The following is a 144,179-nucleotide window of genomic DNA, read 5'->3' on the forward strand; positions in this document are numbered from 1 at the left end:
ATTTGAGATTTCTAAATTTCAGTTTGCTTTTTCCTATGAACTTATGTGCACTAGTGACACACAAAAGTGGTTAAGAACCTCTGATCTAGAAGGATCAAGTTTTGGGAAAGTCCCAAACTCAATGGGGATGATTACATATTCCATTCTGTCGTTGGCAGGTACTAGTGAGGCAGAAAACTCCTTTCTTTCTCAGAGAGTTTATGGTCTTCTATACCTCAGCTCTGTCTTTCTTTTCATGGTTACATAGTTTGATTAGTCTAAGGAGTAGGTATAGTGTGGATTGACCCAATCAGAATTAGGTCAGAACCTCCGATATAGGCAAGTTATGTGATCATGGGGTCAACTCCCTAAAGAAATAGACAGGAAAACTTGATACTAAATATAGTGTTTTATTTTATTTTATTTTGCATAGAATTCCAAGGAATAACAATCTACAGTAGGATATCTAACTCATGGCTCTGTGCCTGCAGTTTCTCCTAGATACAGACTTCTTCCAAGTATTACAAAGGCCACTGAATCCAGCAGTTCTAAGAAAGACATATTTCAATTGTTTTAACCCGCTACCCTGGCCACTCTTTTGAGTTGGAAAAAGAATATCCCATAAAATAAGCTGATGTTTGAGTTGAACATTTTGATATTTAAGTGTGTCATCACTGAGTAGTATGTCATATACCCTTGACTCCCCTAACTCCAACTCTTTGATATTATGATCCTAACTGATAAGATGAGGTGGTCAACAAAGAATAGATTCCTACCTTCCCTGTTACATTTATCTTGAAGTTGGGCAATTTTTGGACCAATTTTAGTTGAAGGGTTAATTTCACAGGAAACTTTCAGGAATTATGTGATAAAAGTTTATCTTATCAACACCAATATCTTTCAATGATACTATATGTCAGTGAACCATGGAACACCTTCACCTCTGAAGAATATGAATTGTGAATAGGTCTAAGAGACCCATGTGGGGAATAAATCAAGTTATGACATTGTATTTCGTCAGCATTGATTTGAGTGCAAATGGCATGAACATTCATGAGAACATGTATAACTATAATGGATGGGAAAAACCATTCCTGTGGCCAAGTAGAGGAGAAAAAGTGAATGGTTAGATATTCAAGTAATATTAACAGACTTAGAGGAAGACCTTTAGTATATTGAGTAGATTCCTGTTGAAGGATTTCTTTCATTCTTTCCTTTGTGGAGAATATTTTGAACAGATGTACTTGGCAAAAGAAGACTGTCTCATGACTTACCTTTTTAATATGAATAATTTTATTCTAGGAGTGGGTGAAGGGTATGAAATAGGCATATTGGAAAGGCTTACAGAGATTCATTGCAGGAGGGCCAAAGAGCATTATTTCTTGGAACCTAATTCCAAATCACCTAAAAGATTAATCACATGGGGGAGATTGGAGCTAGTTTTTTTTTTTTAATTGAGGGAACTAAAGGCCTGCTCCCTTTGCAGGTTAGCAAACATTGGCCTTTCTTCTGCCAGAAGTTAAGTTATAAAAAGGAAAGATGTTTTGAAAATTAAAAGTTTAAAAAATTAATTATATCTAATTCAAAATCTAATAAAAGTATATGGGGAAAATAAAAAGGAAATATCTTGAAGCAAAGGGCTTGAAAAGGCAAGAAGGAATTCAAAAGTTTCACAGGCAGTTTTGACAAGATTCATGCTGTTCTTCAAACAGATGTCTCCATAGCTCATTTTGGACAGAGCTCACAGGATACGGTCTGAGCAGACTCTTCTTCCTCTCTCCCCACTGGCCCGCCTCCCACAGTTCCCCCTACCCAACAATCCAAACAGAGATGCCCAATGGCGGACAGGTAAACAAGAGAGAGCTACTTCTCCCTCCGCCTGGCGCGTTTGATTAACCCTTGATTGAGTGGAAGCTGAAGCTAAAGTCGTTCCTCACTGCCTTGGGGAAACATTACGCTGGAAGGGAGAGAGAAGAGAGTAGGCTTCTTTTTCCTGTTTCTCAGCATAAAGTTATTTAATTGCACAGAAAGTGTGTGGGCTGCGGGTGCGAGCTGCTGGTGACCCTAGCCCACCTGTAGGAAAGGTGAAAGAAAGAGAAAGGAAAGAGGAGAACGAGAAGGGGGGAGGAGGAGGGCTTTTTGGTGAGGGGGTAGTTTGGGTTCCAATCCTGAAGACCGCTACCCTCACCTGCCGCCAGGAGTCCCCAAGCAGGGAGGGAGCCTCGGGAGGAAGAGAGAGACGGCTGGGGCTGAGAATGGGACTGGGGTTGGGGGCGGGGCAGGATAGAGCACCTGGTGGGAGGATAAGGAGCTCGGCTCAGTTTCTAGGCTGCTCGCGGAGGGTGTTGGTAGGAATAGTCCAAGGCTGGACTGCCTGATCCTAGGTTACAGGTAAAAGGGGATAGTTCGGGAGCCCAGGTAATGGGGGTGGGGGTGGGGATGGGGGCCCGGCGAGCCAATCCTTGCCTGGAGCCCTGGAGTTGTTCCTGCTGGGTTGGGCTCGGCTGGGCTGCTGCGTTTCCGCGGCCAGGGCACCCAAGAGGGGGAAGTTTCTTGGCTGGAAAGGATGCAATTGTGTTGAGCTATTCCTGGTATGTCAGGCACTGGCCCTGCAGCGGTGAGCTCTGAAAGCTCCGTTTCCAGGGGATCCGGGAAGGGAATGAAGATCCGCTTGGGGACGGATAGGAAAAGAGCCCGGGAGGGAGGGGATGCGACTGGACGAGGCAGGACAGGGCAGGGCAGGGAGGGCTGAGTGGAGCTCCAAGTGCTCTTTCAGCGGCTCCCGCGAGCATCTCCTTTCCTTGCGCTGCCAAAGCTCAAGTTCCCCGGAGTGGCGCGCTGCGCTTCCATTTGGGGCTTGCCCTGCGACGGGGATTTGGCATCCCATGGTTCAGACAGTCTAAACCACAAGGGCTGGCATGGCCAAATGCCCAGGGAACAACCTCAAGAGGAGGAGGCGGCGGGCGGGCGGAAGCGGTTGCTCCACATGGCCCAGAGCTTGAAAGCAGCAGGGACGGGACTCTAGACGCCGCCGCCAACAAACCCGCCACGACCCGGGAAACTGCGGTGATTCCGGGGGAGGGAACGGGAGCGTAGAGGAGGGGAGCTGCTTTTGAAGTTCAAACAGTTCTTGGGGCTGTTTACAACCCCTCTGTCTCTCTCCTCCTCCTTCTCCCCTTCTCCTCCCCTATAGGGCCCCCTCCCCCGCCGCCTCCCATCTTTCTCCTCCTCTTTGACTGCCCTGGTCCCTGCGGACCCCGGTTCGTTTTCAGGGTTTTATAGAAAGCAGCTTCTTCAAATTCTTGTGGTTTCGGGGCATTAACAAACTCCAGAGAGCAACAAAGGGAACGGGAGACCCGGGGCATTAAAAGGCAGAGCAGAGTGACAGGCGGCACTGCCTCTTGGTCCCCAATCCCAACCCCGGAGCAGCTTCGTTAAACTGTGCTGACACTCCTCCCTCTCCCCATCCCGCCCCTCCTCGCCCACCCACCCATTTCTCTCTTTTTCTTTTTTTTTCCCCCCCTCCCCTCTTCCTCTAGTCATGGAAGGGAGAGAGGATGCGGAGTCCAACTGTGATGTAGCATTCGCTGAAGCTCAGAGATGGGTGGAGGTGAGTGTATATTCCCCCCCTCTTTTTACTTTTTTCCTCACGATTTGGTGGCTTTACAGAGGGCTTAAGGGTGACTTTAAAACCATAATTGCCAAATCAAGATTACATTATTCTTAATGAAGCTTCTCCCTTCCTTTTTGCTAGATGGTGGGAAATAATAAGTTCAGGGTGGGGAGTTAGCGGGTAGAAATATTAAAGGTTCAAGTTTCTCTCTGTTTTAGTCCCCTCTTCCCCTACAAGTTTCTCCTTCTGTTCTTTAAATTATTCTTAAGGTGCAGAGTGAAATAGGTGGTAGTTTGTCCATCACTGTATTAGGTTTCCAGATCCATGCGGACTGTACCAGGATCAGTTGTCTCCCTTGATCCTATCTGAGGCACAATCTAGAGAATGTAATGGTCTCTTGGAATCTCTGCACTAAACCAAAAGGGAGGAAATGGGAAAAGTTATATTTCTTTTGTTCAAATGTGTCTAAGATGCCGTTAACACCAGTCAAACCAGGTTTGTGTATAAGTATCTGTGTGGAAGGGGTGGGGCATTGGATAGAAGCAGGGAAGGTAGTTGAAGAAGTGACAGAATGGATGGATAAAATACTAAGGCAGCAAGCTTGCTGATGAGCTTTTAGGAGAGGATTCATAGGGAAGTTTGAATTTCCATTGATGAAGACCACCACCCTAGTCCTGGGCTTCTAATACAGTTTAAGGGTTCTCTGTTTTCACTATTATTCTTACTAGCTGTGCTTTAGAGACACTCTCTTCTTATAGTTTTCCATTTTGTTATTTCCTTTTTAAAAGAAATGTGAGCTCCTTGAGATTTTCCTCTCTGTCTTTACTTATACTTTGGGTTAAGTTCATCCCTAAATAGGTTTTCATGATGATTCTTGGAGGCTTGTGGATAAAGAACTTATGGGGAAAAAATTTTCTTGGCAAGTGTGCTACATTTTATCATGAAATAGTATACACACACATACACAACCACAAAAATAGTTTATTGGAACATTGTCTTATACAACTAATTTTTGTGCCTTGCTAATTTATTGAAAGGTGGTTTTCTTTGGAACGAAATTTTGAAGACTGTATTACACAAAAACTTTAAAAAATGTTGTAAGTTTTAGCAAGCAAATAAACAAGTGTTAGATTAATTTCTTCTTCCTTATAGGTCTACTTTATTAGACTTTATTAAGCATACTTTTAGACAGACAATTTGATCCCTTTGCTGGAAAGTGAATCTTTTACCATTAAGAAAACAAACAAACAAACATGTGGAAGGTTTGAGTAGGGTAAGATGATAATATAGAGGCTCTTGAAAGGAAAGGAATATAAAAGATCTCTCACCACCTCATTTGCTTAAAAGAAAATTATTTTTCTGTGTTCGTCTATGCTTTTAATTATCTGTACAAAGTAATTTTACATGTATCATATTTTGCTAAGACATTCTTAGATATCTTAGAAAAGTAATTTTGTGTGTGTGGATATGTATGTGTGTGTGTATGTATGTGTGTAGGGAGGGTGTTGGATATCAGAAAAGAAGTGGGTTTTTTCTTTTTTCTCAACATTTTTAGCTGTTTCTAAGGAGTATGGATTTTGCATGTGGAACTTTGTGTTTCTTTTTTCTTATAAATATGTTTAACTTTCCTCATAAATATGCTTGACTTTCCTTTTGTGTGTATGTGTACTAACTTTTTTGAACTAAAACTTCAATGAGTATTGCAACTCTTCCTATGAACTTAATAAAAATCACATTTTAGTATCTTCCATGAAATAATCTCAATGAAGTATTATATATTTTTGTTGTATAATTATGTTAAATGTATATCCTTTTCCTCTCCTCCAAGTTAAAGATCTTCAATGATAACATATTTTTTAAAATTTAAAATTATATTTTTTGGGGAAATTACTATATTAGTCTATACAGAAAACTCCAATTTTTGTTCAAATGATATATAAATTTAATATAACAAGACAATATAATTAAAAAAAAATGATCCTTTTAAAATACCAGCAGTTGCACAAAGGGAGAAATGATTCTATGAATTATATGTGTTGAACAGTTCAGATTTTGTGACCTTAAAAATTTATAATATCATCTTTGTGGTTGTCACGTTAAAAAAAATTTAAGACAAATTTTAATAACTTTTATATTCTAAAAAAAAAAAGGACAATGGATATGGAACAATAGCTTGGATTCTTTGCATACTGTAACTCCCAACTAAACTGAAGCTTTATAATAAATAAATTATAAAGATAAAATCTTTTTTTGGCTCTCACATTTTCTTGACTTTTTGACTTAAGTGGAAAAAGGAAAGATTGTTTTTAAATTTTGTGTTGTACTAGTAGAATCATTTGCTCCTTTTCCCTCCCTACCCCCAGGCAAGTTGGCAATACAAAACAGGAGATTTAATTTTGCCACCTTTCCTTCTACTTAAAAAAATTGGCTCTGAATATTCAAATATAATTGGTTTTAGTGACCTCAAAAGTGCTAAAAGTACTGTGGATTCCTAGAACTAGCAATTTATTATTATTTTTTCTTTCTCATTCTGATCTTATATACTTATATACTTGTGAATATCTTGATAGAAGCTTTTTTGGGGGTGGTGGAGGAGACAGAAGTGAGAGGAGAGACATATAAAATAAAGTGTGAGGTTATATACTATTACTATTAAGATCTCAGAATGCATAAGTTTGTGGTTGATTTAATTTTGGTAGCTCCAATTCTAGTAAGAGTTATCTTAAATATTTTTCTTAATATCCTTTGTTTTTATATCACATTGCATACCTTCCCATACCCTTATTCAATGAACCATTTGTAACAAAAAATTTTTTTAAAAAGATGGAAGGAGTGGTGGAGGAAAAATAGACAGCAGTTTGTCAAAACTCCCCAACATATGAACTACTTCTAATAGTATAGACAATATTCTACACACATAGTAATAGTAATATGTAATAGTAATGAAGGCAGGGAGATTGTCACATTTTAAAAATCAGAAAATAGTATGGTTTGAAACATAGCTTAGAATATTTCAAAAAAAAAAAACTAGTAGAGCTAGTTTGTGACTAAACAACTTTAATTTAAAACCAAGTGTATTCTAAATGGGTAGAAAAAACAGAAATGTCCTTGAGAAGTTGTATTTGAACAAAGTCATGGAGCAAAAGGTGAGGTAGTTGAAAATAATTTGTTCTTGAATTTCTGTTCTTTCCTTACTTTTCTTACTTTTATTCTATATCTGCGTGTGTGTGTTTTGTGAGCATTACAAACTCTGACTCGTCAAAAAACAAATAAAAACCTACTGGACTTGAAAAACTTAGTTTGTTATGCCAAATACATGCTACAATTTAAGGGGGGGAGGTATGGGGAGAATAATGATTAATTAGTAAGCTATTTGTATCCAGAGAAAGAAAAAATTTACATGATAACTTTATATTTAAAAGGAATAGCAAGTTGTACATAATAGATTTGCAATTTCACATTTAATTATCTTTTTAAATACCATGTAATGCAACGCTTGATTTATTTCATAAAAAAGTATAAAGAATTTTTTGAAAAGTATATTAAAAAAATAAGATATGTCCAGTTGGGGAAGAATATTGAGATGGAGAGGGAATGGGAATAGTTCCACTATTTTATTGCATTGAACAATTTCTCTATTACCTTTCTTTTCTTTCCTTTGGGTTTACTTTTTTTCCATAACCATTTTTGTCCCCTAATTTTGTTGACTCTGATATGACCTCCTTTTCTAAATACCACCAGTGAGAAAGTGAGTTCACATACTGAAGCTTATTGGCTCTTTTTATAACATTGTATTTGTTAGGTTTTGGCTTGTGAATTAACTTTGTCTTTTAAGCATTGAAATACATGAGCAGTGAAACATATGGCAATTTTGGAGGATGTACACTTGCAGTGGGGATCAATGAACTATAAAGGTGACTTCTTATATCTCAGGTGGTGTTTATTTGTGTGAGATCTGTCCATAATGTCTATCTCTTTATGTATATCTGTTAACAGATCTAGCATAGCACATGAACATTAAGATCAAGGATTGTTAATCTGGGATCACTGAAGTTATTTTTTAAAACTTAATTGTTATTTTAAGAAATGATTAAATTTTTTTTTGCATGCATAATTTCCCCCAGTTTCCTACTTCTACCCTCTCCCAAAGAACCATCCCATATAACGAATAGCATGTTTTGTAAACAAGAAAAAGAAGAGGAAAAAAAATCTGCATAGCTGATTAACATATCCAAAAATATCTAAAAATATGTACAAAGTGCACTACTTGTGAACCTCATACTTTTTAAAAAATACTAGCTGTTAAATTTTCAAAATACATACAAAGATAGTTTTCAACACTTACCCTTGCAAAATCTTGTGTTCCAAATTTTTCTTCCTCCCTAGGCAACAAGTAATTCAATATAGGTTAAACATGTGAAATTCTTCTACACATATTTCCGCATTTATCATACTGCACAAGAAAAAAAAGATCAAAAAGGAAAAAAAATGAGAAAGGAAAAAAAAACAAGCAAGCATACAACAACGATAACAAAAAGGATGAAAATACTATCTTGGGATCCACATTCAGTCTTCATAGTTTTCTCTCTGGATGCAGATGGTTCTCTCCATCACAAGTCTATTGGAATTGATGTTATTCACCTCATTTTTGAAAAGAATCAGGTCCATTATAATTGATCATCACATAATCTCATTGTTGTACAATGTACAATCTGTATACAATGTTCTTTTGGTACTACTCACTTCACTTAGCATCAATTCATGTAAGTCTCTCTCGGTCTTCCTAAAATCATATTGCTTATTGTTTCTTATAGAACAATAATATTCCATTACATTAATATACCATAATTTATTCAACCATTCTTTCAATTGTTTAGCTCTAACTTGATTTGTGTGGAAAGTGTTTTGTAATTGTGTTCATATAGTTCCTGGCTTTGTTTTAGCAGGTAGACTCCCAAACATTTTATATTATATATAGTTATTTTAAATGGAATTTCATTTTCTATCTCTTGCTGCTGGACTTTATTGATAACATACTGAAATGCTATGATTTATGTGGATTTACTTTCTATCTTGCAACTTTGCTAAAGTTTTTAAGTTTTTTAGTTGATTCTCTGGGATTCTCTAAGTATACCACCATATCATCTGCAGAGAGTGATAATTTTGTTTTCTCATTACCTACTTCTTTCAATTTCTTTTTCTTCTCATTGCTAAAGCTAACATTTCTAGTATGATATTGAATAGTAATGGTGATAGTGGGCAATCTTGTTTCACCCCCAATATAATTAAGAATGCTATTAGTTTATCCCCATTACATATGATGCTTGCTGATGGTTTTAGATAGATGTTACTTACCATTTTAAGGAAAACTCTGTTTATTCCTATGCTCTCTAGTATTTTAATATGGATGGGTGTTGTATTTTGTCAAATGCTTTTTCTATTATCTATTGATATAATCATATGATTTCTGTTAGTTTGGTTATTGATAAAGTCACTTATGCTAATAGTTTTCCTAATATTGAACCAGCCCTGCATTCCTGATATAAATCTTACTTGGTCATATTGTATAATCCTGGTAATAAGTTGTTGTAATAGCTTTGCTAACATTTCATTTAAGATTTTTGCATCAATGTTTATTAGAAAAATTGGTGTATAATTTCCTTTCTCAGTTTTGACCTTATACTTATAAAAAATTTTTGTAGCTATTTCAGTATCTTTGTTTTCCTTTGTAATACTATTTATTTATGCATTTAAATGCAAGTGCTATGTATTTGTGAATTTAAAGACATTTTAAAAATGGATCTCTAGGCTTTACTGGACTGCCAAAGGGATCCATAACAAAAAAAAAAGTTAAAGACCTATTATTATTTATCTATTTGAATTGCTCCCTCCCCACCCCCCACCGGCCGCTTTTTCTTCATATTCTCCAAAGCTAAACTCTTTCTTTGTGGAATAGATAGAAATGAGGACAATCTAGGAATCTGTTTTTTCTTCTATGTATTGGTTATTAATATACTTTTTTCTGATCTAATGTTCATCTTTATTTTTTTCAAATTTTCTATAGCTCTTGTCATGAGGTTTCAGCCCCTTTATTTCTCAATCTTGATTTCTATAGTGTTTTTCTTGGGAAGATGCATCTAAGCTCTAGACAATAATTTTGATTTCAAAAATGCCAACTAAAACTTTTGAAAAATCACTCTGTTTTTATTGTGCTTTCCTCACTAAAGCTCTGGGAAGTAGGCCCATTCCTGTTGGACTTTAGGTTAATATTTAATTCTACTAAAGATGAATTCTAAGTTCCTTGCCAGTTCAAAATCTGGGATTTGCATTTTATCCATGAGGAAACCCCAACTTAGAGGGGTTAATTGAACATGCTTTGGCAATTTGGGCCTATACAGTACTTGGATTTAAGTATTAGTAAGGGTTTAATTAAATGACTTCCAAGGATCTTTTCAATTCTATGATTATGATTTATCATTTGATAGTGATTAAATGGCACATAGTGATACAGTGATATTACATTATGAAAAAACAAAAAAAAGTAATCACTAAATGAAATGTTCAATATTTAGGGAAACATTCATTACTCATGAGACCATTTCAAAATGATGAATGTTATAGGTGACTTTTAAAAATTCATGTTCTGGAGGAAGAGAAAGTAATATCTGATGTTATGAAACAATATTTTTCCCTTCACAAGGTGAAAGTCTCCTCTTTCATGCCTTCCCTTCCCAATCCTAACCTCCTCAAATGAACTCTTGAATCTAGGATGTTAGATTCAGCAATTTCTCATTGCATTAACTCCTTGGTAATGATATGAAATTTGTATAGACTGAAAATTAGAGTCAATGTAGTAGAAAGAGCAATGGATTTGAAGCCAGCAGATGTGGTTTAGAGTTATATAGCCATTTGCTATATCTTTGATTAAGTTGTTTTATTTTTTTAACCTTTAATTTATCTGTGAAATAAGGATAATAATTGCCTATTACTTAGCTTACAGGATTGTTAGTTTCCAACAAGATTGTTGATTTAGGCATTTTAAAGAGATTTGCAAGTTGTGGATCCCAATTCTTTTTGTTTTATTCATTTTTATTTATGTGCTTGATAGAGGAATTTCTAACCTCTTAAGCCTATGAAAGAAATAAATTGAAAACCTCTATCAAAGTGTCCTTGTAGTATAGGTAAAAATTTATACTTGATATTCTTAGGCAAGATTTGAACCATCATTCTCTACTCCTGACGATAGCACTCAAAGTGAAAAAGTATGATTCATTTTGTATAAGTTTTTTAATCTTTCATTCAGCCATAAAAAACCAAGCAAGTTACAAAATAAAAATTTTCATTTATTAAAAGTTTATTTGAAGTGAACATTTTGTTTTATTTTTTTAAAGTGGTGGTTAGTCTTTTGTAAATTATCTTAAAAGTTGGTATTTGAATATGGATTGTAAATTCTGTATACTGTAGCTTATGAAGACCTTTTGAATATTTAGAATTGAAAGTACTATTGACAAATGCTTTCCCATAACCTGCCTAGGTTTTGGCCACCAATTAATTGATTGGTTTTAATTTCATTAATAGAGAACAGCAATTGAAATGGAATAAATTTGTTAAAGTCTTCTTCAGATTTCTCATCATTGGCATGAAAGCCTCCTTGAGTTCTGGTAGCCAGTGACTAGGTGAGAGAAGTCTTGGCAAGTCCAGTTTTGAGTGAATCTATATGTGATTCTATTCATTGGAAGAAATTGCTCCTATCAGTGTGCTGATGGATTTTTGAAGGTATAATATTAATTGTTTCAGTCTAATCTGTAAATGAAGTCATTTCAAAATGTGGGTTTCAGAGTCAACGCTGGAAATAGATTTTAGTTCCATGGAGCATAAAGTCCTGAATCTAGGTAAATATCTCTTAAATAAAACCAAGACAATTTGGAGATGAATACTTCATTGAAAGTATGTGTAGATGTGCAAATATGCCCTTTTTGCAAGGGCAAAAAGCTGGAAACAGAGTGGATGCCCATCAGTTGGAGAATGGCTGAATAAGTTATGGTATATGAATGCTATGGAATATTATTGTTCTATAAGAAATGATCAGCAGGATTTCAGAGAGGTCTGGAGAGACCTACATGAACTGATGCTGAGTGAAGTGAGTAGAACAAGGAGATCATTATACACAGCAAGAGCAAGATTATATGATGATCAATTCTGATGGATGTGGCTCTTTCCAACAATGAGATGATTCAGGCCAGTTCCAATGATCTTGTAATGAAGAGAGCCATCTACACCTAGGGAGAGGACTGCGGGAACTGAGTGTGGACCACAACATAGTATTTTCACTTTTTTATTATTGATTGCTTGCATTTTGTTTTCTCTCATTTTTATACACACACACACACACACACACACACACACACACATATTGGATTACATGATATATAGGGGAGGGGGGAGGGGAAGGAGGGACAATTGGAACACAAGGTTTTTCAAGGATTAATATTGAAACATTTTCCTTGTATATGTTTTGAAAATTAAAAAAAAAAAACTTCAATAAAAAAGTTAGTTACAAAAAAGTATGTGTAGAGTAATAGTAATATTTTATTTTAAAAAATTGTGTTAGAACATCTTGAGATTGTTAAATTTATCGCCCAATTTCCTAAATGTAATCTTACTTTCTTTCTCCTTAGTCAGATATACGTACTACTTATTATTTCTCTGTAATGTTTAATAGACAGAGATACTGACAGAATAGATAACAAACTGTCTATACAATTTCATATTATCCCAGGTAGATGTTATTTTGGGGGACATTATTTTATTTTTTTAGGGAATATTAATCTTTGCATCAGTTTAGTTGCTTTCCTGAACTGCCAAATGTTTAATAAAGCAAAATTCTCTAAATCTTGGTTGTTATTGTTTGGATTTCTAGTCTTTTTTGAATATAGTACCTTCTCAATGAGATCCAGAATTAATGTTCTGAGGCTTGATGCAGTCAGCACAATGTCATCCTGATAAAGAAGTATTGAATCTTGCCATTCAGAGAGAATTCTTTTTCCACTTAGACCTTGCATAGTCTGTGATAGTTGAATACTATTAATCAGGCATACATATCACTATTTTATGTCTTATTTGCTGCTAATAATCAGGGTTGTTAATTAGTGTTGAACCAAAATATGTTTGTCTATATTCTAGAAAAGATTTTTGATTAAAATTATCTCACATTATAAACTTATAAATCAAATCCAAATATTTGTTGAACCAACAAATGTGAGAAAAGATGATATCATTCTGTTCTGATTCTTTGGTCTATCTAAAGAAGTTTTAAAAAATTCTAAAGATTTTCTAAATCTAAATCTAAATTCTAAAGTTTTAAAAATTCTAAAGAAGCTTTTAAAAATTATTTTATTTTGAATTTATAGAATAAAACAAATATTTTCATAACATATAATAAAAAAGAATGATCACACTTGAAACTGCAAGTCTATAATGGGTGAATTGCTATTCTTTTAAAATATGTAATAAAATTATTATATAAATTTATTTTTTTCTTTCCTCTAGAGATGAATATTATTATACACAAATAAGTGTGTATAAGTATGTACATATAAATATGTATAAGTATGTATATGTACCTATATATGTACATATGTGTATATAAACACCCACATATGCATACACATATATATGTAATATATGTACATATGTAAAACTATTCTGTTCATACTTTATTATTTCTTTCTCTGGATGCAGATAGTGTCTTTAATGGCTTAAATTTTTCACTTGACCACAGAGATAACAGCGAAATGTGGGGTGGTAGAAAGAGCATTGCACTTGTAATGAAAGTTCTAGGTTCAAAATTATTTATTAGATATATGATCCTGGGCAAGTCATAAACTCTCTACATCTCAATGCTTCATCTGTAAAAAATGAAATGATACTATCAACACTGGCCATTGAGATGCTCATTGAGATATATCAATGAGATATCATTGAGCTAACATATGTAAAACCTTGTGCTTTGTAAATGTGAGCTATTTCATTCATCTAATTAATCAGTGAAAATTAAAAAAAAAATACTTCATATTGGGAATGGGCTTTCCTGAACTGCCAAATGTTTAATAAAGCAAAATTTTCTAAATTTTGGATGATCAACTTTATAGGTTAATTTGAGTAAATCATCTTATATGCTAAAGACTACCTATTCAAGTCTTTCCTTTTTTGATAAAGGTTTGACTTTTTTTTTTTTTTTTTAAGCTTATATTAAAAACTTAACTAAAACCTGTTCAGGTCAAACTCTAGGTGTTTTTTGTTTGTTTGTTTGTTAATGTGTAAATCTGAGTTACCATTAGAAAGCTAATTTTGTGCCATTATTAATGAAGGAAGAATTTATTAAGAGGGAGTTCTCTGCAGTAGAAAAAGTGCTGACTTGGAGTTAGGAGATCTTGGTTGAAATTCTGCTAATTGCTAACTGTGTCCTTTTGGGCAAGTTATTCATACTTTTAAGCTCCGATTTCCTCATCTGTAAAATGAGAGCAAGATTAAGTACCCTGTCACCTTGCAGGTTGGTTTGTCCAGTAAGATAAGACAAGAAAGTATTTGACAAACTTTATGTGGAAAACAGATGTAAGATCAAACTTTATTGAATACCTAATTTGTGCATAATAATTTGCTAAGCTTGCGTACTGCTTACTTAGAAGGATGAAGGAATGAAAGACATGATTATTCCTCTCTAAAAGTTTACAAATATTAATGATAATACAAGATAAACACATGAGAATGTTTAGTTGGAGTAGGCAGCTGCGTATGTTGTATGATTTCTACTACAAGGGGCTTGTCTTGAAAATTCTTACCTTGCCTATTCACTTAATATAAGAATTCCTTTCACAGAGGGTAAAGTTTTTTATTACACAAGTGAAACCTAAAAAAGTCATCATAGTTGCTTGAATTCAAAGTCAGTTATTACTATTAGTGTCTTGAAAATGAGGTTTGATAAGTGAGGGGAAGAATCCATCAGGGCATTGATCTGTTTTTGGAAGAGTAAGAGTACAAAGGTGGAGGATAAGTGATAGGTGGAGGACAAGTGATAGATTATGGAAGATAAGATGGATAAGATAAAATGGATGATAAGAGGGATTAATTTTTATCAAGAGGTTGCTGGAAATGTAGGTATTTCCTTCAGAGTTTTTAATAGGACTAATCTTGAATATGAATGAGTTATGTAATGGTAAGGCAGAATAGGACTAAATACCAAAGCAAGTGAATAGATAGATGCTTAGTGCTGTGGAGTTCAGGTGAGGAGGTCATCAGTGAGGACAATTTGGATAGCAGAAAAGGAGTAAGTTGGGGAGAACATAGGCAAAGAAGGAAACCAGTGGTCTTTGGTGGAAATGGGACTATTCTTGATGGATTAATAATATGATCACAATAACTTAAATTTCAATAATGCATCAGAGTTCACAAAGTATTTGTGGACATTATTGCATTTGCCTGGACTGGTAGGTGGTATAGTGGATAGATCCCAGGCCTGAATCAGGAAGACTCATCTCCTTGAGATCAAATCTGGCTTCAATTACTGACCTGCTGTGTGATCCTGGGCAAATCACTTAATCCTGTTTGCCTCAGTTTGCTCAACTATAAAATGAAGAGAAGAAAATGACAAACTACTCCAGTTTCTTTGTCAACAAAACCTCAAATGGGGTAACAAAGAGACGTGACTGAAATTAAATGACCAACAAAAATAACATGGCATTTATTACAACAAAAACTTTGTTCATTTTGATAAACATTGCTAATAAGTAAGAGATTATGTAACTCTAGATCTTTGATTGGTAAATAGGAGCATAAAGACACTTTCTTGGGCACACTCTCCCCTCTACATCTTGATCCTTGAAGAGACTGAATTTAAACTTAAGAAGTTGCTATTAAATTATTCTATAAGAAATGATCAGCAGGATAATTTCAGAAAGGCCTGGAGAGACTTACATGAACCGATGCTAAATGAATAGAACCAAGAGAATAGTATATACAGCAATAAGATTATATGATGATCAATTCTGATGGACGTGACTCTTCTCAACAGTGAGGTGATTCAGTCCAATTCCAATGGTCTTATGATGAAGAGAGCCATCTGCACCCAGAGAGAAACTGTGGGGACTGAGTGTGGATCATAATTGAATTACTTGCTGTCTAGGGGAGGAGATAGGAGGAAGGAAAGGAGAAAAAAATTGGAACACAAGGTTTTGTTAAGGTGAATGTTGAAAACTATCAGTGCATGTGTTTTGAAAATAAAAAGCTTTTAAAAAATAAATAAAACTAAAAAAAAGAAATTGCTATGAAACATCTCTGAATCATAATATACTTTCTTCTATCTTCTTGATTCCTATGAAAAGGTAGATTTATATCAAGGAGTAACTACAAATCATTTTCCCCATCAAATTCACTTTTGGGTGTGTGTTGACTAATGAATGAGTCTCTGGATTACCTGCAAGATATAGTATCTCAGATACTGGCTTGGTCCACTGCTTGACTAGGTCAAGTACGTTACTCTCCAGGGCTTAATTGATTTGGCTGTTGTAGCTATGGCTGTTTTCAGTCTTTGGTATTCATTCACCTAGAATCAGGGAAGAATAAACACATTATAGTCAGAAAGGGAAAAAAGTGCCATATGTCCAAAGTCATATGGTAAACCTTTTATAACATTCCTTCTTTCCTCCTCACTTGAAAACTAACCAGGAAAAAAAAAAAGTAATTGAGTTTCTTCATTGCAGCCATTTGAAGCTACTCTCAATTCTAAGTCAGTAGCCAATTAAAAGACTTTCTGTGACCACACAATAAGCTAACAGAAAACAGACACAGAATAACTGCATGTGCTTTGAAGTAAGGGGCAGGATCTTTACATTGCACATTTCTAGAAGCAGGACCACACATGGATTGGTATAAGGCAGAGCATAACACATATACTTTAAGGTCTAAGTCTCCAATAACCAATTCCCTCATTATAGATCAAATAAGCAGCTCATTGAATTAGCCCAGTCATATGTATCTTAGAAATGGGTAATAAGTTTGGCTCTAGAATTGAGGAGGCCATAGAGAAGGATCTATGCAATTGAGCAGCTGTTTCACTGGAGCAAGAGCTCCTCTTTAACAGTAGTAACCTTTAGGTGCTACTCTATGGTCATTAATTATAGAACACTAATCTTAGAAGGACTAACATGAAGAGTTGAGCTGCCTCATACATTGAGAATGAAAAAGGACATCTATTCCTATATTACTAAAAGAATAAGAGGAAGGCCTTTGTTTTTCAAATATAAGTACATGGTCATGATCCATTTAATATTTAAAAGCATTTTAAGCATTTAGTATTTGAAAGTAGTTTGGCTAATGGAAAATGGTGAATTTTGACCCAGTCCTTTTATCATTTTTGTCAGGCAGCTGCGATTTCTGTTTCAGATTTTGGGAATGAACAAGTGTCTTAACATGATGAATTCAGTTCCTAAACTGTACTCCTATCATTTCTCTCCCATCAGGGATAATTTTATTCATTTTTAGCATGGTTTTACTAGCAATTCCTTGCTATAAATGTGTTTAAAAGTGAGCTTTACTATATTGTATTGGAGAGAGATAAAGGATGTTTGTGATAAAGGAAAGGAACTATTTTATTATGTTTTTGAAAGTTACTGCTATTGAAGATATATGTTCCTTGGTTCTTGTACTCACCTTTCCTTTTCTTTCAGATACTTTTCTGATATTTGATGTTTGCCAGATAAGAAGAACTAAAAAAACAACAATACTAATTTGTTAAATTAGTGGTAAGTGTTCACAGATTGCAAATACTCAATACTATCAAAACATACTTAAATTTTGCACACTGTGAAAAGCCAACACTGTGTACATGTTGTGGGTTTCTCTTGTTAGCCAGAGGATTTTCTGCATACAAGCTCTCCCATTAGTATTTTTTTCCCAGCCATCACAGAATTTCATAGTTGGAAGGCATCTCAGAACAACCCTTAACCAAAAAATCATCCTTGAGAATTGCCATCTTTGTTGGTTTGACTTATCCTGCAAGATTTTAGGGCATTGAATTCAATCTCTTCTTCCTCTGAACCATATGAAATCCAAATCTAGTATGCACTGTGGCCTTATTCTGGTATGTATTATATGACAGAGTGAGTCATTTGCCCTTCAGCTTCCTTTTGTTTTTATTTCAGAGTCCTTTCAAATACTACAAGCTGTAGACATACATATTAATTTAGGTATCTTATATTTGTGAATAGCTTTTTTATAAAGCAGTGGGGTCCTAATTTCTGAATTTTGATACACTTTGCTACAACTATAACAGATCAGTTATACTTAAGGTTATTAACACACAAGTAAAATTTGTGCTTATTTTTCTCATTTCCCTTTAAATTAATATTTTAATGCTTTCTATGTTATTGTGTTGATGTAGGGAACAATTATTGTCAGCTAGTGTTCTTCCTATCTGTACCCCTTAAATTATTTGTCATCTTGCTTGAAGTACTCTGACGAAATTTCCCCTTTTATTCATTCCACATGAAAGAGAAACTCATAAAACCTTAAAAATTTTTTTTTCCAGGAAATACATTTATAATGTTTTACTAAAAATAATGAATGTTTTTGAAGAGAAAATCTTTTGTCTAGGTGAAGACAGTGAGTGGTTTGGGCAGTTGTTAAATTTGAATAATACCCCAGTGCTCAAGGATAAAGTCTACATAACTGAATATTTAAGCCAATTTGCAAGCAATGTTAGGCTTGGAAAATGCTTGGAAGTGCTGGGGGTATTACTAAGAAATAACTTGCCAAATAGACAATATTTTTGAAATTTGGCTCTAGCCATGGTAAAAGAATGTCTTTGACTGCCACCATGCTTTACTATAATCCTTCTGTGGAAGGAACTGAATCTAGTTTTCTTAACAGATTCCATATGAGAGTCTGGCTTCTTTTTAAAGGAGCCAATCAGAATCGTTCAAATTCGGTGGTTGTGCTGAATTTTAAAGCAATTGTCTAACTGTTTAGGAAATTGAAATAATAATTAGTGATGATAAAATGCTTTGCAAACCTAAACTGTTTTGGAGAAAAGTTACCCTTGAAGTTAGTTATTTCAGAATCAAAGCATTTATTCTAGCACTCATCCCAACAATTGAGACCTTGGTAAAAGAATGAAGGTGTATACGCCAAGTGAGTTATTCTCCAATCAACAAATTAGAAGTGGCCCAGAGATGAAAGACTCAGACTTGGCAGGAAGTTGTTCTTGGTTTCATTTCTGGAGACACAGGGAATTTCATGATATTTTCTATATGACTTAAGGTAGTGTTACAACTCTTTCAAACAGTCATGGCAGATTATTTTTATATGTAATATTTTTTGAGCACACTTGGATTGTAGGTGAATGCTTCTTTATGTTACTAGGTAGCTGAGTCTTGTTCATGTCCATAAGAGATGGGCCTGCTGATTGTTACAAGATTTTGACTAGTTTGGCTGTTATTGTATCACAGAAGTGATACACAGAAGTGAGTTGGGAAACTTTTACTGCAGCATTGAGAAAACTTTTTTGTTTGTTTATTTTTTTTGGTTTGCTTTAGTTTTGATTGTGGCAACTCTATCTGAGGATGTGAGTTTTGGGAAAATAACTATCATCAAACCAAAGTTCAGAATAATCTCAAACATCATTTCATTTAGTCAGAAGCAAAATATTTGTTTTCAAATATCTGTGATTTCTAGATTGCATTTCAAGATGCCAAATTTACATTAATGTTTACATAATCTTCATCTCCCCTAATTCCACCTGATTTCTAATTGCAGATGCAGAAAACATGGTTCTGAAAGTAGTACAGGTGCATTCTGTCTATTTTCCTCTTGATTTTCATTTTTCTACTGTTTTGAAGTACCAAATGTTAGTACATAAAATAGCAGTCAGAAAGTAAAAAGGAAAATCTGTTTTTTATTTCTTGAACTACTTAAGGAGTGTTCCAAGATCAGATAACAAATATAGTATAAGCAAAGCTTTTCAAAGGGGAGGGAGACAAGTCAGTGTGGCATGTACAATTCTCCGTGGCCATTTTACCTTCTGAAATTAGTTGATTTAGGGGTAATTTTTGCACACATTTCCTAAAGGTCCACTTTTTATTGCATTTTGTAATTTTGAGCATTAAGAATTAGATTCAAGATTGTGCTTTTAACTTAACATTCTCCAAAGAGAGATTTCCTATTGCTTGGCAGCTGGTGGCAGAGAGAGAAATTTAAGCTGTATAATTAAAGCTACTCAGATGTGATTAAATGTACAATTCCTGTATATTAAATGAATAGCAGAATCTTATATTGTTTCCACTTGGGTTACCTATAAAACATTTCTTCCAAAACATTCCTATACCAGAAATATAAAACACCCATTGGTTTTTACAATTCCAGAAATATGGTGCCTTGGAATCACAATGTTGATGCTCAGTTGGCCCAATTTTGTGAGCCCATTTGGGGTTTTCTTGGCAGAGATGCTGGAGTGGTTTGCCATTTTCTTTTCTAGCTCATTTTACAGATGAGGAAACTGAGGCAAAAGAATTAAGGGATGTGCTCAGGGGTCTTACAGCTAATGTGTCTGAGGCAAAAACATGAGTCTTCTAGATGCCAAGCACCTGGAGAGAGACAGAGACAAAGAAAGAGAAAAACCTCAAATCCACTGTGCCACCTAGCTGCCCAACATTTTTAAACACCTATATATCAAATATTATGATAAGCACTTTACAGATATCTCATCTGATCCTCACAATATCCCTATAAACAAGTGAAAGTGAGACCTAGAGTCAGAAGTTGTGAAGTAAAGGAAGTAAATTTTGGATTTGAATTTAGGACTTCCTGATTCCTAGCCCAGTGCCCTACACATTGTGTCACATACTGGCCTCTTCAGGGAGACAAGAAGTCAAGAAAAGGGGAAAATAGTTTGAGGAAGGTAGAAACACAGTGTGAATGTTTGCTAAAGATCTAAGAAAGGATGATTTGATTCATTTCTAATATGATTTTAGTATTAGGATTCTTTTTATTCTTTAGATAAAAAATGGGAAACTTTTGCTACTATTTATTGTAAAAATGTCTTTTACGGTTAGATATCCTTGGAATCCTTTTGTTTTAGGAAGATATTTAAACAATCTTTAATTTCTTGTGTATAATGCAGAGTGAATATTTATAAAGGTTCATTTCTTTGAATCTCAGTTTCTTAATCTATAAAATTATAAAATTAAACTAAATGATCTGTCCCAGCTTTAGAATTTTGTGATTCTGTGATGACAAGTAAAAAACTTCCTTGCTTGAAGATGACATCTCTATCTTATACTCCTTTTTTAAAGGAAACCTATTAGAATTTTAAAGCCCTGTATTTTCATATCCATAATATTAAATGGTCAAGAGACTAGGTAAAAATTAAGCAAAGAATGATATGACTCATTGGTTGGAGTTCTTGCCTTAATTTTTTTATCTGTAATTACTAAATCTTGGAATATCTTTTTATGTCTATCTGTAGAAACATTTCAAAATTTCCTTTTACCAGAAGCCTCTGACACTAAGCATAATTGACTTTGTCATTTTATCTTGCGTTATTGCAATGACTGATATTAAAGTATAATTGATAGAAAATGCTACAGGTTGTCTCTTGAATAATAATTATATTATTATAAAGCACTTTAAAGATTGTGAATGACTTTTTATAAACCACAAATACACTATTTCATTTTACTTTTTTGGCAGTCCCAAGAGGTAGGTACTATAAGTAATATCATCCCCATTTTACCATGTTAGAATTCTTACAAGGTGCTAAGTCAGTTATCTAATTTAGCATGGTACTTAACAGTTCTCTAGCTCACTAATGTATTTAGTACTCATTGAAGTTCTACAAGATTCACAAATCAGAGAGGAGTAGAGAAGATTCACAAGTCAGAAGCCCACAATCCTACTCTTGGATGAGTCAACCTTTGAGTTCCCACTTCTAAAAGATCATATAAAAGGACAAGCTTACTAGGTGCACTCTGGGAGATGGAGAAGCTAGGATTCAGTTGGGCAGAGTGAAGGAAGAAGAGAGACTGAAACGGGCAGAGTGAAGGAAGAAGAGAGACTGAAACTGGCAGAGCTAAAGGACTAGCAACAAGAGCTCTCGGAACCAAGGAAAGCTAACTGGGTTATTTTGAAAGAGACAATAAAGGACTGGACTTTAACAGCTGGCTGCATTTGAGGTGATTATTACACTGAACTGAAACTAAGGCTTCTCCCAGAAGCCCCCAAGAAACCTGCTCCCAGAGAATGATTATATTTTAGAGAAGAGAACATTGCATTTCTATCTTTAGATAATCACCAGGTGATGAGGAGAGATCTAGAAAGTGGTAAATAGAAGGGAATTAGATAGGTTAACTGCCTGGGAGAGAGGGTTTGCTTGAATTCCTATAGATGGAGAAGGAAACAGATGGATGGCAACAAGCACCTGGAGAGAGACAGAGAGAGAAAAACCTCAAAACAAAGGAGAAAATCTAAGAACAAAATCTGCAGGAATCATTGGATTCCCTAACACAAATTGAGACTGTTGCAGGACTTGAAAACCATCAGGAATCATTGGATTCCTTGAGATGAAAAATTGCTGATGAGAATATTATAGGACTTCAAAGTTGCAGGAATTATTGGATTCCTGGCACATGAACTAATGGACAATAGATTTCTTTTGGACTATTTCTAGGACTTATGGACATGTATAAATTCTCATGTTGATTCATGTTATTTGTTACATCACTTCTAGCCTGTGTTATATTGCTATATGCTTATGTAATTTATGTAATTATATGTAATACCTCCCATATTGATGGATTTATGTATACCCGTTTCAAGTGAGCCCTTCAGAAACTCGCTAATCTGATTTAATTTCCCATTTCCTTTGGTGTTTTCATTTCCCTTCCTGAGAAGTCAGGGAGGATGTGACTACCTTCTTTTTATGGTGTTTTCATTCCTTTTTTGAGCAGTCAGGGAAGATGTCATCATCTTCTTTTTTGGGGTTCTCACTTCCTTGAGAAGTCAGGAAGGTCATGACCACCTATGTTCTAAAATCAAATGAAAGCAGGAGATGTTATAATTCTTACAAGGTACTAAGACAGTGGAATTGATCTGATCCTACAAGGAGATGTTATGCACCAGAACTTGAAATAAGGTACTAAATGGAATTGAGGAGACAATGATTAAATCTAATTTAGCATTGATTCAATCCTACAACAAATAATGGTTTCCTAGTGATGTAATGATTGGAGTATACTCAGTGTACAGCATATAAGCAAGGAGCTCCCACAAGCCCACAGACACCCAGAAACCCACTCTCGGAGGCAAGATAGATTCATTCCATATTCGACCTGTGTGCTGGCTGGAGACACTCGGAGGGAGCTCTTGGAATTAAGGAGAGAGATAGACCTCTACTAAAGCTAACTGGGCCCCAGGAAAAGATCCAAGACTTTGAAGTAGAAAATAAAGGATTTGGACTTTAACTTCTGGCTGCATTTGAGGTGATTATTGTTTTGAACTGAAATGAAGGCTGCCTCCAGAGAGAGAAACCTACTCACTGCTTCTGGAGAAACCTACTCACAGAGAATATTATATTTTAGAGAAGAGAACATTACATTACCAAATGATTTGCTTGGGGTTGCACAGTTGTTAAGTGCCAGTGGCAGGGTTTGAATTCAGATCTTTACAGATTCAAAGTACGGAGCCCTCTCTCCACATACGATCGTGCCTCTAGTGAATAATTTGGATGTTAAATGTGACAATGTCTGCCTGCATATTCTTCTGGCTGTGTTTGTGTGTGTGTGTGTGTGTGTGTGTGTGTGTGTTGGTGCAAATTAAAGTTCAGCTGGTGACTTTTGCTTATAGATATCCCTTTCACATTATGACTTTACCAAAAGTTGTTTCAATATATTTCAGGTCAGCAAAAAAAACTAAACAGTAATTTTATAGTAGTTTTGTGAAACCATACATGACACATGAAGGCCAGCAGATGATACAAAGAAAGTTTAGAAACTCAGAAATGCATAAAAGATATGCATAATATTATATAATCACAACATAGTTCATCTTTTCACACTCTAATAATTCAGACATCTCTGCTGTGAAAGGAGGGCCAAAAAATTTTATGTGGATTTTCCAGGTTACAGGGGTGATAAACCCCTAATCTTCTTGATGTGGAAGGAATAATTGTATTTGGATGAATTTGTAATCACATTGTAACAGATATTCTCTCCCCCAAAACAGATTTCTCTCTTTTGTGCTTCTTATTCATACTTTTCAGTAAATTGTCAATTGAAGAGCTTCCCAATGCAAAACAGTAATACTGAGCATATGAATGTACTAACTAACCCTCTTTGAATTCAGAGGAATTTAGCAGATTTAGCATTTTTGTGTAGGATGTGAAACACATAAAGCCAGGAAAAGGGGGCAAATTTGAATCAAATAGCTCTATCTACCACATTTACTTTTTCTTGCCTCCTAATCTCCTTATTTGAATCTCTCTTCTTATAATTGGTTTCCTACTTCTGTTGTAATCGCTTGGATTTTTGTATTCCTAAAAAACAGTAGGGTATTTACCTATTTATATATAGGTTTATTCCATTTGGAACCTGACCTCCCTCTCCTTCCTGAGGAGGGGATATCACCAGTTTATTATCAGATGGTCCTCTAAGAAAGAGTTCTCCTCAGAGGAAAACTCATTCTGGATAGATGGCCATTTGACCCTCTTATTCTAGCTATACTTTTTTCCCCTTCAAAATCCAAATAGCTTTCTTTCTCATTAAATGTTACCAAATAATCTTCAGAAGTGGAAATGGCATTTATATAAAGCTATATTTTCTTGGAAGTTCAGAAGTAATTACAAATATGCCATACCCCAAGAAAGTAGTCTGCTATTCCTAGTCTTATAGAAGCATGGAATTTTAGCATTGGAAGAAATATCAGTGGTGATCTATTTCAACCCTTACCTGAAATTCCTACTATGACACAGTTATCTAGATTCTGTGAATCTTGAAGAACTCTTAAAAAGGAGGAGCCCATTATCTCTACAAGTAGTACATTTTACTTTTATCCTAACATCAAACCTACATATGACTTTTGACAATTTTCTTGTTCCTGTTTGATCTGTTAGATTACATCTAATTCCCTTTTCACATGCTAGTACTTGAAATACTTGTATGTTAGCTATATATTCTTAATGGGTTCTTTCATTTTACTTCTCCCCTTTACCTTATTTTAGGCAACATGCCATAAATTTATTTACAGGCATTTCCTCCTTCCCCCATGTTCTTTCAGAAAGGGAATAAGTATTTTTATATGTTGCCTTCAGCACAGTAGGCACTATGCTAAGCATTTTACAATTTACAGTTGTTATCTCATTGGATCTTCACAACAACACTGGGAGATGGATGGTACTATTAGGATTTTACTGAGGAAGCTGAGGCAAACAGAAATAAGTGATTTATCCAGGATCACATAGCTATTACTGAGGCTGGTTTGAACTCAAGTCTTTTTGACTCTATGTCTGATACTCTATTCACTGTGCTACCTAGCTGCTTACAATTTCTCTTATTTTGGGATGGTCGTCCATGATTTTTGGTCATAGCACATCATCAGAAGAATGAAGATATTAAGAGATAGAGTTTTATTGTTTTGAATTGCTTTGGATTATTAGAAACTTTCCATGTTCTCCAATTCAGTACAGCTCTAATTCTTCTTCCTTTTTAATTCTCAGCCCAGTTCATTGTTCATTTTCAGTGTTTGTAAAAGATATAGCTCTTTCCAAATGACTATCATGTACGATAATTCACTGGGCTACCCATCCAGTTGAATGTCATGGTGTGCTGGAAGTTTTCTTTTCTTTTCTTTTAAAATTCATGTTGCTTTTTAAACTTAATTTTTTTTCATTTAACAAACATTTTGTTCTCCCTCTCTCCCCTCCATCCCTTCCTCATTCTGGAGCAAGAGGAAAAGCAAAACTTTGTAATAAATATGGATAGTCAAGCAAAAAAAAATTAGCACATTGGCCATATCCAAAATGTGTGTGTTATTCTGCATCTCAAGTCCATTGCTTCCATTCATGCTGATTTTGCATTATGGGGAATTAGATGAATTCCTTTCACTGTGCTGTTGGTTTTTGCAGAGGCTTTGCAGCATTCTGGGTCTTGATGCAATTAGTAAGGTGACATTTGTGAACATAAGCGTTTGAAGAACCTTTATGCAGTTAATGTTCATAGCAAAAGAATTATTGAACAAATCTTTAAAGTGACAAATGTGACATCTGTCATATGGTAAGTAAATTTAGCCAGTTAGGTAATTCAGTCAAGTCCAGAAGCTAGATTGGAACCTAGAAGATGTTCTAATCTTACTTCAAACATAGTTAGATCTATGAGTCTGGACAAGTCAATTAATCTCCCCTCTGTTTCAGTTTTCTTATCTACAAAATGGTGATAATAATGACACTTACTTCCCAGAGTTATTGTGACCATCAAATGTAAAGTACTCAACATACCCTAAAATGCTTTATACATGCTATTGTCATTATTAATATGATTAATATATATGTGGGAGACAATTTAAGATTATTCAATGCTGTCTTTTTTTTCTACTGAACTAACAAGAAGGCACAATAAGAACTTGCATTTTTTTAAAAAATGATAACATTTTGTTTGTTTTCAATGCTGAGAGCTTTCTAATGTAGAGCTCATATTTTCTATACTTTTGACATCATATGACCAAAAGGACTGGATCTGCTATATGTAATCACACATGAAAATTGGCCACCTTTTGTCATGTTTTCTTTAAAAATGTGCCAAATATGTTCAGAGACTGGTTTCATCAGAGTGTTATAATGAAGAAGCCAGGAATTGCTTCAATCAGTAATTGCTAATGTCTTCTTGGTCACATTTATTTGGTACAATTTACTTGTTAGTTTTTCCCCATTCTTTTATAATCTTTTCCCTAAATGCCTTTAAAAATTCTTTTCTCCTATAAGTTCAGGTCTAGCCATTCTCCTGACTTCTTTTTCTTTTTTATTGCATGTGGGAAACTAAGATGGTAGTGTCCAGATAATGTGGTTGTATTATTGTCAGCAATAAAAACAGATTGTTAAAGATATACTGATAGGTACTATTTCACATTTGTTTATTTTCTTGTGATTTGTTAAACCCAAAATGTTTTGACCTCTAGCTTATCTGGGAAATTCTCTCTCCAGTATGCTATTTAGTAACAATGAGCATGTTTTCTATATACCTTTCCTGTGTACTGTACATTTACTACCAGGACATTTTAATCTTGGAAGGCCATGTCTTGATAACTATTCTCCTGATCTGGGACAACTCAATATAATTTACTAATAATGCTGATATTTAAAAATAATTTTTTTTGGTTTATTTTATTTTTACTCCTTCTTTGATCATATCACAAGGGATGAAGTAAAGTACACATTTGAATTTTCCTTTTGGTTGGAAGAGGGGCATAGACATCTAGCTAGGCTTATATATTTTTTTTCCTTTTCAACCTGTTAAGATAATAGAGAGATAGAATAATGGTTCTCAAAAGTCAGCAGATTAGTGGTTTCTATCTCTGTTGGTGCTTTGGTTTTTAGCCTATTGTGCGTCTTCCATTGAGTATAAGTAAGCAATCAGAAAGATATATGACTTCTTAATAGTTAGTTTTGAGGCAAAGGATTAAATGGAAATGTAGTTTATATTTTTCCAGACTGAATAAATACCACAAATATCTGCAAATAGTCTCTCTTAAATTAGAAAGCAATTAGAATGATTGGCATTAGCTGGAGTGTTCATATTTAAAGGCTATGTGGTATGATGAAAAGGTACAGGACTTATAACAAGTAGAATTGGAGTTGAATATTAGTTCTGACATTTACTGACTAATGTGACTGGGCCAGTCACAGCCTCTTTAAGCATCAATTTCCTCATCTATAAAATCCCCTATAAAATGGGGATAATAATGATAGTACTACCTACCCCACAGATTATTGTCCAAAAATTATCTAGCAAAATGTGAAATGTTATAGAAATATGAGCCACTAGAAGTTACAAATTTTGCTTTTGTGGATCTTTGAAGTTTTATGTCCTCGATCTTGAAAACTTTTATGTTCTTTAAGTAGTAATTACTGATATTATATGCCAGTGAGACTTGTAACATCTTTACCACCAATGAGCTAAGGATAAACATCACACAGAGTCCATACATGGTGGACCACTAAACAGTGAGTTCTTTGAGAGCAGATTTTGTATCTTGACTTCCTTTGTATTTTCATTCCTTAATACAATGTTTAGCATTTTATAAGCACTTGATACATGGTTATTGACTGGCTTACTGAGCAGACTGCAACATATTATCATTTAAAACCTCAAAGGAAGAATAAGAATAAAAAGGATGTTCTCATGAAATCGTATGACAGACTCTACAGGATCTGTATCCCAAAGAGATCACAAAAAAGGGAAAAGAACCCACATGTGCAAAAATGTTGGTGGCAGCCCTTTTTGTAGTTTGGAGAAGAGCTGAATAAGTTATGGTATATGGATGGATATTATGGAATATTATTGTTCTGTAAGGAAGTATCAGGAGGATGATTTCAGAGAGGTCTGGAAAGACTTGCATGAACTGATGCTAAGTGAAATGAACAAAATCAGGAGAATACTATACACAGGAACAGCCCACATTGTATGATAATTAACTGTGTATGATGGACATGGCTGTTTTCAACAATGAGGTGATTTAGAGCAATTCCAATAGACTTGTGAAGGACATCATCTACATCCAGAGAGAGGACAGTGGGGACTGAGTGTGGATCACAATATAATATTTTTGCCTTTTTTTGTTGTTAATTGCTTGCTTGTTTTTTCTTTCTCATTTTTTTCTTTTTGATTTGATTTTTTTGTATAGTAAGATAAATGCGAAAATATGTTCAGAAGACTTACACATGTTTAACTTGTATTAGATTACTTGCTGTCTAGGGAATGGGAGAAGTGGGGAGGGAGGGAGAAAAATTTGGAACACAGGGTTTTGCAAAGGCGAATGTTGAAAACTGTCTATGTATGTATTTTGAAAAATAAAAAAAAAAACTATTAGCATATAAAAATTTGTATGACAGAAAGAGAAGATGGGTTGTTTCCATGTTGAGAATGATGATAGGTAGATGCCTAGAATATTCTACCAGTATCCTCTGGATGTTGGACAAAATAAAGAAGGTCTCTAGCATGTTGAGTGGATCCCGTGTAGAAACTTCTAGAAGACATGGATAGGAGTTGTACAGGATGGGAAGACATGGATGGATTGAAATTTACCTAATTGGAACTCTCCTAAATTGGAAGTAAATTGATGAATTTAGAAATCTTTTGAGAGTCAAGTGATGTGGAGTGTGAATTTTCTATAACAAAATTGTGATGGATAAAGCAAAAAAGGAATTTTATACCCCTTTATTAAATATTCACATTTTAAAACCAATGATCATCTATATAAGATACAAAATAGCCATAAATACTTTCAATGTCTGCCATTCATTCAATAATTTTAACTAGTTGTTCATCTTGTAGATGACAGTTTTCTTTGACTTTTTATTTTAAAATCGCTTAATGCATATGTTTATTTCCCAACTCAAAAATTAGACTCCAACATTTCCCTAGACAATTATGCATTTATCCCAGAGTAATACATATCTATTATGCCCTGAGGTTTTCATGGCTATGCTTTACTCTAGATGCCATGTTTAGCTTGTGGTTAGTTGGATAAGGATCTCATGAACCAGGACTTGTAAAGCCAACAGAGGAATTTTAGCCAAGAAGTTCGTTTGGATATAAAACCAATGATTCTTGGCAAAGGCCTCTTCAATCTTGCTGGCTGCAGAATGTCATATTTCAGTTTTGTAGCACACTGGAAATTTGAGGACCTTAAAATATGAAAATATTAGACTTAGCATCTTTTATATCACCATTTTCCTATTTTCTATAATGATAGTCTAATGATAACCCATAGCATCGCTTTTTCGTATTCCTCTGGGCTTTCTAAGTTTTGGACAGGAATGTTAGCTTCATTCTTTAAAAATGTATTTTCTCAATTACATATGGATGCATTTTAAAATATTTTAAACACATTTTATTTAATGTCCTTAATGAATTTATATTTGTATACAGCTGTGCATGCTATCTTTTGGCATGTACTTTAGAATTTTTCTAGTTTACAATTACAATTTTGTAATTGTAACACTTTGCAAAAGTATTCCCCATGGAAAGGCAGAACTATGTATTCTGGAATGAGATGGTCATGTAGGTGACCTCTAAAGTCCTTTGTGAACTCAAACATCAGTGGTTCTATGATACTCGACTTAAGAGCAAATGATTTGGGGAATCAAGAAGAATTTTTTAGAAAACTAGTTCAGTCGTCTCTTACAACAGAAGAAATTTACTGCTGTGATTTTTACACACACACACACACACACACACACACACACACACACACACACAAAACACTTAAATGCCAAATAACTAGCTGTCCAGAAGCTTTTGAGAAGTCTCAGGAACTGAGTCTGATTCTACAAATCTCATGTGAAATTCCACTTGCAACTTTAACAGTGAGATATTCCTAGGAAGATTCTGATTTGAATAACATTATTGAATTAATAGCTATTAATTTCAGAAGGTTTTGTGGAAATTTTTGAGCAGATTTATTTAGGATGTTTGGTACTTTGTTAAAATCTGAGATACATATACAGAACAATTTGATATCTTACAAATGACTGTTACTTTTGTGAGAAAAGACAAATATTTCACTTTTGCTATTGTATACTATTCTCTGATTTTTCAAAGAATTTGTAGAACCTGTTTTCATGTAAATGAAGTAAAATGCATCTTACAATTGCCTTTTTTATAAGTGGAAAGATTAAATAAATTTGTGTAAGACCACAAGGTGAGTATCCAAAAGGTATAGGACATATTTAAATTTTCTTAGTGATAAAGTAATTAGCATGTTATATGCTATATACATATATATATATTACACACAAATGTATATATAAAATGCATATATATGTTTAATATAACATAGTTGTAAACATTAAAGAGTGTTTTCTTCCATTTGTAGTAATTTATAAGAAGAAATTTAAAAATAAATAGCACAAGGAGACTTGAGTTAAAAGCTTTTTAGGATCTTTATTATTTTTAAATTGCTTTTCTTGGTTAGTGTATTTTTCTACCTTTAACTGAATTCTATTGGACAATAAATTTTACTTTGCAATTCATTCTTAGAAGAAAAGTAAGGTACTATGAACTATTTATAGACCAATTTCTTTGGATGGAAATATCATGGCCAGAAGACTTTACCGTCATATGACAAGGAAAGCTGGCTGAATCTAGCTTTTCTGTTGGCTAATAAAAAATGACTAATGGTTTCAAATAAATGGAAAAAAAAAAACCTTTCAAAGTTGGTGAACCATGGAAAAACATATACTACTCTTTTAAATCATAAATCATTGATTTGGAACTATGTGGAAAAAAAGCACAAATGAGGCAGTTGTTACTTTATTTTAACCCTCAAATCTAATTTTGTTTTCACCTAGTCTCACTTCCTGTTTGTCACTGAAATACTGAGGCAATTTATTTATGAATAATCTGTTTGTTTCAATGCCACTTTCTTTTTAAACACCCAAAGGAGTATGTTTCCTTTCATTTAGAAAAATTCAAGGCCTTGAAATTCTTTAAGTTTATGTGTAATCTTGAATTCTGAGAGTGTGGGATTAACAGTGGCAGAAGTGGTGGTTTTCATTCTGTTCAATGTGTCTACTATACTTATTTCTCAATCTGTCAATCAACCAGTATTTCCTGAGTTTCTATCATGTGCACTAGTGATACAAGCACAGAGATTGAAATAATTCCTATTTGCCTTCTCTTCTCTTTTTTCCAATCCTCGTTGGTTAATGCACAGGACAAGGTTGACTATCTGAGAGTAAACCCCCAGGCACGATTTAGGAGCATTCTTTTCCCAAATTATCTCTTTTGCGATTTGGAATGATTCCTGTAATTCTACATTAGTAGAATCACAAAATTCCTTTGTATAAGGTCTTTTCTATCTCAGAGGATATGACTCTTGTAAGATTGCTTATCAGTGATTTTCCAGTGTTAGAGGTACCTGACAGCAGTGTACTCTGAGGAAATCAGATACAGGCTTTGGGAGAAGAATTATTCCTTATAAATGGGAAGAAGTACTTAAATAGGAGGGGAGAAAGTGCCAAAAACAGTTGGCTACTTCAAGTCTTTTCCAAGATTTTTTAGTTTTATGTAGAGAAATAAGGTAGCAGAAGTGGAAAAACTGTTTCTTACACATTAACATTTGAAATTAATAACCAAGAAAGTAATATTAATCTAACACGAGTTCTTCCCTTTTCTTGCTCTTTTATTGTCTTTCTGCAGCTACTCTGAATCTCTTTCCTCTTCCAAATGTGATCAGTTCCTTCCACTTAAAAAAAATTACGTTAGTCCACAGATAATCTTTGATTCTGATATAAGCCTCTAATTTATATACTCAGCATTCAGCACTCTGTGAATGTCCTTTCTCATCACTCACACATTTCTCAACCTCTTGTAATTTTGCTTCCATCTTTAGTACTCCACTGGAATTTCTCTCTTAAAGGACACCAGTGACTTAATTTTTAAAGTATTTTTTCAATTATCAAGAATGGTTTTTGTCTCTTTCACTCCTCCCAAGTGAAGGGGAAAACCACAAAATTTTAAAGCAAATAAACATAATAAAACAAAACAAATTCCCACATTGGCCATGTTTGAAAATGTACCTCATTCTATATGGGAACCTTCTTGGGAGGTGTAACCAATACCTCATTTTAAAAATTTTAATTTAATTTTATATTCAGTTAAATTTTCTCTTACCCTTCCTCTGTTTCTCCTGCCCATTGAGAAAGCTAGGAAAACAAATCCCATTATGAATATCTATAGTGAACTAAACAAATATTCATATTAATCATGTTCCCTCCCCCTCTACCCTTTTAAACTCTGTTCTGCACTCTGATTCATTACTGGGAGTAGTTAGTCCATTTTATTATGAGCGCCCTGGAACTCTGATGGATTCCATTGTATTGAACGAATTTTTCAAAGTTGTCTTTATAGGATTACTGTTACTGTATAATTTATTCTCCTGGTTCTTCTCACTCACGAATGGCTTCTTAATAACCCTAGTTCACCTGTATTTTCTCTGTCCTCATTCTTCTTGATCTCGCTATAGCATTTTACATGATTGTCCACTCCATCCTTTTTAGTATTCCTCTTTCTCCTCTTGCTTCTGTGGAAGTGGACTCATGATTCTCCTATTTTCTCTTTGGCTATTCTTTCCCTGCTTCCAATCCTCTAAATGTAACTGTTCTTCAAGGCTCTTTCTTCTTTTCTTGGTGATTTTATCTATCTACATGATTTTGGACTGCTATCTCTGTAATGATGATAAACACATCTTTATCTCTAATGCTTTATATATTTCCTGAGTTCTAGTACTGAATTTCCATCTATTTGGAACCTTGTACTGGATATCCCATTAATACAAAAAATTAATACTGAATGTGAATTAATTATCTTTCCTCTCCTCATTTCCCTTTCACTTTTCCTAGTTCCCTAAATAGAAGCATCATTCCTCTAGTCACCTCTGTTCAGAGTAAGTCATCTTTGACTTCATTCTATTTCTCTAATATGACCAGTTTGTAGAGAAGTTTGATTCTGTGGAATAGCTTTTGTATTCATGCCTTCCTTTGCCTACTCACAGCCAGTACTTTAAGTTAGGCTTTCATTACTGTTTCCATGGAATAGTGCAGTAGTTTCCTTGCCTCTTTTGGCAACTTTACCTAGATAACCAGATTAATGCTCTTTGACTATAATTCTAGTTATGCTATTTTGTTGTTATATAATAAGACTTGTGATTATTTTCTTTGTTAAGAATGAAAGGGGTAAATAAGGGACAATTTAGAGGGAAATTTGGAAAGGGTGTTTGATGGAAGTCATGGAAGTGAGCTAGAAATAAGAGGTAGTATGGGGGGAGTGACTCAGGAAAAGGGTTGACTATTGCTATAAGATAAAAAAAGTAGTGAAAAAAATAATGAACCATGTTAATTTAGTGGAATGTATATATGCATATATTTAAATATACATACACTCCCATACACATGGTCACAGTCGGGAAGATTAGATACCAACCAAACATGCTCTAGATTACTGCCACTTGGTCTGTGTTCCATCTGTACTCTGAATTGAAGATGCTGAGCAGATAGCGCATTTCTATTGCCGATGCTCTAAAGATTGCCTCAAGGCCGAGTTTTTGTAAAGTATAAGATCCTGGAAACAGGAGAATGTCTCCTGACACTGTGCCAGATCTTAGTTCTTTTAATCATGATCATTTCCTATGAATAGTTGCTTTTTGCCATATATCTGGAAAGGGAAGGGAATTAACATTTTGATGTTGCCTATTATTTGCCAGACACTGGATTAAGTGCATATAACAAATATTACTCATTTGTTCCTTAAAACAATCATGCAAGGTAGGTATTATTATCTTTACTTTGCAATTGGGACAGTTTGGGGCACAGTTTGGGGATAGAGTTCCAGGATGGCATCAGGAAGATTCATTTTCTGAGTTCAAATCTGGCCTCAGACATTTACTAGCTGTGTAACCCTGGCAAGTTACTTAACTTCTATAAGTTCCCTCATCTGTTAAATGATCTGGAGAAGGAAATAGCAATTCCAGTGCATTTGCCAAAACCTCCCCAAAACTCAAGGTAGTCATGAGGAGTTAGACAGGACTGAAATAATTGAACAACAACAATACAGTTGAGGCAACTGAGGCAAACCGAAATAAGCAACTTGCCCAAGGTCATACTGTTGGTAAATAGGATAGATATGAACTCATGTTTTTCCAATTCCAAGTCAAGCATTCTATATATTGTTCTACCGACTTGGAAATTAATTTTCACTGACAAATCCTCATTAGCAGTAGTTTTTGGCTATACAGATTTTTAGTGCTTTTAAAAATGATAACATTTAAAGACTTTCAATACTTATTAATATACCATTTAATTCTAAAGTAGAAAAAAATGATTGTTTATCTTAAAGTCTACCCACATTTTCCTCTTCTCTTCACTAACTGTGAAAATATTTTTCAGTGTATGGCAAAGTTAGCAGAGCATTTACTTCATGCAGTTTTCACATGTGAATCATTCAACAGACTTTGGAATTTGCAGCAGCTTTTAGCTGTCTCCATTACCTTACATCCTTGAGACAGTGTTATTTTGTTTAGCTTTGCAACATCCCATAAATGGAGTTTAGGAAGAGGCTTTTCTCTGCCTGCCTTCTTCCCTCTCCCTTGAGGTTATTCAGGTCAAGAGTTCTGACACATAATATACAAGACTCAGTTGATGGGGGCACTCAGATCAGAAGAGAATGAATGGTATTGGTGATCAGGAAGGTTGTGCAGTTGAGGAGGCCACTAACCCCAGGCAGTTATGTGATTGAGAGCCTTCAATCTCTCTCTCTCTCTCTCTCTCTCTCTCTCTCTCTCTCTCTCTCTCTCTCTCTCTGTTTCCATCTCTCTTTTCTTCCTCCTCCTCTGTCTCTCTTTTTCTCTCTGTGTGTCTCTTTTCTCTCTGTGTTTCTATCTTGCTTTGTCTCTATTTTCTCTTTCTTTCTCTCCCTCTCTTCCTCCCTTCCCACTTCTCTTTCATTTCTCTCTCATCTTCTCTCCCTCCCTCTCTCTGCCTTTATCTCTCCCTCTCTTTCTGTCTCTCTCTTTTCTCTCTGTCTCTCCTTCTCTTCTTCCCTCCCTCATCCCTCTCAATTTTCTCTCTCTCTTCCTCCCTCCTCTCTGTCTCTCCCTCTTTCTTTCTGTCTTTATCTCTCTCTTTCAACTCTGTCTCTGTTTCTCTCTTTGCCTCTTTATCTCCGTCTCTCTCTCCCTCCCTCCCCTTCTCTCCTCCATTTTCTCTCTCTGTTCTTCTTTCCTCCTCATCTGTTTGTCTCTTTTCCTCCCTCCCTCCCCTTCTCTTCTTTCTATCTTTCTCTCTCCTCTCCTTTCTGTCTCTCCCTCTCCTTCTCCTTATCTCTCTCCATCTCTCTCCCTCCCTCTATCTCTCTGATCCTGTCCTTTTCTTTCTCTCCTTCCCTCCTTCTCTCTTGCTCTTTCCCTCCCTCCCACCTCTCTCTTTTTTTCTCTCCCTCCCCTTCACTTCCTGGGATGTTCAGGGTCTTTAGCCTAATACAGGACTGAAGTATTGATTTTCAAGTCAGAGGGTTGACTGGGAAGTGTGGTCACATATGAGCAAATGGATCTTTTCTGCACTGCAGAAGATAGTAGATCCTTATATCCTTATCCATCCACTGGAAGATTCAATAAGGCAAGGGAACTGAGGTATTGTTAGGGACTCCTTTGCTATATTGCTATTTAAAAAAGATTAATAAAGAAATCTTTTATAATTTGTAATCCTTATAGTTATGAAAGACAAATATAAGACAGAGAAGGGAAGAATCAATGTGCCTTTGATTTATAGTCTATGTAAAAATTGCTTTATTTAATTCTTTATATCACCTGTGGAATGTTTTTTTTTTAATTTAAATTTTGAGATTTGACACTATCACTATATGTTATGGGTTTTGTTTTTTTTTTAATTTAGCCCTTTATTTTTATGGCTATCTTCAAGTGTAGTTTTCTAAAAAATTGTTGTATTTTATTATCCTTCGGATTATCTTTGGGAAAGCAGCATGGTAGAAAAACAATAGTCTTGGAAGGTGTAGATCTTTAGCTTCATATCCTCAACCTGACACTTAGGATTTATGAGACAATGGACAACCCACTTGACCTCTCAGTCAGTTTTTTCATTTGTAAAATGGGATGCCTGTAATATTACTTTGTAAAGCTTAAAACTGTAAAAGTACTCTTTTTATAGTGATTGTTACTGTTATTGCTTTTCATGTAAAGATAGTATTTAAAAATTTCCTTATTTTAATTTTTTAGTGCAGTTGCATTAAAAATATTTCAAGAATTATAATTAAGGTAGTTATTACTAATGAGTTTTTAAAAAATTTCAACAAGTTTGAGTTAAATAAATGTTAAAATCATTTCTTCCCTGAAACTGTATGCTAATGCATTAATGTTTTCTCCCCATTTGGACTTGCTGAGTTTTGGCTAATATTATTAGAGGTGCTGAAATTAGATGTACATAATCAGATGAAATGTGCATAGGATTCCTGTGATTTAATTACCTTTCAGCCAATCATTTACAAATTACTGAGCTGAGGGGCACAAATTAATGGCATTCCTATCTTATAAAAGGAAAAAAAATCCCTCTGGTCATAATGAAATTATGACTAAAGTGTTATAAACTTATTAATCAGGTATATTTTGGCTTTGAGGAACAACATGTGACTTTATATGAGCTTAAAATACCCATTTATATTTAAAGGTCATATCTACAATTGTGATTCTTTTTTGGTATTAGTGATTGGATTAGTCTGGAGCATGTTTATAAATTATTGTGTATTAAATTCCTCAGGTTAGACTATTCTTTTAGTTAAATATTTTAACTATACATTACTTCTGCATTGTTCTTCATTTACCTTTGTAAAAGCTTTATTTGTAACTGGGGCTATTTTTCCATTTCCCACTCAACACTGGTTAGTTCCCAGAAGTCATCTCATTACTACTCTCAGGATTAAGGGATATCCCTGACGAGATGAGTTTGGGGTCCCATCAATGTAGTTTCTACTAAGTATCAGCTAGATTTCATTAGCTTTTAGCAAAGATATTTACCAAGATATTGTAGCAAAAATGATAGTTATGGAAATATTCTCCTCAAAGTCTGGGTATGACCTTCTACAAATAAACATGTGGTCCATGGGGAGAGTAGAGATAATCTTAAAATAAAAAAGAACAAAGGATACCTATTGGGAATCCATATGTTGAATCCATAGACAACATCTTACTCTTCCTGAAAGGTAATGGATCTGGAAGCTGCTCTTTCCCAGGAGACTCTCACCCTTGACTGGATACTTTTTTCTTCTCCTTGTCCAGGCCTTCCAATGATATGGTCAATGAATAAAGGAAGGAAGGGAAGAAAATTGGCTCTACTCCTCTCTCCACAAAGAGTGATTTTTCTCTTGAGGGCTTAACTCCAGCTGGAATTTTTGAATTGGAATTCTTCCACCACTAGGCTGATTTATCCCTTGACTTGGCCAGCATTGGATTAACTGCTATTTTTATACATAGATCCAGAGAGATGTCTGATTCTTTCAGTCTTTTATGCTGGTTCCTAGATGGTATCACCTGCTTTTATCTAAGGGTCAGAGTACTATAAGACTTATAAATTGATTAAATTCTTTTCCACACCTACTTGAAACTATTAATTGATTCAGTCAAGGTGCCTGGGTCTTCTGTTATCTTATTAAATGAGATGGAACTCTACCCTTACATACAGATAAGGATTTTATTAGTAAAATAAGACAAATAATTTTGACTTGTCTAAAGACAATTATTGACTACTTTTGAGTAATGTTTATGATCAACAAATGATAATTGTAAAAAGGGAACTAGAAAGTTTTTCTAAGAATTTTCTGGATAGGAAACTTGAATTTAGGAAAACAGGTTTTGTTTTCATTACAGCTACTGATTGAAAGAGAGAATATTCAAAGAGAGAATTATAGATTTGTTTGGCTTGTACTAATTTTGAGGAGGGCAGGTAAGAGTATTTCAGGCCTGGAGTCAGGAAAGACCTGAATTCAAATGTGATCCCAAATACTTAGTAACTGTATGACCTTGGACAAAATCCTAATTGCTTCAGCTTTTTCACCTATAAAATGATCAGGAGAGGGAAATAGCAAACTACTCTAGTATCTTTGCCAAGAAAATCATAAATGGGCACAAAGAATCAAATACAACTGAAATGACTGAACAAGTTTTCAAGATTCAATTTCTTAGGTAAGATTTATTACTTTCTCTTCTAAGTCACTTATTTTCTTTCCATTCTTTACTCCAAAACTTTGATTTTTTCCTTCTTGTTTTATGTCTTTTAGATGTCGATAGATCTTGTGGACTATCTAGCTTGCAGGCTCAGCTTGTAATGGTTATAGAATTAGGATTGCAATAATTTTGAATATTGGTCAATGTTTTCTTTGATTATTCATTTCTCCATCTTTAGTTAATGAATCCAGGCAAGGTTCTACTATCTGATTTGACTTTGGGTTAGGTGTTCTGCCAGGCTAGGTTTGGTTTTGCCTTGAATTCCTAAGTTTTTGCACCTTATTTCCATTTCTGAGAGTTTAGCGCCTTTTAATGTTTAAAGTTCAAATAGTCAGATCTTCATTACCCTTTCTGATGTCACAGGATAGAATATTAGGGACCTTAAAGCTCTTGGATACAGGCTATTTAGGTCTAAATGTTATGGTACCATGTTGGTCTGATTAGCATTATGATCATGATGGTTGCTGCCTCTTTTTTTGGCTTTCAAAGTGTCTACTCTGAGGCTCTCTTTGCCCTCTTCTTTTATAACCTTCAGAAACAGAGTAGGGTTAAGGCTATGGTTTCCCTGGCTGGATCTGGGATGGGTGGTTAGGTGTCTTCTGGGAGGCTACCCTGCATTACTGTTGGTTTTGCTAGTAGGATATCTCTCAGCTAAATTTTTGTGCAGATCTGGGTTGTAAGAAGTCCCTACAGTTTCTAATTGGAGTTCTTGACCATCTGGTATGACCTCTAGTATTTTGCTGGCATAGATATGTGGGAAGTTTCTGGCCTATTTGCCTTTTAGAATTTGAAAAATTCTCAAATTCTTCAGTTTTGGCAGAGGAAACTCCTTTTTGGTGTTGAAGCAAGGCTTTTATTTTTTGAGTTGTCCTTAATTTTCTTTCCCTTCAACCACTGTACTCAATTTCTGAGTTTTATTGAACCCACCTCTTTAAGTGTCTTACATTTCTCTCTTTCTCTTTATTCCCTCAGTCTTTATCGTCATTACTTTTTGACTGTGCTTTTCTAATTGCCTCCTATTCTACCTTCTCAAATTCTTGCTCTCTGTACAATTTTTCTTGCTCTCTTTACAGTTTCCAAATTGTTATTCCTAAAATGTAGATCTGACCATATTATCTCTTTACCAACAAGACTTTCAGTGGTTTCTTATTACCTGTAGGATAAAATACAAACTCCTCAGCCTAGGATTTAAAGATCTTCACAACTTAACTTTGACTTAATTTTTCAGATTTTTTTTGAATTGTTCCTCTTTCTATATTCTCTGTTTCAGTTAAACTGGACTATTAGCTGTTACCAACTCGCATGCTCTCTTGAAATTTTTTTGTATTAGTTGGTCCATGCTTTCTATTTGCTTAGCATATCATAATTCTCTAGTGAAATGAAAGCTTCTTGAGGGCAATAGGGAATGTTTTGTTTTTGCCTATATATCTCCAAAGCCCAGAATAATTGTACCACATAATTGGTGCTTTATAAAATTTTTGTATTCATTCATTTCAAATGAAAGAAAAAAACATTTATACTGTCAGATTATATTGTGTTTAGTTTTTAGAATGCTATCTGCACTTAATTTAAATTCAGGTCCACAATGTCCTTATATCATCATCACACAGTAAATCCAAGAGAATGGTAAAAGATGATTGTTACCTAGCACTTTATCAGTTAATACTTCCATGCATCTTTGTTATATAATAATGATATTTTTGGAGTGCTGCATCATAAAAGAGTTAGATGAAATTTCTTATTACTGTTTATTTTTTTAACCCTTAAGTAGATTTTCAACTGCTGAATGAAATTTAGCCAAGTAGAATCATATGGAATACGGTATTTGATTAAATAGAAGGTCCCTTTCTCCAGCAGTGCCAGATTATAGGACATTTACCAAATACCTTTCCAGAAGAGATGTCAGGTGCTATGCGTGATGGAAAGAAGTACAAAACAGAATTGATAGAAATGCTGCTAGACTTTCCTAAATCTATTTCTTTTAAGCATGCAGAAAATTTATTTTTCAAGAGACTAAAGAACATTTGACTCTTTTCTATTCTTCTGTAACATTAAGGTAAGAATGTGGTTTTGTATTGGTGCCTCAGAGAGAATATAATCAAGTGAGCTGAATTTTGGAGGTTCAATATTTACAAATATTATGGTGCTATTTGAAGTCAAATTCTATCATTCCTTTTTCAGAAAAATTTTCTATATTAAAGAAACTATGTCAGATAATTCAAGTACAAAATATTTTCATAAATCTTCTGTATAAAATATATTTTAGAACACCAAAGAAAAGATTTCAGATCTTCCAGTGTTAGATTTACTTAAGGCTTTTAAAAATGTGTTTAAATATATGTATAGATAAATATATTTATATTTATATAGATATATTTATCTCTATGTATGCATATATTTATCTCTATCTATCTATCTATCTATATCCCTTTAACCCATTGACAGCTTTGGAGCATGTTGGTTATCCTCAAGTTGGTTTAATCCATCTGCTGAGATAGTTTAGCAGGATATGACACTGTACATGCTATAACTTCTTGGAGCCATAAATGAGAGTTAGGTGAATCAGGTATGTGGATGAGCAGCCCTGAAAAAGGGCTCGTCAAGCCCTCATGCAGAGGTGCTTTTTCTCTTTAACATTCCTTATACTCCTGCAATCTATTTTATTAATAGCGCAAATTTGAAAATTAGGTTAATATAAGGACTATTGAAATTTGCTCTAGTTAGTTCCCAGATAACACTTATATATTCATTTAAGTTCAGAGTAAATTTAGTACTGTAAAATACATTTTGTAAGTTTAGCTTCAGTTGACAAAGTTATCCGAGCATCTTGTGTGCTGCATTGAATCAAAGCTTTTAGTGTTTTTTTTTTATGGTTGTAAGGAAATGAAATAAACACTAATCACTTTACTATATGTTGCTTGTGTAGTTTTTACTAGTGCCCATGCTTTTATCTTCAATTTGAATACTCTTTTAAATTATGAAATGATTTATGTCCTCCCTTCGTAATTTAACTAACCTGGTAGGGATTGGCTGTTGATTTCTTGATTGAATTGGCTTAGAAAGTTTACTTTCTGGAGACAGCTGGTAGATACATTTAAAGCTGTCTCATCTGCTTTGAGTGTGTTCTATTTTTAAGACTGCCAACCAGCAATATTCTTTCTTCCATACTGTAATCTGTTTCTTACATATTTTAGTAGTGTGTAAGAGATTTATAGACTTTTATAGGTCTACTTTGGATTCTTCCTATTTTGAAATTTAAGGGTTAGAAATGAATTGTGTATTCAAACCTCAGTTCATTTCTCATTGTGACACAAATAATAAATGTTGAATATAAAATAGATTTTATTCCAGCTCAAAGACAATTTTTGTTTTGCACCCTTTATTTATATGATAGTGGTTCAGTAGTCAAAATAAGAAAATAAATGGTTTCTAAGTGCCCTATTTAGTTTCAGCCAAATGTTTATATTTTTTCAATTAGTCATTTTTAAAAATGGTTACAAAATATTTAGTGATGAACAAACAAATGAAAAAGCATTCATTAAGGGTTATGTACCAAGCATTGTGTTAAGCACTAAAGATATAAACAGAAGAGGGAGAAAGTCCCTGTCCTCAAAGGGCTAATATTCTAATTAGAAGACAGCACATATAAGAGGGATCACTTGTAGGTTGTATAGTAAAGTCCAGGAATCTTCCGAGTGCTTTGGCAGGTTAGATGGCGATATCTTGGGATCTGGAGTTCAAGCCTCTGCCTGCTTCAATTTATTCTTCGTTAAAATGGGGTTAATAATAGCACCTGTTTCCTAGAGTGGTTGTGAGAATTAAATCATATAATCTTTGTAAAGCACTTAACACAGTGCCTGGTAAAAAGTAAGTGTTAATAATGCTTGTTCCTCCTCTCCACTTCCTCCTTTCCTTTCCCCAACTTTGTGATGCTCCCTTTGGAAGTTAATGGCAAGAGAACATGGTAAGACCTAGAGGTCCTCCACCTTACAAGAAAGGTTGTAATTGGACAAAAGAGTAGGGATTAAAGGGGCTTGATTTAACCCCCTTGGGAAGTAGAGAATATATTTGTAGCTTGAAGTAGAATGGAATTTTTGAGTTCCTTTTGCAGAGGTAGGGATGGATAGTCAGATAATCAGATGACTAGTCATTCATTAGGAGGAAAGGTAGAAAGACTATTAGTATATGGTTTAGAGGGAAAGACTTTGTTCAGAGTTTTACCCTTGCTAGGTTCTCTGGGAAAAGATTTGGGCTAGGGGTGGATGAGTAAGGGAATAGGAAGGAAAGGACACCTGACATCTGTTCTAGGAGGGCAATTTGGAATAACCACATCAAAAAATATTTACTCTGAAGATACTTAAAGGTTTACAGCTTTTAGCTGGAGTGAAAGCAACTTATAAATTTCATGTACCAAGTCATGTTTCTGGTATTGTATATTGATGTTGACATTTCTACCTAATTTAGTTTTTACTGAAATGGAAAAATAATCGTAAGCAGATTTTTCTTTGGAAGTTAGTACATCACGAGAGAACATTATTTAGTATTTAAAGCATATTATTCTGGCTAATGTTTTTTTTTTAATCTTCTTTTTAAAAAAGAAATCAATTCCTGACTTTCACTGATGTTAGTGTAGTATAGTGGAAAGTGTCCTGAGTTGCAATCAGAAGAGCTAGATTTAAACTCTAGGTATGTCAGTTTTACCATTTCCCATGCCTGCAATGTATTCATTGTTCTCTTATTTCTGCTGCAGAAAACCTGTAGCCTTACCCTCTCTGAAACCTTCTTTGATTCTCTATCCTATGAAGAAGTTTGCTTCCTTTTCATGTTTTCCTAGAACCCTATGTTTAGCACATTCCTTTGCTCCTATCACACTCACACTATCATATTTATTTGTGTACATCTTGGTTGCTTTATTCTATTGTAGCGGGACCAGGGTATTGTGGGAAAAGTATTAGGTTTGGAGTTAAAAGAATCTGGGAAAGAGAACTAGAGAAATAGAATAATCCAGGAAAGAGAAATAAAAAAGGAGATGCAGCTCAATCTCTATGTAGTCCTCAAATCACTCATTTGGAGGCTAGCATTTTTCATGATTGAAGGATCATCCCAAATGACTGACTGATTGACAGAAAAACCTAACTCCAAAAACAATTTACTAAGCACTGAAAATATAAATTTTTAAAAATGATAGTCTTTGATAAGAAGGAACTCATTTTATTTTTAATAATATTTCATTTTTCCAAATATATGCAAAGATAGTTTTCAGCATTCACTTTTACAAAACCTTGTGTTTCATATTTTTTCCCCTTCTTTCCACCTTCTTCAAGACAGCAGGTAATCTAATATAGGTTAAACATGTGCAATTCTTCTAAGCATATTTCTATATTTGTCATGCTGTGCAAGAAAAATCAGATCAAAAGTGAAAAAACCATGAGAAAGGAAAAAACCTCAGCAGACAAACAATAATAACAACATAAGGTGAAAAATACTATGCTTTGAAAGTTTTCTCTTCTTTAGGATGAATACCTCTGTTTCTTGGAGTGATTACCAAAGGTATGACTTTAAGATTGCTTTCTTTCTGTTTGTCACTACCATTCCTAAGACTAGCACCTGGAAATGAATGCTGTATTTCAGGTATGACTTGACGATGGAGTCTAGAAGGACTGAGTCCCTAAAAGTCTTAGACACTGTGTTTCTTTTGATGCCGTCAAGGATTAATTTGCTATTTTTTCTGTCATATTATATTGTTGGCTGTTATTGAACTTGTAATCTACTAACACCCCCCAATCTCAACATGTCTCCTTAAGTATATGTGTCCATTAAATACAATTTTAATAGTTAAAACCTTTTATTCTCACCTATCAATATCTTTTTGGTTCCTATCTCTGTCATTCAGTGTTTTGGCTAACCTTCTTAACTTTGTGATGTTTGTAAATTTGAAAAGTATATAGTTAATACTTTTATTTGGGTTATTGATAAAAACGTCATGTATGAGACCAAGACCTTGGACAATCCACTGGAATGTTCCTAAAGTGACATTGACATTTTTGTGACAATTCTTTGTGTCTGGCCATTCAACCAGTTCTAATTCCACCTATTTGTATTATTGCCATACATACACATCTCGTTCTTTTCCAAAAGAATATTAAGCAATTTTCATTATAACTTATTATAAAATTACATTTAGTATCTAATTTCCCCCCAGTTACTTGTAAAAACAATTTTAAACACTCATTTAAAAAAACTTTGAGTTCCAGATTTGTTTCCTTTCTTTCTCCCCACCTCCAACTTGGAAAGGCAGGCAATTTGATATAGGTTATACATGTGTAGTCATGAAAAATATTTCCATTTTAGTCATGTTGTAAAAGAAAACACAGACCCTCCTCCCCAAAAAACCCTAAGAAAAATAAAGTGAAAAGTACATGCTTCAATCTACATTCAGACACCATTAATTCTTTTTCTAGGGATGGAGAGCATTATTCATCATAATTCTTTAGAGTTATCTTGGATCATTGTGTTGCTGAGAATACTTAATTTGATCACAGTATTACTGCATTATAACTTATTTTTACTGAATTTCTTTTTAGTGGGGAGGTATTCTAGATTCACATTTTAAAACCATGCTAATTTAAAAACTAGTTTAAAATGTTTGAAAAACTGAACAATAATAGTTTGTGTGTGTATATATGTAAAAGGGCATAGTTGCAATAATATTCATGTATAGATTATAGGAAATTGTGGCTTCAAAAATAAGGAGATTTTAATAGTTGGAGCAATATAAAAAGCCTCATTTTTTTATTTTATTTATGCCAAATAAATATTAGAACATATTCAGGAATAATTGAAAGAAGAAGCTACATTTCATTTTTGCCTTGATCTGGAAAACTATTTTTTAAAATGGTAACTCAAAACACTAAAAACCAGGAGATTTGGAAGAATAATGTCAAAACTTTAATACTGTATATACTGTATTTCTCGTGTATTTATCATTTTCTTTAACTAAGATAAATTTGAAACGAGGAGTATTTCTGGAAGCCAGGACTTGGAGATAAATAAGGATAAAGCTCTTGTGTAAAAAATTCCCAACTCGGGCAGTAGAGGTCAGACTACTTCTGGAAATACACTGGTTCACTTAGCGCTAAGAGCATAACAGGAACAATGAAATGATAGAAATGTTGTTTTTGTTTATTTATTTTTCAATAGTTCTGTTTGTTGTACTGCAACCTGGACCTTTTTGTATAAAGTGCGTAGGTGTAAGTGGATTTGAAGAAAAAAATTGATTGAAATACTGTCATATAAATATAATGTATTTCTCCCCTGTTTTAGATTAGACATTTTTAAAATTCAGAGACTGTCTTGTGACTTCTTTAATGAAATAGATTTTTTTTTTTACTTATCCCAAATAAATGACTTTCCAGACAGAAACAAATATAAATGGCTTACTCCTTAGAAGATGAACAACAAAGAAATTATCCATATGCTAATTTTAAGAAAATATTCCCACACTAATGGAGGAATGAATTGTGAATTATATTCTTTTCAAAGTGGAATTTCATTTGTAGAGTTAGTAAAAAAGATAGAAAATGGCTCTTTAAAATTGTTGGGATGAAACTTTTGGATCTTACGTATCACTAAACATGCTAGTCCAACTCCCTGACCCTGTTTTCCTACTTATTGGAAATGATGGCATTTTGAAATTCAGTTCATAATTGTTAGGCAACAGCTATAAGGATTTAAAATTGTTCCTGCCCCTCCCTCTGCCCCCATGATTCCTCTCTTTTAAAATTCTTTTTCTCTACTTGTTTTTTGAAAGTAACATATCTCTAAGACAGGCTACATGTTTTCAAAATGCACAAAATAAAATATTTTTACACAATCAAATACAAACAAATCTGTTTATTTTGGGACCTGATTTCCTTTGCTCTTCATCTTTCTTACTATAGTCTTATTTTCTTGCAGCTCAATGAGTAAATTGGAAAGCACACCAAAAGTTATTCCCTCTCTGATTTGTTTACTCTTCTAATATAATTTAAAATAAACCAATTCCCAAAAGGCAGGGGAATTTGTTTTTAGAATCCTATGTAATAAGCAGTGTGTGAAATGACCAACTTTGTATGAATATTATCCAACTGTCATTGAAAAACAATTATAGCTAACCAAGTACCAGAGCATTTGCTTTGTTTCACAACTGTTAATCTATGATTCACAAACTGTTTATTGATTTTCAAAATTTTTAATACCAAAAATTCTTCTTAAAAACTATAAGCCTAAAAAGATGGACCCTTGAGAGAAGTGATGAAAAAGTAATTCTCTAACAATGAATAGGTTCTACACCTCTGCTTTTTAAGTGAAAGATTGTAGCAAGCACACATCCAAGGAGGGGAGCAATCCCCTGTTTTGTTGGTCCAAATAATGTGGTCCTATTAAGAGAAGAATGGCAGAAAAGAATGGCACACTGATTCTATAGTAGTTGTGAGTGGCAAAAATTTACCTTCATATTTGAAATGAACTCCTTGTATAATAAATACATTTACATTTAACAATGATGCATTGAATTTATGAAAGTTCATGATTCTTAAGCTTTCAATTCTACAGACTTCCTTTTTTGTGAATTGGAGATGATAATAGCTTTCTGGGATTGATTTTTTTTTAAATGTGGAATAAAACAAGCATTTTCATAACAGTACAATTACAAAAAGATGATTGTGCATGAAACTGCAAATCTGTTTTGTACAATCTATTATTCCTTTCAAATATATAACAAAATGATCATATAATGTTCTTTTTGCCCCCCTTTTTTTCTTCCATCTCTCACCAAGATGGTTACCATTAGACACAAATAGATATAAGTGTAAAATTATTCTCTACATGCTTCTGTTTATCAGCTCTTCTTCTAAAAAATAACCCTCAAAAAAGGAAAATAACCCTTTTGAGTTATTTTGAGGAAAATATGAGATAATATATAATGTACCTTGCAGACTTGAAAGGTGTATGTATATGTTAATTATGAACCTTTAATACTTGATGCTAAATTAGGTTGGGTGAGAAGATAAAAGTTTTGAAAAATTTGATTGCAACAAAGGAGTTAAAATTTATAAATCAAAAGAATTTCATTTGAACTATGCATTTTCAATAAAGGAGTCTTAAGTTCACTTAATTTTCATTTATAGGCTAAATACATATGAGTCTACTAAGAAATAGTTAATTTGCTCAAAGCAAAAAGTTATGAAGTGAACCCTTTATGTACTCATTTCTCAAATTCACACTGAATTCTCACACTTGAATAAAATAAACATCGATTCTTATTGAAGTCCTCTGTCACTCCAATTCTCATTTATTTTCATTTTTTTTTCCCTATTGTATTAAATGCTTGCAACATGCAAAGTATAGAGCTATGTGCTGAGGATATGAATAGAAAGATAAGAAAGTCCCTTCTCTCGAGAACACATTCAGAAAATTTCAGTTGTAAATCAGTTGAAAAGTCCCTTAATTTTTAAGGTTCTGTGGTGAAGAAGATGGTAATCTTTCTTTACTATCATTTCCACTGGTAAAATTCTAATAGTTACTTACGTAGAACTATGTGACAGGAAGTAAATTTGATGGTTTGGGAGGCATTGCTTTCCCCAAAGCTCTTGGGCTCAGGATGGTATTCATTAGGGTCTGAGGGAAAATGGTGGTAACTGCAGTGGTTTACTTACTTGGCACATACCTTCTGTTTTTCCCTCAGGGTGCCTTTGTACATACTGTACTCCATGTTTGGAATTCACTATATCCTTTCCTTGCTTCCTAGAATGCTTAATTTCCTTCATAACTTAGCTCAAGTGTCTCATCTTATATAAGGATATTTCTAGATCTCTTTTCCTCCAAATAACTAATATCCTTTTAAAAAAAACCCACAAATTACTTAATGCATATTTTGTATGTTTTTATATGTCTTATATGTTCATTTTTTTTTTTTTTTACCCCAATGGCTTATAAGTTCCTAAAGGTCTTTTTTAAAAAAAACAAAAAACAAAAAACTTTATTCTGACCTTAAGAAATAGGCATTTCCATAACAGTACAATAGAAAAAAAAAGATGATTATATATGAAGCTACAAATCTCTTATGTACAACTTGCTATCCTTTTAAAAATATATAATTTATATATTTTTTCTTTCCTTCCCTCCCTTAGAGAAGGCTAGACACAAATATGTGTAACTTTGTTCTTTCTCTGATTACAGATAGGACTTAGTATAATATCTAGCATGGAGATGCTTAGGTAATGCCTATTAAGTAAATGAATGAATGAAGCAATATTTTTGGCTTTGATAATAAAAATCAAAGCAAAGAAATCTGTTGATTTCTTCTTTACATTTTGTAGTCATAAACTCAAGAATTAAAAAAAAAAACAATCCTGAGAAAAAGTAATAACTGCACAATTAACTTTCATTTTCTATGCTTTTAATTTTGTTTTTGCATAATTATGGATTTTCATATATAATTCTTTAAATGTAAGTTTGTTTTATTTTAATGATAATTTTTTTCTCTACTTTAGAGAAATTTAATAAGTTACCTATAAGGTGTGTATGTATGAATATGGTTATGTATATACCTGTACATTTACATGTGTTTTGTTGGTAAAGAATTTAATTATTGGGGCAGCAAGATGGTGTAGTGAATTGAGCACTTCCTCTGGAATCAGGAGGACTTGAATTTAAATCCAGATTTAGGCACTTAACATGTCCTATTTAAGTGACTTTTTAAGTCACTTAACTCCAATTGCCTTACAAAAATCTGCCTCCCAAAAGAGGGAGAGAGAAGAAAGAAGAATTATTTTACCCATCTGGAGTATACTTTATTTTGGCTTAAGTTTGGGGGAGAGATCCAAAAAGAGAGATGCTCCTTTCAGTTCACAAAGTTGGGAGAACGTCTATAAATTGACCAATGGGCATAATTTAAACAATGTTGCTTTACAAGTCTTGCACACATTTCCATTAAGACAGTGAACATTTTAATAGATAATGAGATTCTTGAAAATATTGCTTAAAATGCTTTTATATTAAATATGTCCTGGGAGCTCATTTGCAATTTATTGTATATTCAGAATGAAATTACTCTTAAAAATACATACATTAACTGAGTTAAACACTTAGAAAATTATATAAAATCAATTCATGCCTAAAAGAGGATCTTCCAAATTGAGTAGATGTACCTTAGTAGGGGAATGACTAAATAAGTTATAATATGTAAATTTGATGGAATATTACTATTCTATAAGAAATGAAGAGTAGGCTGATTTCAGAAAAGTCTAGAAAAGCTTACATGATGCTAAGTGAATTGAGCAGAACCAAGAGAGCATTGTATACAATAACAACAAGATGTGATGATCAAGTGTGATGGAATTAGCTCTCTTTAATAATGAGGTGATTCAAGGCAGTTCCAATAGACTTGTGATGGAAAAGTGCCATCCATATCCAGAAGAAAAACTATGGAGACTGAATGTGGATCAAAGCATAGTATTTTCACCTTTTTTTTCTTTCTTTCTTTCTTTCTCATGCTTTTTTCCTTTTTGATCTAATTTTTCTTCTTTTTGCCCAACATGAAGAATGTGGAAATGTGTTTAAAAGAATTACACATGTTTAACCTCTATCATAGTGCTTGCTTTCTTGAGGAGGGGTGAGTAGGAGGAAAATTTGGAACACAAGATTTTGTAAAGGTGAATATTGAAAACTATCTTTGCATATATTTGGAAAAATAAGATACTAGTAAAATAAAAAAAAAAAAAGATCTCCAATATGCTATATTAACCTGCAAATATTGATACAGGATGTCTCAAAAGTCTGAATGCAGTTTTAAGCTATTTGGAGTAAAAAAAGCTGCATGAAGACTTCTGGGGCATCATGGTTTTTCAACATTAAGAATAAAGCTTGTCTCTCCTGCAAATATTAGACCTAAGCTTTTGTTAAATTTTCCTCTTTGAGAAAAATTTACACCCAGCATTTACAACTCCCTAGAGTTGCTAGGTTTTTATCCAATAAAAATTACTCTCTGTAAGTCAAGTGTGACTGAGAGAAAGGGAACCTTCTAATGACTATACTGAAATATAATACCAGGGAGGGGAACTGTGCTCTGGGAGATGTTGATCCTCCCTTGTATGTATTGTTGTTTGTGTATGCTCCTTCTCTTTCTATTAATCCAATCCAGAATTTGGTCACACCTAAAGATTAAGTTTGTTCTCCTCTGGAAACTTCCCCTATTTGATGCATTCCACAAGCTCAACCAGTAGAATGTGAAATTCAAGCCTTGTTTTATTTGATAACAGATGAGAGGCCTTTGCATTATTAACATGGCTGAGAGGGCATAGTGGATTGCATAGAGAGCTGTCCTTGAAGGTAGAAACTGGGCTTGCATCTTCCCTCTGACAAGCACTGTCCAGGTTATCCTGGCCAAGTGACTTATATCCTCTCAGTGATCTAGGTCAGTGGTGTCAAACTCAAATAGAAATAGGACCCATTAAATCATATATAAGGATTCCTGTGGGTGCTTATTGAAACTACCTATTGATATTTTATATGATTTATTGTTTTTAATTATTTAAAAAAAATATTTCTCTGGTTCTGGCCACACTAGCAAGTGTTGTGGGCACAAGAGTGTTTGACATCTCTGATGTAAATAACTTTATAAGACTAGAAATTGCAAAGAAGATGCTGTTTTGCATTGGCAGAGAAAGTTTCCTCTCTTGGAATTTCCCCATATCCATGACATCATAGATTCCTTTAGTATTCTCCCTTGCTACCCCATTAAGAATGACACTTAGGAATAGAATAATGGAAGAAAATCTTTTCCTCCCACTTCAAAATTCTGGGTTAGTATTTAGTACTAGCAAATTGTCAGAAAAGTAGGGTAACAAATATGTGTTAAACTTTTTATTTTTATTTTTTTGAGAGACATCTGCCTGCCAGGTATCTCTAATTACAACTTGAGCCTATATTTTTTAAATCCATAATTAAAGCTTTGAATTTGGATATCTATGAAGTTTTGGTTGTCGTTGGATCCCACTTTGTGCCATCTAAGATACTGATTTTTGTGTGGTTGTTTGATACTACTTCCTTTGGCTAGATTAATAGAAAGGCTGAAAAAGTACAAGTTTGCTTGTCCCCAAGGTGTCATTAAAAATTAAAATTTCTTTCTTATTATGACCTTACTCAAACATCAACATTTTAATATTCATGGATGAGCAAACAAGAGGAATGCATATGAAACCATGACTTTCTGCCATATACTTTGCTTCTTAAAACTTAATTTTTTTTTAAATTTAATTTTATTTAATAATAACTTTGTATTGACAGAATCCATGCCAGGATAATTTTTACACATCATTATCCCTTGCAATCACTTATGTTTCGTTTTTTCCCCTCCCTCCCTCCCCCCCCCCCAAGATGGCAAGCAGTCCTATATATGTTAAATATGTTGCAGCATATCCTAGATACAATACATATTTGCAGAACCGAACAGTTCTCCCGCTGCACAGGGAGAATTGGATTCAGAAGGTAAAAATAACTCGGGAAGAAAATCAAAAATCAAATAGTTCACATTCATTTCCCAGTGTTCCTTCTTTGGGTGTAGCTGTTTCTGTCCATCATTTATCCAATGAAACTCAGTTAAGTCTCTTTGTCAGAGAAATCCACTTCCATCAGAATACATCCTCATACAATATCGTTGTCGAAGTGTATAATGATCTCCTGGTTCTGCTCATCTCACTTAGCATCAGTCCATGTAGGTCTCTCCAAGCCTCTCTGTATTCATCCTGCTGGTCATTCCTTACAGAGCAATAATATTCCATAACATTCATATACCACAATTTACCCAGCCATTCTCCAATTGATGGGCATCCATTCATTTTCCAGTTTCTAGCCACTACAAACAGGGCTGCTACTAACATTTTGGAACATACAGGTCCCTTTCCCTTTTTTAGTATCTCTTTGGGGTATAAGCCCAATAGAAACACTGCTGGATCAAAGGGTATGCACAGTTTGATAACTTTTTGGGCATAATTCCAGATTGCTCTCCAGAATGGTTGGATTCGTTCACAACTCCACCAACAATGCATTAGTGTCCCCGTTTTCCCGCATCCCCTCCAACATTCATCATTATTTTTTCCTGTCATCTTAGCCAATCTGACAGGTGTGTAGTGATATCTCAGAGTTGTCTTAATTTGCATTTCTCTGATCAATAGTGATTTGGAACACTCTTTGATGTGAGTGGTAATAGTTTCAATTTCTTCATCTGAAAATTGTCTGTTCATATCCTTTGACCATTTATCAATTGGAGAATGGCTTGATTTTTTATAAATTTGAGTCAGTTCTCTATATATTTTGGAAATGAGGCCTTTATCAGAACCTTTAATTGTAAAGATGTTTTCCCAGTTTGTTGCTTCCCTACTAATCTTGTTTGCATTCGTTCTGTTTGTACAAAGGCTTTTTAATTTGATATAATCAAAATTTTCTATTTTGTGATTGGTAATGGTCTCTAGTTGATCTTTGGTCACAAATTTCTTTCTCCTCCACAAGTCTGAGAGATAAACTATCCTATATTCCTCTAATTTATTTATAATCTCGTTCTTTATGCCTAAGTCATGGACCCATTTTGATCTTATCTTGGTATGTGGTGTTTAAAACTTAATTTAATATATAATTTAGGCAACTATGTAGTTTAGTGACTTAAAAGAAGGAAGGCTTGAGTTCAAATGCTACCTTAGTTAGCTGTGTGACTCTGGACAAGTCAGTTTTTTTTGTTTATCTCTATCACAGGGGGAATTATAGATACCTGGTGACACCCTACCTGTAGGTGAATTAATATTTCTTTTATGGGATTACACTACAACAAGGGAGGGTATGTGTTAGGAAGGAGGGAAGCAAGCAGATAGAAAAAGTGATTGATGAAGCTGGGTTAAATCAAGAACAGCAATGAGGGGACCTCTGTGATCTCACAAAGAAAAAAATCCCAGGGAAGCCGGTGAAGAAAAGGGGAGAAAACTTGAAAAAGTGGTGGTGGGGGGGATTGGAAGCCTTCTTTATTTGGCAGGTAAGAAAGGATTCCATTATGCTCCTATTGGGAAGAGAGATGATTGATGGAGGGAGAGAGTCTTAAACCTGATGGAGCCTGGGGAATTGGATATTTGAAGAATTTGTGCTGGGAAGGGAGGAGTTGATACCTTGGGATAGTTTGTAATTGGAGGAGTGAGAGAGTATGGACTCAGGGATGACATCGGCAAATGTAGAAGGGAAAAAAGGTCAACAAGACAGTGTATAGATCAATGATGGGCTGCATGATCAGGAATCTGATGAGAGAGAAGCCCTATCATGAAGCAAGACAATATTTTCTCTTGTACCTCAGTAATTGTCGTTGTAGAAGTGAGGCACAATGCTATAGGGGAATGCCCTATAAGGCAGGGGCAGAAAATCCCTAGAGGGGAGAGTCCAGAATAAAAATCCCTTGGAAGCTTTGACAGAATGAAGAGTACAGAGAAAAGAGAGAGAAACATAATTATAGTGGTCATACATTAGAGAATAGAGTCTACAGTGAACAGAAAAGGAAGATGGATAATAACGACAGTTGTGTAAAGAAATCATTTTTGAAAAAGGGGTACAAAAATGAAATTTAAAAGGAACAGGACTAGTTAAAGGGGAGGAGAGGAAGCAGGAATACCAGATGAGAAGAAGGGACCTAGGGTGAGAGGAGGAGAGCTAGTGGGAACAAGGCCATCTTAAAAAAAAAGATTAAGGTGACCGAAGTAACATAATACTGTGTCTACAGCAGATGAGAGAACTTGAAACTAAAAAGGTTCCATGCAGACAATCTTAATGCATCTGGGATAAGAGGGGGAATGATTGAATGGGAAAGAAATCTTTTAATTAAATTTCTCTGATAAGGGTTTTGTTTCCAAAATACGTGAACTCTCTCTCTATATATACACACACACACACACACACACACACACACACACACACACACATTTACATATACAAATATATATATATATATATATATACACACACACATATATACATACACACACTTACATGAAATAATTCCCCAGATCACTAATAATTGTAGATCAAAACAAACCTGAAGTTTTATCTTATACAGGACAAATGGACAAAAATGATTTAAAAAAATAACAATAGTATTGAAGGAGTTGTGGAAAAATATATACACTAATATATTATTGGTGGAGCTGGGAAATGGTATAACCATTTTGGAGAACAATTTGGAATTATGCAAATCAAATGACTGATGTGTCCATACTCTTTGAACCAGAGATTCCATTACTGAATTCATTCTTTCAGGAGACCATTGATAAAAGTCCATATTTTTATTTATATTTATACCTTTTCTTTTATGATAGTTAAAGAACTGAAACAAGATAGAAGCCTAAGCCCATCAATTAGAAACATGTCGGATGTGAATGTAATATTTCTGTGTTGTAAGAAATGATGTGTGTGATGAAAGCATTGAAGTATGCAAAGATCAATATGAATTTATGAAGAGCCAAATAAGCAGAGTCAAGAAACCAATATAAACAGTAAGTACAACAATGAATGGAAGGAACAAAAACACACCAAAATAACCAATAGTAAATGTAGCAAAATTACAGTAAAAAGTGGGACTCGAAGAGGTGAGAAGACACCTCCATCCTACTTTGTGGAAGTTAGAGGCCTACAGGTGCTATATCAAATGTTTTCTATTTATCAATTATTTCTATTGGCTTTATTTTTTTTCCTCTCCAAAAAATACCAATTATCACATGATATGGTTTTTATGGGGAAGGGAAGAATACATGAGATACTATGATGTTATGAGAAACAAAGAATATAACAAATTTATAAAAAATAAAAATGGTGGAAACCTTATAGGAGACATTGACCAGTATCTTTGAGTCCACAATAGGGGACTATTCAGCACAGTATGTCCCAAATTTAACATTTTGGAAGAATGGACTGGGAAGATTTAAAGAATTGTTATGTAGGATCTCATTCCCTGAGGCATTTTACAGTGAAAATAAACTCCTCAGGAAAGAAAAATTCTCTTGAGTAAAGTTATATGGACACAAATAATTATAGTGTGAAAGAAATGGGAGGCAGATGTGACTAAAACACGAACTAATAAACCAGTTCAGGAAAAAAAAAAAGTTATACAGAAAGTAGAATCAAGAACAGTTAACTAAGAAAGTATATAAAATGACAAATGATTATCACTAATATTAAAATGCAGGATGAGCAGACATTTTCTGAGAATGTATATGAAAACAAAAATGATTTAGGGATAAATGGAATATTAATAAGAATAAGACAAGGAAGGCAGACGCTATTCATTTCTCCTTTTTGCTTATGTTTTCTCCATCAAAGTAAATACATTTCAGACTACCATTAAGCAAAATGGTTAAGGGCAAATTGAAATCCCAGAATAAGTAAAAAATTCCAGATTTTGTCTTCTGAATAATACCTTATCACTTACTGCCTTCATGAACCAATGGGTTCTTGAACACAAATGGAAATCAGTATCTTCTTTTCTTTCTAAACCTACTTCTTCCTACAAATTTATATGTTTATATTGAGAATACGACAGCTCTCCCACCCAGTTTGGTTTACAGATTTGGATTAGTCAACAAGCATTTATTTATCAATGCTTTTTTGTATAAGATACTGTTTGAAGTTCTAGAGATAAGATAAAGAAAAAACATGATCTCTTTCCTCAAAGACCTTTCATTCTAATTGGAGAGACAACAGGCTAACAGCTATTTACATGAAAATTACATATAAAGAATATATGGGAGATAATTGCTGAGGAAAGGTACTGGACAGGGGTTGGAATGGGGGAAGGTGCCTGCAGAAGGCTGGATATGAATGGTATTTTGAAGGAAACTGGGAAAGTTGGTAGGCAGAAATTATTTTAAAAAGCAAGAAGTCAGAAGATAGAGGGTCCTGTGTGACAAACAGACAAAAGGCATCATAGCTATATTATAGAGTGTAGGGGTAGAAAGTATAAAAAATAAAACTAAGAAGTTGACAGATAATAAAGGGCTTTAAAAGCCAATCTATGAGATAGCTTAGGTTCATCAAGAAGAAATCATGCTAGATTAACCTCATTTCTTTTTTGATGGGATTATCAAAGTGGAAAACTAAAAGATATAGTAGGTTTGAGTTTCAAGTGGACATTTGACAAAGCTTTATTAATATCCTTATGGAAAATGTGGATAGATGATAGTAAAGTCCATTTGGAATGGGTTAAATGGTCACTGACTCTTTGATCCAGTAGATTCATGTTAGTCTGAATGGGTATTTTTCATGGAGGGCTGCAAGGCTGGTTTCTTTATCCTTGTTCTGGTCATAATTTGACATTAGTGATTTAAAAAATTAGGAAATCTTCACATGGTATGAAACTAGGAAAGATAGCTAACATGTTGACAGAAAGAATTAGGATTTCCCCCTGCCCCCCACCAAGAACTTGCCAGACTAGGATGATGGGCTAAAACTAATAAAAGTACATTGATGCATACATATACACGATATATTAGAGACAAATGCAAAATTCTACACTTAAATTAAAATAAATCCAAATACAGGATGGGAAAAAAATGAACATTTAACTAGAATATAATGATAGGTTGAAAGAACTGCAGCCTGGACAAGAAAAGACATGTGAGGGTCATACTACCTTTATTTAAGCATTTGAACGTTAGTCATATGGAAGAAGAATGGATTTTATTTTGCTTGGCCCTAGGGGACAGTATGTGTTAGGAACACTAGACATGAATTAAAGGACAAAAAGTTTCAGCTCAATATAATGAAAAATTTCCCCAAATTTTAGCTTTCCCTGAATTGCCTTGGGAAAAAAAGTGAGTTTATTATATTATAAACCTTCTCACAAAGCTTGCATGATCAATTGTTAGGAATGTTGTAGTGGGAATTCTTTTCCAGGTATTGCTTAAAATTGATAAATTCTGAAGTCTTTTCAAGCTTTGAGATTGTAGGATATTCTAATTTGGATGATTAAGAATTAACATAAATGTTTTTTTGTGTCTGTGACACTTAGCTCTTTTGTTTTTCCAAATGACAAAACAATCTTTGTCACTCCCAAACAGAATGTTCCCTCTAATTCCCTTCTCCCCAAGGAAAGAGTGTGGATGTTGGGATGGAGAGAAGGATGGGAGGGGGAAAAGAGGGAGAAAGTTGTGCACTTATCCTGTGTCCCTGTTCCTTCATGAAGATAGTAGAGTATTTCTCTGAAGATTTTACCTAGACTTTTACTTCATTTTTCTGCCTTTCAGTAATGGTTCATCTATACAACAAGTGCTCAGCCATTTTGAATTCCTACTATTTTATTACAATCTGAATAACTTCTGAGTTAAAACTATATTCATGTAGTCTGTTTACTGGCAGACAGGTTCATTGACTCCACTTTTATGGCTTAAGCACAATGATCCTTTTATTCTCCAGATGGCTCCATTTTTTGTTGTAGGCTTTAAATAAGAGCCTTCCAGTTGAACTCTCTACTATGCAAAAAAATGTACTCTATACAGCGGAATCCTCTGATATACCCTTTGCTGGAATTTTTTTTTTTTCCTCTTCATGCTTATATAAATTTCCCAAGTTGCTTCTTACTGCTTTAAAAGCCTTTAAAAATAAAAATCAGACTAGTGTTTGGCCAACCAATGTACTATTTTGGGTTTGTTCAGTGTAACTTTGATAGAATAATTTTTATGGTCCTCATTTTCCCTCCAGACAACTCTTATTCTTCACTTTTGCCACCATACTTCCATAATCTCTATTCCTTGAGGTCTTCTATAGTTCCCATTGTGTTCTTGCTCTGACATTTTCATATTTATATGAGAGAGTGGAAAGAATGTTAACTTGAAAGTCCAGAGACCTGGGTTCTAGGCTTGGCTCTGCCAGTGACCAAGTGAGTGAACTTGGGTAAGTCAGAGCCTTTCTGGGATTAGTTCTCTATAAAATGCAGCAGTTGCTTTAAATGATCTTAAAAAATCCCTTTGAGTTGGTTCTAGAATTCTGTGAGTTTGTTCTTTTTACTCCTGCAGTGAAGAAGAATTTATAATTAGACATACAGTATAAATTTAATGGAGGTAGTTATCTTCATATCCTTTTCTTTCTCTTTTCCCTACCTCAAAATTTCAGATTCTCTCTCTCTCTCTCTCTTTGTCTCTCTCTCTCTCTTTTTTGCTCTGTTATATTTTCTTGTTGCCATTTTCTAATTTTTTAGAAAACTCTGGAGACAAATAATATCTATTAAATCTTTTTGGTTGACATATCTTGAATAGGTTACTTAAAATAATCATGAAGTAAAATAATTTTACTCAGAAATTTTTTTTCTCCAAGTGTGTAAGCTGGTCAGTAATAGAAGGTCTCATTTATGTAGTGTTTTAAGTTTTACCAAACTAGAAGGTTGTCATTCCTAAGTGAAAGGGACTTCTTGAATTTGAAGGCTTTTCTTTGGTTACTTTAGGTGTGGGATAATACCTAGTTAGTTGCATTTGAATTGTTCATGGAATTTCCTCCAAAACATAAATCTTCTACTTTCTGTTTTCTCTTCTTGATTTCCTGAAGGTTTGTGATATCTCAGCTTTGTGGATGGATATTTATTCTAATATTATTATGTAATTGTAGAATTATATATTTGGAAATATGTTATAGAAAATTATCTAATATTCTCTCTTTGCATGTATCCAGCCCCTATACTATATATCTATCACAGACTTGGTCTGTCTTTTTGTTTGTTGTTTGTTTATTGAACACTTATTCCTCTACTTTCTGTAGATGGGTGGAGATAGGAATAATCATTTATACATATAGCATAAAAAGGTAGATTAATATAAAAAGTTATAAGCTGTTCAGGTAGATTTCCTAGAGATTATTAGGTAAGGAAGAAGAGATTTTGCCTTTTTGAGACCCAATCGCTTTACTGTCAATTTTGAATTTTGAAAAGAATCTGCCTTTATTTCTCCCTCCCCCCCCCCCCAAAATAATAGAGACTCAATAAACATCTAGTGAAGGCAGACATGAACTTGAAGTAACCTTAGTTTAGTTCTTTATCCCTCTGACAGAGTTGGCTCATATTTGTATACAATGGAAGGAAACTGAAATTTTTGTCCATATCCCTTGTCTTCATGCTAAAGAAAGATACTAATGAAAAGATGAAAATTTGGCAATACATTTAAATCTCTGTCTTGTAGGCTTTGTTAAAAAGATGAAGTTGCTGACTATGCAGAAGTTTTATTTGGATTTATATTATGGAAAATGTCACAGGACTCTGTTCATTGTTTATATCAGAATGGTTTCACAAAGAACCTGTATTTTTAGATATAATGAATAGTTCTATAATGCTTGAGCCGACGACTCCCCTGCCGATCTGTGGAGAAGGTAATATTGTAAAAAAGCCAGTCATAGTCTAGGTATTTGGGAAGGAAGGTAGAAGTAGAAGATGATAAAATTACATATATGGAAAATGGTAAGATAATAAAGAAGGGGAATTATGGCAACATATAATTCAGCTAGCCATCTGAAAAATGAAAAGAATTGAATAGAGTACAGAGGGAGGGATAATAAAGGAGATTGAGAGGTTCATACAATGCTTACAGAATCATATATTTATAGTTGAAAGAGACCTCTGTATAGTACAAAAGAATATGCTCAAAATAATGGGCCAGATTGCAAAACTGTTAGAGGTAATTTATTAAAGTAGTCAAAAGATTAAGAAGGGGATCTCAGAAATGATATTCTCATTTTTTGTTTGGTTTATTTTCATAGTATATTTTAAATACTTTTCAAGAAGTAGCAGTGAGAATGATGATTTCTCTTTTGTGCCCTACAGTTTCTTGGATGGTACTATAGACACTGTTGCAGCAAATGAATATTTGCTTCTCTTCTCAGAATGTAAAAATCTGGAATAATCAAGAGTCAGTGTAGTATTGTGCAAAGAATACTAGACTAGCTAGGGTGTCATAGGATGAGTATTATGTTCCTGATTTTGACTCTTACTGTTCATTACCTTGGAGATCCAGTATGATTCAACTTCCATGGGCTTCAACTTATTTGTAAAATGAGGGGATTGGCCTATATAATCTCCCTAGATCCCACCTTACTTTAACTTTGTTAACCTAAGATACATCTGATATCATTTCAAAAAGATTGTGAAAAACAAAAATAAATATAAAATGTTTTTATATTAAAAAATTTTTGTTATTGTTAAGAATAGCAATGACAAACAGCAATGAACACTTTGCTGTGTAGACAACAGAAGAGGCTTATTTTGTAATTATCAATTTCTATTACATGAAGTTTATTTTAATAAGTATTTATTATATTTAATATGGTAATGACAATACTTCTCTGATAGTGGTTCTATGAGCGTCGATGTCTTTTTATGTGTTTCAATATACTCCTTTTCTTTTCTTTTTTCAAATTATGTTACTATCCTATTCTTACCCCAATTTTCTCCAATTTTCCCTTGCTCTCCTCCCCTCCTCCACAAATATAACTAAGCAAAATAGGGGCAGATAGGTGCTACAGTAGATAGAATGCTAGCCCCGGACCCAAGGAGGACCTGAGTCCAAATTTGATCTAACATAATTACAAACTGTATGACTTTGGGCAAGTCACTTAATCCTGTTTTTTTCAGTTTCCTCATCTGTAAAATGGAAGAAAATAGCAAACACCTTCATTATCTTTGCCAAGAAAACCCCAGATGGAGTCACAAAGAGTTGGACATAACTACTCGATTAAAAAAACAAAGAAAAAAAAATCCATGTATTGGTTTATATATAGTTCCTTCTGCAAACACCAGCTTTTTGCAAAAGTTTGGAAGTATTCTTCATTTTCATTCCTTTTCAACTTTAAACCCATGCATATGGATAACCAAATTCAATCCTAGTGGGGAGGGAGAAGATTAGGTTTCTTTGACACATTATTTGTATCTCTTTTCGCTTCTCTTTCTGGTCTAAGGTCTCTCCCCGTAACCCACCCGCCCTCCCCCCCAAAAAAGAAGTAGAAAGGTATTTAGTGGAATAATATAAATCAAGTCTAAGTCAGTTATTTATTTCTTTTACGCAATCACAAGCATGTTCTGATAAAAGACAAGCCGTCTCTTTTAGGTGAAATTTTAACTAACAGCAGGGACTGTCTTGCATGCTTGTTTTTGTCTTCAATGTTTAACACAGTATCTAGCACATAAGAACTTAAATCATTCAGTCCCGGGAGGCTGAGATTTAAATATCAGAACATGAAGCAATTTTTTGGGACTGTTCAATTGATCTTTCATCCCATCTCTAGATTGTCTAAATGGTTCCTCCCAGGTCTTCTGGTAACCCTGATAAGAGGTAGTTTCTCCTCTCCTGCCTTCCTCCCCAAGAAATATTAGTGTTATAATATAGTCATATCTGAGGATCTAGTATCCTAGACCTCTTGAACTTACCAGGTTTCCCCTAACATTGGAAATTTCTATCTCAGAATCACTGCTTTGTCACCTATACTTTGGAAAGAAACCAAAGCCAAGGTAGACAGGACATGAGATTTAAACGTCTTGTGTTCTCAGTCTGGGATTGAGTACATGCAGTTAGAATAAAGAGTCAGAGGGGATTGATCACCTTCTCTCAACCCTCAAAAGAAAGACTGGGTTGGTCGTAGAGAGTCTTGATTCTCTTATGTAACACTTAAAATTCAGGTGGATTGTAAGGCACAAAGTTCTGAGCATAATCACTTTATTATTGTTATATTTGCCAACAAATAATATCTTAGCTTCCTCAGCAAACCTAAGACCCTGAATAAAGAGAATATTTCTCTTTTATAATAAAGTTTTGGGTAGTACAGAACAAAAAATAGAGCGTCATTAAGTGGTAAACAAATTATGACTGATTAAAAGAGCTCTGCATTATGAATGAGGAAATCAGGAATGGTGGGGGGGTTATAGAGTTGCGGCACGGGGAACAATATAATTGGTTGGAAATTCGGAATGAGGGGCTAACTGCAACTCTCTTCTTTCCCTCCTTTGACTAAGTGGTCATTCATTGTTTGAATCTGGCTGCAATCTTCTAAGGCAGAGATAGCAAACCAGACTTATTGTGGATAACAAACAGACATCCTTGAAGGATGTCTTAATGGTGAAAAGATACTGGACCAGGCTCCTTGGTGTCTACCTGCTTTCTTCAAGTGTAACAAATCTCCTTGACACAAGAATAAAACTGATTAGCAGAAGAACTGGGTTTCTAAACTTAAGTCCTTAGGGTCACCTGGATTATGATTTCAGATCAGAGACAAAGAACAATCATGATTTAGGCAATTACAGGAGAAAATCAATTAACTGTATTTTATTTGACCGACAATGGAGCGAGTAGGAGAAGGGTGGGGAGAAATAGAGATTATGCATTTGTTCATAAATAAGAATTTATTTAAAATCATACTTAAGATCAATAAGATTTTAGCATATATAAAATCATGGGTTCGCTAGATAAAGCCAGCTGAGTAATTTTCTATAAAGAAAATATAAGGAGAAAAAGAGGTTTTTCTTTTTTCTTTTTTTCTGTTTTTCTCCAAGAATTATCAATATAATAGAAACATTGCAGCATATATAAGGAATGACCTAATGTTTGTAATATTAAACTTTTTCATAACCATATAGATGCATATATACATATATATTTATATACATATGTTGATTAAGCACAGAACATTTCTTCTATTTAGTTTTTTTGAGAGAAAAATGCAAGAGTTGTATTAGCCCCATTAAGTGTCCACTCTATGTATATGTTAGTGTTATCAGGGATTGTAATAATCCAAGGAAGATTAAGACATAATAAATGCTCTCATTGAGTTGTAGAGGAGATAAATTACTACTTCATTATTGTACTTTGCTTGTCTATCTTATCTTACAAAGACTTTTGATAGTACAGTGAAAGAATAGATTGTTTCAGGCTTGGAAGATTGCACAAGATTTTATATATATTCTGTTAGACTTAGAAAAATTGACAGATACCATAAAAATCATTAAAAACTACTAATTATATGAAATGACTCTTGGGGACAGAAAGTGAAGTGATATATGGGATACTATGCTGATCTAAAAAACAGAAAACATCAATAAATATTATTTTAAAAAATAAGCATTTAAAAAATGCTTTTAATAACAACAGTACAATTTGCAATTAATGGTATGAGGAAAGATATTTTAAAGATGCTCCAAAAAAGTTGGAAGCTCAAAGTTTTTAGCATTTTAAACATCTGGAAAAATGACAGAATCTGTTGAAGGGCTGTTTTGGTCCTATTTTGTATGTAGCAAAATCCTGCCATAGCAATTGTGAAAGAAATGTGAATGTCACATTGCTTAAGTCTGCATCTTGACTATTGGACAGTGGTGAATCTGGCCTATGCAGGCAATGCATTTAGTTTTAAAAAAGTGTAACTTTAATATGGGAGTCATTGAACAAGGCATTCATTGTTGGCTATATAACACTCTGGAATATCCACTTTGTGCTCAAAACACCATTATTATTAGTCTTACATGGCACAAGTTTATCATTGTGGTAATCAAAAGCACTTATTAACACCACCTACACACATGAGTTGTTGCTGGGGCAATGCAAATACAGATGAGTAAATAAAGGCAACAGTTTTTGAGTCTTTTATGTCCTGCTCACCTTTGTTCTATTATTAGTTTGTTTCCAAAATTACAGGCTTTCATTGTGTGCCCATTAAAAAAGTCATCAACATTTCATATCATCTCTGTGGCTTTGCCATTGTCCATGGTGGCCATCTGGCACACCTACGGGCTGTGTTGATAACTATTTCATGTAGCTTTCTGCTCTCCTCATTGCTACTTGCACAGAATCAATTGTCTTCAAACTTGAACTCTTCCTTCAATCCTGCCTCTGCTTTGGGATGGCTGATAAAAATGATATTTGTTGTCCTCAATGGGAGAAAAGAAGTAATAGTCAATCTTGGCTAGAGGCTTCTCAGTCTTTCTTCAGGCTCTAATTAGGTCCGTATTATATTTGACAGAGATTCATACACTAGGCTTTTTCCAGAGTGTTTACTGTGCATGTGGTCTGTGGGTGTTTTCCAAGTTGTACCCTGGGGAGCATTGCTGGCAAGGGAGACCTTTACATCTTCTTTACACTTCTCATGAATGTGTCTCCTCTGGATCTTTAGATATTCTATCACCTTGCCCACCTTTACCCATTTTGTAGTCAAGCAAATCCTTGTTTTCATTCTTTTTCTTGTTTATTTCCCCCTTTTACTTCTGAATGGCTATTCAAGCTAAACTTTATGCCCATTATTAGTTGCTTTTTAGCTCTACTGTAAGTCATTTTTATACTCTCTCAAAACTCAGCTTAAAAATAACTGATTTCAATCAAAACCAAATATTTATTGAGCATCTGTGATGCTTGTCCTTTGCCAAGAGTTTGATTAACAGTGGATGCAGGATTGAAAAAAAAAAAAGAACATATCCATACTCTTTAGGAGCAAAATCAGTTTGAGAAGGAATGATACATGTCAATAACTATAATACAAGGCAGTCTTATGATTGAGCTAGTACTAAATAGTTCTGACAGAAAATGTTATGGAGATGAAAAGTTCAGATCTCACTTCAAAGACATGTTTTGAGAATGGGGCTTTGAAGAACAATAGATTTTTGGGTGGGTAGAGAGGAAGGCAGTTCAAGTAGAATTGGGAAAGCAATGTGAATGAAGTAGAATTAGGAAAATGCTTGCATTTATGCAACTTTAAAGATGTAAATTAAGTCAAATAAATCTTCTCTTTGTTCCTCACATAAGTCTTTCTACTTCCATTCTCACGCTTTTGTGTGAGAATTCTTCCTATTCTCTCCACATCCTATCACTTTCCACTTTAATCTCACAAGTCCCTCTCAGCTCTAGAAGCAGAGCAGGCACTATATTTATATATTTTAAATTTTTATTTATTTAAATTTTAATTTATGGAATAAAATAAACATTTGTGGTGGCAAAGAACTGGAAATTATGGGGATGTCCTATCAATTGAAGAATGGTTGAACAAGTTGTGGTATGTGATTGTTTTAGAATACTACTGTGTTATAAAAATTGATGAGCTTGATGATCTTAGAAAAACACAGATAGACTTAATTTTATTTATTTAACATTTTCCCCTGTTATATTCAAAACAATTTTTTTACATTTGTTTTTAAGATTTTTGAGTTCTAGTTTCTCTTATCACTTACTTATCCCCACTCACAATTAAAAAACCACATGTGAAATTAAAACATGCATGAAATAATGAAGAGGGAATGAGCAGATCCAAGAGAGCATTTGTATACAATAACGACAATATTGTTTTAAGAACAATTTTAAGTTATTTTGATTATAAATACCCAAATTAGCTACAGAGGACATAGGAAGAAAGATGCTACCTGCATACAGAGAAAGAATTAAAACTATGATTTTACATATATATTCACACCTATACATATGTACACAATACATATACATAAAATTAGCACATAATTTTTTTTCTTCCTTCCTCCCCAATCCTGCCCTTGTATTATTTTTTAGAGGCTAATTTTATTACATATTTAATAGGCACTATATTTTTACATGTTTTTTCTGATACTCCCCTGGCTAGAGATCCTTTTCTCTTTATGTATATTTACTTTCTGTATTTCTTCTGCATGTCTATATGAATTTGTTATTTCAGTTGATTACAATGTAAATTTAAGAGAAAGATTGTTTTATTCTTTATTTTTGTGTAGATAGTGCCTAGCATGATACCTGATGTAGCCTGCTTACTAATGCTGAGTTATAGATTGATTTGCTTAGATTATGAATTCTGTTGAAGTAATGTATTACCCTCTGATGTTGGTCCTCTTTGAAAATGAGGAATAAACAACAACTTAAAACAATACTCAGAACATAGAAAGTGCTTAATAAGTGCTTGTTCCTTGCTTGTCTGCCATGGGTGATGCTGGTAATAACATGCTTATTAAATTTTATGATGACCTGAAGCTGGGAAGGCGAGTCAGAATGTTTTATAAAGAGTATCCAAAAAAGCTAGAAAGTTTGAAACAAAAGGAAGAATCTAATCAGATAAAATATAATAGTGGACTTAAGATTTAAAGAAGGATAGATTTTACATAGCTGAAAAATAACTCAGATGAAAAAGATTTTAGAATTTTAGTATACTGCAAGTAATGTGATATGACTGCCTCAAAATGTCAGGAGATTTTTAGATTGCCCTAACGGTGTGGTGTTCAGACAAACCAATATGATAATCTGTTTGTTTACTGTACTGATCAGACCGCATCTTGAGAATTGTATTAAATTCTGAATGATACAGTTTAAGAAGGTCTTGAACAAATTGGAACATATCCAGTTGAGGGCAGCTTGCAGGCATATGGGTGGTTGAAGGAGTTGAGGATGTTTCCTCTTGAGAAAAGAGAACTTCATTGACAGATATTATATCTTTTTTTCAAATCTATGAAGATCTGTCTCTGGAAAAGGGATTAAAGTTGTTTGGTTTGGCTCAACAAAGCAGAACTAAGAACAACGTGGGGGAAGTTACAAGGAGGCAAATTTTGGCTATATACAAGGCAATATTTCTCAATGATTGGAATTACCTGAAGATATAATGGCTTTGTAAGTTTAATGAGTTCCTTGTCTCACTGGACTTGTTTGTATTGGGAATGTTGTGGGGGAGAGAGATTTATTCTTGAATAAGGCAAGGACTAAATGACTTTTGAGATCTTTTTTAATTGAATGAGTCTATGATTCCAAGTTCTAATTGATAGACATAAAATCATAGTTCATAGGGGCTTTAGATATTTCAAATCCAATCCTTTCATTTTGCTGATGTACAAATTGAGATTATATATATATGTTTAAATGGTTTCTGCAACCTTATGGTGTATTTTCTAGGTTGTTGGCAATTTCTTTATTATATTGAACCAAATTCTGTAATAAAAATTGCAGCTAAGAAATAGGAGACTTAAATGGGACAATAATATAGTTTTGACTTAAATTTTAAATCTTCAAAGGTATACCAAAGACAGCATGTCTGTTTCTTTACTACATTATAAGCACAGTAAAATGATAAAAGTGGTAAAAAGCTGGAGCTGGAATTAGGAAAGGCCTGGGTTCAAATTATAGCACACTTCGAATGCTCATGACCTGTGTGATTATTGTTGAGTCACTTATGCTCTTTCAATCTCATTTTCTCATCTGTAAAATGGGAATAGTAATACCTATAATCTTTACCTCACAAACCTTTTTGTGAAGATCAAGTAAGATAATATATGTCAAGTACTTTGTCAATGTTAAAGGGCTACAAAAGAGAGCTATTATTATGGTTACTATTAATAAAATTATTATTATTATGCTAGTGATCTGGAATTATATTAATAACTAGGTGATAAAGTATATAATGACAAACATTTTTTCTTGTTATTTTTTTTAAATGAACGTGATTTGAGATGACATTCTGAAGTTGTGTCACTAGGTATTAGTGTTGAACACAATTCTACTGTGTTTCAAGCACACCTGGATCTAGCCTTAGAGAAATCATATGGGAGCCCAGAATCTGCTTGCAAGCTCTATTGTTACATCATAACAAGCTTTGTTGTTATACCAGAGTTTTTCAGCAGGTGGTGTCAGACAACAGGGACTGGGATTTGCACTTTGCTCTGCCCTGGTGGACTATATGATTATAAAATTTTAAATCTAGAAGAGATCTGAGAGATCATTAGGACCTGTTTCTTCATGAAGCCCGGAGAGTTATTTGCTGGATTTTCTACAGTTTTGGGTACAAAATCAGATGGATATTTGAATCTCTTGTGCCTCTTATATTGTACTAGTTCCAATGTGTCAAATGAGTTGGCAATGGAAACTCTATAGGGATTTTTTCCTCATCCACTCTCTTCACTCATTGCTTAGTAAACTGTTGCTAAAGCCTTGGTGCCTGTGGTGAACTAATAAACTATCTAGATCTTTGCCTTTGACCTGCTAGTGTTTCTATGGGAACTTAAATCTTGATTGATTGATGGAAGTTTCATTTCAACAATCTTTTATAGGCATCTAGGTGTTTGCTAACCTCCTTCAGATAACTGCTAGTAATATAAGCAAAGTTTCTTATCCTTTCTTTTCATTATCATCCTGAAAACAGAATATTAATAAAGTACTATGAATCTGGAGTTGGAGACTTGGATTCAAATTTTGACTCTTTTGCTTATTCTACCCATAGGACTAGGAACATGTCATTTGATTCTCACTTGCTTCATTTATAAAAATCAAGGATTTGGACTAAATTATCTTTGTAGTGCCTCCCAGCTTACAGATATTTCATTTAATCCTTATCATAACCCTGGGATATAGGTACCATTATTATCTTTATTTTTATTTATTAACATCTTTATTTTATAGTTGAGGGAAATAAGATAGAGATTAAATGATTTGTAAATATTAGAAACTGAATTTGAACTAATATCTTTCTGATTCCAGGCCCAGAATTCTTTCCACTATGTCAGCTAGCTGCCTCCATGTGTGTATTCTTAAGAGAAAAAACTATGCAAAGGAATGGATGAGATTTGCAGAAAGTAATGCATGCCACCTTCTAGATAATTTAACTGAATATATGTTAGGGCAGACAGAAAATATTGCAGCAGATATTTCACATCTATATGTAATACAAGGACAGATATGTTTAGAACTCTGTTTTTGAAGGAGTCCTTCAAATAGGTTTCTAGCACAGAACTCATGGTTCCAGATGGTATCTTTTCTCTACCTTTAGAGATCTTATAGAATAGTTTCACAAAAGCTTTAAATGTAAGACATTCTTTGAGAATGATCATAAAAGGAAGAAATGAAGGTAACCAATATGACAGTGCATCTAAATGTCTTGTCATGAGGACAGGAAAAAATAACTCATCCTAGAAAAATCTGGTATTGGGAAATTGTCCAGAAATAATAAATCTATCTGATTGACATTAGAAAGATGAAGACAAAAACAAAAATGACAAGGAAGAGATTTTATTTTTGTTTTTTTAAAGTTTTTTATTTTCAAGACATATGCACAAATGATTTTTCAACATTGACTCTTGTATAGCTTTGTGTTTCAGATTTTCCCCTCCTTCCCCTAGATGGCAAGCAATCCAATATATGTTATATATGTTAAAATATGTGTTCAATCCAATATGTGTAAACATATTTATACAATTCTCTTGTTGCACAAGAAAAATCAGATCAAAAAGAAAAGAAAATGAGTAAGAAAACAATGTAATCAAACAACAACAAACAGAGTGAGAATGTTATGTTGTGATCCACATTCCCACAGTCCTCTCTCTGGGTGTAGATAGTTCTCTTCATCACAAGATCATTGGAACTGACCTCAGTCATCTCATTGTTGGAAAGAGTCATGTTCATCAGAATTGATCGTTCAATAATATTGATGTTGCTGTATCCAATGATCTTCTGGTTCTGCTTATTTCACTTAGCATCAATTCATGTAGATCTCTCCAAACCTTTCTGAAATCATCCTGCTGGTCGTTTCTTATAGAACAATAATATTCCATAACATTCATATACCATAATTTATTCAGCCATTCTCCAACTGATGGGCATCCACTCAGTTTCCAGTTTCTTGCCACTATGAAAAGGGCTTCCACAAACATTTTTGCACATGTGGGGCCCTTTCCTTTAAGGGAGAGATTTAAAAAAAAACATATTAGATACTGAAATATCTCAGCATATTTAAATTTTTTAAAAAATTAAAAAAAATTTTTAATGGAAGATAGAAATTGTTCATTCTATAAAACTATGTAAAATTTTTATCACTATAACAGGGATTTGAGAACATAAGAATAATCTTAAATGTGATCATTTTAGACAGTGTAAGAAAACAGAGACATTTAGCTTACTTCCTACTTAGAAGTGATGTATTTACTACAGTACCTTAATAAATGCATATTGACTGATGCAATAAATTATATTGTAACTTTTTTTATTTTTAAAGGGACCATTCTATAAACATTCATTGAATACTTATCTTGTGCAAATATGCTTTGAATTGGGCAAAAGTTGAGTAGTGGGTATTAGAGCAACCATCATGTTATCTTGAAAAGGAAATATTAAGATAACTTTTAGAGCTACTTTAGTAACATTATATACTGATGCTACATAAGCATGGATAGTGTAGTGTGTCATTTCTATAGCGTTTTAACCACCAATTTGAAGGTCTTAAATACAGATCAGTAACTTTGCTCTATAATAGACACATACTATCTTCCTAAATGAATGGCATTTCCCACACTGATGACTATCATAGTAACTTACTGAGAGAGATAAGCAAAGAAATGCTGAGACTTGTTTCTGAAAAAAAATCACCTAGTTAGTTTTCTCAACCTATGATTATAGTTAAGAAAGTATTTTAATTACTTGTTTCCTGAATTTTATTTAAATCAATTTACTTATTCATGATACTAATGATCTTATTTTATGTTGGTAGAATATCTTCCTGGTTTCTTTTACAATATAAGCTGAAACTTTTAATTTAAAAACTCTATTTATATTTCTAGCCAATAGGCTGGAACATTTGATTCTTTGCGAGTATGAAAAAATCATTTCATCTGTAGATAAGTGGTCTAAAGAGATTTCAAAAAAAGTGATAGAAACCCTGAAAGATCTTTTGAAGTATTCAGAATCATTGGTAATCAGAAAAAAATTAAAATTTGAACAGCTTCAAAGTATTATTTTTTTCCCATCAAATTTACAAAGAGGGGAAATGATGGAAAAAACCAATGTTGGAAGAGAAGGCAGCTGATTCACTGCTGGTGGAGTTTTGAATGGGCCCAACCATATTAGAAAGCAATTTAGAATGCATGTGAAAGAAACTACTTATGCATAATCCAGAGATCCCACTCCTGGGTATACATATATTTTAAGGAAGTTGGTGACAGAAAGAACCAATATATATCATAGTATTCACAGCACTGTTTATAATAGCAAAAAAGCTAGAGAAATATTTTCTTAATGCCTATGCGATGACTGAGAAAATTATGATATATGAAAGCATTGGAATATACTTTTGTTCTAAATAATGACAAAAATGAAAAAAAATAGAGAAAAAAGGGCAGGTTTAGATAAAGTGATGTGATATCAAAAAAAAAAAAGAAGCAAAACAACAATATACACAGTATCTGTAATCAACATAGATGTAAAACTTAAGACAAATAGAATGGAAAATGTTAGTTCCATATCATTAAAATTAAAGCACGTATACTTTCTGTTAACAGATGATAGCAACTCTGAGATACCACTACACACCTGTCAGATTGGCTAAAGTGACAGGGAAAGATAATGTGGAATGTTGGAGGGGATGTGGGAAAACAGGGACACTGATACATTGTTGGTGGAATTGTGAACACATCCAGCCATTCTGGAGAGCAATTTGGAACTATGCTCAAAAAGTTATCAAACTGTGCATATCCTTTGATCCAGCAGTGTTTCTACTGGGCTTATACCCCAAAGAGATACTAAAGAAAGGAAAGGGACCTGTATGTGCCAAAATGTTTGTGGCATCCCTGTTTGTAGTGGCTAGAAGCTGGAAAATGAGTAGATGCCCATCAATTGGAGAATGGTTGAGTAAATTGTGGTATATGAACGTTATGGAATATTATTGTTCTGTAAGGAATGACCAGCAGGATGAAGACAGAGAGGACTGGCGAAACTTACATGAACTGATGCTAAGTGAAATGAGCAGAACCAGGAGATCATTATATACCTCAACAATGATATTGTTTGAGGATGTATTCTGATGGAAGTGGATCTCTTCGATAAAGAGAGCTAATTCAGTTTCAATTGATCAAGGATGGACAGAAGCAGCTACACCCAAAGAAAGAACACTGGGAAATGAATATAAACTGCTTGCATTTCTGTTTTTCTTCCCGTGTTATTTATACCTTCTGAATCCAATTCTCCCTGTGCAACAAGAAAACTGTTCGGTTCTGCACACATATATTGTATCTAGGATATACTGTAACCTATTCAACATGTAAAGGACTGCTTGCCATCTGGGAGAGGGGGTGGAGGGAGGGAGGGGAAAAATCGGAACAGAAGTGAGTGCAAGGGATAATGCTATAAAAAATTACCCTGGCATGGGTTCTATCAATAAAAAGTTATTAAAAAAAAAAAAACAAAAACAAAAAACAGATGATAGCTACAAAGTTAGAAAGTGATCTGTTCTGTCATAAATGTAGGAAAGAATCATTTCTTCATTCCTTACCTTTCCTTTCTCTGAGTAGCATTAGAAACCTTTAAGAAACTCAGTGACTAGACTTGCTACATTATCAGCCTACTGTTCATCCTCTAATTAAAAAGCTTCTCTTCACACATTCTTTCTTCCTTTAGTTTTGCCACACTTTCTTTTCTTCTTCTATCTCCTTCTAATCTAGAATAAATTCCTTTACAACTTTATCTATTGAAATTTACTTCTTTCTTTAAGGTCCAGTTCAAGTTCTGTCCTTTCCATGAGCGCTTGACTGATAGGCTTTCTTTCTGTTATTATTTATTCTCCCAGGCCACTTTGCTTGACTTCTTCTATGTACTTAATAATTTTTAAAGTAATAGCTATTTGCATTTGTGTATCATCATGCTACTAAATTGTAAATTTTTTGAGCAGAAACAACTTTTTCTACTATATCTTTTTTTTAATCCCAGTGCCTACATGGGGTGCCTAGGACCTAGTAGTCAAAAACAAATGTTTATTGAATTGAATTGATGAGAAATTATGCAACTGTAATTCTTTACTACCAAGGACCAAAAAAAAAAAAAATAAAATAAAATAAAAAGAAAAGAAAAGAAAAGAAAAAGAATAAAGAAAAAGAAAAAAAGAAGAAACAGAAGAACAAGAAGAATAATAGAAGAAAGAAGAAGGAAGAAGAAAAAGAATTATTATTATTATTCTGGCAGGAAGGAAGTGTGTCAAAAAGGAAATCGGAGATGGCAAATAGAAGACTTTCCTCTGCCCCTCCCTTCCCCAAGAAATTCCTTATTTTAAAATTTTGTGGAGCCATATTTCTTCTTTTCTACCCTTCTGTAACTTGAAGACATAGGAACATGATACTCATAGTTTGTAGTTAAGGGATTTTCTCTTTCTTAAGCGGTTGGTGAAGGTGAAGAGAAGAGTAGTTTGGGCCAGTGGTGTGAAAGTCATGATAGTTATACCCTAAATGTTAATATTCTCAAAGACTGTTTCCATTGAAACACTGTTATTATGGCTATATTTTTGATTTAGTGTATAGTTTCAGTTAAATAGGTTTTGTGGGTTGGCTCAGGCAACCCATCTACTGTATTTAATAGTCAATCAAAGCAGAAATAAACCTTTGGCATGTCATCCATTCATGAACTGAGAACTAGATAGACATATAACTTTAAATAGATAAATGTTTAGGTTGATGTCATCATAGATGAGCTTAGCTGGCTTCTAATAAGTTTCAGGAATTAGTTTGGTTTTGCTTCTTGCTGAAACTTGGCAAGCAATCCATTGCCAGCCCTGGAGCGACTTATTCCTTTGTTGCATTCTGTATTTCACCTGTCAGTAGTTGTGGTTTGACAAAAATAGGAATTGGAGATGGAGTCAAATATTGGCGAAGTTATGGAGAAATGGGCCATTCCCTCCCTCCCTTAGATTTCAACTTAGAGATTTTTACTTCATTTTTCCATTTGCTAAGCTTTGCTATGTAGCATAGTTTACTGTTGCTGGAGTTCCCAATCAGTATATTTTAAGATAAGTATTCAGTCCTCGAAAAAAAAATTGAAAATTAATTATTTTATGGCTATTTTAGCCCTCTGCTATTATTAACTTTTTGTCTATCTATTTCACAGTTTGTTTGATTCTCCTTGGAAAAGGTAGGCCTTCTAAGAGAAAGAAAGGAAAGTAATTTAAATCCGTGCTTTTTGTATACTTATAAGCAATTCTGTTTTATTTTATTTTTTAGTTTTTTAGCTTTCAGGGGGGAAATGTCAACTAATGACTACTGTGTGGTTTTCATTTAAAACAATTATCTTTTATTTCAGTGCTCAGGCTGACCTCCATTCCTGGAATGTACTTTTTCTATGTCCCAATTCTTACAGTCCCTAGGCTCCTTTCAAGTTGAACAAGTTCTCTTCCCCCCAATGCTAGTATACTCCTTTCAATTATTTTATATTGATTTTGACGATTACATATATGTATATGTGTATAATGTATGTATGTGTGTGTGCTTATTGCGACTGTGTTCTTTTCCCCATCTGATATAAGCTACTTGAGGGCATGTTGGTTCTGTTCCTGTCTTTGTGTCCAAATTATTCAGCTCATTGCCTGGCACATAGTAGCATCTTAATAAACTCTTGTTGATTGAGATTAGGGTCAGTAAGGCTAGTACTGGTAAAAGTAACTTAGGTATGGTCTTAAATAGTAAGAAACATGATATGGCTTGATGTTTATCCAGAACTATTGTCATATTGTTAGAGCAATGTTTTGTTAACATTTGTTACTGAATATACAGCATTAGTTAACCAAGCAGTCCGCTATAATTCAGTGGTTGAACCACATTTTGAAAAGATGCTTAGCTTAACATGCCATTCTGACCACTTATTTCAAAACAAGGCTAGGGTTTTTAGTGGAAATTTCCATGCTTTTATAGAGTCATATTTGAAATTTATAAAATTTAAGTATTGGTTTAGATTATAAATACTTTATAAGAAAATCAAAGTTTTTGGCTAATTATCATCAACTCACAACCTTTTTTTCCCTTAAAAAACAAAACAAAACAAAATAAAACCAAAGTAATCTAAACCTGTTTCTGAAAGTATTTGAAGTAAAAATCAAAAACCCATAATGATTCCATTATATACATAAAAGATGTGTCAGGGGCCTCCTTAACTCACAAATATAAGTCATATTAGTTGAAAGGCACAGGTCCTCTTCTTTTTTCAAAACATATGATATCTGATAGCTGAAATTGTACCATTTGGAATGATTTCCTTTTTGTTAATTTTTAGCTTTTCTTTTATGGTCCGTTTTAAAAATGTAAACATCTGGTAAAACATCTTAAAGTCCATAACCTTATAGTAAGAAAAGTAAAAAAAGTGTCAGATACATTCCCACAAGCATTAAGGAATATTAGGTTCCCAAATGGGAAAGGAAGCCCCATAAAAAGCAGATAAAGGAAGTAGAGGTATAAGAGTAGAGATACTAAGAGAAGGGTGGGTGCTTAGCTCCACATTTGGTCTCTAAAGCATTTGAAGGGCTGTTTTGTGAAGGTTTTTTTTTTTTTTTTTTTTTTTTTAATATTTGAACCCAGAGGACAAAACAAGGAATACTGGGTGGGAATTACAAAGAACTTAATTTAGGCTTGATGGCAGAAAAACTCCAGCAATTAGAGCTGCTTAAAAGTAAAAAAAAAATGCCTTGGGATATGGTGAATTCCCTCTCCTTGGAGGTCTTTAAGCAGAGACTGGCTATGTTATTGTGTGGGTATTCTTTTTGTATATGGCTGGATTAGACAAGCTTGGTGTCAAACTCAAATAGAAATAGAGGCTACTAATTGGTACACAAAGGTTTCTGGGGGCTGAATATTGAATTAGTTTTTAAAAAATGAAATATTATGTTTTTATTGTGTTTTTATTTCTTTTGTTTACTATTTCCTAATTACATTTTAATCTGGTTCAGGCTGCACTTTGGAGTACTGGGACCACATAATGTGTGGCCCTGTGTCACCTTGGACTACAGGCCACTTAACTGCATTCCAATTCTCAAATTTTGTGATCCTTGTAGGATGAATGCTGTTTTCTGGTGCATATAAAGGCTGCCTAAAATGTCTTCCTTGTTGGTTTATCATGTAAAAACCTCTTGTTGATGACACCTATTAATAAGGAGCTAAGAGTAACATGTATGCATTTTGACATATTGAAATAATTTGGTTTGTATTAGAAAACTAACTACTCGTTCTACTTACCATAAGGCAAGCACAGCAGGCCACCCAGTTTGGAATCATGTAGAATTCCCAGTTTGTAATCATATATGATTCCCAGTTAAAGTAGGTTGGAAGATAAGTGTATTTCCCTTTTGATAAGCTAAATTTTGATGACTTATATTGTAAAGTGAAACAATGTATGATAAAGAATGCTTTCCAGAGAAAGAACTGGTAAGTAGCAATATGTCTAGAATAATTTTACATATATGCGTAAATGCATGCAGATGTATGTACACCTGTTCTTGTCTAATGATAACCATCTCTTTGGTAGGAGGGAGTAAGAGTGGGAAAAAAGAAAAAAAAAGAAATTTACATGATAATTTTATTTTATATTTGAAAAGAATAGTAAGCTGTGCAAAGTAGAGTTACAGGTCATGTGCAATCTTTTTTCTTTTTTTTTTGTACTATGTTATGGAAATGCTTGTTTTATTCCATCAATTAAAAATAAAATTTAAAAAAGTTTAAAAAAAATGCTTTTGGAGTTTAAACCCATTGTTGTCACAAACATTAGGAAAAGAGTTGAAAACAAACTCTGAAAATGAAAGGAATTGGTTGTTGTTTTAGTCTCCTGAGTAGCTTTGTTGATTTTCCCACCCATTTAGTGTGAAGTGGTCTCTGAGGAGCTCTTAGCATGCTTGGGATTTAAGTCTGGTAGATTATGTGGTAAATTCTTAAGTCAGGGTTGGGGCTAGGGAGTTTAGGGAAAGCTCCTTATGGTTTGGGCTTGCTCTTCATGCTGTTGAGCAATATGTCCTAACAGGTTCTTAAATGGAGCTTGGACCAGACTGAAAGGAACACCAAGACTTCCATCAGAAAAGCAAACAAAAACTTGGAGGCCTTTATCTTCTTTTTCTCCTGATTTGGATTGTAATTTTTCTTTCACCATTTGTTAGAGTTCTAGTAGTAACTGAAAATAGATTTTCCCCCAAAGAAAGACCTGCTATTTGCTTGCTTTTCAGCCAGCCAGTGATTCTCTGGAAAGTGGAGGTGGTAAGACAGGTTTGGTGGTAGTGTTTGCTTAGAACAGAATAGCTGAACTCATAGCTCCACCCTTGATTTGCTTTAGTAGACTGGTTGTAGCTTAGTTTGTGAAACTTGAATTTCCCAGCTTCTATCACTACTCCTACTATTACCACCAGAGAGAGATCCTTTTGAACAAACTGCCTTCTAAGAAATTTAATGAAATATAATACATTGGTACTAATTTGGGCTTATTCTAAGTATTTTCACACAATATTTTTCTTCAGGGAGGTAGGGAGAAAGAAGTTTTGATTATTTCTTTTTTATGTATGGGGGGGGCTGAGTAATAAAATGACTTGTGAGAGAATTGTTTAGTTAGAAGTGGAGCCTAAATTAGGGTCTCTCACTTTCTCTTAAACTGTTTAATGTATTAATGGAGGAGCTAGAAGGAGGAGGGACAAAGAAAATTTTGTTGAACTGGCACAATAAAAATGTGAAAAGATGAGAGAAAAATCTTGATATTTGAGAAGGCAAGGTGCCAATGTTTTGTCACTGTGATACACACACACACACACACACACACACACACACACACACACACATACATATATAAGTATATATGTATTTAAACCTTTACCTTTAAGGGGAAGTTTTTAATGTTTAATTACTATGAATCACTTCGCCTCATTACATAAATACATCACACCTTGAATAACTTGCTAATGAGTAAGGTTCCCAACAATTGAAAGACTATTTGAGTCATATTTAAGTTGAAATGACTGTATATATGTTTGTGCTTCTAATACTTTAACAACTCTCTCACAGTGTTTAAAACCACTGAAAAGATGGGTGATTCTTTTTATATGTAAGTTATAGCTTTGGTGTATTTTTATGAATTACTCATAAACTACTTCTCCAGCTATAATTTGGAACTGACAAGAATATATCCAGTTTAAGTGCTTGGATATAGAAGATACTCCTTCCATGATGTCATAGCCTAATTTTTTCCTTGATTAAAGGTTGTCCTTTTTGGCAGACGTATAAGTCTGTTTGGATACAAGTTTCCCTCTGGTCATTCTACATAATAATAGTAGAACACTTACTACAATCTTAAAATAGCATATCACATGTCTCCACCATTTGGAGCAAAGAGATAAGTAGATTTTTTTTAAAATTTGAATTTAAACACAATACTAACAAAATATAAAGTAAAGTACCAAAAGGTTTGCAGGAAACTATGAATCTCCATTTAATAATACTTGAAAAAAAAACCTATGTAGTAAATTTCATATACTAGTTTTAAAAATTATCCTGCTTGCCTAGGCTTTCATTTAAACAATTTGTTTTCTTCTATGCTTTTAAAAAGTTTCAGGGACCCTTATCTTATCTCCTTCCCCATCTTCTCTTCCAGTTAGAGAACTGAGGAAAAAAAATCCTTTTAATAAATAAACAGAAGTTCACATAGTAGCCATGTCCCAAAATGTATGTCTCTTGATTACCTCTCTTGTCAAAAGATATGCTTCACATGTCCTTTATATGTTGTTGCATTGATCAGAGTTCTTGAGCTTTTCAAAAGTTTTTCTTTACAATGTTGTCCTTGCATAAATTATTCTTCAGGGTCTACTCTCTTCATCATCAGTTCATACAAACCAATACCTACAAATATCTTTTTTGTTTTTCTTGTAGTACACTAATATTCTATATGCTCATATTTGAGTTTTGTCCATCCATTTTCCTTCTGTGAGCATCTTCTTAAAGTCTAATTTCTCTTAATTCCCCCTTTTAGAATCAGAAAGTTTGTTTTGCTTACAACTATTTTTTTCCTTACTTAATTTTTCCTTGTTCTTTTTTTCCCCTCCTGTTTGCCTCTCCCTGTTGATCTTTCCACCCCGACATTCTTTCCTTTATCTTTGTATGTATTTTTCATGCACTTCAATTATGAAAAATAATAAATTGTATCCTCTTATTTCTTCCTCTTTAAATTAGCACATTCCTTTTATTGTCTCTTTTCTTCTTTTTAGACCTTTAAAATTTAATTCCTGCATTCTTCTTATTTAATTTCCTCGATGCTCTTTAAAGTTATTAAAGGATGCATGTTTGTTTTACATCTGTTAGAATATTAGCATCATCATTTATCTCTTTCCAATTGTTCAAGTACATTTGACTTTACAGATTTCTCTTGATTCTTGTTTTTCAATATAAAAGTTCTTACTTAGTTCTGGTCTTTTTACAAAAAATGTTTGAAAGTTCTTTATTCCCTCTCTTCCTTCTATAATTCCTCCTCTCCCCCTTCCCCCTTTCCTGCCCCGCCTCGCGCCCCCCCCCCCCCCCCCCCTCCTCCCAGTAATTATATTCTGTTTTTTTGGATTCTTGGTTATAAGGCTTGGTTAAAAACTGCTGATTTTTGGAAGATTGTATTAGATCGTCTAAGACTTTTAGTAGAAACTTCCAGGTCTTGTGCAATCCTGACTCTTGATACTTGATTTTTGAATGGATTCTTTTTGGATGCTTAAAGTATTTTTCTTTAGGTAGAAACTCTGGATTTTTGGCAGTTCCTAGCACTTATCCTTTTGAAATTTCTTTCAGGGTTTCAGAGTTTGAAATTTCAGAATTCTTTCAGTCTTTACTGATTCTGGTAGATCTGGGCATTTTTCATTTCTTTTTTTCCCCTGAAATATAATTTTCAGACTTTTAGAGAAAATCATGGCCCAATAATTATGAAATTGTTACAGTTTCTACTTTTTTAAGCTTTTCATTTTATTCTAATATTTTATACTGTCTGGGATTAAATCATTGATTTCTGTTTGATCTAATCGAGGGAGTTATTACTTATAGATGATGTTTAGTTCTATGGTATTAACAGATTTTTTCACTCCTATCATCATTGTTTTAGATCTTAAATGTGTTATTTTCTTATCTTTTTTGGGGGGATTCTAACTGGTTATCACCATTGCCTTAATCATTTAACCTAGTAACTGTTCATTTATTCAGAACTGATCAATAAGATCTTGACTATAATTAGATTAATAATAGATTCTTAATAGATTAAATTTATATTATTTACTCATGAATTACCAATTTTAATGAGTTGGAATATAATACAATATTCTTAGCATTAAATGTATGCTTATGTTTTAATTTTATAATGCAGAAGTGAAGTGATAATATGGAACAAAATATGAAGTATACTTTTATATATTTTATTGGAAGAGCATAATTTTATAAGAATATTATAAAAATATGAAAATAGTATAATAGAGTAATGGTTTGTGATGCAAAAAAATTACATTACAGACATCTATCACAGATGACAAAGGTTTGCCACTTATGTGATATAACTCACAGATTTAAACAAATATTACTTAACAAGGCAGAGTCATATTGATTAAGCAACATGCATTTGGGGGAAAATGACTTTTTAAAATTTCAGGAAGGGGTGTCAGGATCTAGGGTATAAGAGGAGAGTGGGAAGAGTTGGGGAGAGGCCAGGGAGGGATCAAGAAGGAGTCAGGTGTGACTTGACTGGGTCCCAAACTCATCTAAAGATATACTAATCAAGAAAACCTTGGTATTAGAGGTTGGAGAGGGGATGGATGAACGATGGAGCTCAGATAAGCTAATTTAAGATTTCTGTTTTCACATTATTCTGTGTTAACAAGATAATCTTGGAAAACTGATCTGATCTGATTGATTATGGGAATAAGATGGGCTCATTTTAGCAATTCCTGGGAATAAGATAGTGTTCACATCAGAAGTGTTTTAGGATCATGAAAAGAATATTTTCATTATGTAGTTCTCTAGTTATAGAAGATAATAGCAATATTAGTAATTGCTCATATATAAGTAGGGCTATAAGATTTGCAAAATACTTTACATATATTACTAAATCTATATTGAGGCCATTTTAGGTTTTACTTTGAAAATACATAGTTTTAAAAATAACTCTTCCCTTAATAAGAGTGTTGGACAGGCATAGTGATATGTGTGTGTCTGTATGTGTGTGTATACACACACACACACACACACACACACACACACACACACACACACCTGTGATCTCTGCTGCTGGGAGAAGCTTAGGCAGGTGACTTAAGTGCAGAAGTTCTGAGTGACTATAGAGTCCGTACTAAATCTAATATCATAATGATTTCCTGAAATTGGGGGACTTTATGAGGGGTATCTTATTCTCATCTTTTTCAATGAGGTTCTGAAAGTAAGCATCCTGGGACAAGTTATATCCTGCTAAAAGTGGATAAAGTAACTGGTTTTTGCATTTGAAGAAAAGTATTAGAATATAAGCTCACCTTTTATAGGTTATCTTTATAACTCCTGTTACAGACAGGTAAGAGAATAGAGATGATATGTATCGCATCCTGTTCCCATGTGATTTTGATCTCCTTTCAAGGTCTCTATAATTTAAAAGCTTTTTGTCCTATGCAGTTTATAGATTAGCAGTATGTAGATTAGTAGGTGATGATGTCTATTAAAATGATGGTAAATTTTTCTGAATCAATGTTATGTCTAGGGATTAGGAGCAAAAGCCTGATCTGTGATAATGATCCAGTTCTAGTAGTTTGCTGGCTGAGTTTCCAGGTATTTTCATGTTTGTATTGATAGAATGGGGATTTGTCAGGCCATGAAAGTCAGTAAATTCATAAGATTTAAGTCTAATCATCAGGTTATATCTTGCTAGTATTTGATAGGTGCCAAATTTTTATAGCCTGCAGTGTACTGCAAATTCACTACCATTTCATTGCATAATCTATGTTCATCACTAAGTCTTGTTTTCTGAAGGATAACCCTTCTGTACTTTCTGGTGGCAGTGCCCTGCTCTTGAATTGCTCTTGTAAATTCCTCTGTAACAATTGAGTTCATGTGACTATCTCTTCAAAAAGGGAATTTAATTATTTCTTGGGCTTTCTCTGACTGTAAGCTACTTTTGCTTATATTTGATAAATCCAATGACACAAACCTGTTATCAACCTTTATTATTGGCTAGTGACATGATTCCAATTTATTTTAAAAATATTTTTATACGTTTTTGACCTGTTGATCATGTGTTCCAAGAATTTTTTTAACTCCCCGCCCTCCTTTTTTGACTTCATTATTGTATTAATCTTTTTTTATAACTGCCTTAGAGTGATGGGCTCTGTTTTGTTGATACTCTGCAGATTTTTATTAGAATAATTTCTAGGTCATTTATAGCCATATTAAAATTCCAAAAGTACACATCAAGACTGTCATTGCTTAGATGTATTTTACATGTATTCTTTCCATTCAGTTTTGATTTCAGTATCTCGTATGTATCTTAATGTATTGGGCCTCAGCCTTCTCCTTGATTTCTTTATGTGTAATGTGTTTTACTTGCAGAACATCTAGTTATTTGTAAATACCCCCTACATCCTCTGGTTCAATGTGACCTCTAGATTCAAGCTGGAAGTCTTTGTTCTCTAATTTTCCTTGGGGTATATTGGTAATTTTATGCTTACTCGGTCTAGGTGAGATTTTGACATCACTCTGTCTGGGATTCCCATTCTCTGTCATTTTCCATAATCTTCCCTTCCTCACTTCTATAACTCCACATTGGCACATTGATGGTCATTTGGACTTTGAGATTTTCATGAGCTTGGTGGCAATTGTTTTGGACTTTGAAGGAGTGATAGAATCGAGTGGCTGAAGATTAATCTAGAGAACATTCAAGAAACAGGGAATGCACAGAGGAAAAGATAGAGGTGATAAATCCTAGGTTCTACTAATCCTGCTTGAACTGGAATTCATACTATGAGGAAAGGCAGATTTGTATCAGATTATGGAGGAGGTTGTGAATTTTATTTGATAGGCAATATTTTTGAGAGAAGAGACAGTCAGATCTCTATAATGAAGAGTAGTTTGACAGTAGTATAGAGGATAGAATTTAGGAGTGGGAAATAGTGATAGGAGAGGCAGAAACAGATATTGGGGGTCTGTTCCATTTTTCCAGATAGATGATAATGCCAGTCTACATTAAGGTGGTAGTGGAAATAAAGAGGAAGGAATGAATCTAAAAGGTATAGTTTAGATAATTACATATAACAATTAAGTCCAATTCCATACCACCATTGGGAGTTCTCTGGGAAAAGACCGAAGCCAGTGTAAGTCACTCAAGTAACCTGTTTGCCTTTAGTCATCCTAAAGAACATAATAGCAATCCTAGAGATTTGCTAGGAGGAATCCTAGGTAAGTCACTTCCTGGGCTTCAAACTATGTAAGGAAGCATTGCTTAGCCTTATTGTTACCTAAACAGCACCCTTTGTCTCACCTTTATCCCCTGTTTTAGAGGAATGGGAAAATAATTCTTAATTCTTCCTGATAACTAAATAAAATGATCATAGTTTAATCATTCAGTGTTTATAGACCATTTATTTTGAGGAGATAGATAAGTAAAATCCATGGAAAAGCAGAAGGAGTATTATTGCATTGATTGGAGACTTATAAGCTATAGCCTTTCAATATAACATTGAATCTTCTAATATAACTTATAATGGTTATTACTATTGTGAGTGAAATACTTCCCTTTTCTGTTTTTTTTTTTTTGTTTGTTTTTTATTTTAAGAACTAGAATGTTATTCATGACATAGAATATTCATTGCCCTTGGAATCTTGGTAATATACATATAATTTTTAGATAATAATAAATATTCATAGCATCTTCTATGTGCTGGGCACTGTGATAAGTGCTTGATAATTATTGTCTCATTTGATTTTTACATGAAGAGAAAGTTATATAGCTAATATTACCTCAATTTTACATAGGAAGATTCTGAGGTAAACAGAAGTTAGATGGCTTGTCCAAAGTCACAATGACTATAGATTCCACCTTCTATCTACTCTTAACTTGCTACTCTATTTCCTAATATCTACTTAACAGATCACTTTATATATTTAATAAAAGATTATGCTGCAGAATGGTAATTTTTCCCCCTTCTAGGTATAGTTGCTTATGCTGAAATAGTTAACCTCTTCTTGAGGCATAAAGAAGAGAAATTAATTTATCCTCCTGGGAAAGTACTTAGTGAAAAACTTTCCAAGTACAATATTAGATGTAAATTATGCAGTTTGATATTCAGTTCTGAGATATTTTTATCCAACTTGTTGCCAGCCCCAAATAAAATAAATACTGAAATCTTTCTTTTAGGCAGTTACTGAGAAAAACTTTGAAAACAAGGATTTTCGAGCATCTCTAGAAAATGGTGTCCTGTTGTGTGAGTAAGTATGTGAACTGTTTGTATTTAATTATTAAAAAGCATTATTTTTTTTTCCTTATGTCATTTTATTCTGGGGCCCCAGACTGTAACTTGAACTCTAGCCACCTTTCTTACCAATGTGTGCTATTAGCCACAAGTAGGCTTAGGAAGAAAAGAGTACAGACTGCCTTATTTTCTTTCTTGACAGGCTAGCCTTATAGATTAATATGTTCTAGACTTATAGATTAATATGTTCTCTGTGTGTTTGTGTGTGTATACACACATACATACACAGAGACACATATTTTTAGATAGATTTCAGCAAAGTATTTGCCAGAAAATTTAATTTAGGGCCTTAAAGTGAATTTACCAAATCCATTTGTCCCTTGGAAGAAGGAATAGATTGGTGTTTCTTGGATCCATAGGCACCCTAATAGCAATTTGATAGGACAAGTCTCTATATAGTCCTTAATAAAAATCTGTCAATTTGTAGGGAGATTCACATTGGCTGATAGTGAGCATCTCACAAGATTTTGGTAGATTGAATATAATGTGATGAATCAAATGAATTTTAGTAGAAGGAAACTAGGAAAAAGCTTGTGGCACTGAGTTTTGAACTCAAGAATGGGAGGATAATGGCTAGATAACTGAAAAAAAAAAATCTGTGGGTTTTAGCGGTTCCTAAACCAAATGTGAATCAGTAATGCAAAGTTGCAGCCAGAAAAGCAAATGTGAACTTTGGCTGCATCTACAGGCCTAGTGTCCAGTACTAGGGAGTTGTTAGCCCCATTATACTCTGTCTTGGTCAGACCACATCTTAAGTAGTATGTTTAGTTCTGGGGATCACATTTTGGGAAGGGCATTACTGGGCCGGAAAGCCTCCAAAAGAGGTTTAGCAGGGTGGTGAGACAGTGTGACTATGCTATATGAGGATTGAGAAGAGAAATCTCTGGAAAGACATGATAACTTTAGGCATTTGAAGAACAGTCCCTTAAAAAAAAAAAAAAAGGAATCAAGTTGTCTTTCTTGATTTAGGACAGACCTAGGAGCAATGAGTCATAGTTGCAAAGAGATATATATTTCTGTATGGTATAAGAAAACTTTCTACTAATTATAGTGGTGCAGGAAAACATACATCGGCCATGTAAATCTACAACACTAAATAATGCAATTTAGAAAACTGTATTATAACCAAGAGCAACATAATTTTTTCTTGAGGATTCTACATAGGGGCAGCTAGATGGCGCAGTGGATATACCATCAGTCCTGAAGTCAGGAGGATGTGAGTTCAAATCTAGCCTCAGACACTTAACAGTTCTTAATTTTATGACCCTGGGCAAGACACTTAACCCCAATTTTTTCAGCAAAAACAAACAAACAAACAAATAAATAAAATAATGGAAAAAAGAAGATTCTATATGGTCATCATGAGATAATTCTAAATAAAAATTTTTTTGATGCATTCTCTATTTATTTTAAACAAATGCTTAGTGAACCTCTACTGTGTGTAACACTGCTCCTCTATTTTTGGGAGCCAAAATACAGCCATATGCCAGCCCCAGCCACAGTGCCCTGGAATGAGTGAGCCTTGTGCAATAGCTATTTTGTGCTGCTTAAAGATGCTATGTTTTATGGGAGTACTAATAATAAATATGGCTTGTGCATTATGACTTTAGTTGATGAGAGTCAGAAAGGATGAAAAAAGAAAGTCAGAAAAGAAAGGATGTGGCATGGTGGTATAGATGAAATAAGTATGTAACACAATAGATGGAGTCTTGGATCTGGAGTCAGGAAGTTGAGCTCAAATCCTGCCTCAGAAATTTAGCTGTGTGATCTAATCATTTATCATTAATCAATTTCTTCAAATATAAAATAGGGATAACAATGGCAACCTGCCTCATAGGGTTATAGTGAGGATAAACTGATGTAATAAATAATAAAGTACTTTTTAAATGTTTACTTTATAAATGCTAACTTTTATTATTAGCTAACAGAATTAGAAGCACACAATTTTATCATTGGAAGTCCTATCCACTTCACTCCATATGTGAAAATAGAATTACCATTGCAGCATGCATGTTAAGTGGTCATATAACTTTGCTTGAAGATGTGTGGAATGAAACCAATTACTTCCTAGGTATTATGGATAGCTCTAATTGCTGAGAGTTTTCCCTTGACATCAATCTTAAATTGGTCTCATTTCAACTTCCACCAATGTTCCTGGTTCTTCTGTCTAGAGCCAAACAGAGTCGGTCTAATCCTTCTTCTTCATGATAATTCTCTTCAAGTATTTTTAGAGTTATCATGTGCCTCCTTCTTTTTGCTACCAGGTCTTCTCCAGACTAAATAACCATTTTTATCCACTTATTTTTACATGGCATGATTTCAACATCCTTCACTATCCCAGTTCTGCTAGTTAAAAGGTTTGGAAGCAAGAGACATAGATCTGAGTCTGTTTCCTCATCTGTATAAGAAGGGCTTGGACTAAATGATCTTTGAGGTCCATTTCAATTCTAAATCCTGTGATCCTATAATAAGTTAGCAGTAAATTGAACTCTAGCACACCCAAACTTAGGAACATTTAATTATTTGAAGTTGCCACCCAGGTATGAGAGGAATGTATTCAAGCCCAGTCACCAGAGATGTGGACAAGGACTCTAGGAAATAGTCTGTGTTTTTATTGTCACCTCATTTTGTAGATACTTTAATGTTGTATAATCTCACAGAACATAGTGATACTATAGTAAGTGGTTATTAAGGTATATGGAACAGATGTCTATAGAAAGCCATGTCCTCGGATTTCATCCTAATGTTGTTGTCATTTATTTGAAATGCCTTTTGTGATAATAAATTATGAATGTTTAATTCTAGTAAGTATTAGTTCATTGGGTTGCCTTCTGCAAACTACAGTATTTTTCTGCTTAACTATTCTTTTCGAATATATTTAATCATATTCAAAGGGGGAGGAATCCTTTTAAAGATGTGATGGAGGTGAGGAGGAAGGCTGACTGAAAGTAGTCCAAAGAGGTTTTTATGCTGTTTTCAAAGATTCATTGCAAAGTAAGCTGTAAACAAAATCCAAGTTTTAATTTTAGATGGAAATGAGAGATACACTATGCCTGTAAAGTAATGAGACACGTAGATATCACTGAAACATACTTTAAAAATTACTATTTTTCAAAATGTTTACATTATTAAAATGATGCTCCAGTGGTTCCATTGCTCAAAATACATTTGGAATTCATTCTGATATATATTTTTTCAGATTTAACTTATAAGACAGAAAAATGACCTCAAAACTATTATGATTATACTTTGGGGGGCTTAATTTCCTTTCAAAATGTTACCGCTGAACTTGACTATCTTTACTGATTTTTGTGAATGACTGAATATTTATCCCAAACAGGATAAATATACATTACCACTAGGGATGATTAAAAATGTGCCGCATTCTTTGAGGACAATTCAAGCAGAATCCCCAAAATATTTTGAACGTCATTGGAAGCATCGGTAGCATTTTGGAATCCTTTTGTCCCAGCCTTTCTTCTCTATAATCCATCCTTCACAGCTGCCAAAACATTATTTCTAAAGCACAGGCTGATTGTATTATTTTCCTAATCAAGCAACTCCAGTGAATCCTAGCTGACTTTAGGATCTGATTGACTTTTAAAGATATTATAGTTAGACTTTTAGCTACCTTTTTAGGCTCAATGCATATAGATTTTTTCATTTCACAGATGTTGTCTTTTACCTTCTTATGGAGAATCAATTAATAAGTATATTAAATGCCTATTATGTCCTAGGCAACATAGTAGTCTCTGGGTATACAAAGATGAAAATGAAATAGCCCTTACCCTCAAGGAGCTTAAATTCTATTTGAGGAAAGGACACATACTTTTAAAAGTATATACTAAAAAAAAAAAAAGTATGTACAGAAATAAGGAAATTAGGCCCTTGAAGTTGGGAGTAGGGTAGAGTAGGAATAAGAAAAAATTTTATGTAATAGTTGGTGCTTGAGCTGAGCTTTGATGGGAAGGGAAATACAAAATCAGATGCAGGAGAGAAGCACTTTTGAGACTGTGAAGAGAATGGAATTCTCTCTTAAGCTGAAGTGCTAAGTAGAGAGATGAGCACTTCTCTAGAGGAAGTTTCAAGCAGGTCCTTAAAAATTTTTTTGATTAAAAAGAGTCACTTTGAAAATAGGAGTGGGGTCTAGTTGGTAGAATGAAAGGCATTGTCAGAGTATGCAGTCATTCAGTCAACAAGAACTTAAGAGCTTACTGTATGCCAAGAAATATGGGTGAGGTTACCAAGAAAGGCAAATATATCCTCTTTCCTCAGGGGGCTGACAGTCTAAAGGGTAAATAACTTGTAAATAGCTTTGTGCAAATCTATTCAGAAAAAAAATATTGAAGGTTATCACTGGGCATAGATAAGTCAGAGGTTTTTAATAGCCTAAATAAGAATAACCAGAATTTAAAAGGTATTCTTACTACAGTATATGAAAAGCCAAAGTTCTATTAATTATAATTGCATTTTATTGTGGGTAGGCACTAGAATATGCCTAGCTTGTTATTTTGAACAATGCTTTAAGTTTATATCGTTTATATATTATGGCTTACTGATGATAATTCATAATATTTTATTACAGCAGGATCCTTAACCTTTTTTTTTTTTTTTTTGTATTCCTGGATTCCTTTGGCTACCAGGTAAAGCCTGTGATCCCTTTTCTGAATATTTTTAACATAAAATGGGCAGGATTATAAAGGATACCAAATATATTTGTATTTAGTTATCAAGTAGTAAAAAAAAAAAAAAACATAAAAATCAAGAAGTTTACAGGTACTGAGTAAATAGTTCCTGATTAGGTTTTTTGTCCTCCCTCTGGAAAAAATACAGGTGTTTAGATTGCATTCTAATCCATGCAATCTTATTCATGCCTGGGAAGGCCTAGCTGATTGGAACATCCAGTGAATAACAAGGCATTGCTGTTTCCTGCTGGGCTGCTATCTTAAATTTAAAATTGTATTTTATTGTAAACTTAATAGAAAAAAATGACAAACAAGAAAAATGAAACAAACTCTTTATCCTCAACTGAAATGACAAGCAGGTAAAGAAAAATGTTTTTGTTTTGCATCCTTTTTTTAGGTCTGGTCAGAGTTCTACCTTCTTTGGTCTTGCTTTCTTTTTTCTACCTTTTCTTACATAATTATAATCATTGTTCATGTGAATCTGCTTTTTACTGATTTCCCTTTTTATGGCTTTGTATGGGTCCTTCTACTTTTGCATTTATGTCTCATATTTGTTGTTTTTAATGTACCATAATATTACCCTTAGGATTTGCCTGAGGTGTGCTAAGGCTAAGTGGTTCACCTGGAGTCATATAGCTAATATGACCAAGCACTTCTCTCAATGTTAGGTGCTGAGCACATTCAGGTCTTTATTTATAGAAGGATATTTTTTATGAGAAGTTGTCTGTACCAGTGCCTCCTCTATCATCATTCCTCCTCCAAATATATTCATTCTCTCTGTATTATAAACTACATTTTATTTACCTTTTTAAAATGTCTGAAAATAGGTGCTGTTTTTAAATCTTTTAATTTTAAACATTTAATTAAATTTAATTTTTATTAAGTTGTTCAATCTCCAAACATTTATTAAGTATCTACCACATGCTGGGCAATGGTCATACAAAGACAAAAGCAAAACTGTCTGCCTTCAAAAAGTTTACATTCTAATGGGAGAGAAAATAGACATATATAGGCATATGTAAACATGTGGAAAACAGATAAAAATGTGTGACAGTGATAATAATCCAACATGTAGCAATCTCACTGGGGATAAGGATAGATATTAAATACAGGCTGTGAGCTTTTCCTCTTTTCCTTTTTCCAAGATTCTTTTAGAAGTAAAACATACATATTCCCATAATCTGCTACTGACTATTTTATGTATGTGTGTATATGCATACACACACACACACACACACACACACACACACACGTACACATATGGCATTGGATTCAAAAGCAATTTATAGGAATATTTTCATATTAATCTAGAAATCACTTAAAACATAAATATTTCCCCCCTTTAATCAATGAATTAGCACCAAGCTCTTTGGCAAAGCATAGGAAAGAAGTTGCTAACTAGGATTCCTCACACCCACTGTTCACTTTCAACTCCTTGAATTTTACTATCCAACAAAACAGCTTTCTTCATAATGTGGATAATTCAGATACTCTCAGTATAATACTTTGCCTCAAAAATATCAGTTATGTGATTTTATACACATAATGAGATAAAACATAATAAGATAAAACTTAATTTACTTCTCTTCAAGAATGAGACAGTTAAACTTTTTTCTTCAGTAAGTCTTCTCCAAAGAATGTATTCTTCAAATATTATTCTCTCCCTAGTTAGTAAACTTGTTCTCAAGAAAAGCAACTAGGTCCATATACTCTTAAGTGCCTCAAAGAGGCTCTTTTTAGCTTATTCCAGTTAGCCACCAGTAGCTGAATTTCTTTTCTATTTCTCCAAAAGATTGATAACAGTTACCTACAGTGACTTTGAAATAGGTTATGAAAGCTGTAGTTATGCAAGCCAAGTTTTTGAGGAGAAGACAGTGGTATATAGGACAACAAAGAAAACCCTTTTGCAGAAGTCACTTGAGCTGATTCATGAAGGTTCAAAAGAACCCCGAGAATTGAAAGGTGGAGGTGAGGAGTTAGTACAATGAGCTATAGTTTGCACAAAGACATGAAGATGGGAGATAGAGCACTGTAGTGGAACAGCAAAAAAATCCCTTTTGGCAGAATTCATAAGGTTTTGGAAGTGGGATTAATATATAATAAGTCTGGAAAGTTAGGTGGGGGCTAGCTTATGAAGAACTCTAAGTGCCAAGTGATGTAATTTTTATTTTAATCTAGAGGTAATAGAGAGCCCCTGGAACTTATTGAATAGAGGAGGTGAAATAACTTCAACTTCTACTTTAGAAAAATCACTTTGGCATCTTTATGGAGAATAGATTGAAGTGGGTGAGAAATTCACTTTACATAAGTACTTTTGCATGCTTCTCTATATTCTTTGTATTCATTATTTCTCATAATGTGGTAATATTGCATTACTTTTATATATTGTGGTTTGTTTATCCATTCCTCAATGGATGAGCATCTACTTTGTTTCTAGTTCTTTGCAAAATAGCACAAAAAGTGTTGCTACAAATGTTTTGGTGGAGATGGATTATTCTCAACAATAATCACTTTGGGATATAAACCTAGTAATAGGATCTCTGCATCAACGGATATAGAACTTTTAGTTATTTTATTTGCATAATTCCAAATTTCTTTCCAGAATGATTATAACTTAATAATGATTATAACCAATGATGCACTAGGTTGCCTATCTTTCTTTAGTTCCTCCAACTTTGACTGTTCTTACGCTTTTTGTCATTTTTTTCCATTTTTCTGGATGTGAGATGAAATATTATGATTATTTTTATTTGAATTCTTTTATTGTAAATGATGAGAACATTCTCTCATATGCTTGTTAATAATTTTGTTTCTTTTGAGAACTGTTCCAATCTTTTGACCACTTATCTCCTAGGGAATGGCTTTTAGACACACACATGTATATATCTACACATACACAACACACACATATCTATATATCTGTTTTCCCCTTATTTGTCTATATATATTGGCTACGAAATCCTTGCCTGACATATGTTACAAAGAATTTAGCTATTTCCCTTATTAAACCAGATCCATTAGTTTTTTTGTGCGACTGCATTTCACTTGCACGTAATCATAATGAACTGTTATATCTTTTGCAATTTTCTTTACCTTTGTGTGGTTAAAAATCCATTTTATATCTATAGCCATAAAAGATGTTGACCTATTATTTTTCTAATTCTTTTTTGGTATAGTCTTTAAAATTAAGATCATATAGTTATTTTAAAATGATTGTGAAATATGGAGTAAGGTGTTGGTCTAAGCTTAATTTCTGTCAGACTGTTTTTCTAGCAGGTTTTTTTTTTTTTTTTTTTGATCAAATAAGAAATCCTTGCCTAATATTTTTGGGTTTAATGCATAATGTTATTGAATTCCATTGCTTCTGATTTTCCCTTGTCTAGACCATTCAATTGATTGAGTGCTCTATTTTTTTTTAAACCAGTACCAAAGTTTTCATGTGTGTTGCTTTTTAACATAATTTGAGATCTGGAAGAACTAGTCCCTTTCATTCCTACCTCTTTCTCCACCTTTATTTCCCTTGATATTTTAGATCTTATGTTCGTCCAAATAAATTGTATTATTTTATTGAGTTCTGTATGGCATTCCTTTGATAGTTTGATTTGTCTCATTCATTTTTAACAAAATATAATGACTTGGAGGAAAGAAATTCTATCATAAGCTTGTTCAACTAAGTTTAAAATGTGATGGCAAATGTCATAGTCATTTTATTATTAGAGAAAATTTTGTAAGTCAGAGCTTTTAAATTATGGGTAAAATGAAATTTATATATATTTAATCCTTGGGCAGCTAGGTGGGTGGGGTGCCAGGTTTGATGTCAGGGAGAGTTTGAATCTCCTCTGATTCTTACTAGTTATGTGATCCTGGGCAAGTCACTTAACCTTGTTTGCCTCAGTTCCTCATCTGTAAAAAATGAGTGGGAGAAGGAAATGGCAAACTACTGAGGTATTTTTGCCAAGAAAAGTGCAGATGGGATCATGAAAAGTTGGACCTGGCTGTACAGCAACAGCCTGTTTTCCTTAGGAGATGTCTGCTTTAACCAAAATTTTTTATTGCATTTTTGATTTCACTGCTGCAGGGGAGCTCTGGTTGAGGAACTTTATCAACATAAGTCAGTACCTTTGTCTGTGTCCCAGGCATTGAGACTTTGAACAGTCTTGAAATACCTAGCTAGTTGGTATCATGGGTGGGTTTTCTTTCCAGAACCTTGATCTTCTTGAATATATATCTCTGATTATTAGCTTTTCTTAACTAGTCTAATCATTTGATATCTAATGATAACATTATTAGTCAATATTTATCTGTATCTTCTGAGTAGTCTCTCTGAACACACTATTTTGTTGCTTTTACTCCTTCACTAATACAGTGTTAATACATATTTTTTCTATCTTCAAGACTTTTTCTCTTTCCCACTTTGCTCATTATGTCTCTCCCAGATTCATTCATTAATTTATTTAGACTTTTTTTTTTTTTTTTTGGACTAGGTGAAAAAGGAGCTACTTTGTCAAAATTACTACTTAGCCTTAATCACTGAATGAGTGCTGCCTCAGTCAAACTGATTCCTATTGAAGACATTAGTTTAAAAAGGGAGTTCCAAGGTCTCCCATTGCCAGCTCCAGTATTTTGATCTATATCTTGCCACTGGACCCAGATAGCTCTGGAGGGGAAAGTTAGGCAATTGATGTTGTACAGCCCTCCCTCACTTAAAGCCAACTCAACAACAACAATTCTAACCTATTCTTCAAAATTCAGCTCAAGTGACACCTCAGTTATTCACTCATTTAACAAATCTTTATTAACAGTCTTTGCTTTTAAGGAACATAGAAGTATAAAGGGAATAAGACATGTATATAAATAATCACAATACAAATTAGAATAAACTATGCATAGGCATTAAAATTTAGTAGAAAGAAGAAAAGTCCTATTGGAACTTTGCAAATGGCCTGATACCAAAGAGAGGCTATTGATAAAAAACTGTTCATAAAGCAATGTAAGCAATTTCTGTTAGCCACAATTTTTGTTCTTAAGGGCATTATGTTTCCTCTTTCTATCTTTCATGAACTTTATGTTTTATGTTAAAATTTCATAGTTGTGGCTAAAAAAAGAGATTTATATTTGAGGTGTGAAAAGTGCTACAGAAAGGCATATTTAGTCAATCCGACATCTGTAGGATCAAACTAAGAGTTTTCTTCTTTGTATTAATCTTTCATGTCTGTAAACATTTTATTCTAATTTTCACTGAGTGGTTAGTTATTTTTTTATGATTTAATTGGACCAATGATACATAGTACAATGTATAGATCAAGAGTTAAAATGTAAGCCTAGGAGAAGCTTTGAGGAGGTTGGAGTAGGATGAGTTAATGAGAATGGTTGGTTGGCAGTGTAGTGGAAACACTGTTGGTTCTGGAGTAATAGGTCATAAGCTTCAAGTCTAACTTTGCCACTTAACTATGTGACCTTAGGTAAATCATTTCAATTCATTTCCACAAGCATTTATTAAGTGACCACTGTAGGAATGCTAGGTATTGGAAATTACAAAGACAAAGACAAAATAGTCTCTATATTCAAGAAGCTTATATTTTGTTGGAGGAAAAGAACATTACATAGATGGATTTGTACCAAACTTAATACTAAATAATTTGTTGTTGTTGTTAAGGAAGGGAATGTGGAAAGAGCACTAATAATTATAGGATTAGAAGAAGCTATATGTAGATGGTTCAGTGGATAGTAGATAGTTATTTTGGACCTAGAGTTGGGAAGACCTGAGTTCAAATCCAGCTTTACACATTTACTAGTGGAAACAACTTTGCCTCAGTTTCCTGATCTTTACAATGGAGAAAATAATTGCACCTACTTCCTAGGATTGTTGTAAGGATCAAATGAAATATTTGAACAGTACTTAGCTCAGAGTTTGGTACATAGTAAGTACTATATACAATTTAGGGATGATGATGATGTAGAAGATGACACAAACTGGTTTCCTTAAATGAAGACTTTATATTAGATGATCTTTAGAGTCTCTGATGATCCAAAGCTATGCTTAATAATCCTATTAATACTGTATTAATGGAAATATACAATGAACCACATAGAAATAAAATGATTCCATTGGCTAATTTATTTTCTGCTTGGAAAATGATAATACTTATATTGTGCCTTAAGGGTTATAAAGCACTCACTTGAGACTTAAAACAACCCTATGAGGTGAGATATACTATTACCACTTTCTTATAAATGAATATACTATGAATAATCAAAAATCCAGTAAATATTGAGAACAGCAAGATATACACTATGTTTTGTTCTTTCTCAGCAGGTAACTTGAATGGTTATCATTTCAAGTCATAATAAACTTAACACATGGAACTGGATCTTAGGGGAATGTTAGAGGCTGTCTAGTCTAGCCCCTTATTTTAAAAAAAGAGAACAAACTAAGGCCTGGTTAAGTGACTTGACAAAGGTCACACAAGTCGAACCAGATCTGGAAGGAAGGAATTCTACAGCTTATTTTCTTTATTATGTCATGCTGACTCCTTGTGTAACCTTAACTTTTTCTTAATGGGATAATAATTATATTTAAAAAGTCTCTTGTGCTTTATCAATCATTTGACATACCTGATTTCCCTAGTATCCTAGCAAGAACCCCATGAGGCAGGTTTTTGTTCAGCTGTTTTTCAGTCATGTCTGATTCTTTTAATCCCAGTTAGGGTTTTCTTGGCAAAGAGATTGGAATGGTTTGCCATTTCCTCCTCCAGCTCCTTTTACAGGCAAGAAAACTGAGGCAAAAAAGGGTTAAGTAACTTACCCAGGGTATCACAACTACTAAGTGTTTGAGGCTGAATTTGAACTCAGAAAGGTGAATCTCTGACTCTAAACCTACACTATTCACTGAGCTTTTACATGCCTCATGAGTCAGGTAGTCTAAGTAATATTTTTCCTCTTTAGAGTCTTAGAGGAAAGTTGTAATTTGTAAAAATTCCTACAGTTAGCTAATGATAGAGATGCTACTTGAACTGAAGAATCTTTCTGATTTCAAGTCTGTATTCTCTTATCCACTGTAAAAAGTAAAATGTAATTAAAAATTGAAAATACTTGATAGAAGGCTAGGTTTTAGTTAATGAGAGTAATGAGTTCTCCTGAAGTGGTTGCATGGTTTGAATTTGCATGGCATAGTTCTGTTGGTCTGGAACCAATGACTGTGTTTTACATATTTATAACTTTGAACAGTGTGAATTTGAAACCATGTGACCATTTCACAGGATTCATTATTTGCACCAGTTGAGATCTAGCTGTATGCACAGATATGTGTTGGTCAATGCATCATCTCCCTGATGTCATGGTCTAAAATGAAGGACAAACAATGACAATATATTACATCTATATGTGAATTTGAAACCATGTGACCATTTCACAGGATTCATTATTTGCACCAGTTGAGATCTAGCTGTATGCACAGATATGTATTGGTCAATGCATCATCTCCCTGATGTCATGGTCTAAAATGAAGGACAAACAATGACAATATATTACATCTATAGAATCATAAAGTATCAGAATAATGGTAGCATATACTGTCTTTTTAGAAACTTGAGGAGTTAGGGTTTAAGAATCTTATACTTAGCAATCATGTTTCTTGCCTCTCTAATGGTATGCTGGAAAGATACCTGGATTTGGATTAAAAATGATCAGTATTTAGTTGAAAAAGCAATTTATCTGTAGCCTAAGGACCTTGATTCAAATCCTGCACTGGATATTTTCCATTTCATTAAACACTTATTAAGCACCTATTGCATGTCAGGCATTGTACTAAGTGCTGGGGATACAATGAATAAGATAGTTCCTACCCTTAAGGAACTTACTATCTAAAGGAGGATTTTCTTGTGGTGGTGTTTGTTTGCTTGTTTTTTTTTTTTTTTTTTCTCATTGTTTTTTCCTTTTTGATCTGATTTTTCTGTGCAATATGACAAATATGGAAATATGTTTAAATGAATTACATATATTTAACCTATATCAGATTGCTTGCTGTCTTGGGGAGGAGGGAGAGGTAAGGAAGGGAGGGAGAACAATTTGGAACACAAAGTTTTACTAAAATAATTTTTGAAAACTATCTTTTCATTATTTCATTATTTGGAAAAATAAAATACAATTGGAAAAAATCTAAAGAAGAAGCATACATAATGTTCATATGTACATATATACATAAAAGGAGTGAGGAAAGCAGAAAAATAGCTGGTGCAGAGGTATTTTACACTTGAAACCAGGCAGAACAATAGATGGGTAATGGAATGAACTACCTTCTATTAAGAAAGCCATTGATAGTTATTTGGTACTCTTCCCTTCAGTCCTCTAATCAAAAGGGAGAAGAAACTGAGGGAAATAGTATCAATCAAGGAAGGAAATCTTGTTCCTGGAATTGAAACCAAACAAAGCTGCAGAGTTGGGAAGTCATTTAATTCTCCTTCATCTCATTTTTCTCATCTAAAAGGAAGGGATTAGACCATCTTGCTTCTGAAGTCCTTTTAAGCTCTAATGTGATGATCCTATTATATTTAGAACTTGTGTGACCTTAGTCAGATCCCTTCATTTTCCAAGTCCTCAGTCACTTCCCATGATGAATAAAATGTTGGAACTAGGGAATTCTTATATTTCATCTCTCTCTAAAGTCAAACATAAGATCCTGTGTTTTTGACCCACAAAAATAACTATTGCCGACAAGCTCACTGAGACCCTTAAATTTGAAAACCATTCTTCTGTTTACCCAAATCAATTCCTAGGAGAAATAGTCCAAGGACTCTTCCCATAATTATATGTATATCATTCACATTGCCCAACTTGACAAGTTATGCTTTGTTTGTCAAAGCTGGGTTGGCATTTTTTCTCCAAATTTCAGTACTCAGAATTGACAGCTAAATGCTGACAATATAATGATATAAAGCAGAGTGTTTCTCAATTTCCTTAACTCCAAAGTTTGATTTTTTTTCCTAAATTTTTTAAAGGGCATAGTTTCAGGAATGTTTTGATTTTTGCTTCTATTCTCTTCCTTTGTGCACTTTTGCAGGTCACTGTAATTTCTTATATTCAAGGGTTCATGAGGGAAAGGAAGAGAAATGCTATTCCCCCTTAGGTTGCTGCTGCCTTAGGACTAGTCTGGTCAAGTAGTGTTAAGGAAGGATAAACAAAACAAAACCAAAGCAAAAGAAAACAAACTCCTTAACTTCTTGTTATCTAAGATTTTTGTTTATGTTACTCCCATCTTTCTTTTCCTTGCTTCAAGGTCTCCTATGCACCTTCTCTTAGGCTGGTCTTTGAGATTTAGCTATACTAAAATATATCTATTTTGAGAAGTGACGCTATGAAAAATTCTCCTAGCATTACTAAGCCTGCAGTACAAATGAGATAACTGAAGCACATGGATAAATTGAATGACTTGTACAACGTCAACCATGACTCAAGTGGGTGGAACTGGAATTTATATAACTCTCTCTTCCTCTAGGAAGGTTAAAAATGGAGGCAGGCTTTCCTGAATTCCACAGTATTGCCCTGGCTTTTGACTTCTGACCCTAATTGGTGTGTCACTGAAATATTGCTCTTCTAGGGCATAAGTCAGCCTCAAAGAACCGTTCACAAGATATCAGTCAGGGATATTTTTTCTGTTCTCTGTAATGCTTGACACTAGTCTTATTAAAATAATTTCCCTCTAATTTTGTTTTTGTGTGCATTGTAGAACAAAGCATTTTTTTTTCTAGAATTGAATACATACCTAGTGAATAGTATCATACTTTGTAGTTATTGTCATTTTTTTTTTTTTTTTTGGTAAATGATCAACTTTCCTTGTCACTTTGGAGGATGACAACTTGTATTTTGGAGCCAAGGTCTTCCCAGCTTAGATTTATGGAGACTTAGTCTTTAAGCACTACTGGTAAAGAGATCAAACTCTTTGTATAGAGTATGCTTAGAGAGTACGTGTGTTATCATTTGAATTACTGTCTTCTCTAAATGTGTTTGGGTGTGAAAATACTTGGAAAATCTTCATTTAAGAAAGTCTTAGTCAGTTTTCCACTTATAAAAACTACTGTTCTTTCTCTCTGTCTCCTCCCCACTATTCTCCAAATTTTTTCTCCCTCCCTCTTTTCTTCCCTCTCCCTCTCCTCCTTTTCTCCAATGCAGGTACATATTTCTTACCTGGGACTCATTGACAGGTTAAGTAACTTAGATAGTTGTCTCATAGACAGGATATATCAGTACTTGAACCCAGGGTGTCCTTCCTCTGTGGCTATTCTGAAATTTCTGGAGAGAAAGGCATGTCTGATTGAAAAAAATTTAAACACATTTTTACTCAAAGTTCCAATCCTTTTTTCCCTGATTCTGTTTTCTTATGCTGAATATATCAGTGATTTTTAAAACATTAGATCTCTTTTCTTTCACATTTTCTTTCTCTTTGTAGCTAAGGATATACTCCTTATGGAGTCTTCAATGGAAAGGTCATTATTTTAGGATGCTCTTTTGCTAGGTGCTAAATCATATTTAATAAGTTCTAGTGTTAGTATCATAGATCTAGTACCTTAGAGGCCATCTAATGTAACTCCATCATTTTATAGATAAGGAAACTGAAGCTAGAGTGGTTAGATGAAAACAAGTATTCTAGAGGCAAATTTGAACCCACATTCTCTGATTGAAAGAGTCAAATTTCTTTCTCCTACCCTATAATATAGATTTCCCTCCCTACAAAGTAGGTATCATTTACTAATAATTTCAGTCCAATAACCTGTCTTGTTTTCTCCTTACCATTATAATCAACATCTTATATTTGCTAGGCCAGTAAGTAAAAAATAGTTCCTATTTTCCAGAAATTTTATAGACGTCTATCAGTGCTGAAAAGTGTTTTGCTCTTTCTGTATTATTAAAATACATTTGCATTATGTGTCAAAGTAACAAGAATCTTAGTATAATAATAGACTCTGGTGTAATTATGTTAGGCCTTCCGGCCTGTCTGGGGGGAAATTTAGGATCTGAAGCTGAAAATTGCATTCAGACTATAGTATCAGAATTTTCAAGCACAGACTTGAATGAGCTAATAGTAGGAGGAGGGGTAAGCTATGTTCTCAAAACTATATCTTTTAAATTTTTCAGTACACTTTGGGGAGTAGCATTCCACTTAATGAGGTTCCCATCGAGAAACAGTACTATTAGCATGCAAGGAACCTATCAAGAGAAACATAAATTATATCATTATCTTTTACATCATCATTTAATTTTCTTTTCTTGTGCTTTGGACAAGTACCAATTGGATTGACCTAAGTTGAAATGATCCTGAAGTCATTTCCTGACTTTCAAATGGAGCTAAATTTAACCATTCCCTAATAAATTTGAAACTAAAAGACAGCTATACAATTTACTGTGAGTAGAACTTTTTCAGTTTTTTTTTCAAGGATTCTCTTTATGTGGAATTTAGAAATTAACATGAAATGTTAATCATATTATTATTTTTCTGAATTTGGGCAATAACAGTTGTCTTCTGTTGTTTCCCTTTTGTGAGAAAATTGGGTCTGAATAACAGTATTATATACTTAAATGAGGGTGTCTTGTGAGCAAATCTAGAAATTTCTTTCTGCTTATTTTAGACATTTCTTTAAAAACTTTTGAACAGATATTGACAACTTGTAATTTAATACATTATTTCTACATTCTCTTTCAGTTTGATCAATAAGCTTAAGCCTGGAATCATTAAAAAGATCAATCGTTTATCTACACCAATAGCAGGTTTGGTAAGTAAACTGTCTTCAGGCTTAACTTTCTTCGTATCTGAAATGCATGTTTGTTAGAGGAAGGCTCTTTCATCTGAATCTATTAATAAAAATAAGGCTTTATGGATATATCTCAGGAATTTTTATCTTATTTTTTCTTGAATACTTTTTTTTTTTTATCTTTTCCTCCCTTTTCTGGAAGTTCTTCCTTTTCTCTTGGTTTCTCTTTTCTATTGGTTTCATCCCACCTTTAATTTTTTTTTTTCTTTATTGTTACTGTTTGCGTGGGATCTAAGATTTCATCAGAAGGGGAAACTCCCTGGCAGGGAAACTTTCCAATGCAGAAACTGTCTGCATACAGACTCACTTTAACTTATCTCAGAGAGTGGCTTTGGGCCTTGAAAAATAGTATGATTTGTTCATCTGTATTAGAGATGTAGGACTTGAACTCATGTCTTCTGGATTCCCAACTGACCAAGTTATGCTACTTTACTACCTTTATCTTTTCATACTTTTATTTTTTAACACATTTTATCTGAAGGAACATTTGTAGTGTTGGTTTGCAGTGTTGCTGGCAGTCTGGGCACCATTGGCTATATAGTATATGTTGCTTAATTCCTATAAAATAACGCTTTTCTTTTAACAACCCTGTTATAACTGGTAGAACATGTAATTTTCTTATGATTTTACAGATGAAGAAACTGAGGTTCACTGAGTTTAAATGACTTGACTATGGTGTTAGTATTAGTACTATAGAAGACATACAAAGATAATCCTAAAGTGGCAGAGTATACTATAGGTACTGGTCCTTCCTTCCTTCCTTATTTTCCTTCCTTCCTTCCTTATTTTCCTTCCTTCCTTCCTTCCTTCCTTCCTTCCTTCCTTCCTTCCTTCCTTCCCCATTCTTCCTTCCTTCCTTTTCCATTCTATCTTCCTTCCTTCCTTCCTTTTCCTTCTTTCATTCCTTTTCCATTCTTCCTTCCTTTTCCATCCTTCCTTCTTTCATTTTCCTTCCTTTCTTCCTTCCTTTTCCATCCTTCCTTTTCCATCCTTCCATCCTTCCTTCCTTCCTTCCTTCCTTTTCCATCCTTCTTTCCTTTTCCTTCCTTCCTTCCTTTTCCATCCTTCCTTCCTTTCTTTTCCATTCTTCCTTCCTTCCTTTTCCATCCTTCCTTCCATCCATCCTTCTTCCATCTTTCTTTCTCTTCCTTCCTTCCTTCCCTTCCTCCTCCCTCCTTCCTCCCCCCCCCCTCTGTCTCTGTCTCTGTCTCTGTCTCTGTCTCTGTTTCTATCTCTTTTTTTTTTTCAAGGAATGTCCTTTATAGGGAATTGGTTTTAATGTTTGTTTAGAAGGATCTGTTGTCCAAAGACAGGATACATACAAAAAAATCTTCCCAAAACTAAAATAAAACACCACACAAACAATAATAACTAGGCAGAAAGTGTTAATATGACAGAAAAGTTAAAATTTAGTTTATTAAATTATTAATGTCCAAGCTAATAAAATGGATACAAATATAAATTTTTTATGTCATCTTTTGAAAAATCCAAGCAATGTGTGATAAAATTCAAGCATTTTATGCTCTACTGTCAAAGCACTTACAGATGCTAAGAGTAGGCTCATTTATAGGTAAAAGTGCCAGTGTTACTGAAGCTCACAGGTGGTCTGGAAATCTCATTTTAATATTGTGGTCAGGATATAGTTTGGCTCAGGGTGCCTGTTACTGGGGAAAACTTTGCTTAATACAGCAATAATGGAGATGACAGCCTTGGGATTCTACATGTCTCCTTGAGGAGTTATTAAAACTCTGGCTTCTATTCTGGCTTTGGCTCTCATGATGCTGCTAACTTAATAATCTTTGCTAAAAAGAACCTAGAAATAAATGCTACATATTAAATACAGTACCATTTCTTTTAATCTGGATACTGAGCTGTTTCATAGATACTAGTTTCCTTTATTTGCACCCAAATGGTAGGTTATTTGGATCCAATTAAAGTCAAACATTGTGATGGTTTAAATATGACAGAACCCAAGTGAGTTAGTTGTCTGTAGTTACTATGTTTTTAAGGTTACTATGCAGAATAATATTAACTTGATTAGCTAGGCTTAAATAATTTGAGGTTTGGATTAGAGAATTTTTCTTACTGTGAAGGATGACAACCTAAATTTTATTTAGACTCACTCAAATATGTGAATCACTTTTCATAACTGAATTAATTTCCTGTATTTTGAATTATGGCATGATGTTAGTAATTTCATGCTTGAATTGCATGTATTTTGATAAAATTAATCACTGATTCCAAACTTGGTTTATCTCTTCAAAGTGTAGACCATTAGGTCCCCATTAGGGGAAACAATCCTACAGATTTTAGGACAACTGAAAGTTTGGGTAGTTTATTATTTTTGGCAACTAGAGGTTTAAGTTATAATTTTATCATTCTCTGATTAGACAGAAGCATCATTGGGAAATATTTGGATTATAAAAATAAGATAGTGTTTATATTTGGAACTATGTAGTGAAAAGATTATCCAAATCTTGATTTCTATCTAGAAACAATCTAGAGCAAATGTTTTCCTACATATTTTAATTTACTAACAAAGAATGTTCTTTAGAATTCATAATATGGAACATTTTAAACAAGACAGGATGAGAGACAAGGATATATGTAAAGATGTCATGAAAGGAAGTCAATTTTTTAAAAGCTCAGCTTTTAAAACATAATTCAAATGCTTTATGAAAGCTTCCATGGTTTATCCTCATTCACCCATGGTATATTCTAAATGTGGTCTCACTAGAGCATCATGCTTCTTAATGTACCAATTTTGGCTTCTCTGTCACATTTTTCAATCATATTGGGTTTGTAGCCAATTAAAAGCTCCATTTTTTCATATTAACTACTGCTTTGCTCTCTTATCCCCCATCTTCGTATATGTAACATTGATTTTTTGGAATCCAAATATGAGCCTTTACATTTATGTTTGTTATGTTTTCTCTTATAATATTGATCCAACATTTCAGCCTTTGTTTCTCTCTTTTTTTTTTTTTTTTTTTTTTGGATCCTAACTTAATCAGTGTGTTGGTTCTTCCTCCTACCATTGTGTCTCCTGAAAATTTTATTTGAGAAAGAAAAGTTTAGTTAAGAAATGGTGCTGAACTGGTGTTGTAAAAGAACAGGTACCACAAGCCCATACCTCTTCTTTAATAAACATCATAAAAGCAAGGATTTGAGGGTTTCATTGTTATCTCTACTTCCCTTTCACCTCTTCTTTTCTTTTTCCTTTCTATTGAGATGTTTCAGTTGTGTCTGAATCTTTGTGACCTTGTCAGGGGTTTTCTTGGTAAAAATATTGAAATGGTTTACTATTTCCTTCTTTAGCTCATATTTCAGATGAGGAACTGAGGCAAAGAGTTGATGTGCTGATGGTCACACAGCTAATTAGTATCTGAGGCTGGATTTGAACTCAAGTATTCCTGATTCCAGATCTGGAACTCTATCCACTATACTACTTAGCTTTTTTTTTTTTTTTGATTAAACATGTGCAATTCTTCTAAACGTATTTCTATAGTTGTTATGCTGCACAAGAAAAAATCAGACCAAAAGGAAAAAAAAAACCCACAAGAAAGACAAACCAACACTACAGCAAAAAGGTAAAAATACTGTGTTTAGATTCACATTCAATCTCCATGATTCTTTGGCTACAGATGGTACTTTCCATCCCAAATCTATTGGAATTGCCTTGAATTATCTCATTGTTGAAAAGAGTCAAGTCCGTTACAGCTGATCTTCATAGTTGTTACTGTGTACAATTTTTTTTTTTTTTCCTCACTTCACTTAGCATCAGATAAGGCTTTTCTGGAATCCTAGCTGTCTCTCTCTCTCTTTTTTTTTTAGGCTTCCCTTTTGTATTTACTCATTTTCTTTATCCTCTTTATATCCTTTTTTCCTTTTCTATTTTTATGGCTTTTTAAATCTCTTTACTCCTTCAAGACTCACCTTTGCTATTTATTTTAACCTTGCTTATTCTACATTTATCAAGGTGGATAAGGAATTTGAATCGTTACTTAAAGGAATGGCTTTGAAGAAAGAGTTTTGAGATTAGGGAGAACAATTCTAGAGAAAGCTAGAACTTTCTTGTATTTGTGTAAGAGAAGAGAGGAAGATAATATACAATGAAGAGAGTTACCATCATGATTTACTGGTGAGTATTCTCACAGAAATGATTCAGAGCTGACATCCTTTTGGCCCATGTACCACTACATAGGAGTTTCCCTTGGCTATAATCTTTAATTTGCTTTTTATAGCTTTTTTTTTTTTTAAAGAAAAGGACATTTTAAAAATTATCTTTTGACACTTTCAGAGGAGTTATATGAAAGTCTCATTCAAAATACTTTGGCATCTACTCCATGGTAGGACCTACCACTTAAGTGTATCAGAAGAGAGAAAATTTAGGTGAGACAGTCTTTTCTTTCATGGGACATTATATTAGGAGGCTATGACAAGAGACAAATTACTATAATCTAAAGTGATGTATAACATATAATAATGATGATAATGATAATGATAATAATGATAGCTAACATTTTTATAGTGCTTACTATGGACCAGATACTACACTAACACTTTATGATTATTATCTCATTTGATCCTTACAACAACATTGGGAAGTAGGTGCTATTTTCTTCCCTATCTTACAGTTCTGAAAACTAAATCAGACAGAAGTAAATGGCTTTTCCTGGGTCACATAGCTAATAAGTAAGTATTTGAGCATGGATTTGAATTCAATTCATCCTGACTTTAGGCACTGAACTCTATCCGCTATGCTGTGTAGCTGCCTTGTAAAAATGAAGGGTTTTTTTTTTTTTTTTTTTTTTTTTTTTTTTTTTTTTGAGCTCAGGGAGGAAATTTGCATTACAGAGGTCTTGCAGTGAGGAAGACCTGAATTCATATCCAGTCTTAGATATTTATAGGCAGATTGACTCTGGGAAAGTCACCTAAAATGAGATAATACTTGTAAAAGTAATTTGTAAACTTTAAAGTACTGTATAAATGCCAGCTCTTCCTTTTTTAACTTTTCCTTCATCCTCTTCCTGCTTTTTCTTTCTTCTTCTTCCTTTCTGCTCTTTCTTCTTTCTCTTGTTCCTCTCTCTTCTTCTTTCTTATTCTATAGATCCTGAAGAGTTTTTAACTATGGTTTATAGCTATTTCCCCCCCATTAGAATGTGAGCTTCTTGAGGGCGGGAACTCTGTTTTTACTTTTATTTTATCTTTAATGCTTAGCACAGTAACTGGCACATAGTAAATGCTTAATAAATGCTTTTTGGTTGATAGACTGAAAAGGGATATGGTTAGGTATATGTAAAAAGAAAGGTGAATCTGGAATAGCTTCATGAAAGGCTATTGCAATGGACCAGACCAAATGTGTGGTAATGATAGCTTTTACTGGGATAGAGCTAATGGGAATACAAAGGAACATTTATAAAAGTTCCTCTGCTAGAGATAGTAGGTTATGATAACTGATAATATATTAAAGGGGAGAGAAAAAAGAATCAAATATAAAACCATGATTTTGATTGTGGTATCCTGGGTGAGTGGTAGTTTCAATAATGCAGAAATATTGAAAGAAGAAGAAAGAGTAAGTTTTAATGGAGAGATAATATGTTTGGTTTGGGCATATTGAGTTTGAGGTTCTGCTGAAATATCTAGGTGATGATGTGCTCTAAGCAGTTGGAGATATACATCTTGAGTATAGAGAGGTTATGTGTAGCAATATGGATATGAAAACTATTTGCATGGAGAAGGATGAAGCTGTGGAAGTAAATGTAATTGTGAAGGGAAAAATATATCTAACTTGAAGAGGAGGGAGCTGAAAATACAATTTTTTCAGATCACCTATCTTAAGGGATTGTGTTGATGGCTTACATTAAGAGAAATAAAAAGGAGAACCAGAGAGGCAGGAGAACTAAGAATGTAGTGTTTTGTAAGGGAAGGAATGAGATAGTAAACTGAGGAAGGACAATGCTACAGAAAGGTCAAGGATTATAAATCCTCTCAACCCCAAATGCCATTGAATTTGGAGATAACAAGGTCAGTGATAACTGAGAGATCTATGGAGTGATGGGAATGTAAATCAAATTATAGATTCACACGATCATAGCTCTAAAGCTGGAAAAGATTATTTAGGTCATTTATTTCAAGGCCTATCAATGTACATTAACTTCCCTAATGTCCTTCAGATGATAAAGGTAGTTTTCTCCAAATGGTTGAAAAGAATAGGGATGATAAGAAAGTAGAGGCAAACTGTTTCCATGCTTTTTCTAGTGATAACAATAGCCTAGGAGCATAACTGGGGACACTGAATTGTGGATACCTACATTTGGGGAGAGTAAAAGATCTAGATGGCTCAAAATTTGCAGGCTGCTGCTATCTCACCCATTGAGTTTTAACTCAAGTGAAAACAATAAAAATTTACGTATTAAAAAAAATCTATTAGCCTGAAAAGGGTGGGGATGGGGGGGACTACAGTCATGCTTCTGGGATTATTAGTTTCCATGGGAAGCTATAAAATAGATTTGTTTTTATGTAGCAAATTTCCTCAGTTTGAAAGAATGGAAACTTGTTCATCTACCTTGAAATTATTTTGGGTAGAAATGAATTTTGATTTGACTATCCATTATGGTGCTTTTATGTTCGAATAGAAACTTAATAAGAATAATAAGGTGAATGTAATGGAGTAGGAATAGTTCTTCCTTTCTGTAATTTACTTAGTAATGCCTCTACAATTTATATGCTTTCTTTACAAAATTAAATAAAACAGTGGCTCTGAGTTTAATGTGCGAAAGAGAAGTCCAGCAACTCTTTTTAACCTTTTGCTAGGACCAATAGTTTTGGAGATCTCTGAGGGATACTAGGATGGGCTAGTTAATAGGAAGTAATAAGAGTAACAATTTTACAAATTCTTGGTTTCTGAAGACTGACTGAAGAAAAAATCTATTCTTTGCCACAAGCTATCTGTGGGAAAAAATAAGTTGGCAAATTTATATAGTGGATTGAAGTTAAGTTTTCCTTTTCTTCTTTTTAAAACTTAATATTTATCATTTCTTCAATTATATATAACATTAATAATAATGTTAAAAAATTGAGCTCCAAACACTATCTCTCTTCTTCCTCCCTGGTCTAAGCAAGTTGATATAAGTTATATATGTCAAGCTTCCTTTTCCATTTCAAAGAGATTATTTTTGTTTTCCTTTCTTTTATCCTATTTTAACCTATTTGCCATGCAATTTAGCCTATACTTATGCAATCAATGAGCATCTACTTTGTTTCTACCTCTTTGCTATCACAGAAAGTGCTACTATCAATATTTTGGAAAACATGCGGTTTTTGTCATTGACCTTTTTCCATTTATGCCTACTAATGGAAACTCTGGGTAACATGGTATAGACATTTTAGTCATTTTACTTGCATAGTTCAGAATGGTTTCCAGATCATTGGACCAATTCACCAAGCCATCAAAAATTTATTAGTGTTTCATCTTTTTACCATCCCTTCATATTGGCTAGTCTATCTTCTGCCATTTTTGCCAATTTTTTTTCTGGGTCAAAGGGGAAACCTTTGAGTTGCTTTGACTTGCATTTCTCTTATTAGTGATTTGAGTTTTATTAGAGATTTCTTATTTATGGTTATAAATTCATATATTTTTAAAGAAATCTGTCCATAATCTTGGACAGATTATTTATTGGAAAGTGCTTTTAGTTTGCCATAAGGTGTGATCAGTGGTAGGACAAAGGAAGAAAAGATATGAAGGAGAGGATCATTTAGAACTGAATTAGTTGGAGAGGCAAGAGATTTGGCACAGAAGGCCTTAGTAGGCTTTTATAATAATGTAAGAGCGTGAGGAGGTCCTGCGTTAGGGGGTTGAAAGGGAGAGAGGGGTTGAAAGGGAGAGACGAATGCAAGATATTGTAGAGACTGACTTGACAAGACCCAGCAACTGACTGAATATAAGGAATGAGGAGAAACTTAGACTCATGCATGACTGAGATTATGAAGTTGGGTTTCTGGAAGAATGGTTGTATCCCCAAAAGAAAAAGATAGAAAAAAGTGGGTTTTGCAGGAGAAAGTTCTATTGTTTGTTTGTTTTTTCCATTAAGTTTTATTTTATTTTCATTTCCAGATTCTTTCTTTCCTCTACTCTCCCCACAAGAAGGCAAGAAATACAAAAACCATTACAAATATGAAGTCATGCAAAACATAATTCCACATTAGTAATTTTCCTCCCCTTCCTAAAAAAAGCAAGAAAAACAAAGAGGAAAAAAATTGTGCTTCAGGCTATACTCTGAGTCTATCAATTCTCTTATACCTAGAAGTGGACAGCATTTTTCATCTTGAGTTCTTTGGAACTTCCATGGGTCATTGTGTTGATCAGAGTTAATGTTTTTCATAGTTGATTATCTTTACAATATTGCTCTTTGTTCTTCTGGTTCTGTTTACTTCATTTTGCCTAAGTTTGTATGTTTTCCTAATTTAAAAAAAAATTATCCCCTTCATCATTTCTTATAACACAATAGTGTTCTATAACATGCATAAATCATAACTTGTTCAGCCATTTTCCAATTGATGGGCATGTCCTCAGTTTCCAATTTTTTGCTGCTTCAAAAAGACCTATTATAAATATTTATGAATCTTTTTTCCTTTTTTTTTTTTTTTGAATCGCTTTAGGATATAGACTACTAACAGTATTTCTATATCAAAGGAAAAGTTGTATTTTGGATATGTTGGGTTTGAGAACTCTATAGTATAGAAGGATGAACTCTAAAAGTAAAACAAACAAACCACAAAATAACCTAAAAAAAATCTATTTTTAATTAGCCTAAAGACCCTAAATGACCCTAAATCTTCTGGATTTATTTGATTGTTCTTTTAAGCTTGAAATCTCTTAGAGTGTGGGCAGTGATATTTCTTTTAAGATAATAGTTCAAACTTTGCTTTTAAAAGCTCATCCCATGTTTGTAATTCTATTTTGGAACCTACCTGTTCTAATCTTAACATCAACAAATGACTCATGAGGTAATAGATCTAGAATTTGAAAGAACCTAAAACATATACTTGTCCAGCTCACTTGTTTTGGAATTTATCTGTTTTAATCTTAACATCAACAAATGACTCATAAGGTCATAGATCTAGAATTTGAAAGAACCTAAAACACAATCTTGTCCCTTATTTTGGAACTTACCTGTTCAAATATTAACATCAACAAATGATTCATAAGATCATAGCTCTAGAACTGGAAAGAACCTAAAAGACCATCTTGTCCAACATACTCATTTTACAGATGATATCTGAAGAGGATAAGTAATTTGTACAAAAGCACATAGAGTTGGGCTTTGAACCCATTTGTGACCATGAGGTAGTACTCTTCCACATTTACTAATTAATTTTAATTAAGCAAACATTATTTAGTGTCTTCAATGTGTCAGGGTCTCTGCTAAGAATAATAAAAAAAATTAAACAAGTTTCTTCCTTCATGGAGCTTACATTTTCTTGGGGGAGGGATAACATGTCCACATATAAAAGTAAATAAAAAGTACATACAGAATACTTGGTTGAATAATAATTTTAACTTTATCCATTGGATTATATTATCACAAGATATGTTTTTTTTTTTTGTATTACATAGGATGGGTATAGTGTTTGTTCATACATTTACTGTATAAGGAGTTAATCTCTATTTAGGATTACTATCATAGATGTGGAATGTGGGAGGTGAGGCTGGGAAAGTATCTCCCCATTCAGGTATGTTGTAGAATTCAGAAAATGTGAAAAGATGCCAACTAACTTAAGCTGTTTAAAAGTATCGGTTTTCTTTATCTGAACATTATTACTACTTAAAGAATTAACAAAATGCCATTATCCCATCTACTTCTGCTAAGTTATTGTTTTTTAAGGTTATTCCTGTGGTTAACACTCCTATTGCTACACTGTCTTCTACCCTGGTCTCCTACCCACTCTCCACCCATATACTGATAAAAATTCATGAATAGATATCAGAGTATTTAATATGTGCCAGGCCCTGTGTTGACATTTGGTTCATGTACCTTTCTTGGCAACAGAAAATTAAAAAAAAAGAAAAAAGAAAAAAAAAACCCAGAAAGTTAAAACAAAAAATTAAATCTACTATTCACATTTAAAAGATAGTATCCCCGAGTACTATTGTATATTTATGCCATCTTTTGGGAGGAGTGGCATAGTAATTGGAATATTACCTAGAGAAGTTGGAAACTTGACTGTGTTGTCAATCCTCCCCCCAACATTTCCAAGTGGTAACATGCTTCCTCTATCTTCTTTGTTCAGCTCTGGCATAGTGTAAGAAATACAGGTGTAAATACCTGCTTTCCTTCTTGGGAGTATATATCTATGCAGAACTATTGCAGCATTTAGACCAAGTTTTTCAGTGAGTAATTGAATATCTATTAGTTGGTGGTATCAAACTAACTAGAAATGAATCCTTGTGGCTTACTGACTTAGAAAATCACAAATCAATGTTTTCTATATCGTATTGTATTTTTGTCTATTTGTTAAACATTTTCCAATTACATTTTCATGGTTCTGGCTATATTCAGGAATTCTGAGGACCTTGAGTTTGATTCCTCTGTTCTTAGCTATACTTCCATGATGAGTAAACAAATGTGTGCTATATTCCTTTGAAAGAAGGCTCCTTAGATCAAATATTGGATGTTTGTTCCAGAGAAAACTTCATCTCTTTTGGTTGTTGTTAGTGGCAAAAATGCATACTTATAGTTTGCCTGATTATTGGAATAAGCCTGATTCTAGTACTGATACTGATAGCTTTAAGGTATGGGCTATCTTTGGTGTTAACCTATAATTTTGTCAATATAGAGCAATTCCCTTCCCCTATGCTCCCTGGATTTTGTTATTGTTCAATCATGTCCAACTCTTTATGACCTTATTTAGAGTTTTCTTGGTAAAGATGCTGGAAAGGTTTGCCATTTCCTTTTCCAGCTCATTTTATAGATGAGGAAACTGAGGCAAACATAGTTAAGTGACTTGTGCAGGATTACACAAAAGTTAGCAAATATCTGAGTCTGGATTTGAATTCTTCTTCCTGATTCTAGACCTAGAGCTCTATCCACTGTACTACCTAGCTGTTCAGTGCATCCTGGCTATTTGCTAGCAAGTATAATTTTAGAGAATTGCCTAAAACATTGAAAAGTTACAGTTTTCCCAAGATCACTATAGCTTAAATGTATCTAAAACTCAGAACTTCTGCTACATTATATACTGCCTCTCATTACTCATCATTTTATAGATTTACTTGTTACTGAATGGATCCTTAAAATAGTTTATTTGGGACTTAGTTGCACCTATCCCCTTTTATATTATCCATCCATGTCTCATAGATGTGTAGAATTCGAGTTGATTTAGTCTAATTATATTTGAAACAGAAATCCCAGAATATTGCTCATCTCTACTATGATGGAAGACCTCCAGATGTGGAGAACTCACTGCTTCAGGAAACAATACATTCTACTTTGGGGTAACCCTTAGAAATATATATTTTTAAAAAGATACTAAGCTCCAATCTTGCTTCAATGCAACTTCCTTAAACTAATTTCCCAGTGGCATGGTTTTGAACCACTTGTGCTTTATTGTTCCTGTCTTCGACCTTCTGGAATTTATAAACATCTCTGATTTTTGTTCAGAGATTTGTTAAATCAATTTTGCTGCTGTGGATTCTCAAAACTAATTTGATGATCTTGAAAGAAATCATCAGAAAAGGAATATAGTTATCATGCCTTTTCCCTTCAACAGATTTAAAAATATTTTTTATTTAAGCCTAGCCAATTGCTTGATTTTTTCAGTTTCTTATCTTAATTTTTAGTAATAGTCTGAGAAGGCACAGAGGTAGATTTTTTAGTATATAATATTCATATTTTATTTCAAATAGAATTGGACTATATGACTTTGTTTCCTTCCATTTCCAAGATGTTAACATTATTTACTTAGACTTATAACATTTTAAACTGACTATATGAGTACAGAATGTACTTTAATTTAAGAATTTCTCATTGTGGTACACAGGATGGCAAAAAGGCTTGGGAAATTTTTTTAAGTCATAATTTATGGCTTGATTAATGGCACTGATATTTTGACACTGACAGTCCTTGTACTCTTTTAGTTAGTTGTTTGGATTGCCATATCTATAGGTCTTGTGCCTAGCTGTTTCAGTAGTTTATATCTAGAAAGATTATGTCTTTCTCTTCTCTCAATTCTTTAGGTTGCCATATCCATAGCGCTTGTGCCACAGGGTTTTTCCCTGATTTGATATTTTTTAGATTATTTTCTTCCTTGACTGTCTACTTCTTCTTGGGTTGTGGATACAAAATAAGCATATATTCCATTCCCTCTTAACCTAGTGTGACTGCATCCAGCAAGAGCAGCTGTCTCCCTTGTCATTCCCCGACTTAAATTTTATTTTTTTCTGGTGTCAAAATACTTACAGATGTCAAAATACTTAGTTATTGTGATAATTAAAAAAAAATGTAAAAAGAATCCATAAAAGACAACCTGAATACAATATAGGCAGAATTGAGCATCCTTCATTTCTATGTCTTTTTAATTGTTTTTAATTCATAGAACCATAGATCTAAAGCTTGAAGGAATCTTAGTGAAGTTTCCATCTTCATTTTATAGAGGAAAAACTGAAGCCTAGTGAGGCTGTATGACTTGACCTAAGTTTATACAGTGATTAAGGTGGCAGAGCTGTGATTAAATTAAGATCTTGTGAATTCAAGGTTAGTGCTCTTTCCATTGTACAATATTTTGACCTAATTTTTGTTGTTAAATAGTAGTTTATTTTGATTTTTAGCTTCTTTGCTCAATTTTCTAGTTTATCTGTTATTATGTTAAGATAATGTTAAGATAGTGGTCACTTTATCATTACATTTGAATATGTTTTATAAAGTTAGGAGGCTAAGAAAGAAAATAGCAAAAATGAGCTGGAGAGAAATTTAGGGTTAGTAATTATACCTTTAAATGTGAAGGAGATGTTTATGAAATTGGCAAACAGAACTTAAGGGTTCTTCCCCTTTCTTCATCCATCCTTCTTGTAGGGTAAGTTTCACAAGTACTTACCCTTTTTCAACAGAACAAAAGTAACAGAACGTCTTTGGATTCCAGAAATAACTTTGATTCAAACTGGAGACCTAAACTTTGTTTACTTCTGCCAATCTTAAATGGAATCTCTAGGGGGTAGAAGTATGCCAGTAGTCATATATAATGCTAGTACTTTAGCTTCTCATGCTTACATTGGAAGAATGTGTATTGAAACACAAAGGAATGAATTGATAGTTGATCCATTTAAATTACATGTGTACATCCTTCAAAAGAGTAGAATTTAACTGATTCTCACTTTACTAATCTGCTACCCTTATTATTTTCACAGAAGTCAGGTGAGACTAAAGGACTAGGTTGTTTTTAAATAAGGATGTACAATTTAAGAGTTTTTTTCATTACTAAAATGTTCATTAATTTGAAAAAGGAATTATAGCACTCAATTATTATTTTTTTAATGTTTTATTTTATTTTATTTAATAATAACTTTATATTGACAGAATCTATGCCAGGGTAATTTTTTTACAACATTATCCTTGCACTCATTTCTGTTCCGATTTTTCCCCTCCCTCCCTCCACCCCCTCCCCTAGATGGCAAGCAGTTTTATATATGTTAGATATGTTACAGTATATCCTAGATACAATATATGTTTGCAGAACTGAACAGTTCTCTTGTTGCACAGGGAGAATTGGATTCAGAAGGTAAAAATAACCCGGAAAGAAAAACAAAAATGCACATTCGTTTCCCAGTGTTTTTTCTTTGGGTGTAGCTGTACTTTCATTTATCAATTGAAACTGAGTTAGGTCTCTTTGTCAAAGAAATCCACTTCCATCAGAATATATTCTCATACAATATCGTTGTTGAAGTGTATAATGATCTCCTGGTTCTGCTCATTTCACTTAGCATCAGTTCATGTAAGTCTCGCCAGTCCTCTCTGTATTCATCCTGCTGGTCATTTTTTACAGAACAATAATATTCCATAACATTCATATACCACAATTTACCCAACCATTCTCCAATCGATGGGCATCCATTCAATTTCCAGTTTCTAGCCACTACAAACAGGGCTGCTACAAACATTTTGGCACATACAGGTCCCTTTCCCTTCTTTAGTATTTTTTTGGGATATAAGCCCAATAGAAACACTGCTGGATCAAAGGGTATGCACAATTTGATAACTTTTTGGGCATAATTCCAGATATAGCACTCAATTATTAATCTTAATTAAAGTCTGGTTTCCTTTAAGTGTATCTTGAAATATCATTTGTTTTTAAACTTTGTATATTTTATCTTTTTGATGAGAAGTTCTGTGTATGATCACCTGAATTAAAATTGTATCTCCTTTGGAACAGCTTGGTGTGGTGGAATGACTGGTAAAATTTCCTGTCACAGGACTCCTGAGTTCAAAATTTAGCTCCATTATTTAAAATATGCATAATCTTAGGCAAGTCTCTGGATGTGTCTGGACCTCTGTTTCTTCATTTGTAAAAAGAAAGAATTTTCCCTAGATAACTTCTAAAAAACCTTCTTTATATTTATGTATATCTTTTTGTATATCTATGACCTAATAACCTTATTCTAAAATGAGAGTTTTTAACTTAGGAGTCCATAAATTTGGATAGGAAAAATTATATCTTTTATTTTAATATAATAATGCCTTGAATTTTTTGCATGACCTCTCTACTTTTTGCATATAATATAATTGGTTTCTTTTATAATCTTATTTTTGGGGGCAGCTAAGTAATGAAATAGATAGAGTAATGTGCCTGGAGTCATAAGACCAGAATTCAAATCTGGTCTCCGACACTTGCTTGCTGTATGACCTTGAGTAAGACTCCTGAACTCTAAAATGGGGATAATAATAGATTCTACCTTTCGAGGTTGTTGGGAGGATCAAGTTCCTAGCACAGTGTCTAGCGCATGGTAGGCAATAAATGCTTATTATCTTATTCTTTACTCTTATTTCCCTTATGTATTTAAAATGATTAATTTGAGAGGAATCTATAGGCTTTTCCAGCCTGCTAACGGAGTCCTTAATTAAAATAGTAAAGATCTCTGCTGTAGAAGAGTAAATGGAATAGGATTATTACCAACTACTACACTCTGTTCTTAAATTAGAGAAATCATGATCCAACTGACACACTACACATATTTGAGACACCAAATGGATATTTGAAGGCATCTAGAATATTCATGGAACAATGAGGTGGTAGAGTGGATAGGGTATCAGCCACGGAATCAGAAAGACTTGGATTCAAATCCAGATTCAGATACTTAGTAGCTATGTGATCCTGAGCAAGTCACTTAACCCTGTTTTTCTCAGTTCCCTCATCTGTAAAATGAATGGAAAAGAAAATGGCAAATTGCTCCAGTCATTTTGCCAAGAAAATCCTTGAAAGTTGTTACAAAGAGTTGGATAAGATTGAAACCAAGATTTTTCCACTTGTTGGTATTTTTCTAAAGAATTGTAGTTCCAAGGACAACTAAAACTTGATGTGATCTATTGTATTTTTTTTTATTTTTTCATCTGTTAAAGAGGCAATTTATGCAACCTCTCTATTTTCTGCATACAGTTCCCTCATAAGTGGGATAATTCCTTGTTTCCTGAAGATTCTGTCAGCTAAACTTAAGCTCTGGAAAGATTTCCTGGTCTTTCTCTTGCCTAGCAATGGATGTATGTCTGTTGTCCAAGGACAAAATAGGTTTGATAAGAAGATCCTTCAGATTGGTTAGGAGAATGGTAATTATTGCAATTTACAGGGATTCTTATAAAAATATAGAAGGATTATAATTGGTGTCAATGATGTCACTAATGAAATTCCAGGTTTTTTAAATATTGAAGTGTAAATTATGTTGTTCTATGGTAGTTATAAGATCACTTATTTGGAGGTGAGAGGGACCTCCAAGGTCATGTAATCCAAACTTTTCATTTTATAGATGAGGAAACTAAGGTTCAGAAAGAGTTAAGTGGGGATAACCATAACATAGAAATATAAGATTTGTAAAAATCTTTATGGAAATATAACAGATGTACAAGATAGATCCTATTGTTATCTCATTTTACAGATGAGAAAACTGAGGTTGAAAGAGGTTGAATGATAGTCACGCAGTTAAGGAGCAGAGTGAAATTTAAACTTATGTCTTTCAGACTACATTGTCTCTCCGCTGAGACATCATGACTCTCAAAAAGATCATCCTTTATTGAGAATACAACCAGGTTACAATAGTGAAAGCAATGAATCTTAACCACTCAAAATGATAGTTTTAATCAGTCTTTCAGTCTTTACTCTCCCTTTCCCACTCTGCCCTGCCCAAACCTTCCAGAAAAAATAAGTGTCAGAAAATGTACACAAAGACTACTTGATTTATTAGCTTAAAATTACTTTCATAGTGCTGGTAATGATTGAGCACTACTATTCAGAAAATAAGACTTGCATTTTATTCTCAGCCCTCATCTCTTACTCATGGCATTGGTACAAGCTTAGGAGTTTCTCTTAAAAGTTTGAAAACTCCCTACTCCCTCACTCCCCCCTTTTAAAATCTGGGATGAGCATTTATATGCCAAGTTTCAGCCTCAAGGGGATTTTTTTTTTTTGAAGTGCTAACATTACTCTAACTGTATTATTCCTAAAGCAACACTATAATTAACTACAGTTAGAGTTCTTAAAACTGGCTTAAGTGCCCTTGTAGGGTTGCATTATACCTTATAGTATTAATTCAGAAACATGAAAATTATTGGAAAGATTTTAGAGCACATTTCTATTCTATGGAAACTGGGAAGAATAAACATCCCTAAGAAAGAATTCTATGGTAATGAAATGGAAAGATGACTTGATTTATAGTTGGGATTTGAGTTCAAGTTCTGTCTTATTAACTGATTTAGTTAATCACTGTGCTCTTCAGTTTCCTCATCTGTTAAAAGAAGAAGTTGGGGAGCAGCTAGGTGGTACAGTATATAGAGCATCATCCCTGAAATCAGGAGAACCTGGGTTCAAATCTGGCCTCAGGCACTTAACACTTCCTAGCTGTGTGACCCTAGGCAAGTCACTTAACCTCAATTGCCTCAGCAAATATGTGTGTGTGTGTGTGTGTGTATAAAGAATTGGAACTATTTCTTCAAAACTATTAAATTGTGCATATCCTTTGGATGATATTACTACTAAATTTATATCCCAAAGGGAAAAAAAAAGAGGAAAAGGACCTATCTGTAAGGAAATATTTATAACAGCTGTTTTTTGCTTTTGCAAAGAGAAAGAAATTAGGAGGATACTCATTAATTAGGGAGTGATTGAACAGATTATGCTATATGAATATGATGAAAATATTATTATGCTGTAAGAAATAATGAAGGGAATGATTTAAAAAATACCCTATAAAGTTTTGTGTGAACTGATTCAGAGTGAAGTGAGCAGAACCAGAACAATTTAGATAATATCAATAATATTGTGAGTTCAGTCAACTCTGAAAGATTCAGATACTTTGGGCAACCCTGTAATCAACCATAATTCTGAAGGACTTGTGGTAAAACATGCCATCCCTTCAGCTACAGAATTCGTGAGCTCAGAGTGCATATTTTGTTTAATGTTGTTGTTCTCCTCCTTCTTCTCCTTTCCCCTCCCTCTTTCTCTTTCTTCCCTTTTTAGGTGTATGCGAGGATTTATTTTATATGATTCTACATATTTGTAGTAGGCTTGCCTCCTCAATAAATGGGAGAAGAGAACTTAAAAAAAAAAAAAAAAAAAAAAAAAAAAGGAACTGAACTAGACATGATCTCCAAGGCATTTTCCAGCTCCTACAAGCAAGTACCATAGTCATCTTAAATATGATGCTCTCCAAGCCCAGACAAACTACATCTTAGAGTATTAAAAGGATTTGAGAATTTGATTATGGAACTACTGTCAGTGACCTTTGAGAAATAAGAGAATAGAAGAGGTGACAGAAAACTGTAGTAGACAATTATCTCTATTTTCATAAGGAAAATTATTAAGCAGATGACTTAGAAGTATGACAAATAGAAAAAAAAAGTAAATATTAGACATTAGAAACATAAGCAAAACTTCAGAAAAGAAAGAAGTGACTCCTAGAAGCTAGTTTTGTTGTGTCAGATCAATTGTTTCTTTCTTTGATAGGGTTATTAGACTGGTAACTAAGAAATTGCCATAGACATAGTGTATCTTGCTTGTAACAAAGGCATTTGATAGTCTTTCAAGTTATCCTTAGTAACAAAATGTAGAATGCTAGGGATATAAAGGAATAGGAAAAAAAAAAAAAACAAACCTTAGCTTTCAAGAGACATACAAGTTTATGCATTATATACACATAGATAAAAGGTAACTTTAGACAGTATGGCAAAAATAATTGAGGAATGGGAGGAAGAACAGACTGGAAAAAGACTTCTGAATTTTTTTTTTATCTGAGTGTTAAAGGAATATAGAGATTCTAAGAGTTGTGACTGGGTTAAATAAATTGTACTTAGGGATTTAAAAAATTTAAGCATTGATTTTAAGAGAAAGTTGAGGGGAGTGGAAGAATGTTAAAAAAGAGATATGAAGGGCTCTCTGCTTTCACCATCTTATATCTAATGTGTCTTTCAAAAGTTAAATTACATTTGCCATATTTTTTTCTAATAAGATCGTAAAAATTTGGAAGGGATAGATAGAATGACAATCATGATTCAGTCCATAATTTTGATGGCTTGAACCAAAAAAAGATTTTTAAAAAACCACAGAGAAGAACATATAAACTTGGGTTTCATTTTAAAAATCACTTCCATGATTACAGATTGAAGGAAGGTCCAACTTGGTAGCACTTGATCCATCAACCTAGTATGAGTGAATAACCTAGTATGAGCAATGTGGATGTTAAAAGACTAATAAATTTAGACTAGATTAATAGAATTATAATTTTTGTTCCAAGGGGAAATTTCTCTCTTCCCTGATTAAAAGATGTTTACAATACTATGTTCTACTTTGTATCTCGAGTTTTAAAAGAGAAATTAATAAGTGAGCAAATTCAGAATAGGAATAATCAGAATATTAAGAGATTTAGAAACCATATCATGTAAAGAATGGCTTAAAAGACCCCCACAACAACAACAATAACAAACTAAAAATATAACCTGCAGAAGAGAAGACTTAGTCTTCAGATGCTTGAAAGATATTGTATAGAAGACAAAGTAGACATATCTGAAGCCAGTAGGATTTGGCCTCAATGGAAAAAAGTACTTCCTAAAAAGAACTGTCAGCATTGGAATCATCTGCCTTTCAAAATGGTGAACTCTTGTTCCTGGAAGTATTCAAGATAGCATGGATAAAATGTCAGGAGGTCAGGCTGAATGACCTCAAGGACTTCTTTTTTCCTCTAGAGAATATCTTTGTGTTTTAGTTTTTAAGTAAGGTGCTGTTTATGGTTCATCATGAAATCACAATATGTAAACTTTCTCTTATTGAAAGTACGTCAAAGACAGAAATACACACAAATCTGAATCTGTACACAACACACACACACAGGAAATTTGTTTTGCTTTACAATGTATGTAACAAGGAAATTTTTTCTTTTTTTTTTTTTAATGGGGTGGAGGTAAGAGGGAGAGAAAATAGACTTCTGCAATTCAATCAAACAGCTAGAAATATGGCAGGATATATAGATAGATATAGAATGTTGCATGTACTTTGAAGTAAAGACATTATATTGTTAATATTACTTAAATATTTGGCTTTATTATAAAAGACCTCATGAAGTGTGGATAATTTGCAAGTTTATAATAAAAAGTAATATATATATATAATATATTTTTTAAAATAAAGAGTATTCCAAAGAGTTAAAACAAAATATATCAATAAAACTTTTTTTAATTAAAAAATTCTTTAGAACATGTCAGTTTAGGAGGTATGAGAAGTTTTAAAGAATAAAATTCTGAATCCACAAACACTTCTGTTTACATAAAGGGGGACTTGTCTGAAGGTGTTACCATGAAGAAATAATCCATAAATACAGAAGAAAGACCCAAAGGCAGTAGGGAAGATTGAATATGAAAGTGTAGTATGATACTATAAGAATAGTATTGTTGAACATAAATACATGCTAAATATAAATATAAGCTTTGGTTGGTGAGGAAAGCTAAAGCTTTTTTTTTAGGAAACTGATAAAGATAGGATCAAAAGAAGAGTTTATACTATTTCTTGAGATGAATGGAGAAGTGATAATGAGTGACTAGGTACAGTTTATCAACTTTTTTGCTCCTGTTTTCTCTGCCAAAGTGAATGATCTTTGATGTGGGAAGTACAGAATAATAATGGCAATTAGGGAGTTCATATCTAAGATAAGGAGACAGTAAGAAAGCACCCAGCTGCCTTTATTTAATTCAAATCAATAAGCCCAGATGAAGTAAATAGCAAGGAAAGAACTGAAAAGAACTTCAACAATGGTAGAGAATGGGAGAGGTACTAAAGAATTAGAGAAGGAGCACAAATATTCAGATTCAGAAACATTGATCGCTGAGGTTGACTTCAATCTTTGGCACAATTTTCAAATTATATTTAAGTTATTTAGGAAGAGGAAGCTGAGACCATAAATGCTCAGCATAGAATTATCAAAAATTATTTTTCTTTTGGACAGGGTGATCAAACTTTTAGATGAGGGAATACTATAGATATTTACCTAGATGGGATCCAACTTTGATACAATCTCACATACTATTTGTGTGGAGTTAGCTGAAGTGAAAATTAGTTTCATGACTAAATTCCAAGATTATTCATTAATGGTTCAGTGTTAGTTGAAGTGAGAATTAGTTTCATGACTGAATTCCATGGTTCATTGTCAGCCTGGAAGGAGCTCATCAGATGATGTGAAACTAAACAAGTTGGGTGATTTAACTAGGATACTAAAGACCTTGACAAGTAGAACAATGAGCAAAATAGAGTAAGATGAAATTTTATGGGGATAATTATAAGATTTTAAAAATCAACTTCTCGAATATCTCAAATTCCTTGACATCATCTCTCATTCTAACCTCATTTTCTCTAGTCTCTAATAGAGGTTATCCTTCTTGCCATGTCCAACTGCTCTCTCTCTATTTATACTTTGTGTATTTGGCAAATATTCTCAGTCAACACTTTCTCTCTTGAATCTTCGACTTCTCCATATCTACCAATTCTTTCCATATTGTCTTCAAACAGGATCAAGTCTTTCATACTTAAAAAAAAAAAAACTTCACTAGATCCTACCATTATTACAAGCCATTGGCCAATTCTCTCTCCTTTCTGTCTCAGTCAACTCTTTAAAAAAGTTATGTATACCCACTGTCACTTTCTCTTCTCTCACTCAGTCTTTAGTTCTCTGTAATATGGTTTTTGACTTCATCATTCTAGTGGTACTCTTCTTCCCAAAATTACTAAATTGAGTCTAATGAAATGATTTCCTTTGTGCTTCATGTCTCTTAAAATTTTTTAGTTAATTAATTTTTCTTCTTTTTTTTAATTAAAGCTTTTTATTTTCAAATCATATGCATGGACAATTTTTCAACTCTAACATTTGCAAAATCTTGTTCCAATTTTTCTCCTTTCCCCCATCCCCCTCTTAGATGGCATATAATCCAATATATGCTAAATATAGTAAAATACATGTTAAATATAATACTTGCATACATATTTATACCAAGATCTTGCTGCATAAAAAATCATATCAAAAAGGAAAAAATGAGAAAAAGTAAAATGCAAGTAAACAGCAGCAAAAAGAGTGAAAATACTATATTGTGATCCATAGTCAGTTCCCATAGTCCTCTCTCTGGGTATAGATGGCTCTCTTTATCACAAGATCATTGGAACTGGCATCAATCATCTCATTGTTGAAAAGAGCCACGTCCATCAGAATTGATCATTGTATAATCTTGTTGTTGCTGTGTATAGTGATCTCCTGGTTCTGTTCACTTCATTTAGCATCAGTTCATGTAGGTCTCTTCAGACCTCTCTGAAATCATCCTGCTGGTTGTTTCTTCTAGAACAATAATATTCTATAATATTCATATATCATAACTTATTTAGCCATCCTCCAACTCAGTTTCCAATTTCTTGCCACTACAAAAAGATCTACCTTTGTCTCTTGTTGCTCCTGTCCATCTTAAACACTGCTGCCAATGTAATTATGCTAAAGCACTGATCTGTTCTTGGGATTCCCTTCTCAGTTAACTCCAGTGCCATCTTCTTGTATCCATAAACCCCTTTTTGGCTTTTACAACCCTTTACAAATTGTCCCTAAACTAACTTTTAAGCTTATTGGATATTTGTTCCCTTCCCACACTCTGCAGTCCATCCAAAATGGGCATTCTTGGGTAACTTGTAACATTCTCCTTTTCTGTGGTTTGTATTGGTTATCTCTCATGACTGAGTTGCACTTCTTTACCTTCACTACATAGAATGTCTTTCTCCCTTTGAGGTGTAACTCAATGTCTTACATGAAGTCTTTTTTTTGACTCTCCCAACTGTTAGCCCTCTCCCTTCCAAATTACCTTACATTTAATACTTTGTATATATTTGTATTTATTCACTATGTATAATATATATATATGTATATATATATGTGTGTATATATATATACATATATATATATATTTATATTGTATACTTTTTCTAGGTGTATTTTTGGTTTTCCCATTAGATTGTTAGCTCCCTGAAAGAAAGGATTATTTCATTTTTTGCATTTATGTCTTCATAGCCTAGCCCATAGTCTGGCACATAGTAGATGCTAAATAAATATTTTTGATGGATGGAAGCACCTATAAAAGCTTTCACACTATAAAACTTGGAGATATTTTTCTAACTACTTTGGAAATCTTCCAAATGAAAAGTTCCAGTGGGATTTTGAATCTGTTTCTTAAAAAAAAATACAAAATGCATTTCTGACAGATGGCCCTGTGTGTGGATGGCACTTTCTACCATAAGTCTATTGGAATTGTCTTGGTTCACCTCATTGTTGAAAAGGCTAGCTTCATTTCAACAAAGCAACTGAAAACTAAGTGTTGTAATTTAGTATTATGCACATCTAAGGATGTTCTATTTAGATCTAAGTTATTATTATTATTTTTTAATGTGTGAGACATTTCTCTCCCACCCCTTTTCACAAACATGAAAACTAAAGATTGTAATAAACTGAATTTCAAACCAATCTTTGGATTGCTTTATCATATAATAAAGCATTAGACCATAGTAGTTGAAGGATAATGGGAATTGCATTGGGGAGATACTCCACAGTTGCCTGTCATGAGGACATGGTAGAATGTAACCCATTTTCCCATCCTCCAATTGGCTGATAAAATAATTCCTTTGGGGTCATGGTGTAGCTCCTATTTTGCCTCTAGATCAGAACTTTTTAAGCTTTTCCCACTCATTACCCAATAAATTTTTATGTGACTTAGGATATATAGGCATATAAATAGGCATACAAATCAAACATTTGCTGATAATAAATCATAAAAAACATTTTAAAACAATTCTTTGGCCTACACATAATTTTCCTATTTATTAAAGACTAAAGCATATTTGCATACTAATGAGATAGATATGCTTGTTTATTTTTACATGAAGAATTACATTAAATTACATGAAGAATATTTGATACCTTTTACTGTTGCCAAATTTTTGTGACCCTCCACATTCATTGTGGGTTATGACCCACAGTTTAAGAAGCTTTACTATAGATAACCTTATATCAACAAAACACATGACCTTAGGGTCAAGCTTGAAGGAGGTTATCTGAAGTGAGCTCATTCTGCCTACTTTATTCTTCTAAATCTATTTTCTTTTAGTCTAGTCTATGAAGAAGACACAAGCATTTTCCTTGCCCAGATTAAGTTCTCTCTTTGTACCCTTGATTACTCTGCTGCTGGAAGCATACCCCTTGGGATGGCATCCTTAGGATTTTCTTGTCTTCTGGCTCACTGTCGTGTGTGTGTGTGTGTGTGTGTGTGTGTGTATGTGTGCACGTGCAAATATACCCTCTGTTTCTCCTGTCTTCAAGAAACCTTCACTTGATTCTTCCATCCCATCAAACTGTCCTATTCTCCTGTAGTCAAATTCCTTTTAAAAAATAGCTTGCTAAAATCTTAGCTTTACTTCCTTATCTCCTCTTCATTTTTCATTCCCTTGAATTCTAACTACCTATTCTAACCACTGGGATAAAAGTTTTCTGTCCAGGTTTGCCAAAACTTTCTTAATTGCCAAGTCTGAGATTTACTCAGATCTCACTCTTTTCTATTTCTTGACAGATTTTGATATTATTGAACATACCTCTCTGCCCCCTCCCTCCAATTCCTGAAACATTCTCCCTTGTCTCATTTTCTGATACTGCTCTTTCCAGGTTCTCCTATCTAGTGTCATTGTTCTTTGCTTGATTTCTAATCTCCTGATTTTTAAGTTCTTTCCTCCTCCTCTTCATCCCCTCTCTTCCTTTTTTTCTGCCTTATTTTCTTCTTCTGGTTCTTCCTCTTCTTTCTGTTTTTCTTCATCTTGTCTCTTTCCCCTTAGCATTCTCATTTAAAACTTTTCACAATCTTTTTATTGCGTGCTTTTCCAGATGTATTTCACATTCCTTTTGGTGTTATCAGAACTTTGTATGCTGTCTCCTATCTCTGTACACCTTTGCACAGCTTGCCCTCCATGTCTACAGTACAAATTGGCTGACTTTCATCTCTTCAGATTATTAGCTTCAAGGCTCTGTAAAGATATCACTTCTTAAAGGAAACTTTTCCTGGTCAATAATTTTAGTTATTAGTATTCTTTCCTCCTTTTCAAATCATCTTACATTTATTTATTTCTATATGTTGCATACTCCAATAGAATGTATGCAAAAACCATATTTCATTTTTTGCCTTTGCATGTCCCCGATTCCCAAAAGTTTAACACATATAGAAGATACTTAATAATTATTCATTGAATTTCCATGAATTAAATGATTGGCTCTGCCATTTGTTTGTTCATAGCATTCTGTTGCTACCTAAATCCTACATTGAATGCTTTTATTTTTGGAATTCTCTTAACTTTTATTCACTGCTCTGATATTCAAGAGGTAGTTTTTTATTTGAAAAGATTTTAAATCCACTTTTAAAAATCAACATTGAAAGTTGAAGAATCTTTGATGTTAGATTAGAAAGAAGTAAGCCCAAATGAAGACATTTTTTATATAACTTCTAAGTTACTGAATCAGTTTGATTCTTCCAGTTCTTTTATAGATCATCTATAGGAATATTTTGTGATTTATAGTTGCTATTAAATTGAGTTGATTAGTATTTCCTATTCTAAAGATTTGACATATTTTACATAGTTTTCAATAAATTACATATAATTTTAGTAAAATTATATATAATTTAGGTTAATGTTTGGCAGATACTAATAAAATTCTAAATTACTTAGGAATTTTATCATGTTCTACATTTACATAATAGACTCAATTTAATTTTTATTACTGAGATGATCTTTGTTTCTTAATAGGTTAGGAAATCATTGAAGAATGACTTTTTTTGATTCATGTACTTAAAAAAATTAACTGGCAGGGATAGGTATAAAAGTAGGCTAAACTAGATATAATGAATTAAGTCCCTTCTTTTTTAGGTGAAAAATGATGTCCAACACTATTTACCATGCTCCTTGATGCCACTATTAGTCACTGACATCTTTCCACTTTGGTGTTGGACTAGCCAAGAGTTTTCCCTCCATTTTCAGAGATTTTGAGAATTGAAGAGTATTATTGGAGGGACAAGTGAAAGTCTAAACTAAAACTGAATTGGAATTTTATTGTAAAATAGACTCAGTCTTCCCTTTTTGTTTTATAGTTTTTCTATTACATAGACAACTCTCAAATCATAAAAGTCATCTTGTCTTAGGTGCCCACTTTTTTTTTTTTTTTTTTTTAAGAATTACTTTTATTTTCCCAAATGTCTTGAAATCATTAGAAGAAGTTCTCACAGTGAGGTTATTCAGCATGTTGGGATGGAAGGTGAAACAAACAGTGGTGGATGTGCTTTCTTTCTTCTTGGGAATCTTGGTAAATTGAGCAGAGGTCAAAATGATGGGAACTAGCTTGAAGTACTATCAGGTAAGACATGGAGATTTTCTGGTAAGTCCTGGCCTAATGATCAAGAACCCATGAGTTAGTTAAAGCATTTATTTTAGAGTTAAAGAAAACTGAGGCCCAAAGTAAATATCTAGCTCAAGGTCACATCATTATTTAGTGACAGCTGGAATTAGAGTTTGACTCCCAGACCACTCAATTATGACTTGACCAAAGTAGGCATTTATTTTGTTTGCTATTTTTAGATGATATATTTGTTTGTTTACATGAAAAACATTAAAAATTAATAGCAAATACTCCCCATTTCATGAGTTGAGTTGGGCGTGGTTTCAATGAACATAAAACATTTATTTCATAATTTTATATCTTCCCTGAGGCACCTGCCTCCCAAGGTGCTTTGAAATATGAGCAAAAATTAAATTACTAGTGGGCACATATCCAAAAACTACTATTTAAGACAAGATTCTGATCACTATATATCCTGCCCTTAATGCATATGCCATGCATACTTCTATAAAGTTCTACTTAAAAAATTAAACAATAACAATTGAAATGGCTTTCTTTTATTTTCAGACTTACACAACAGATAATCTACCTTATGATATTTAAAACTTACTTAATTTCATTTTTCAATGTTGGTATAGTTGATCTCATTCTGGACAATTACATTTCAGCTTGCCTATTTTCTTCTTATGATATTTTAAAAGTCTTTGAGAATGATTCTTTAAGAGATGTGTGTTTATTTATCTCCATCAATCTATTCATCAATGCCAACCAAATAGATGCTAATTTCTATAACAAATATCAATTTTTTAAAAACATTTTAACATGACCTAACTGAATCTTAAAATTTCAAACTAAATTAAAATCATCAATTGGGAAACCTTTTAATGCATTTCTTTTTATTTTCTTTAAATTATGAAAGTAGATTTTTTTTTTAGGATTTGGGTTTTTACTAATACTATAATATTATTCTGCTTAAACTGGATACTGGAGGCTGTGCATTATTTTCTTCTATTTAAAACAACAAAAAAAATTATCCTCCCCTTCCTGCCACCCCTTAACATTAGAATCTCTAATTAGTTGAAATCTTCAGATTTCAATTTTGAATTGCGCGATTCATTGCATGGACTTTAATAAGAAATCGTCTTGATTCCATTTTTTCAAACTTCCAAAAAGGAAATCATTTCTTTTTTCTTCTGATGAGTAGGGGTAGATTGAAAACCTTCAACCAGTATTTTCTCAAACTTCCAAAAAGAAAGTCATGTCTTTTTTCTTCTGATGAGTAAGGGTCGATTGAGAACCTTCAGCCTGGAGTTGTCCAGGATTTGGGCTTTTGGATTCATTTAATCTTTGATTCATTCTTGCTAAAAGTGAATCAGGGCTTCCAGGTTGCAGTTGAGTAATAAAAACTGAATTTTACTACACCACTCCATAACAGAAACCCCACACCTCTAGTCATAAATACCTTTATCCTTTGGTTTATCAGCAATCATTGTTCCTCATTCCTTTATACTTGTTTAGGCCATTTTTCCAGATCCCTTTCTTTTTTTTCTTCTTCAAGGATCCAAATACTTCAATTTTCTTAAAAAAAAAAGTTATTTTCTCTTTGTAACTCTTTCTTAGAGGGACAAGAAACTTTTAAGGTAGGAAAGACAGTACTTGCCTCTCTCTTAGTAGAAGAGTAACATACTATTCTACCAGGGCCAACTGTTGAGGGGAAGAGAATGAGGTTCCCTGTCAAGGGAACTGATGTGTGCTGCCAGCATGCTTGAGTTTATTCAGATATGCTTCGGCACGCCAAGCCCTTTCATGTTGGGGATCATGAGAATGAACCCTCATGGAGTTGGCACTGGGGACAAAGTGCTGCTAGAATTATCCCCTCAGAGAGTAAACACACTATTTAGACTGAGCCACAATGTCTCTGGAATATACTCCATGTGAACATTAGATTTTCTGTTGGCATGTGAGGTTCTTGTAGTCACCTGTGTGAATGGAAATCAATTGTTTTGTGAATCAGTGATTCTGTTTTTGGAATTAGCTGTGATCAAAATCTTTATGGAGAGGGGGTGGGGAATAGGGGGAAAGGAGGCTTTCATTTTTCCAAAGCAGTTCCTGCAGCAGGTGCAGAGGGTGAGTAATGCACACACCTAAACTCTGTCACTTAGCCAATGAAAAAGAACCTAGTCCGGTTTCCTACGTCCTGTAGTATGGTTCTTCTGTCTGTCAAGGGCTCGCTGAGCAACCAAACCCAGCTTCCAGGTGTGGTATTCTGCAGCCGTTCTGTAATTTGTGATCATAGAAACAGAATGTTCCTCCTCTTCTTTCTTCCCTGCCAACAGTTTCTGGGTGGGTGAATGTCAGGAGCTGGAGTTATTTTTAAAGAGGTGAGGCTTGTCGTGCAAAGCTGGAAAGAGGGCGTTTGTTTGCAGAACGTAGCTGACATCAAAGTGCAGATTACTGCCTAGTGGCTAGGCACTTGTCCTGTAACAGGTAATGTTTAACGTGCCAGTCCCAAAGATCACAGCAGCAGCAACTTATGTCCCTGGAGAAAGGATCGCTTTAGCTCATCAGTGAAATACTGATCTGCCGTCTGTGCCTTTTAAAATATATGTGTATAAATATATACGAACAAATCTCGCTGCCTTGCTTTTTGGAGCCCGTGACTGGACTTTGAAGTGTGGAAAGTTTGGTCATAAAAAATTTGCAACTTCTGCTCTGGGGAGTGTTTGGCTAAGCAATCGCTTTCCGCTTCTTTTCACAGGATAATATAAATGTTTTTCTAAAAGCGTGTGAAAAGATTGGATTGAAGGAAGCTCAACTTTTCCATCCTGGAGATCTACAGGATTTATCGAATCGAGTCACGGTCAAGTAAGTTTCACCTGTTGGATATCTTAAGAAAACAAAATAGAACAAAACTATAAGGCCATTCTGTTGCATATTCATTTACGTAAGAAGCCTTATGGAGGATATGAAAAAAAATTTTTTTCTTTTTATCAGATTTCTAAGAGGAAGTTTCTAAAATTGGCTGAGATGAAATGCAGTTGCTGTGTTGCAGAAATTTTAATCTGGACAGTGAATGAATTGTCTAGTTAATATTTTTTATTCTTATGTAACATTTAAAAAAGATGAAGACAGTTGTCATAGTCATAAAGTTAATTTGCTTGTTCACTACTATAACAAATATAAAATGGAATTAAATAATTGCTCTGTTAAATCCTCCCTCCCCCTCCAGTCCAAACAGTGCTATCACTAGAATAAGAACTAGATAGTAGTAAGGGATGCTTCCTTATCACTTGAATTGCTAAAGTATAGAGGATTAACATGTAAGCTAGTGAATCTTGTGAATTATGAGTGATTTTTAAGCAAGTTGTTAATTTCTTATTTTAAAAGATTGGAAAAGAAAATGAAAGTGGGAAGAAGAATGGTTGTCAGGGAATGCTGTTGGCTATTTTCACTTTAGCTGTGAAATAATAAGTCACATTTGGAGTTTATGAAGGCAATCAGACTAACTTGAGTTTTGTATGATTAAGAAAGCATCTTGAATATGTCTTGCTGCCGCAAAATCAATAGTTAAGTAGTTCCTAAGACACATGACAGGAAGCAACTTTTTAGTGAGTGAGCTTGTCTTTTAGGAGTGACTTTTGTCTTGCTGTCTTGAGGCTTAAGCATTGGGGTTAAACAAAGCATTTACAAATGTCAAATAGAAGAAAATAGAAAGCTGTTTTCTAAAAGGAGAAAATGAAAAATTGTTTTGGATTAAGCTTTAAAAATAAAATATATATTGTTTTAATTGCTAAGAAATCCAACTATTTGAGGAGCATTGCTTATGCTTTATTTCTTGTCTTACATTACTCGTCCACACCCGCTTCCCATAGTATTGTATTTTAGCAATAAGAGAAAAAATATATAATCTTAATTCATTGAAAAACATTCTTTATTTCCTTTCCTTTTTGGAAGGGGATAGGAGAGAGAGAAGGTAGATTTTTGCTGATTGAAAAAAATATAATTTAAAATAAGAAAGATATTTTGACAGATTCTAATTTGGGGAACTTGGTGATATGTAACATGCAAACTATTCACTTTCCTGCTTTAAAAGGTCATGTGTATTTTAATGGACCTTAAACATTTTGATTAATTTGCTCTAATCAAAACATTGTTTTGTGAGACCTATCTGATGGGCAAGAAATGTTGGGTTTGAGAATTTTTTTTTTTTTTTTAAAATCCAGTCTTCTCTTGATTAAGAATAAACATAGTTCCTCGAAAAAAAAATTATAGTTTAGTTTGCAACTTCGAAACCACAATGTTTGGGCTGGTAATGAACATGGCAAAATTTGTTCCTTGAATTTTAATTTTTTAATAAAATTTTTAAAATAAAATCTTGCTTAGATCCCATTTTATAAGATTTTTTGCACAAATTGTTAAGTAATGCCAACATCTTGACTCTGTATTGAGTGAAATTCAATTACTGACAAAGTGAAACCGGGAGGTCACATACAAACACACACACGTAGTTGTAGTTATAGTGAGAAATATGCTGAACAACTTGTTTCAGAACAAACCACAAGTCCATAAACCAAGGTGTGTCTTAGTAGCAGTACTATAATAAAATGACTAATGAGTGGGAACCTTCATTATATCTGAGAGCCCTTCCTGTATTAATCCCAGTTCCTCTGGATCATGCAGAAAAAGGAATAATTCTGGGTCTTCCAAGATGGAGGCAGAACTATAGGAAATGAAGAAATTTATTTTGTTACCTGTTCAGCTCTTAATTCACATAGTTATCAAAACTCGATCAGAATTTTCATATACTATTTTTAAAAGATCTGGCAGGTTAAAGGGATATGTACATATATGCTTACCAAGTAATTTGGATTTGTTTAATTTTTAATGAATGTATAATTTGTTTTTGGGACATATGTGTTATCCCTTACTAGCCAAACAAGAATCTTTTCTAATTCTTAGTTTCATACAATATTTTCTGTGGAATCTTGACACCAATTGACATTTTATTTAGGATGGGAAATAATTGAGAGTAATTGCCAAATTTACTTTTCCTCAGGGAAAATTTAGAGTGAGAATTACTATTTTTTTCACTTGCTAACAAAATTCAGAGGGAAAAAAGTTAAAGTGTTTTACTGGAGTTTTATATTCAAAACTTATTTAAAAATACCTTTTAGCTATTAAAATACTTTAAAAGTCAGTGATTATCTTACAATATGAAAACAAATTTAAATTTCTACAAATAGTGATATGTATTTTAAGTTAGAGTTTACTCTTTGGAATTTTTAGAGCAGAGTGGAGTAATTAATATCCATTAAATACTTTTTGACCTGTGTATATAAATTAAATTGAGTAGGAAAAAAATCAATGATGTTTATTCCATTTTAAAATGGGTATATCAGAGTGTTTGTTAGAGAGCTCAGGCTTGAAGGGTCCTCAAAGTACTACTAGTCCAATCCCTTTATTTTACAGGTAAGAAAAAGCTCATTGCTTAATTGGTCTTTTAGTTGGCTCTGACTCTTTGTGATCTCATTTGGGGTTTTCTTGGCAAAGATACTAAAGCAGTTTGCCATTTCCTTCTCCATCTCACTTTTTACAGATGAGGAAATTAAGGCAAACAGGGTTGTAACATGCCCAGGAGCATACAGCTGGCAAGTGTCTGAGGTCAGGTTTGAATTCAGGAAGATGAGTCTTCCTGACTTTGGGACTGGTGCTTTATCAGTGCGCTGCATCACTTAGAAATTAATTGAATTGTCTAATGTCTCATACTTGAGTGTCAGAGACGAGATTTGAACCCATGTCCTTTGATACTTCTGCTTCTTCCCTATCACTGTGTATATATATATATATATATATATGTATATATATATATATATACATATATATATATATATATATATATACATACACTAAAGGTAGTCGTTATATAAAGAAATCACACAAATTTGTTTCTTGTCTTCTAGGAACTGGTGTATCTCAACCTAGATTATATTTGTACATAACAGTATACAATATGTATATAACATAACAATAGCTAATAAATAAGTGGACGCTATTTATATTTCATGTAAGGCATTGGTAACTGTCGTTTAAGAAAAGGGATTAGTAGAGTAAACACATGATTCATGTATTGGTGCCCAGGGAGAGGAGAGGAGTCTCAGGAATTATCTGTTTATTATATGTTCAGGATCAAAAATGTGAAGAAAAACAGGAAGTTTAGGAATTATTGGAATAATTTAATCCAGATTTTGAAAAAAAGGAGCTTTTCTTCCTTTCCTTCAATTTGGGTTTTAGAGGTTAGTCCACAATAAAGCCTTTATATCATTAACCATGTAAAGTTAAGTTCAGAGAAAGAAAGCCCTTTAGTTAATTCATTATTTTTGATTCTGTTTACATTCCTGTAATCAAACTCAATTACTTGATTTGATTTTAATTGAAATTTTCTCCTATTAGAAAATAGTTATTTTAATTTCCTATTTATGTTATAATTTCATGTATTATAGTGAATTTTTTTCTAGCTTTGAATATATGACCATACGTATTTATTAATATATTTTTGCATTTTTGAACCTGTGGATGCTATAGTGTGAATCTCTGTCTATATGCTCTTCAATGTTAAGAGGACAGCTAAAAAAAAAAAAAAAAAAGATAATTGCTATGACAGTGTGTTAAGCCACAAAAAGTATTACTGGGGAAAGATGCTCAAGAAGTGTTGCTCATTTGTCATGGCACATGACTAGTAAGAGAGATGCAAGGCAGGTTGGGGAAAGAAAATTAAGACACTAACGCAGATGTCTTGAGCTGAAAGGGTGAAATATAGGAGATCTAAGGGAAAAGACTTTATATTTTCTAAATGTCCAGCATACTTTGTATATATTAATTTGCATGTTGGCTCCCCCATTCAAATGTAAACTCCTTGAGGACAAGGATTTTTTTTTTTTTGCCTATTTTTTGGTATCTACAATGCTTAGCACAGTGCCTGGAATATGGTAGGTATTTAAGAAATATGATTGACTCTATTTTGATTTTTGGTGTCCATTTTTTGGCTTGAGAGATAAATTCTCAAAAAAATAATGTTTCCCCAAAACCTTCCCAACAAACCTTCTGCTTTTTACACCTCTCCCCCTTTTCCCCCTGCCCAATTCTGTTTCCAGAGCTGTTTATATTTAAGGCCACCTTTTCTCACAATGTGATTGTAGAAAGATGGCCTTATTGAAACTAATTTGCTTTACTATACTATATCACATAGTGAAAAAGGGTATCTAAATTCCAATGTTGACTTATTCCTCCATTTTTATGGAAACTAAAAGTTCACTTACATAATATATTTTTCATAAAAATCATTATGATATTGAAAAGATTGTGATGCATTTAAAAGATTCTAGTAGTGTTTGAGAATGAAAGCAGTAAAAATCTATTATATATGTTGTCAGCTTCCAATTCCACAGGAACACCAAAAATTGGAAGAGAGAAATCTGTGTTAATATTCCATCATGTGAAAATAATGGTTTAGTATGAATTAGGCTTTTATCTAAAGTTAAAAAAAATGTTTCTCGATTTTCATACAATAACATTGCTATTGCTCTGGGAGCAAAATTTCCCAATGGCATAGTTTTTCAAATAGCATGACAAATTGAGGTTGAGGCAAGTATGTTTGTCTATGTACATTCATTATTCTTATGAATATAAATATACCTGTATTAAATTTCTTATGTGGTACCTTATTTTCAAATCTATCTTTTGAAAAACCTTATGCTTATTTTTTTGGAGGTAGTTATCTCATAACTAAACCAACCTTCTTTACAAACAAGGGTCTTTCCAGTCATTTGAATCCTACTGATATCTAAAATTGGCACTGTAACCTAAGCCTAGTGTCTTCCAGCTGTCAATAGTGTTACTATTTTAAAATGTTGAACACCTCCTACCAAGTGGCTAGGAAAGAATAAAACCAAAAGGGATTGTATTGGACTATGTTCAATCAGCTGCCTAAATCATTCCATATAGTAGTTAGGGAGAAGAGACATTAACTCTTTCAGGACACTGTGTTAGTGCCTGTGTCAGGGCACTTAATACTGAACAGTAGTACTTGTCAGAGATTATATGCACATCCTTTATTGTGGAATTTCTCCTTACTGTAATCTGTTGGCCACTAAAAAAATTATTGGTGTGTGACCCTGTATAGCATGAATATACATCAAATTTTAAAGATTTTGCAGTGTATTTCAAGTTTCCTTTTAATCTCTATTCATCTCAATTTCTTATCATTTCTCCATTTGTAGAATTTCTTTCCCAACTCTTACCATCTTTCTGTTTGTGAATTTTTATTCATCAAAAACTTACCTGTTCTTTATCTCATTCTTGAAAGTTTTCTTAAATGGCTTAGCTAGAAAAGCTGACATCTTAGGTAGAATTAGTTAATTGGAAAATAGTGATGTAATGAATTAAAGCAGGTAACATTTCTATTTTAATGGGGACTGTCAATGGTATGACTAATTTTGGCAATTTTATATATCCTGGGATACCTGGAGGAGAGATTTTTGTCTAGAGAGGTCTTTCGATGCTCTTCAAATCATAGCATGTAAGCAATATCTTCTCTGCTGTTGTTGTGTAGGATTGACCATTCCAGGTAAAGTATATGGGGAGTAATTAAAACTTTACTTACCATTAGCAATCAACCATTTATCAGATTTTGCTTTTAGTAGTATGAAATTTTCTTTTGTTCTAATAGTTACATTAATTTTAAATCATTGGAGATTTTAAATATGTGCTTCTTTCTATATATACTTTTGGATTGGGGGCTGTGGAATCCCATCTCTTAGAATTAGAAGGTCATCTCTGAGATTGTCTAGACCATTTCCTGCCCCAGTACTTTTTCTTGCCTCATTGGCTAGTAGTCTTCAGCTTCTGCTTGAAGAAGCGTGGTAATGGGGAACTCATTATTCTTTGAAACCATCCATTGCATTTCTGTAAAACTTTCAGTTGTGAGGAATTTTCCCCTTATGTTGAATTTTGAATTGACTTTGTGGCTTGTGATGGCCAAATAAATTAGTCCCAACATAATCACTTGTAAATAACATGTTAGTCTGAAAAATGACAATGCTAATGAAGAAACTGGAGCAATATACATGATAAAATGCCTGCCTCCATTTATTAATCTATAAAATAATAGAGTTGATAAAGTTCATTTTAACTCTCATTTTTATGATTTTAAACAGCCTTTTTTTACACAGATTTTTACAGTATGTTGACTCATTTGATCCACTAAATTTACATTTATATTCATTAAATATTACCTTTCCTAAAGAATGGATACCAGTCCTTTGAGTCCATTTATAAAACCAATTCCTGTAAAACTGTGCTATTATTTAGTCCACATCTCCACATTTTATTCATAATAAAGAGACTTTAATAGAATTTCAGCATCCTGAGGGTCCAAATCATACATGAAAAAAAAAATTATTTCCCCAGGAATGTAACTGATAAATGGTCATTCAGCCTTTGCTTTAAAGACCATCTGATTAAGTTCATTTCTTTGCTAAAATTGATATGCTGTCTTTATCATTTCTTGATCTATTAGTGTATTGACTCTGTTGACAAAGGAAATAAGATGTATGGCTTGACTCAGATTGTAGTTTATAACATTAAAAGTATTTTAAGAGCTGATAATTAATTAGAAGTCAGTTTTTAACATAATCTGGGAAGCTACATGCCTTCAACCTGAAGATTAAATTTAAAGAATCTACCCTAGTCTTATAGTGTGTTGTCTTTTGAGAGAAATTATTATTAATAATGAATAGATTTGAGAAGATTCAGAGATTCCTTTTCCTTTTCTATTTTCAAGATGTCAGTCTCTGAAGGTTACTTCTCCAACTGACCCAACCTAAACCTACAAGGAATCTCTGATCTCAAGTGAATTCCATTCAATCAAGCTTGGATGGAGACATCTAGATAGCTCTAGCCTGGGGGTAGTCTGAGTTTAGAGGTAGTTTCTTTGTCCAAGGGTGACATGATGTCACTCTCAGCCCCTCATTTTAATATAGCTCACAACCCATTGTGTTATCCAATCAGAGTTGATTGCCACTTCTCAGGAATTCCTACTCTTTGAAAGGTATATAAACAGTGAGCCTGTTCCAAGATTGTCTTTGGTCTAAGAGAGAGGGCCAAATGACCATCCCTTTATTAATAATGTGCTGGCCTTATTAATAAAATGATTAAATTACCCAGAAACTGTTTCTTAAATCTTTTTAAATCATCATTTTTTATACAGTAGCCTGATTTATAGTCTATAGGACATGCACCGAATAGATTATTTTAAGTGTGGTAAAAGATGAACTTGGTTGTTAGTCCTCCAGATACCCACAGCTTGCTTATTTGTGATTATGTGTGATTCCTAGGGATAGGAATTGGTTCCATAGCCATGGATCAAAATGAAGCTAACTTAATATTCCTGAAATGTGACAACTTGTGACTAATCTCATTTCGATAAGTAGGGATGGGGAGAGGAGATTAGAAGCTAACAGATTCCTTTTTTTAGCCTTTGTTTATCTTTAAATTCATTAATTCTATCACTTATTTACTATGACATATTTGTTTTTTCCTTAATATACAGGGCTATTCCAGAGGTGAATAGCAATTGAATGTGAATCACATGATCTTGGATTTCTCTCTAAGGTAGAGGTGTTAAATACTCATTCCGCAATGCTCTTGGGTGCAACTCAAATCAGATAAAAATGTAATTGGGAAATATTTAGCAAAATATTTAAATGAAAATACAATAAAAACATAAAGTTACATTAAAATTAATATATGATCTACAGGGGTCCTTATGTACAGATTAGTGGTCCCTATTTTTTGTTTGATATCACCCCTCCAGGGGAAGCAGGACTAGCTAGACAAGTCAATTAAAAAAAATAAGTGAAGATTCTGATAGATCATAAGCTCTTTATGGGTCAGCAGCGTGATGTGACAGCCACGAAAACTTTCACTGTGGAGAGAGTGAGGTTATAGTGAGAGAAAAGATGGTATCTAGGATTGGGAGGAAGTGATAATCTTGTTGTACTCTGTTCTGGTCAGATCACATCTAAGTATTGTGTTCATTCCTGGTGTCTCATTTTAGTAAGAGCATTGGTTTTCTGGAGTATGCAGCCAAAGTGATAAAGGGCAGCAAATTCATATCATGAGAAGATCAGTTGAAGGGAGAAGAGGAGGAGACTTGGGAATTTATGATTTGTCTTTTGAGTATTTGAGGAGTATTTATTCCATTTAGCCATTGTGGAAGTTGCAAACAGGCTTGATATAAGAAATATTTTCCTGATGATTCGAAATATCCCAAATTGAAATGGTTGACATTGAGGAAGAAAGTAGGTTCCCTCTTATTGAAAGTTTTGAAGCAACTGTTAGATAGATGGACTGGCTAATATTGGAGAGGTGCATTATTCAGGTATGGATTGGATTAGATCTCCTTTCAGATCCCTTTTATGTTCTGAGATTTTGTCACAGGTTTGCTTTAGAATATTTTGGATCTCCAACAAATGATTGATACATCTTTGGCATTTATCAGGACATTGATTGAACAGTAAATGAATACTTTCTAAGTAGCTTGGTTTTAGCATATCAAATTTATAATACTTGGAAATTCAAAAGCAACATTTATGGTAAGAAAATAAATCATAAATAATTGAAATATTTGACAAAACAGATAAAGCAGAAAGAAGTTCAGAAGAAGACTCCCCCAAAGCACTGCAGCTTAATATTCTTAAGAGAATGAACTTTTAAAGGGTGCTGATAATTAGCTACTTCTACTTTAAAATATTTATTAAAGATAAAGAGATAGCAAAGTGGAATAACAGAGCAATGGGTCTAGAGTGAGAAAGACCTGAATTCAAATTCAATATCAGATACTTACTAGCTAAGTAGTCTGGGCATGTCAATAAACCTCTTTTTTGCCTCAGTTTCCTTAATTGTAAACTGGAGATAAATAACATTTGTTTCATGGTGGTGGTGTGAGAATCAAATGAAATGTTTGTAATTTGCTTTAGAGTCTTGCACATCTTAGGTGCTTAATGAATGCTCATTCCCTTCTTTTCTTTTCCCACAATTACAGGCAAATCCTTCCTAATCATTAAAGTCTAGTACATACACCTTTACTTGGTTAGTTTAAGAATTATTTCAAATTAGTTCCAAATATGTACTTGAACCTGATAGAACAAAAATACCTTAATTTAGACTTGCCAACATTTCAGGCTAGATTTCCTCTCATTTATTCAGAAATAATAAGAGTGGGTGGGTTTAATCAGCAGAACTTCCTGGAAAAATTAAAGTTTGAGCCAGGTTTTGAAGGTGGATTAAAACACTATGTAAAGTGGCTATTTTCAGGTCTTTTTACAACTCATAATTCTTGACATTTCAGAGTACAGAAGACATGTGATAAAAGAAAGATTTTAACTGGTATTTTATTTGTATTTTACTTAGCAAAATGAGCAATATGGTATTGTTTTACATATATTAATATTAATATATTAGGAAAGATAATTCTATGTGCAGGCAGTAAAATGTAGTTGAAACTTTGAACTGCTGGTTTGTCAGAAGCTGCCAGTCAGAATTTTAGTGAATTCTTATAGTAATTCTATATGTTAACAAATTAAACTTTTTTTTTTTTTTGATTAGACAGTGTTTTTATATTGGGAAAGTTAAAGATACTTTTTGATATTTTCAAAGAAAGGCTATTGAAATTACTGTTTCTTTTCCTTCTTCTACTCCCCTCCCCCCAAAAAAGAAATTCAAGCTCAAAATATGTGAAAAGCCCTGTGGATATTTAAGAAGTCTAAACTGAAAATAAGCTAAATAAGTAGTGAAACAGGCTGAATGTTAAATGGAGAGAGATCAATAGTGATTATCTATTTGACCATCCATTTTAGATTTTCAAAGATAGTCTTCATTTAAGGAAAAGAAAATATATCTCTCATGAGCAGTAGCAAAATAACTCAGTTTGTAGGTTGCGGTTTTTGTTTATAGTAATTAGGTAATTTAAGAGGCCAGAGACAATATAGAAAAAAGGTTTTATAGGAGGACTGTTAGCAGCATCTGGAATAAAAAATTAAATTTTAAAACCTACGTTTGAATACTAATTGTTATCTACTAGGTTTCTGTTAGAACTTGGCAAAATAATTTCAACTCCTTGAGCATCAGTTTCATCATCATTTTAATGGGGAGATTGAACTATTTGATTTCTAAAGGTACCACTTTTAAAACTTTTTTTTTTCCCACTGAAAAGAGCAAATGATGGTAGTGAGTTCTTAAAAGAATTCCCTCAAGTTACTTAATAAATATAGCATAGGAGGAGATATAGCAACAGTTTATAAAAAGGCCCAAATTTATCCCAGATGCCAGCAGCTTGTATGATACCCTCACTCTTGGCCTCTTATTACCACATCATGGAATTCTCTGGGAAAAAATAAAAAATCATGGTATCTATTACCTGTTGACTTTTCTTAAACAAAACAAACTACCATATTTAAAGATCACATCCACTTAAAAGTAATCTGAAACTCTCTCAGCAATTAAGAGTAAAGCTACTTAAATGAAAAAAGATTGTTTTCTACTCTTCTCACCCCAAGAGGAATGACAAGATGACGTGGGAATGTAAAGAAAATAATTTGACTTTTTCTTTAGCTTATAGAAATATACATTCTGTAGGATTTATTATATTGTCTATCTTTGAAGAACCTAGGGGAAAAAAGCAATCTTCCTAATTTTTTTTCTTTTTTTGATGACTATAGATTATAAATTCTATTATGTCAATATTATAATCCTTAAATGAGGAAGATTTTGAAATCAATCAAAATTAATTTATTTGGTATTCTTTCTCTCTTTTATTAAGAATAGAATTGTTCAATATGACTTGGTTTTGAAGAGTTTATGTCTTCAGATTTTTTTTGAGGAACAGAGGATAAAATGAACAATGATCTCTAATTTTTCCAGGTCTAAAAATCAAAGAATGAGATACTTATAGAGAGTACAATATATTAAGTATATTTATACTCAGAGTTCATTATTTTATCAATTTTGATAGAATTTTCAGTCACTGAAATAAATAATATGTAGGATGATTTTCCCTAAAATGAATTCACTCTCTTCCATTAAAAGTAGAATAATGCAACTTGAAAACACAAATGAATTATAACTGAGATTTCCTTATCAAGTAGTATAGGGTGACAAGGAGCTGTTCTTGGATTCTGGAAGACCTGCCTTTGAATCATAATTCTGGCAATTTATAGGTGTGAGACCATGGGCATTTTGCTTGGCTATTCCCTGAGCCTAAATTTTCTTATGTATAAAATAGTTTCTCATATAAAAAAATGAGGATAATAATACATCATGGGATTGTTTGTTACTCTCAAATGACATGATGTTAATAAAGTGTTATGTAAATGTCAGCAATTGTTATTATTGATAATAACGTTTACATTGTGCTTGCTATATGCTAGTAACTGTGCTGAGTGCTTAAAATTTTTTTTTTTTAATCTCATTTGATCCTCACAATAACTCTGGGAAATTAGGTGCTATCATTGCCTCCATTTTTACAGAGATTAAGTAACTTGCACAAGATCACACTATTAGTTAAGTGTCTGGGGTTGGATTTGAACTCATGTTTTCCACATTTCAGACTTATGCTTTATCCACATCTCTCTAGGGTTTTCTTTCTGTATTTAAATATGCAGAAAGGTTGTTTTTTTTGTGAAATTATTTATAAAGAGTCTCTCAGCAAGCATTTGCTGAGTGTTTCCTATGTGTTAAGTGGTGGGGATAACAAAGAAAGGTAAATAGCAAAAGGTCCCACCAGTCTCCCCCCGCCTAAAAAAAAAAAAGGACCCACCCAAACTCATCCCTGCCACAACAGGTGGTATCTGAACTCGAGGAACACAGATTCTGATGGAGGAGACAACATAAAGATATTCAGGAAAGTACAAAATAGATACTGAGCGGATGTATATCAACTGACACAGGAAAGCATTAGTAGGTGGGGGTGGGGGAAAAAAGGCTTCCTGGAATAGAGGAATCACTTTTAGATTAGTCAGAATCAAATATTCTGTATCCAGAATTCACTCTGGATTACTTTTCATATTGTAGAGAATATCTTGAGTCTTCTCATCTATGTCACTTGTAACTCTGATTATGGCCCAAGGAATCTGAATGGGAATATGGACCATCTCTGAGTTCAAGAGGCCTTTTGTGTTTTATTTTAGTAGTAGGCAAAAGCTAGCAATTGTAGATAATAGAAAAGTCTATTTAGAATTTACGAGAGTAAAATCTCTCTATATAATATTTGCAATACAAATGCTCCAAAAAGAAAATAAAATAGATTTTCTTTAGTTGTATTTTAGTTGTGTCTGATGCTTTGCATACCCATCTGGGGTTTTCTTGGCAAAGATGCTAGAGATGTTTGCCATTTTCTTCTCCAGCTCATTTTATATTTTAAATAATTTGCCCATGGTCATACAATTGGTGAGTCTGAGGCCTATTTTAAACTCAGGCCTTCCTGCCCTCAGGCCCAGTCCTTTATCCACTGTACCAGTTCTTTTTAGATACTAGCCCTATGGAGCAGAAGTGTTAATGAAGGCTGATCAGTCACATTGGTTATTATTCGAACTTTCACTTTCTGAAAACTAAAGTTTAGATAGTGATGATTACTGTCATTCTAATTCCAAGATTCTGTGATTGAATTAAGTGACTTATTTATTCAGAATCATAAGGGTGATGTAGCAAAGCTTAAGATTCTATATTCTAGAATTCCTTTACGCTAATGCTTTGTCCTATTTTTTAATTTTAAATTTATTTTTTGCTTTGTCCCTATTGATTATCACATTTATCCTGTACATATCCTTTCCATATTTTATCCTTGCTTAGACAGAACTGCTTATTTTTTTCTCTTTCTATGTGCTTAACATAATTAATTCCTGACATATAGTAAGGACTTAATAAAAGCTTGTCAACTGACAGCATGCGTCTCATTATTTGTCCATGTTGATTTAACACTTATTTGAGACTGAAGGACGTGTGCTATTTCTGTTGGTTAATTGAATATGGTTTTCTATGTGTCAGTTTTCTGAGTTGGACTGCACAAGAAGATGGAGATTGTGTTTTCTCTTTGTTTGTATCTCCCCCAAAGAACCTAATGTAATGTTTTGTACATGGTGGACACAAAATGTTAACAGAACACTAAGATAAGATTTGAGAGTGTTGCTGGACATCTTGTCATTTAAGGGAACTGTCTTTATGTGGGAGTCTAATTATGTCTGCTGTTTGAATTTAAATTCATCAGCATTTTCTCTAAATGTTAAATGATTGCTACATGTTTTTACTGCAGAGGAAAACCTCATTAGTTCAAAATGGGAGCCTGCAACAAATATCTTTAAAATTAACCAGTTTCAGATGATTTGATTTAATTATTTATTTTTTAGAATTTAAAGAAGACCACTTAGTCAGTTGGGGGAAAGTAGCTGCTTTCAATTAACCATTTTATATGCTTTTTGAACTATTTAGAATTTAAGGCATTAACTAAATCTAAAGTATATTCTCAAAGAACATTTAAATATTTAACTGTCTCCTTACACTATTAATATACTACTAGCAATCAAATGAAT

At 33.5% G+C, this 144,179-nt stretch overlaps 1 long non-coding RNA gene across 1 annotated transcript; it reads left to right on the top strand.

The window, feature by feature from the left end:
• Positions 1-1,953: 1,953 nt before the first annotated feature.
• LOC127553320 (uncharacterized) lies at positions 1,954-101,358 on the top strand. The gene is made up of 3 exons (XR_007951724.1): positions 1,954-3,589; positions 84,793-84,863; positions 101,288-101,358. It is a non-coding gene; the product is annotated as an uncharacterized LOC127553320 (long non-coding RNA).
• The last annotated feature ends 42,821 nt before the right edge of the window (positions 101,359-144,179 follow it).

Source organism: Antechinus flavipes, chromosome 3 (genome assembly GCF_016432865.1).
Source record: "Antechinus flavipes isolate AdamAnt ecotype Samford, QLD, Australia chromosome 3, AdamAnt_v2, whole genome shotgun sequence".
NCBI classification, from domain to species: domain Eukaryota; kingdom Metazoa; phylum Chordata; class Mammalia; order Dasyuromorphia; family Dasyuridae; genus Antechinus; species Antechinus flavipes.